Here is a 144,179-nt window from a genome sequence, read left to right as displayed (position 1 = left end):
AGGTAATTCTAAGAAAAAAATGTTTTTTACATTTTCTTCGTAAAACTAATATTTTTCGAGTTATTCGCGTTTGAAAGTAAGTTTTTCATCGAAAAAATCGACTTTTTTAGAAGGTTTTTTGAGAATACCTCAAAAAATATGCATTTAATCAAAAAAACTGCAGATAACAAAATTGTATCTTTTAGTAACACAAACTGAATTCTTTTTCTATAATATCTTTATACGGCATGTTAAAGGTTAGCTTTTCTCGTCAAATGCATATTTGAAATATTCAAAGCCAAATAACGGGAAATCTTTGCATTTTTCGAGGAAAACTTAAATTATCCTTTTTTAAGTATGTAATTAAACCTTTCAAATAATAATAATAAAAAATTTCTAGAATGAAAATAGAGCGACTTATATCAAAAAAATCGGTACCTGCTTTTCTCTACGAAAAAATCAGTGAAAATAACCCTCTAACTACCCTTCTAATTAAAAATTGGTCTTCACCTTTTTGTAATTCCTTGTATGTTCGTATTGTCAATACACCCAAGAAGTTTGATCTATTTAAAAGGCCTAATTTTAAAAGAATTTGAGTTTAAAGAAAAATAGATTTTTTGCAAGTTCGTATTTTTCACCTTTTACTTCAAAATATCTTCGAAAATACTGGAGATACGAAAAAAATTATTAACTACTAAATTGTAGCTTTTTTAATAACTAAAATTATATTGTGCATAGATTTTCATTAGAGTGAACATTTAGCGAGATATAGCTGTTTATAACCTCCATTTACGAGCAAACAGCCCCATATTCGAGCTTTTTAAATCAAAACCAATTAAAAACTAAGGGATCTAACAGAATTTAATTTAAGTCTTATAGCTCTTCAAAAATTCTACAAAATCATTTTTGAAAAAACTTTTTATCGCCAAAAATGAAGAAGCTATGCTTATAAAACGAATTTTTTTTTTTTCGAAATATTCGAATAGTCCGCTTATGGAACATTTTCAATGCATGTATAATACCACAGAACTGGTTCGTATACTGGAAGATGACTTAAAAACCATTTGTATTTGTACTTCTACGTATTTGTAAATTCGTATTTTTGTGTAAATAAATGTTTTTGTAATTCTTTAATTCTACTTTATTTTCTGTATAGATCTATTAAATTATCTACTTATAAAAATTGTAATGTGCTTAAGGGTGGTTTTTAAGGGTTGAAATATTATGATATTATATCCTAAAGCATAAAACAATCATTATTTTTAGCCAATCAAAACCAAATTTTACCCATATTAAAGTTTACCATGTTTTTACATAATTTTTGACAATAAGGGGTAGTTTACACCCGTAAAAATAATCGACGCCCTTGAGCATGTTACAGAATATGAAGTACAGGGTGAGATGATCCTAATCCCAAATTTTTATGTAAATCGATGAAAGCCGAAATTATTCTTTTAGGATAAGTAATTTTTTATATATAACTCCAATAAGGGTGGTTTTAAGGGTTGAAATATTATGGTAGTAAATCTTAAAGCGTAAAACAATCATTATGTAACTAATAAGAACCAAATGTTGACAATATTAAAGTTTAAAATGTTATTTTATAATTTTTTACAAGTAGTCTTTTTAGGGGTAGTTTTCGCCCTTAAAAAAACAAAAGCGTACAACGGCTCAATATAGAAAATGAACTAGAGGGTGAAATGAGCCTAATCATAAATTTTTGTACAAATCGATGCTGGACGAAAAAATTGCGAGGTTTTGCCATTTTTTCTACTATCTGACCTTCCAGCTCCAATTTACATTTTAGTGTTATCATTCTCTTTGCCTTATCCCTATGCGGGGTCGGCTTCCCTAATTGCATTTCTCCACACAATTCTATCTTGGGTCATATCAATGTTAATCTCCTTTACCAACATGTCCTGCCTTATCGTCTCCCCCCAGGTCTTCTTTGGTCTTCCTTTCCTACTCCTTCCAGGAATCTGCACTTCAGCTATTCTTCGTATTGGGTAATTACCGTCTCGACGTTGAACATGACCACACCATCTTAACCTATGCTCTCTCATTTTGGCATCAATTGGTGCCACACCTAGACTTCCCCTAATATACTCATTTCTAATTTTATCCTTCTTTGTCACTCCACTCATCCATCTAAGCATTCTCATTTCCACCACATGCATTCGTTGTTCCTCTTTCTTTTTCACTGCCAACATTCAGTTCCGTACATCACAGCCGGTCTTATGGCTGTTTTATAGAATGTTCCCTTAAGCTTCATTGTAATTTTTCTGTCACACAACACACCACTCGCTTCTTTTCACTTCATCCATCCAGCCCTAATTCTACTGCATGCATATCCATCTATTTCTTCATTACTCTGTAATACCGATCCTAGGTACTTAAAACTATTGCTTGTCACAATCATTTCACCATCCAAAGATACCATTTTATTTGTAGTAACTCCACCTTTAAATGAACATTCCAAATACTCTGTTTTTGTCCTACTCTGTTTTAAACCTTTTTCCTCCAGAGCTTGTCTCCACTGTTCCAGTTTTTGTTCTAAGTCTCTTTCACTATTTCTATTAACACTACATCCTTAGCATATATTAGACACCGTGGAATGCTACTCTGTATTTTCGCTGTTATCTGGTCCAAAACTAATGAGAATAAATAAGGACTAAGCACCGAGCCTTGCTGCAGTCCTACTTTCACCTGAAATTTATCAGTCTCTCCCACACCTGTCCTAACACTAGTCATTACTCCCTCATACATATCTCTCACAATCTACATATTCGCCAGGGATTCCTTTCTTATTGAGTGCCCACCACAGAATCTCTCGAGGAACTCTATCATATGCTTTCTCAAGATCAATGAATACCATATGAGCGTTGGTTTCTTTATTCCTGTATTTTTCCATCAGTTGCCTTACAATGAAAATTGCATATGTTGTTGATCTGCCCTGCATAAAGCCAAATTGATTCTCGGATATTTCGGTTTCTTCACGTATCTGTCTATCAATTACTCTCTCCCATATTTTCATGGTGTGGCTAAGTAGTTTTATAGCCCTGTAGTTTGTACATTGTTGTATGTCTCCCATATTTTTGTAGACAGGTACTATACTGCTTTTACATTCGTCTGGCATTTGTCCAACTTCCATAATTCTATTAAATAGACCTGCTAGCCAACTTATTCCTGTTTCTCCCAATGCTCTCCATACTTCCCCAGGAATATCATCTGATCCGACTGCTTTTCCTTTCTTTATCTTTTGAAGCGCTTGACGCACTTCCTCGTTTGTTATTCTGGTAACCATTGCTGTTACTATCTCCGTTAACTCCACAAGCTGTCTGTCAAATCCTTCATTTAATAAACTGTCAAAATACTTTCTCCATCTCTTTTTGGCATCCTTTTCGTGAATTAGTATTTTAAAAAAACTTATACAGAAGTAAAAACTTCAAGTTGTATACTGGTATAAAATCGTTTATTAAAAACTTCATAAAATGTCGTGCAAAACGTTTTCGTTCTAATTCAGAACATCTTCAGTGCATTCTGCTAAGTAGTTGAAATTAGCACACTAATTAAAGTGGTAACATCATAATATATAGTTTACATGTTAGATTTAATAAAAATATGGTGAATACCAGTCGACGTTAAAAGATTAAAATCAGTACATGCTTAAAGGGCAACATGCTTCCCTGCTCGAAAAACTAGGTACTTGCCAGTTCAATGGGCACAGACCAACTGGAATTTTTCCATTGATTTTTTTTTAATTTAGTCGTTTATTATTTTCATCTCGAATACATCTAATCTGATTAAAATCTCTTGCTTTCTTTGCTCTCTGTTTGGCTATTTTATATACCTTTGCTTCGCCTTCCCTGGTATCAAGTTGATCGTATAGGTTTGAATACGCTTCTGCTTTAGCTTTTGCTACTGCTACTTTCGCTTTCTTTTTTGGCGACAATATTGTTTTGAATATATATTAGGCCTTGGGCCCGCATATACAATTATTATTTATGACCACACCGTTGAAACTTTTTGTACTTGTTATTTGGGAGGAGTCGGACAAATTTTGAGCTTGGCGCATTATGGTAGTGGGGCGTTTGTCTGTCAAGCGGTGACGAAGTTGTCAATTTTATGCAAGAAAAAAATTTATTACCACATTGGTCATTCTATTTTAATCAATGGATTTTATCATATAAACAACGAAAACAATTTTGTCGGACAAAAATATTGGGGCATATGACGCGTCGGACACGCTAAATATGTCAAATTTATGAAAATAATAAATTTATTACCACATCGGTAATTTTAACGGTATCTATCATAAAACCTTTTTACAATAATGTGGTAACCTTGTCGGACAATTTTCACGGGGCATATGCGCAGTCGGACGCGCCGAAGATGTCAATTTCCTGAAAATTTTTTATTTATTACCACAGATGTCATTTTTATTTTGTACTGTTCTTTTACATGTGTAATGCATATTGGATCACTTGTCGGACAAAAATAATGGGGCGTTTTGGTACAATTAAAAGAAGAAGTAATTTTTATGCATACAGGGTGTTTGGTAAAGAATGGGCCATAGCTTAACCTCAGGTTCCTGAGGTTAAAATAGGCCGATTTAAGCTAACTTACCTCAGTACAAAGTTTATAATAGCCGAGATACAGGGTGTCAAAGTTAAACTTTTTTTTTATTTATTATTTAATATTTCCTGATAGGTATGAGATAACAACATGAAATTTTATATTTGGGGGTTTCTTGGGTCGCGAAATCTAAATTCCTTACCAAAAATTATGCATTGCCCAGAGGGCGCCACATATGCCTTTCAGCACTCATTTATTACGTTCAATTTTTTTTATCCCTCACTCTGTATAATTTTGACATTAAAATTTTTATTTTCCTATTAGTTTTACTTAAAAAAGGTATACTTCTTTCATCTTCCTAAACTCAACCGTTTTCGAGATAAACGCATTTTAAATATGCGATACACCATCATTTTTAGCATAATATCATTAAAGTTACACCCGAAAAATAACTTAAAATTTATGAAAATAATAAATTTATTACCACATGGATAATTTTAACGGTATCTACCATAAAACCTTTTTACAATAATGTGGTAACCTTGTCGGAAAATTTTCACGGGGCATATGCGCAGTCGGACGCGCCGAAAATGTCAATTTCCTGAAATTTTTTTATTTATTACCACAGATGTTATTTTTATTTTGTACTGTTTTTTTACATGTGTAATGCATATTGGATCACTTGTCGGACAAAAATAATGGGGCGTTTTGGTACAATTTAAAAAAAATAATTTTTATACATTTTTGACTTCATATTAAATTACGTATTTTTCGGCTCATATTACCCGTATGCGCGCCAATGGTGAATATTAAATTCTTAACTGTAGTTAAAAAATGTGCAATAACTACCTCTTAAAACCCACCAAATTTCATTTGCATATCTCAACTGGTTTTAATGCAATAAATAAATCGTCAGTTTGTCAGAAAAACTTCAACACCCCCTATCTCGGAAACGATGCATTTGTGGACATACGTTTTTCTCGTAAAGCAAACTGACTTTATTTTGTCATGCACAATTACTCCTTAAAGTTTGCCATTTAAAAACACACTTTGTCTATGAAAAACATGGCTAGTTATTAAAGTCCTTAACTTTTTTATTATCCAACATAAACGAATGAATGAAAAAACTGAATGTTGAGAAGGAATGAGGCTATAGTTAGGTTTTAATTTTAGTATTTTATAGATGCTAGAATATTCCACGGGGTGATGCGAACTTTGAGAAAAAACATTTTTCCCTTTTTAAATAGAAATTGAATAAAATTTCTGAGATCGGTAACTTTTGAATGGTATATACAATTTTCAAAATTACAATGGGATAAAACAGGGAGATTCCCTGAGTCCTCTGTTGTTCAACCTGATCATGGACGAAATAATAAAAAAAGTAAGAACAAAAAAAGAATACCAAATGGGAGAAAAACCACTTAAAATAATCTGCTATGCAGACGACGCAATACTAATCTCTCAAAGTGAAGATGATTTACAACGTATGCTGCACGAATTTAATATAACCGCTAGAAAATTTAACATGTAAATTTCCCTAAAAAAGACTAAATGCATGGTTATAACAGCAGATCTAATAAGGTGTAAATTAGAGCTGGAGGGTCAAATAATAGAACAAGTCATGGAGTTTAAATATCTAGGCATCACACTATGCAGCTACGGAAAGCTCGAAACAAAAGTGGAAGATCAGGTGAATAAAGCAAACAGAGCCGCAGGTTGCCTGAATGAAACAATATAGAGAAATAAAAACATCAGAAAAGAAGTGAAAGGCAGAATTTACAAAAGAGTCATCAGACCAATAATGACATACGCGGCAGAAACACAACCTGATACAGAAAGGACAAAAAGAATGCTATAGAAACAGCAGAGATGAAAACATTGCGAAAAATCGATGGTAAGACGCTGTGGGATAGAGCTAGAAGTGCAGATATATGAAGGAGATGCAAGGTGGACAACATTAATAACTGGGTGAAACAGAGGTGTAACCAGGATGATCCTAAGGGGGAGTTACGTCTACTTGAAGGTCTCTGGGGGTATGGAATAATAATTGTGTTAAGCGTATAGAGCTCAAAGTACATCCAAAAGGGGGGTTATAACCCCCAAAACCACCCCCTGGTTACGCCTATGGGGTGAAAAGCAGAAGAGTAGAATGGAACGACCACATAAGCCGAATGACAACAAATAGAGTAGTAAGGACGGTCAGAGAAGGTTCCCCAATAGGAAGACGATCAGTGGGAAGACCACGAAAAAGGTGGAATGACAACTTACTGGAGGCACATTGAAAAACAGACAGAGTAATGTCTATATAAAAGTAAGAAGAAGAAGAAGAAGAAGAAGAAGAAGAAGAAGAAGAAGAAGAAGAAGAAGAAGAAGAAGAAGAAGAGAAGAATTTTCAAAATTAACCATGCTTTGGAAAGGTAATGTTCAGTAATATTTTTGGGGACGAGAACGAAAAACAGACACTAAATGGGACGTAAAATCCACACCCTTGGACCAAAATGGATGGTTGACATATATCTCTTTTCCTATATTTTAAGATTGGATTTGGCCCAATTTTTTCAATTCAGTCACATTTAGAAAATCGAAAATTTCTTGTATAATATAGTGTCGCATGTACGGGAACAGCCGTTCTCTGGGATATAAAAAAATAATAAGCATCAAGGAGACCAAAGCGAACTATAAACAATTTTTCTCGGTTAGATCTACATAGATCAAACTGAAAATTTGTAGAAATACACCTTATAATATTTATAAGGACGTAACGTAGAGAACATTCCTTCTTCTTCTTCTTTCTCATAATCCTTAGTGCCCTTCAGGGCGTCGGATGTCGGGTTCTGCCTTGTAGAGAACATTCTAAAATTTTAAAAAAAATTTCCGAAATTTTCCCTCTTGTCGGAAAATCTTTTTGGAAAATTTTGTGTACAATTCTTTGTCATGCCCTTTTAAGTGTAGTACTTAGCGTGTGTACCAATTTTTAGCTAAATCGATTCAAAAGTAACCGAGAAACACTGTTTTAAATTTTTTTTTTGATAATACCTCTTCGTCGATAGCCTAAAAGAATTAAGATTTCTGTTAGTTTGCCCCAACATTTTTGTCAGACAACTATATTTTTTGTTTAAGAATATAATTACTTGTAACCTACTACTTTTGTCGGAAAAATGGTTGTAAAGATAAGGGATGCACGAACCCAGCATAATTTGAAAGTATACTTTACTAATAAAAATAAATTTTTTGTCCGACTCTCGAGTTGCCCCAATATTTTTGTCCGACACTTTGATTTGTTGATTAAGAATATAATTACTTATAACCTACTAATGTTGTCGGAAAAGTGGTTTTAAAGGTAAGGGTTGCACGAACCCAGTAAGGTTTAAAAGACAGTTTATTAATAAAAATTAAATTTTTTGTCCGACTTTGGATTTGACCCAATATTTTTGTCGGACACTTAGATTTTTTGATTTGGAATATAACTACTTATAACTTGATACTTGTGTCGGAAATTTTTTTTATTTCGACAAAAAAAAACTACAGAACGATGTTTGTCGTTGTTCAAGGAGTATGTACACAAATTATCAGATCACAATTTTTCTAAAATTTTCCCTCTTGTCGGAAAATTTTTTAAGATAATTTTGGGTTCCGATCTACGTCATACCCTTTTAAATGCTTTACTTAGTGTGTGTACCAATTTTCAGCTAAATCGATTCAAAAGTAACCGAGAAACACTGTTTTAAATTTTTTTTTGATAATACCTCCTCGTCGATAGCCTAAAAGTATTAAGTTTTCTGTTCGTTTGCCCCAACATTTTTGTCAGACAATTATATTTTTTGTTTAAGAATATAATTACTTGTAACCTACTACTTTTGTCTGAAATATGGTTGTAAAGATAAGGGATGCACGAACCCAGCATAATTTGAAAGTATATTTTACTAATAAAAATAAATTTTTTGTCCGACTGTCGAGTTGCCCCAATATTTTTGTCCGACACTTCGATTTTTTGATTAAGAATATAATTACTTATAACCTACTAATGTTGTCGGAAAAATGGTTTTAAAGGTAAGGGTTGCACGAACCCAATAAGGTTTAAAAGACAGTTTATTAATAAAAATTAAATTTTTTGTCCGACTTTGGATTTGACCCAATATTTTTGTCGGACACTTAGATTTTTTGATTTGCAATATAACTACTTATAACCTGATACTTGTGTCGGAAATTTTTTTTTATTTCGAGAAAAAAAGCTACAGAACGATGTTTGTCGTTGTTCAAGGAGTATGTACACAAATTATCAGATCACAATTTTCCTAAAATTTTCCCTCTTGTCGGAAAATTTTTTAAGAAAATTTTGGGTTCCGATCTACGTCATACCCTTTTAAATGCTTTACTTAGTGTGTGTATAAATTTTCAGCTAAATCGATCAAAAGTAACCGAGAAACACTGTTTTAAATTTTTTTTTTTTTTGATAATACCTCCTCGTCGATAGCCTAAAAGAATTAAGTTTTCTGTTCGTTTGCCCCAACATTTTTGTCAGACAATTACATTTTTTGTTTAAGAATATAATTACTTGTAACCTACTACTTTTGTCGGAAAAATGATTGTAAAGATAAGGGATGCACGAACCCAGCATAATTTGAAAGCATACTTTACTAATAAAAATAAATTTTTTGTCCGACTGTCGAGTTGCCCCAATATTTTTGTCCGACACTTTGATTTTTTTATTAAGAATATAATTACTTATAACCTACTAATGTTGTCGGAAAAATGGTTTTAAAGGTAAGGGTTGCACGAGCCCAGTAAGGTTTAAAAGACAGTTTATTAATAAAAATTAAATTTTTTGTCCGACTTTGGATTTGACCCAATATTTTTGTCGGACACTTAGATCTTTTGATTTGGAATATAACTACTTATAACCTGATACTTGTGTCGGAATTTTTTTTTATTTCGAGAAAAAAAAACTACAGAACGATGTTTGTCGTTGTTCAAGGAGTATGTACACAAATTATCAGATCACAATTTTTCTAAAATTTTCCCTCTTGTCGGAAAATTTTTTAAGAAAATTTTGGGTTCCGATCGACGTCATACCCTTTTAAATGCTTTACTTAGTGTGTGTACCAATTTTCAGCTAAATCGATCAAAAGTAACCGAGAAACACTGTTTTAAAATTTTTTTTTGATAATACCTCCTCGTCGATAGCCTAAAAGAATTAAGTTTTCTGTTCGTTTGCCCCAACATTTTTGTCAGACAATTATATTTTTTGTTTAAGAATATAATTACTTGTAACCTACTACTTTTGTCGGAAAAATGGTTGTAAAAATAAGGGATGCACGAACCCAGCATAATTTGAAAATATACTTTACTAATAAAAATAAATTTTTTGTCCGACTGTCGAGTTGCCCCAATATTTTTGTCCGACACTTTGATTTTTTGATTAAGAATATAATTACTTATAACCTACTAATGTTGTCGGAAAAATGGTTTTAAAGGTAAGGGTTGCACGAGCCCAGTAAGGTTTAAAAGACAGTTTATTAATAAAAATTAAATTTTTTGTCCGACTTTGGATTTGACCCAATATTTTTGTCTGACACTTAGATTTTTTGATTTGGAATATAACTACTTATAACCTGATACTTGTGTCGGAATTTTTTTTTATTTCGAGAAAAAAAAACTACAGAACGATGTTTGTCGTTGTTCAAGGAGTATGTACACAAATTATCAGATCACAATTTTTCTAAAATTTTCCCTCTTGTCGGAAAATTTTTTAAGAAAATTTTGGGTTCCGATCTACGTCATACCCTTTTAAATGCTTTACTTAGTGTGTGTAATAATTTTCAGCTAAATCGATTCAAAAGTAACCGAGAAACACTGTTTTAAAATTTTTTTTTGATAATACCTCCTCGTCGATAGCCTAAAAGAATTAAGTTTTCTGTTCGTTTGCCCCAACATTTTTGTCAGACAATTATATTTTTTGTTTAAGAATATAATTACTTGTAACCTACTACTTTTGTCGGAAAAATGGTTGTAAAGATAAGGGATGCACGAACCCAGCATAATTTGAAAGTATACTTTACTAATAAAAATAAATTTTTTGTCCGACTGTCGAGTTGCCCCAATATTTTTGTCCGAAACTTTGATTTTTTGATTAAGAATATAATTACTTATAACCTACTAATGTTGTCGGAAAAATGGTTTTAAAGGTAAGGGTTGCACGAACCCAGTAAAGTTTAAAAGACAGTTTATTAATAAAAATTTAATTTTTTGTCCGACTTTGGATTTGACTTAATATTTTTGTCGGACACTTAGATTTTTTGATTTGAAATATAACTACTTATAACCTGATACTTGTGTCGGAAATTTTTTTTTATTTCGAGAAAAAAAACTACAGAACGATGTTTGTTGTTCAAGGAGTATGTACACAAATTATCAGATCACAATTTTTCTAAAATTTTCCCTCTTGTCGGAAAATTTTTTAAGAAAATTTTGGGTTCCGATCTACGTCATACCCTTTTAAATGCTTTACTTAGTGTGTGTACCAATTTTCAGCTAAATCGATTCAAAAGTAACCGAGAAACACTGTTTTAAAATTTTTTTTTGATAATACCTCCTCGTCGATAGCCTAAAAGAATTAAGTTTTCTGTTCGTTTGCCCCAACATTTTTGTCAGACAATTATATTTTTTGTTCAAGAATATAATTACTTGTAACCTACTACTTTTGTCGGAAAAATGGTTGTAAAGATAAGGGATGCACGAAGCCAGCATAATTTGAAAGTATACTTTACTAATAAAAATAAATTTTTTGTCCGACTGTCGAGTTGCCCCATTGTTTTTGTCCGACACTTTGATTTTTTGATTAAGAATATAATTACTTATATCCTACTAATGTTGTCGGAAAAATGGTTTTAAAGGTAAGGGTTGCACGAACCCAGTGGGGTTAAAAGACAGTTTATTAATAAAAATTAAATTTTTTGTCCGACTTTGGATTTGACCCAATATTTTTGTCGGACACTTAGATTTTTTGATTTGGAATATCACTACTTATAACCTGATACTTGTGTCGGAATTTTTTTTTTATTTCGAGAAAAAAAACTACAGAACGATATTTGTAGTTGTTCAAGGAGTATGTACACAAATTATCAGATCAAAATTTTTCTAAAATTTTCCCTCTTGTCGGAAAATTTTTTAAGAAAATTTTGGGTTCCGATCTACGTCATACCCTTTTAAATGCTTTACTTAGCGTGTGTACCAATTTTCAGCTAAATCGATTCAAAAGTAACCGAGAAACACTGTTTTAAAATTTTTTTTTGATAATACCTCCTCGTCGATAGCCTAAAAGAATTAAGTTTTGTGTTAGTTTGCCCCAACATTTTTGTCAGACAACTATATTTTTTGTTTAAGAATATAATTACTTGTAACCTACTACTTTTGTCGGAAAAATGGTTGTAAAGATAAGGGATGCACGAACCCAGCATAATTTGAAAGTATACTTTACTAATAAAAATACATTTTTTGTCCGACTGTCGAGTTGCCCCAATATTTTTGTCCGACACTTTGATTTTTTTCTTAAGAATATAATTACTTATAACCTACTAATGTTGTCGGAAAAATGGTTTTAAAGGTAAGGGTTGCACGAACCCAGTGGGGTTAAAAGACAGTTTAATAATAAAAATTAAATTTTTTGTCCGACTTTGGATTTGACCCAATATTTTTGTCGGGCACTTAGGTTTTTTAATTTGGAATATAACTACTTATAACCTGATACTTGTGTCGGAATTTTATTTTTATTTCGTGAAAAAAAACTACAGAACGATGTTTGTCGTTGTTCAAGGAGTATGTACGCAAATATCAGATCACAATTTTTCTAAAATTTTCCCTCTTGTCCGAAATCTTTTTGGGAAAATTTTGGGTACAGCTCTACGTCATGCCCTTTTAAATGTTTTACTTAGTGTGTGTACCAATTTTCAGCTAAATCGATTCAAAAATAACCGAAAAAATCTGTTTTAAAATATTTTTGGATAATACCTCCTCGTCCATAGCCTAAAAGAATTAAGTTTCCTGTTCGTTTGCCCCAAAATTTTTGTCAGACAATTACATTTTTTGTTTAAGAGTATAATTACTTGTATCCTACTACTTTTGTCGGAAAAATGGTTGTAAAGATAAGGGATGCACGAACCCAGAATAGTTTAAAAGTATAGTTTATTAATAAAAATTAAATTTTTTATCCGACTTTGGATGTGCCCCACTATTTATGTCGGGCACTTAGATTTTTTGATTTGAAATATAACTACTTATAACCTGATACATTATGTGCTGAAAATTTTTTTCAATTCGAGAAAAAAAATACAGAACGGTGTTTGTCGTTGTTCAAGGAGTGTGTACACAAATTATCAGATCACAATTTTTCTAAAATTTTCCCTCTTGTCGGAAAATTTTTTAAGAAAATTTTGGGTTCCGATCTGCGTCATACACTTTTAAATGCTTTACTTAGTGTGTGTACCAATTTTCAGCTAAATCGATTCAAAAGTAACCGAGAAACACTGTTTTAAATTTTTTTTTTGATAATACCTCCTCGTCGATAGCCTAAAAGAATTAAGTTTTCTGTTCGTTTGCCCCAACATTTTTGTCAGACAATTACATTTTTTGTTTAAGAATATAATTACTTGTAACCTACTACTTTTGTCGGAAAAATGGTTGTAAAGATAAGGGATGCACGAACCCAGCATAATTTGAAAGTATACTTTACTAATAAAAATTAAATTTTTTGTCCGACTGTCGAGTTGCCCCAATATTTTTGTCCGACGCTTTGATTTTTTGATTAGGAATATAATTACTTATAACCTACTAATGTTGTCGGAAAAATGGTTGTAAATAAAAAAATTTCAGGAAATTGACATCTTCGGCGCGTCCGACTGCGCATATGCCCCGTGAAAATTGTCCGACAAGGTTACCACATTATTGTAAAAAGGTTTTATGATAGATACCGTTAAAATTATCGATGTGGTAATAAATTTATTATTTTCATAAATTTGACATATTTAGCGTGTCCGACGCGTCATATGCCCCAATATTTTTGTCCGACAAAATTGTTTTCGTTGTTTATATGATAAAATCCATTGATTAAAATAGAATGACCAATGTGGTAATAAATTTTTTTCTTGCATAAAATTGACAACTTCGTCACCGCTTGACAGACAAACGCCCCACTACCATAATGCGCCAAGCTCAAAATTTGTCCGACTCCATCCAAATAACAAGTACAAAAAGTTTCAACGGTGTGGTCATAAATAATAATTGTATATGCGGGCCCAAGGCCTATATGTCCGATCTGGTTTCTTGCCACTTTTTATATAATTTTTTGCAATTTTATACAATTTACATCTTAGTATATTTACTGTTATAACATAGTAGAGGAATGCCCGATTAGATCCTATAACGGCAACCCTTCGGATTTCCTGGTTGCTACAAAAGAGTTAATCGAATATATTTATAATCTAGATGTTAGGGTAATCTAGATGTACCCTCGATGGATATTGATCTTGATAAAAATATGAGTACTTTGAAAAGATATAAATTATTAGATTGCATTGTTCAACATTATTGGAAAAGATGGCATTCAGAATATTTGTCTTCTATGCAGTCTCGTTTAAAATGGAACACTAACTCGAACCCTCCCAAAGAGGGAATGGTAGTTATAATAAAAAATGAAACTATCCCACCTTTACAGTGGCCTCTGGCAGTCATAGAGACTTTGTATCCTGGAAAAGATGGGATTGTTCGAATCGTAAAAGTGCGAACCAAGCACGGTAGTTACATGCGCCCAGTCGTTAAACTTAGTCCTGTCGCCAGGGGGGGTACAACGGCCTCGTTAATTCAGATGGACTTACCCAAGTTTTTTTTATGTATTTTGACCCGTAGAACACGAATTTTTTGGGTAACAGTTGATCCGGATGTCGATAAGATTGTTATAGACCAAGAACTTGAGGAATCAAATAACAGCGATTTTTGGCAAAACAAAACAATATTTTGTATTTTTTGGGTCATTTTAAGCAAAAAATATTTCTACAAGTTTTTTAGTAGGATGCACAGTTTTCGAGATAAACGCGGTTGAACTTTCAAAAAATCGAAAAACTGCAATTTTTAAACCCGAATAACTTTTGATTAAAAAGTAAAATAGCAATTCTGCTTAGCGCCTTTGAAAGTTCAAGTCAAATTATGTCGGTTTTGATTATTTGCAGTGCTAAAAATTTATTGTGTTATTGTTAAACAAAGCTACAAACAACTAGTGCGTGAGTGATGTTTCTATGATTTCTCATTTAAAATCGAACGAGTAGGTAGAATAGGTACTAGTGCAATCAAGACTATTTCTACGTTACATGCGTTAAAACGCATGTAAAAGCACGGGAAACCCTACGTATTTATAGCTTTGTTAAACAATAAAAAAATAAATTTTTACCAATGCAAATAATCAAAACCGATATAATTTGACTTAAACTTTCAAATGCGGTAAGCAGACTTGCTATTTTATTTTTTAATCAAAAGTTATTCGGGTTCAAAAATTGCAATTTTTCGATTTTTTGAAAGTTCAACCGCGTTTATCTCGAAAACTGTGCATCCTACGAAAAAACTTGTAGAAATATTTTTTACTTAAAATGGCCCAAAAAATACAAAATATTGTTTTGTTTTGCCAAAAATCGCTGTTTTTTGATTCTTCAAGTTCTTGGTCTATAACAATCTTATCGACATCCGGATCAACTGTTACCCAAAAAATTCGTGTTCTACGGGTCAAAATACATAAAAAAAACTTGAGTAAGTCCATCTGAATTAACGAGGCCGTTGTACCCCCCCTGGCGACAGGACTAACTGTGTCCTCTACCCAGTCAATAAACTGGAGAGGATTTTTTTATTTTATTTGATAGTTAAAATTTTAGTTTAGGGTGATGGGTTCATGTGCAGACTTAGCATATTAAAATTAAATTAGTTTTCGTTGATTTTTCGTTTATTTTAAAAATAAACTCGGGGGGGCAGGATGTTTTGGCCTCATTAAATTTATTTCATTCGAAGTACCTGGCCTATTTTCTTGCCCAGATATTGTACTAAATTTTTTGTTTTCTCTTTAATTACCTTTCGTTAGTACTAACTAGTCGTGGTTGTCAGTAAGTAAGAACAAATTGAATTGTTAAGTCGTTTCCTGTAGTTATCAAGTGTCGCCAAAAAACGCCGGTTTCAGTTATAGTAAAAAATAAATTAACCCTTTCTCCCTCCTTCCTTCACCTTACTAATAACTGAAGACTTCTCGACCTACCAGTTAAAATAAGGTAAGAATTTTTTTGTTATTATTTCCATACAGTCCGCTTTAAATTCGATTGCGTAATAGACCAGCATAGCCCAATCGCCACCCCATATATGTTATAGTCAAAGCCCGAACTTCAGGCACTCCTAGATTTGACTAGGCAATCCTCAGGTCTGACTGACGGTCTTAGTCAAAGCCCGAAATAAATTACAGTTTCGGCCTTTGACTAGTCAAACCTAGGAGAGACTATGTTGGTCAGGCAAAGGTCGAAATTTAATTTTATGAAATCGGGGTTTGACTAGTCAAACCCCGATTAGCTATTAAAATGTCGTAATTTGTTAGATTAGGTTTAATTTAACGTCATTTTTTAATTTTAGTGGTTATTATTTTGATATTGTTGTAATAAAAATTAAAAAATTAGTGTTTATTCTCACATGTTGATGCATTATGGCATTTAGAGTTGCTCAATACGTTAGACCTTTTACACTTACATAATTTTGAAGAGCATTTCTTATTGCAGTAGCGTTTTATAAAACCTTGACATCCAAATTTAGGATCTTTGGTACTAATTTCTCTTAGAGACAGCTTAACGTCTAGAACATCTTCGAAATTAAGAAAGCTCTCTTTGCATTCTCTTATTTGATTTCTTGAAAAAAGTTGTATGTATTGTTCCGTATTTCGTAACAACTCTAAATAAACCGTCAATTGTTTTATCTTGTACCCAAAATACCCAAAATATTTTGAGCATCTCCTTTGGTTCTATCTAAATAAATAAAGGAAAAGCGATTGAAGGTCTTCATCCCCAGGCTAATGCTATGAAACAATTAAGTGAAAAAAAATTTCCTCCAATTTCGATCGGAAATACTGTAACAATATGTACCTACTTATCCCCAGCTTTGATAGAGCCAAAATAGATGCTTGAAATATTTTGGGTATTATACATGATAAAATAATTATTGACGGTTTATATAGAGTTGATAAGAAATACGGAACAATAAACACACTTTTTTCAAGAAATCAAATAAGAGAATGCAAAGAGAATTTTCTTAATTTCGAAGATGCTACAGATGTTAAGCTGTCTCTAAGAGGAAAAGGCTTTATAAAATGCTACTGCAATAAAAAATGCTCTTCAAAATTATGTAAGTGTAGAAGGTCCAACGTATTGTGCAATTCTCTAAATGCCATAATGCCTCAACATTCAACATGTGAGAATAAACACTCATTTTTTTATTTTAATTACGACAATATAAAAATAATCAACATTAAAATTAAAAAATGACGTTTTATTAAACCTCATCTAACAAATTACGACATTTTAATAGCTGATCGGGGTTTGACTAGTCAAACCCCGATTTCATAAAATTAAATTTTGACCTTTGCCTGACCAACTTAGTCACTCCTAGGTTTGACTAGTCAATTGCCGAAACTGTAATTTTATTTCGGGCTTTGACTAAGACCGTCAGTCAGACCTGAGGATTGCCTAGTCAAACCTAGGAGTGCCTGAAATTCGGGCTTTGACTATAACATATATGTATATATATGAACCTGTGATGTAGCCATACGCTAAATAAAATAAATACTGTTATAAATGCATTTTGTCTTTTGTGGGGAAATTAAGTTGTTTAATGTTCTAAGGGTTATATTAAATTGGTGCAGCACACGTTGTAAATCATCTTCACTTTGAGAAATTAGTATTGCATCGTCCGCATAGCAGATTATTTTAAGTTGCTTTTCTCCTATTTAGTATCCTTTTTTAGTTCTTAAGGATATTTTTAAAGGGTTCTCTTAGAAGGCTTCTCTTAGAAGGCTTCTTTTAGAGGACTTGGGGAGTCCCTCCGTCTGATCCCAATGACTGCTTCAATTGGGTCAGTTAGTTCTTCTTCTACTTTTACTTTTATTCTGTTGTTCTGGTAGATATTTTTAATCGTTTTAAATATTCCTTGAGTTACCTCTCATTCTGTTTATCTTGAATGTTTATTACGAAATACAAACTGATCGGATGAAACAATTCATTTTTGATCAAGTATAGATTGTCATCTTATTAGCAGTATCTTCCCAAATTGTAATTAAATTTCAGGGGCCCTTTAGGAATTGATATTATTTTTGATTACTTAATTCTCTTGTGTTTTAAGATAATTCACAAAAATATTTCTCAAAGTACTTCCAGCAGCATTATAATTATTTGAGAAATAACTCTACTAAAGGCTTTCAGAGTTTGACAATGATAATTATTTCCATGCTCCAATTCCAAAAGCTCTTGTAGTCAATATTCAATTGCAAATGGAAATTACTGGTTACAGTTGAAAACAGACGATTCTAAAGCATAATTTGAAATCGCAAATACATCCTTTATCTATGCCTTAATACATCCTTTCTATATCAAAATTCTGCACTTTCATATTTTCTCTAAAATCTGAATTAAAATCAGAACAAAATATAGGAGGAAGAGCAAGTTGTAGTGCAGGTTCTATTTGCATGTAAAGTAAGCTATTGAGAAAATTAATCAAATTATATTCTACGAGAGGGTACGCGCTTTCTTGTTGGTGAAAATCTTCAAGACTGGGATTAGTGAAAATTTATCAAAGTGGAAAAGAGGAAGTTTTCGAGGGGAATTATGGCGGGTAATATACTGTGTATAGACTGCGGAAAGTTTTGCATAAGACTCAGAATCTCATTATGATGCACATATAGAATTTTCTGCCTTTAAACTTTACTTAACATAGTAAAATAATAATTATCGCTATATATAGAGCTGCGACACTAGTCCCCCTACCATACCTATACCACACTTAGTTTCATGTTCGTTTCTCGACGCAATGTGATAGAAAGAGATAGCATCAAACCAATACAAGAGATCTTGTCGTCATGAAGTCTATGTTAATATATAAATCTATAAAACAAGTTTCAACAATCTCAGACGCAATGAATGGCCAGACTTCACAAACTAACACAAAATAACACAAAATAACAGTAACAATTTGATACCCTTAGGGTAATAAAATCAACTTCAAACAATTTTTTCAACCACGCACTTGCTATGACCTATAAGATCTAGGCCAAATATGTCAAGTTTTGAGAAAAGACATATATCGAACCTAGGTTTATAATAAATCTAGGTAATAAAATCTTCCCAGAATTTTTTTAATACAATTTTTTGAGAACGATTTCTGGAGTGGAAATCAAAAAGTCAAATATTTATTTAATTAAAAACGGAATTTTCTGCAGACCAAAAATTGTAGCTCAATCACATACAGGGTGGGGCATTAGTGTGACAAAGTCCAATTACTCGTTTGTCGTAAGAGATACGAAAAAAAGTTATTTAGGTAAAATTAGGGGCACAGATAGGACCATACTTTAAAAATATTTTCAAATATACAGGGGCGTGCGTATTGACAGGGTGACACAAACTTTTTAAACAAACTTTTTAAATGGAACAACCAGTATATTTTTACATTTTTGGATTCTCCTCAATGTTTCCTTTCGTAAGATATTGGGATTTTTTTGTAATATTATGCGAGGTAGTTTAAAAGATAATTACGTTTTTTGTTAATTTCGTAGCAAAATTTACACCCTGTAGAATTGTTGTAGTGATTTGACATAAAATTTTTACTTTATGTTTAAACGATTTTTAATATAGTCTACTATTCTTAAACATTAACAGTATAGCCAAATATAATTTTAGTATACGGGGTTGGTCGAAACTCGGAATGAGTATTTTCTGAGTTTTTTAAAATGGATTAGTATTATAATAAAATGATATTTTATGACACGTTTTTATTTCTTAAGCATGCCTTATACCTAAGTGCTTTAATTTGTAAGTTATTCGTGATTCTTTAAGCCAAACATTAATTGCAACAAAAATTACGTGAAATTTTATTAGGTGGCCGTGAAAATATTCAATCAAAAATAATTTTTCGAAAAAAATAATCAGAATACTAGTCTGATCCTTAATTTATTAATATTGGATGAGATATCCAAATAAATTCGTAGTTAAGATTGTTGGTGCGCAAAACATTAATAAAAACATACAATATTCTACCTAGTCGGCTATGACACTAAATTTGCTTAAAAATTTGACATTACACTATTTTTATAAGTAGTTTCAGTTGCTTTGGTACCATTACTAATATGAATTTTTCTAATGAGGAACTGATTATTAAGATTTTTGTGCTAGTGGAGTATAACAAAAATGTGCTACTAGCAATAAGAATTTTTCATCAGAAATTCCCTAATAGACGACAACCAAGAAGAGAAACGTTTGAAAATATACTAGAACGGTTTCAACGAACTGGACACTTAGATTATGATAAATCTGATAAAACAAAAATTATTGTAAATGAAGAAAACAGGAATTAAATGTAATCCTTATTGTGATTGAGGATCTGCATATTAGTACAACCGTTCTTACAATCTAAGTATCTAGTCTGTTGAGGCCGTTTTAGTATACTTTCGAAGTTTCTCTTCTTGGTTGTCGTCTATCAGGGAATTACTGATGATAAATTTTTATTGCAAGTAGCTCATTTTTGTTATACTCTCCTAACACAAAGCCATTTTAATCAGTTCCTAATTAGAAAAATTAATATAAGTAATGGTAACAAAGCAACTGAAAATATATAAATAGTATAATGTCAAATGTTTAAGCAAATTTTGTGTCATAGCCAACTAGGGAGAATTTTGTATGTTTGATTAATATAGTAAGCACCAACAACTTTAACTATGAATGTATGGGCTATTCCACGAACATACGCCTGTCTTGGATTATCGCGACAACGAATATTTTAGTGTGCAACATAAGAAGTGCGAAAATAAATGGCTCTAATAATTGTTCCAATAAACAACAATGTATTTTGCAATTTACTTTCGTTCTTCATAATTTGCACAGTAAAATATTCGTTGTCGCGGTAATCCAAGACAGGCGTATGTTCGTGGAACAGGGTATAATTGGATATCTCATTAAATATTAATAAATTAACTATCAGGCTAGAATATTCTGTATTTTTTTTTCGAAAAATTATTTTTGATTGGATATTTTCACGGCCACCTAATAAAATTTCATAATATAATATAATATAATATAAAATAACATTTTTGTTGCGATTAATATTTGGCTTAAAGGATCACGAATAACTTACAAATTAAAGCACTTATGTATAGGAAATTCTTAAGAAATAAGAAAGTAACATAAAATATCATTTCATTACAATACTTAAATACAGGGTGTTCCATTTAAGAAAACTCAGAAAATACTCATTCCGAGTTTCGACCCATCCTGTATACTAAAATTAAACATTTCGCTATACTGTTAATGTTTAACAATAGTAGACTATATTAAAAATCGTTTGAACATAAAATAAAAATTTGATGTCGAATCACTACAATTCTACAGGGTGTAAATATTGCTACGAAATTAACAAAAAAAAACGTAATTATCTTTTAAACCACCTCGTATAATATTACAAAACCCTATATTTTAAGAAAGGAAACATTGAGGAGAATCCAAAAATTTTAAGATATACAGGGTCTCTTTAAAAAACATAAGTTTGTGTCACCCAGTCAATACGGACGCCCCTGTATATTTAAAATATTTTTAAATTATGGTACTATGTGTGCCCCAACTTTTACCTAAATAACTTTTTTTCGTATCTCTTACGACAAACGAGTACCTAATTGGACTTTGTCACACTAATGTCCCACCCTGTATAAACATAATATTGTAGAATGTGTATTTTCCTACAGTAAAACCACTATTATATAATATACAGTTTTTCTTTTTAATCATTTTATTCAATAAATATTGCTAGTTTATACTTCTATAAAATATATGAGTTAGATGAAATCGTTTTGATTTAAAACTAAAGCTTAGCTTTAAAACCAAATTGCTCTTCTGCTTAGTATCTACTCTTATGAATTTTTCATTTTGGCCGATAGGAATAAATTTGAATAACCTGGAACGGATTTATTGACCAAAGAGTTACCACAAAGAATGTTGTTTGAACAAAATTTTAGTTTATTAGTTAGAGTATCGAATGTCAGTTAATTTAGTGTATGTATTTGCATTTATAATTAATTGACTAATGGCTTGTTAAAAACGAATTAATAATGATACGAATTTTTAATTATGTAATATGTTACGTAACAAGTTCCGAAAGTCATATTTTACGGGACGAGTAGGAAGGATCCTGCAAATCCCGTAAAATCAGTTTTGGATCATGTTATGTACAATAGTCCTTCTACGGGCATTTATTATTTTAAAAAGAATCGAACAGATTTGTAGTATCAATAACATACATAAATTATTTTTTAAAATAACATATCTCTTCCTCTTCTTCTCATGCTTGTTGTAGATCTGTCGATCTGTTAATTCCGACGTTGTAGTATTTCTTAAGAGCTAACTTTCAGCTATCACTCCATCTTTTTGGTGGTCTGTCCGGTGGACGCTTGCCAGCGTGTAACTCTATCGTAATTCTTGGTAGTCTGTACTCCTCCATTCTTTTTACATGACTGAATCATTCTCTTCGTCTTTGCTACCCCATCTTGTTTCGTATTCTATCCCTTCTTGTCTTCCCTGCTATTCAGTGCCAGATTAACCAATAGGCAAAGTAGGCAGTTGCCTAGGGGCCTCGCAGGGACCAAAACGAAAAAATAATAATTAGAATTAAATAAAAACTATAAATCATATTATGTTGAAAAATTCAAATATCGCGCAATACCATAAAAGTGATGGTGAACGTGTAAAATTACATTAGAATCCATACTTTTGATCACATAGAAAGTCTATGTTGTGAGAAAAAATCGCTAACGAATGCGCTTTGCTAGAAGGAACATTACTAGATCGAAAAAAGAAAAAATATTCGAGAGTGGAGCCGAAAAACACAAGAAAAATCAGGAGAAAGAAAAGATCCTTAAACAAAATCTAAAAGAGAACCAAAACTTATTTAAACTCAGTTTCACACTGAAATCCATAGCTAGTGAAGCTGTAACAATGAAGATGTACGTGATGAAATAGAAATAACTGATATAACATAGCTTCCGTAACCGAAGAAAATGAAAAACATGTAAAGGCAGCTTTATTCCAGTTAAGTTAAAGAACCAGAAACCGAAACTAAGTTAGAAATTCAAGTTTAAGATAAATTGAATATATTTTTACGAGTTGGATTACGGAATACAATAACTGAAGAAGTACGAAAATTTTGAATTGGGAAAGGTTTTTAGAATGTAAAAACCTTGATGGAAGTTTTTCAGTATCAAAAGGAAATTTTGTAGGCATTACAAGATTTTTACACAATCTATGGTTTTTCGAAAACATATCAGTGGAACAAAAATTAAAAGAGATTGGTTAACGTATTCTCCCTCAAACGGAATATCGTATTTTGGGTTTATTCAGTCCGTGTACAACTTTTTTTCAGCCTCTACCCACAGTTGGAAAGTTATGATCAAATGCTTAAATGAAACTCGACTAAGCGATCTCATTCACCACTATCTAGACTCTAGACCTTAAAAGAATAAGCAGCACAAAATGGACTGCAAGGACACATGCAACAAGACCTTTGTCTAAAGGTTACAACGCTTTCAAATCTGCTCTTCATACTCTTGCAGAAGACTCTAATCAGAAAGCTGAAACCTTTCATGAAGCTAAGTGTTTGTTGAGAGAAATGTCAAAAAAAAGAAACTTTCATATTAATGAGTTTTGGGCAACAATTTTAGAATGTATCAACGCTGTCTGTAAATCATTACAGAGAGAAGATATTGAACCTAAAACTGAAGTTCAGCTTCTAAGGAGTTCTTAAAATTCCAAAGAGATCATTTTGCTTACTACGAGCGGAAGGTCTGCGATCTACAATACTCTGCCGACGAGAGCAAACAAACGCGAGCAAGAAAACTACATTTTGATGATGCTAATTCCAATGAAGTTTTTCTACAGGATGGAGAAAAGTTAGAGGTTGAAACGAATCTACCAATTTTGGATAAGCTAATTATTGAGCTGAGTCGTCAGTTGACAGCGTGTGAGTCAGTAACTCAGTATATGGTGTTTTGTGTGTTTTCCAAAACTGAGTGATACTCAAATAAAGAAATGTGCTTCAAAACTACATGAAAACTATACTGATTATATTGAACCTGAAATTTATGATGAACAATTGCAGTTCAAATATTTTATAGTCCATCTTTAGGACTGGTAGCGAAAACAATTTATTCATGCTTTATAGTCTTTTTGGGTTCAAATTGAAGTTTCGAAATTTGTTAGTAGCTTATAAGATTTATCCTCCACTAATGATTACAAATGCAACAGGCCAACGATCATTTTAAACAATGAAAATTGTTAAAAACTGTCACCGTTCGACAGTGGCACAAAATAAACTTAACGAAGGAATACCTCTCGGAGATGGAGGAGTTATCCGAGGTTTTGGAGGGAATAGAAAAAGTTTCTTACGGGCCTCCTAGCTTGGGTTGCCTAGGGGCCTGAAGATTCTTAATTCGGGACTGCTGCTATTGCTCTTAGTGTCTTAATTTCGGCTGTTCGTAGCATGCTTTTGGTTTTATTGGTGTCTTCTCTTGATTCAATAACATAGGTGTTAACAGGTCTGATGCAAGTTTTATAAATTTTAGCTTTGCTGTCCATTCTCATATATGGGTTCTTCCAGACCACATCTCTCAAACATCCGGACATGCCTTGTTTATCATTATAACTTGATAAATCTACACCTAGATATTGGACCTGGTTTAGCTGTTTTATGGGTTTCCCCTCTACCAAGAGCTTGCATGTAATTGGATCTTTCGCCATGGTAATTCATTTTGTTTTCTGCGTGGATATGTTCAGGTTGAGTCGTCGACATGCTTGGTAGAATCGATAAAATAACATATAACATGTAAAATCAGAGATTGATGTTAATATTTGGGAGTAAACTTAATATTAGGACAAACATGTCGGGATAGTGTCATGAGGTTTTTTCTTGGTTTTTTAGTCATGATTTACTACGGGATGGAGAATTTTACTATCATCATTGCATGCTATGATTTTTCTGAAGGGTGTAAGATACAGTTGATTTCGTCTAATCGAATGAGCTATAATATATTCCAATAAAGACAAGTCAAAATATTGACAATACCATTTTAAAGCCATCTACTTTTAGTCTGGGCTGATTATCGGAGAATAGGCCATTTTTGGGAAAAGTTATTTACCAGCAATTTTATTGCTGGAATCGAATCTTATGATTGTATATATTAATAATATAGATATGCAAAGTCCGCAGATAGTGTGCTACTTTTTTTATAAACAAAATGGCGCCCGAAAATCGTGTTTTTTTCAATTTTTGTTTTAAAATTTGCTCTAAATTTGCTCTAAAAACTTCAAAGATTTTAACTTTAGACCAAAAACACCCAAATAAAAATTCACCGCAATTAAATTCTGCATAGAGACGTGTTTTTTCCGATTTACTTCGATGAAAACTTTCTCCGGAAAAAGCGGGTTTTTCCAACAAAATCTTTAATTTTCAACTAAACTTTTAGATAAGTAGTTGTTAATCAATAATTAAATAACTTGGTAATATAAAAGCCCTTTCCCCATGTATTATAATTCCAGAAGTAGATGGAAATTGAATGAACATTTTAGCAACAATTAAAATGTTAATTAAAAATTTACGGTCGCTATAATAACGACAATAATTACTATGCATAAGAATAACTATGATTTTTTCATAAAAAGATACTATACCTATCTAATGTACTTTACAGAATTGAAATTGGACTATTTAAGCAGCCTCAGGAATATTTTAAAATTATAAACAATTTTTTGGCTTATAAACAAATAGAATATCTCGAGAAATGTTAAACTAACTTAAATCGTGAAAATGGTGTTCGAAAGATAGCGGCAGGACACTTCTTTTAAAAGAAAAAACCTTTAATTATGAAGAGTGGTTCCTGAGATACAACCGGTCAAAGTTGACCGAAATTTACGGCAAAGATATAAACAATAGGATCATAATTTTCAAACCATCACCTTTTTATTTTTGTCCTCTTTCTCCACACCAATTCTCATATCTTTAAAATCCTCATAACATATATTATTATAATAAAAACTATCGATAATACGTGTGAAAATTGCCAAAAATAGCAAAATGCCAATCAAAAATTAGGTTGGAGAAAATGTAACCCTCAAAGTTCAAAATCGGTATACGTTAAAAAAATGCATTTTCTCGGCTTCCCATGGAGCAATTTTCTTCATTCTTTTTTTGTATCCAAGTAACTCGAGTAGATCCATCGAACTAACGCATTATTAAATGTCAAACTTGCTTTTGTTTTGTTACAATAAATTAATTTATTTATTATAACACAATATTTTAATTTGTTTAAATAAAAATTGTTTAAATAATTATACAGCTTTCAAATGAGAATATTTATGTTTTTAACTTTAAAAGGTACACTTTTAGAAGTTTATCTAAAAAAAAGCCTACAACTGGAAAAAATATGTAATTTTCTGTTCTTAAAAATAAATTAATCTATTATAACAAAACAAAAGCAAGTTTGACATTTAATAATGCGTTAGTTCGATGGCTCTACTCGAGTTACTAGAGAACAAAAAAAGAATGAAGGAAATTGCTCCATGGGAAGCCGAGAAAATGCATTTTGTTAACGTATACCGATTTTGAACTTTGAGGGTTACATTTTCTCCAACCTAATTTTTGATTGGAATTTTGCTATTTTTGGCAATTTTCACACGTATTATCGATAGTTTTTGTTATAATAATATATGTTATGAGGCTCTTAAAGATATGAAAATTGGTGTAGAGAAAGAGGACAAAAATAAAAAGGTGATGGTTTGAACATTATGATCCTATTGTTTATATCTTGCCGTAAATTCCGGTCAACTTTGACAGGTCGTATCTCAGGAACCACTCATCATAATTAAACGTTTTTTTCTTTTAAAAGAAGCGTCCTGCCGCTGTCTTTCGAATACCGTTTTCACAATTTAATTTAGTTTAATATTTCCCGAGATATTCTATTTGTTTATAAACCAAAAAATTGTTTATAATTTTAAAATATTCCTGAGGCCGCTTAAATAGTCCAATTTCAATTCTGTAAAGTACATTAGATAGCTATAGTATTTTTTTATGAAAAAATCATAGTTATTCTTATGCATCATAATTTTTGTCGTTATTATAGCGACCGTAAATTTTTAATTAACATTTTAATTGTTGCTAAACTGTTCAGTCTATTTCCATAGACTTCTGGAATTATAATACTTACGGAAAGGGCTTTACGTTACCAAGTTATTTAATTATTGATTAACCACTACTTATCTAAAAGTTTAGTTGAAAATTAAAGATTTTGTTGGAAAAACCCGCTTTTTCCGGGGAAAGTTTTCGTCGAAGTAAATCGGAAAAAACACGTCTCTATGCAGAATTTAATTGGGGTGAATTTTTATTTGGGTGTTTTTGGTCTAAATTTAAAATCTTTGGAGTTAAAGAGCAAAAATTGAAAGAAACACGATTTTCGGGCGCCATTTTGTTTATAAAAAAAGTAGCACACTATCTACGGACTTTGCATATCTATATTATTAATACATACCATAATAAGAGTCGATTCCAGCAATAAAATTGCTGGTAAATAACTTTTCCTTGTATTTTGCTAACTAGCCCAGAGTATTTAAAATGTATCTATATACGCATGTATAGTATGTATAGATATGTCTGAATTGTCAATATTAATGATATAAAACAATAGTATATTGTACAAGAGAGAAAAAAGACCTATTTCTCACGAGCGCAGAAGTTTGTTGCGAGGGAGAAATATGTCATTTTCTCACGTGTTGTACACTGTATTTTTTCTATGTATGCGTTTTTGTCAAGAGTTCAATCTTCAAAATTAAATAATTTAGGTGCTATTATGTAGATTATATGCCAAAATTGAAGTAAAATAGGTACATGTACGTATTTAATATTCTTAATATTTATATATTTTTATTTATTTAAAATTATCGTTACCAGTTATATTTGAACAGTTTTGAAAGGTAATTCCTCGTAAGTTGTGATTTGACACATTTTATTTGACAAAAATATTTGTGTTTGTATTGTGCATATTACCATGGAATCCGCGAGAAAAAATATTTCTCACTGCAATGGCCGACTTTTCTCACACTCTGAGAAATTGTTCGTTTTGAATGTATGTAAGTAGTGAGAGAAGTTGCACATTGTATAGCATCCATAGAAAAATTATGAATAGGAGAATGTTTTTAAAAAGTAAGGAAAAGAAAAATTGTTTAATTTAGTAATGTTATTGTCTTATTTCAGGACTTTTAAGGGCCAATTTTTATAAGATAGATAAGAAACTTTTGAGACAAGTTTTGAAATTATCTCTCTATTTTTGTTTATTTTAATGCCAATTCTAATTTCAACGATTTTTTTTTTTTTCGTTTGTTGACTGATTGATTGTTGATTTGTTGATTGTTGTTGTTTGATTATGGAAAAAAACCTTATACGTGGACGACTTATTTGAGGGATATAAAAAACTCGTTTTGTGGTAATTTGTGACATTTTAGTCAATGTTTAAACAATGTTCCCGTAAAATTAAACCGATAATTTCATGAAAAAATCATTCCGATTCACCTAAACTTTGATTCGGAAAAGGTTCCAATTTAAAATCTAATACAAAATGATTTATATGTATTTAAAATTTATTTGACTGAACTATAGTGTAAAACATGGGACGAAGAGGAAAACACGATAGTGAATATATCTAGTTTTCAATTTTCAAGATAATTCTCGCTGACATATATTAATATATTAAACTAAATTGATCATCTTAGAACCATTACCCTCCATAATCTTTTAAATTGCACCTATAAAATATAAGACGTCTTAAGATATTCCTAAGACTTGCCATAAAACTTTTGAACGGTCAAATTTCCTTTTAGGGGCACTAAAATTAAAGGTAAAATTCTCGTAAAATTTATAGTGGATGGATGCTATTTTTAAGGTATAGGAATAGGAAAACATCGAGGGCATACGACTCTTCCCTAGATTAAAGATATGGTTGAATCTTGCTGTAACGAAGTTAGAGCATTTCTGTACGAACGCAAAAGTTTTATTATTGTACTCTAATTGAATTATTCAAAAAATAGCACCAGGTTTAAATGCAGACGGAGATTGATAAACTGATTGACCGAATCTAAACGAATCTAAGGGTATAAAGGTTTTATATCTGTCTTTTATTGCACCTTAAACAAATAGGTAAGTAGTGTTATTTCTTTTTTATAGTCATTCAAAAGATACGCCATACATAACATAAAAGAAGCTTAAATTAATTACAAATAAAATTTTAAAATGTCGGAAAATCTACGTGTTTATAGCGTATGTTTTATTGTATGTTTTGTAATGTATGTTTTATTTAGAACATGTGATAGATTTTAGACATAAATGGCTTTAAAAATCCAATCATATAAAATCCTAATTCAACAAGTCATGCAGGCTGTCCGGTACGGTTTCGATATATAAACATTGAATGACGTTTAATAAACGTCATTTTATTTTGTTATATATTTTTTATAACAGCTGCAGTATGACTGAATCGAATTAGCTAATCACCATTATAAAACATTTGTAGAAGTCCAAGAAAGATTTAAAATGTTAGAAAATGTGACGAAATCGTAAAGAAAATACTAAATACAACAATGTTATTGTCATATAGGTCATAGTTGTATGATGCTTCTTTAGATTTACGTAATTTTTTACGTTTCCCGTGAAATCCATGCTTTTAGCACGTTGTTTGATCTAAATATGGTATTTAGAATAATTGTTTCATTAAATTTATAATTACTAAAAGTAATGCATTAATGTACAAACTTGAATTTTCAATTTCGCAGAGAAAATGTTGAAAATTAGTTTTTAGTATATGTAGTAAGTAAACAATGTATTAAAATTATTTTTAAATACAAACATATTTTCTGTGTATTAATTTTCGATATTGTCAAAAATAGAAATATTTTTGAGCAAGGAGCACATTTTTAACACACTTCCTATACAACTAATAAAATTTGGTATCTGATGTGTTAAGGGCTCGTATGAATAAAAATGAGAATGTAGTTTTACTCCAAATGTCGGAGTATATACTCCATCTACTCTTATGTACTGTGAGTAGAAACTAATCACATCAAAATTTATATTTATGTGCAATAGAGTATAAACTTATACTTTATGCTCATAGATACTCATGAGAACATACTCGTGAGTTTATACTCCGTTTTGATTTATACCACTAATTGTAAAGATCTTCTTTCTTAGATGTTGTTCTGAAGCTATTTCCTTGTGGCATTTTTATAATCAATAAAAATTTTTTATAGTTTTATAATCATTGTTAATAAAATCATTTTTTTTGGTAAAATTGTGGCTAATTTCCCATTGAAAATAGTTGATTCTTCCTTAGATTTCTACAAATATTTCCAAATCAAAAGTAGCCAAATCAATCTAGTCCTTCTCGAGTTACGAAATAAAAGAGATATAAAAAAAATAATCAGTCAAAAATCAGTCAAAAAAAAATGCAGGGTATCAGATAAAATTTAAGGGTACTAGAAAAAATTAAAGGAATCAGAAAAAAATGGAGGGTGTCAGAAAAAATTGGAAGGAGATACGATTAAATATGAGGATGTCACAAAAAATTGATGCAGTGACTGTAGAAGGCAATTGATTTTATTCCCCGTCACATGGCGACGGGCAAAATACCTAGTTAATACTATAAAATTCATTTTCTGCAGCCGTCCCAAAAATTGAGCTTTCATTACGATTGATTTATGATATCAAAAGTTTCTCTTTACAGAAATCGTACAGAAAGCAACAGGTGTAGTAGTCTGTGAACTATGTTTATTTCTCATCTTAGTTACTGTCATATATGTCATGTTATTGTAATTTCATTAAGAGGAAACAGTAGCGATCAACAGGTAGCAAAAACGCGTTCCAAGATTGCGGCTGTAATTTTGAATATTTTTTCGAGATATTTGGCACACGTATTCGTAATGTAATAAAGAATGGCGGTACAGAGCCCAATTTGAAAAATATATTAATATGTGGAAATTACTCTGTAATTAAATACAATATTAAAAAAACGAGCCTGTACCGCCATTAAGAGAAAAAAAAATACACTTTCTTCAAATAAACTTTTTTATCCGATGCCTAGATTTTGTGTCATTTTGGAACTACTAATGAAATAAAAAAATGTAGTAGTTCCAAAATTAGACAAAGTCTAGGCATCGGATAAAAAAGTTTATTTGAAGAAAGTGTATTTTTTTGTTCTTCTTAATGGCGGTACAGGCTCGTTTTTTTAATATTGTATTTAATTACAGAGTAATTTCCACATATTAATGTATTTTTCAAATTGGGCTCTGTACCGCCATTCTTTATTATATTACGAATACGTGTGCAAAATATCTCGAAAAATATTCAAAATTACAGCCGCAATCTTGGAACGCGTTTAGGCTAAATACGCTACAATATTAAAAAAACGAGCCTGTACCGCCATTAAGAAGAACAAAAAAATACACTTTCTTCAAATAAACTTTTTTATCCGATGCCTAGATTTTGTGCCATTTTGTAACTACTAATTTTTTTTATTTCATTACTAGTTCCAAAATGACACAAAATCTAGGCATCGGATAAAAAAGTTTATTTGAAGAAAGTGTATTTTTTGTTCTTCTTAATGGCGGTACAGGCTCGTTTTTTTAATATTGTATTTAATTACAGAGTAATTTCCACATATTAATATATTTTTCAAATTGGGCTCTGTACCGCCATTCTTTATTATATTACGAATACGTGTGCAAAATATCTCGAAAAAATATTCAAAATTACAGCCGCAATCTTGGAACGCGTTTAGGCTAAATACGCTACAATATTAAAAAAAACGAGCCTGTACCGCCATTAAGAAGAACAAAAAAATACACTTTCTTCAAATAAACTTTTTTATCCGATGCCTAGATTTTGTGCCATTTTGGAACTACTAATTTTTTTTATTTCATTACTAGTTCCAAAATGACACAAAATCTAGGCATCGGATAAAAAAGTTTATTTGAAGAAAGTGTATTTTTTTGTTCTTCTTAATGGCGGTACAGGCTCGTTTTTTTAATATTGTATTTAATTACAGAGTAATTTCCACATATTAATATATTTTTCAAATTGGGCTCTGTACCGCCATTGTTTATTATATTACGAATACGTGTGCAAAATATCTCGAAAAAATATTCAAAATTACAGCCGCAATCTTGGAACGCGTTTAGGCTAAATACGCTACAATATTAAAAAAACGAGCCTGTACCGCCATTAAGAAGAACAAAAAAATACACTTTCTTCAAATAAACTTTTTTATCCGATGCCTAGATTTTGTGCCATTTTGGAACTACTAATTTTTTTTATTTCATTACTAGTTCCAAAATGACACAAAATCTAGGCATCGGATAAAAAAGTTTATTTGAAGAAAGTGTATTTTTTGTTCTTCTTAATGGCGGTACAGGCTCGTTTTTTTAATATTGTATTTAATTACAGAGTAATTTCCACATATTAATGTATTTTTCAAATTGGGCTCTGTAACGCCATTCTTTATTATATTACGAATACGTGTGCAAAATATCTCGAAAAAATATTCAAAATTACAGCCGCAATCTTGGAACGCGTTTAGGCTAAATACGCTACAATATTAAAAAAACGAGCCTGTACCGCCATTAAGAAGAACAAAAAAATACACTTTCTTCAAATAAACTTTTTTATCCGATGCCTAGATTTTGTGCCATTTTGGAACTACTAATTTTTTTTATTTCATTACTAGTTCCAAAATGACACAAAATCTAGGCATCGGATAAAAAAGTTTATTTGAAGAAAGTGTATTTTTTGTTCTTCTTAATGGCGGTACAGGCTCGTTTTTTTAATATTGTATTTAATTACAGAGTAATTTCCACATATTAATATATTTTTCAAATTGGGCTCTGTACCGCCATTCTTTATTATATTACGAATACGTGTGCAAAATATCTCGAAAAAATATTCAAAATTACAGCCGCAATCTTGGAACGCGTTTAGGCTAAATACGCTACAATATTAAAAAAACGAGCCTGTACCGCCATTAAGAAGAACAAAAAAATACACTTTCTTCAAATAAACTTTTTTATCCGATGCCTAGATTTTGTGCCATTTTGGAACTACTAATTTTTTTTATTTCATTACTAGTTCCAAAATGACACAAAATCTAGGCATCGGATAAAAAAGTTTATTTGAAGAAAGTGTATTTTTTGTTCTTCTTAATGGCGGTACAGGCTCGTTTTTTTAATATTGTATTTAATTACAGAGTAATTTCCACATATTAATGTATTTTTCAAATTGGGCTCTGTAACGCCATTCTTTATTATATTACGAATACGTGTGCAAAATATCTCGAAAAAATATTCAAAATTACAGCCGCAATCTTGGAACGCGTTTAGGCTAAATACGCTACAATATTAAAAAAACGAGCCTGTACCGCCATTAAGAAGAACAAAAAAATACACTTTCTTCAAATAAACTTTTTTATCCGATGCCTAGATTTTGTGCCATTTTGGAACTACTAATTTTTTTTATTTCATTACTAGTTCCAAAATGACACAAAATCTAGGCATCGGATAAAAAAGTTTATTTGAAGAAAGTGTATTTTTTTGTTCTTCTTAATGGCGGTACAGGCTCGTTTTTTTAATATTGTATTTAATTACAGAGTAATTTCCACATATTAATATATTTTTCAAATTGGGCTCTGTACCGCCATTGTTTATTATATTACGAATACGTGTGCAAAATATCTCGAAAAAATATTCAAAATTACAGCCGCAATCTTGGAACGCGTTTAGGCTAAATACGCTACAATATTAAAAAAACGAGCCTGTACCGCCATTAAGAAGAACAAAAAAATACACTTTCTTCAAATAAACTTTTTTATCCGATGCCTAGATTTTGTGTCATTTTGGAACTACTAATGAAATAAAAAAATGTAGTAGTTCCAAAATTAGACAAAGTCTAGGCATCGGATAAAAAAGTTTATTTGAAGAAAGTGTATTTTTTTGTTCTTCTTAATGGCGGTACAGGCTCGTTTTTTTAATATTGTATTTAATTACAGAGTAATTTCCACATATTAATATATTTTTCAAATTGGGCTCTGTACCGCCATTCTTTATTATATTACGAATACGTGTGCAAAATATCTCGAAAAAATATTCAAAATTACAGCCGCAATCTTGGAACGCGTTTAGGCTACCTGTTGATCGCTACTGTATCACCTTAATCACCTCATGTTGATTCCTTTGTATATGAAAACCTAGTTTATCAAGGTTTTGGTCATTACAATTTAATGTACAAAGAAATATCAAATATAGATAAGCTACTACGACCAGACAGATTCGATGCAGATTCAAACTCTTCTAGATCGTCTCAAGATACATTGGATACGTCTGGATACATTGGAAAGCTACTTTTGAAAACTTTATTTCCTCTGTAGTTGGTGTTTCAGAGGAGGATAAATTCAATCTACTAGTAAATTACGTGAGCAACAATATCTATGAACTTATCTCTGATTGTACCAAGTATTCTGAAGCCAAAAGTATTCTCGAACATGGGCGTCCACAGGGAGGGGCAGAGGGGGGCAGCTGCCCCCCCCCCTAGAGAGGACGAGGCGAGTGTAAAATTGGTGAATAAGCAATATAGAAAAATACAAAGGTGTAACTTAATCTTGATTTTCAATGCAACCACTCTGTATCTACATTCTAGCTGGGATGAAAAAACCACATAAACTTAACAAAACTTTAATGCAAATTTGAAATCTGCTATTATTTTATTTACCTAATATTTTTTAAATCTGCAAGCAACAGCAACCACCCCTGAATTCGTATTTTCTTTCTATTCGAATTTTTTTTTCCACTGTGCGTCACACAGATTAAATTTAGTATGAACGATTTGAATAGTTTAAATGAAGTGCGAAATACTATTGCAACTATTCAAAATACAACCAATTTCTTCCGTGAATCAGTATTAAGAAGGAATATGATAGCAAATATCCCTAGCCTCTGCGAAACACGGTGGTTCGAGAAATACAAAGTAATTAGGGTTTTTCGAAAAAAATTCATTGAAATTGTACAGGCCTTGCAAACCCTATCCGTTGAAGGAAATTTGGTCACTAGAAAAACATCTTATCAGTTGCATTATGTGACATGCAAGTCAGGATTTATCGTCGCTGTCATTGTGATTGCAAAATATTCCGAATACCTAGAGCCTATAGTCAACCGCGTACAATCTGCGCAAACTAATGTTTTAAAGGTAGCGGAACATATTCGTCAAATCATGGATATTTTAAAAACACAGACAGAATGCAGAGAATGTAACAAAAACTTTATTGAATGAAGCCAATAAGGTAGCCGAAGAATGCGGTTTTGAATTATCTACCCCTAGAACTGTAGACAAGCAACAGCATAGAAGCAATCATCCAGCTGATACGCCTAGTAAATACCGAAGGCGATCCATGATTCTTTCGTATTGTCTCTAGAGACACGGTTTCCGAAGAAAATACGCCAGCCTTCGCTCTGAGTCTTCTGCATTCCAAGCATTTTTCAAAAATTGATTTAAATGGCCATAAATTAGAACAACTGGGACAATCCTTAAACCACTATGAAATAAATGGAATAGATGCAGAGCTAGAAGTATGGGTAGAACATTGGAATAAAAAACGCCTTAATAATGAGTTAGACATCTTCAACACCCTTGAAATTTTTGAACTGGTTCGAACGTCCACTACTTTTTATCCGTTAACAAAAAAATTGCTGGAAATTCTCGTAACATTGCCTTGCACTACGTGTACAGTTGAGAGGTCGTTCAGCAGTCTTCAAAGAATAAAAACATGGTTGCGGAGTACAATGGTCGAAGATCGCCTTAATGGGTTAGAAAACAAATATTACCAAAAAAGAAAGAGTTTGTAGAGAAAGTTTTACAAGAATTTACAATTGATCCGCGTAATTTGTTGTTTAAATAATAGTGTTTAGGAACAGACAATTTATCTTGCTTCACACATCGAAGGCTTATCCAGGAGGAAATAAACTTGTTAAATTTGCATCACGTTTTTGTAAAAATCATTAAATTTTTTTTAAATATTTAATATAAGTATATTTAGTTTGCTTCATTTTTGTATGAAATCATTGAGTTATAATTTTGGCTCCAAAAACGTTATTTTCAAAACTTTTCGTAGGAAACCCCTTCACCCTCACCCTCTCTGAAGACTCTCAATTTACGTCTATATTTATTATTGCTTATCTAACCAATTTTTTTATTTCTCAAATCTGCCCTCCCCTAGTTTTGATCCTGCGGACGCCCATGTTCTCGAAGCAGTTTTTGTTAAACCAAAAAATGAAATCATTGTCCGACATATCCTAATGATTAAAAGACAACAAACTGGTGACAATATAGATCAATACGTTCAACATCTTGAGGTGCTTTCCAAAGACTGTAATTTTCTAGCGGTTTCTGCAGACCAAAATATAGAAGATTATATAAGAGACTCTTTTATTAGTGGGATTCTTTCTAATGACATAAGACAACGTTTACTAGAAAACCACAGTACAATTCTGCAAGATGCCATACTGAAAGCCCAATCTCTGGAGTCAGCTTCAAAACACTCTGAGGCTTATATAACTCCTGTACAAATTATTATACTCCTATATATATAACTCCTGTACAAAGAGCCAACTAATTATACTTCTGCCTCTGTGAAAAGTTGAAAATGTTACTTTTGTGGATCAACTGAAAGACATCCTCGTAGCCTATGCCCTGCTAACGACAAAGTTTGCAAGAAATGCTTGAAAGTTGGACATTTTTACAAGGTATGTAGGCTTCAGATGTCCAATTCAGCGTCAGTGAACAGTGGGAAGAAGTAGTTGAGATAGCTCTTCATTCAATTCGTTCTCTTTTGTGTACAGCTACAAACAATACCCCTCATGAGCGAATGTTTCATCATTCTAGAAAAGCTTTAAATGGAACTGCACTTCCTTCATGGTTGATAATCCACGGAAAAGTGTTTATGAAAAAGAATGTGAGGCACTCCAAATATGACCCCCTTGTTGAAGAAGTGAAACTGATTGAAGCAAATCCGAACTATGTTGTTGTTAGACGTGAAGATGGCAAAGACACAACAGTAGCTTTAAGACAACTTGCACCACGAGGAGATGTATCTCTACTTGACTGTGACAATGTTACTGGATCAGAGTCTGAGCTTTGTAATGAACAGTTCAAGGATCCACCAAGCCCTAGATTGAGTGATACATGTGAGGAAAGTACAAATGTTTTCCTCACATGTATCACTCAATCTAGGGCAATCTAAGAAAATAAAGACATTTTTATTAGAAGAGCTACAAGGGAAAGAAACGCTCCTGCTTACCTTGAAGACTTTGTTGAAAAATAAAGCTGGGGTGAATGTAGTAGTCTGTGAACTATGTTTATTTCTCATCTTAGTTACTGTCATATATGTCATGTTATTGTAAATTGTAATTTCATTAATCACCTCATGCTGATTTCTTTGTATATTAAAGCCTAGTTTATAAAGGTTTTGCAGTTTCATTACAACAGGACAACTGCCAACCTTTTAGCAGGTGAAGGTAAACCAAGAAGTACATGTGACTATGTAACTTCCTACTCGAGTAGGGACTATTATGTTCCCGGATAGTTATCCAATATTGGCTATTAGTCATTTTATTTTTACAATTTTATAATGTAACTTTTAAATTAAATTCAACCACTGTTTGGTTCTGGGGCTATTTATAAAGTACAAAGTTTCCTGAAGGTGAACTGGTAAGTCTAAAAACGTTTGTCTTGAACGCTTCTGTAATCTCTTTTAAGTTTATATTTTAAATCCTAATTGAAATTGTATCAATTACAACAGGAGTTTTTTCTTCGAAGTTAAAATTATACAATTTTTTGTATTCTAACACTACTATAGCGGCCCTTACACGATCAGTATTATTGACAGATAGAATTTGCAAGTAGCGACAGTATTATTGACCGTGTAATGAAATAGTAAAAAATACTGACGCGACACTGACGAAATATCTAGATATTCTGATATCCTCCATCAGTATTTTAAGAGTGAAAGGGATACTAACAGTATTACTGACCGTCAGTAATATTGATCGTGGGCATATGAAACCAAAAAATCGCAATAATCCCAATGAAATAATTCCAAACGAAAAAACCAGCGAAAACGCGAAACAAAGCATTAGAGACTGTTATTGACTCATTCTTGATTAAAACAGAAAAACGAGAAAAAGTATTTTCACCGGTCGAAACTATTATGACCAACTTTTAGTTTGCGGTAGAATTATGGTTTTAATTTAATCATGAAAATTGTTTTTGTAACAAACGTGAATTTTTCAACCTAAATGTGCAAAAGCAATTAAAACAGTGTTGGATATGTTGTTAAATTATACAGAAGTTTTGAAAAAGAGATTATTAAAATTTATAAAATATCTGTGCAAAAATCCATACACTACTGTTTTAAAATTCAGCAGCATTAGGGAAACAAACCCTTAAATTAATTGATAATTTAAAACATAGTTAAAATTTTGATATTTACTTTCAGTTCGAATTGAAAGTACTTAGGTCAAAGAAGCGTGTTATAATTTTCTATTTTCAAAAAAATAACTAGTTTGGGAATAGTGTTGTTAGATAAACTGACCATGTTAACTAAGAAAAAAACATACTATGATTCAATCTAAGAAATATAATTCAAAACAAAACTACTGACAAGTCGGAATGCTACTCCGCGCCTTGCGTAGGTACTATAGTGGAACATCGATAACTCTGATTAATCGGGACCGCGGCCGATCCGGGTTAGCCGGGGAGCATGGTAAAAATTAATAAAATACGGTATACTTATAGATAAAGTCCGTTATAATTGAAATAACATGAAATATAAATATGCACAGTACACATCTAACTTACCTCCTCCTATATAGAATATAGTATAGACAGTATAGACTAGTATAGAGTATTGTTAATTTCTAGGTAAAAAAACTCAATCAGTTTCGGTTGTGTCAATTTCGTCTGCCATCGGATCGATGTTATGTTATTTAAGAACAGTGGCTCTTTCATTGTTTAAAAGACCATTGTAAAAAAAAAATTAAATAGTCTTTTTTCAAACAATGCTAAGACAGTTGGAAATAAATAAAGAATAACAGGTGTCTGTTGTTTCGGATAGCCCGAGATAATGAGCGTCGCTCTGCCGCCGCCGTGTGCCATGAGACATTTTTACTATCGTATAGTTCAAATTACACAAATACCCATTATCTCTCAAATATTATATTATGGTCGAAGCAAAGATTGGTGGGATATGCGCATTTTATCAATGAAATTCGATATTTTTAAGACATTCCAGTAGCGGCTACAGATAACATGTTATAATATACAGGGTGTCCCGAAAAGATTGGTCATAAATTATACCGCACATTTTGGGGTCAAAAATAGTTCGATTGCACCTAATTTACCTTAGTACAAATGTGCTCATAAAAAAAGTTACAGCCATTTGAATTTGCAAAATGAAAATCGATTTTTTTCAATATATCGAAAACTATTAGAGATTTTTTATTGAAAACGGACATGTATGATTCTTATGTCAGGAACATCTTAAAACAAAATTATAGTGAAATTTGTCCACCCCATAAAAATTTTATGGGGGTTTTGTTCCCTTAAACCCCCCCAAACTTTTGTTTACGTCCCAATTAATTCATTATTGTAGTACCATTAGTTAAACACAACGTTTTTAAAACTTTTTTGTCTCTTAGTATTTTTTCAATAAGCCAGTTTTTATCGAGATGCGGCTTCTTTTTTAATATAATTACATAAAAATTTTATGTGGGTTTTGCTCCTTTAAACCCCCCAAATGTTTGTGTACATTCCAATTAAACTATTATTGTGGTACCATTAGTTAAACACGGTGTTTTTAAAACTTTTTTGTCTCTTAGTCTTTTTTTGATAAGTAACCTTTTATCGAGATGTGGCTTCTTTTTCAAAATATACATAAAAATGTAAATTATAAATAAATTTTCAGATTATTAACAGGTCTCTGTAATCGTACTTAACCATATACAAATATGTGGTGGATTCGACAAATATTCAAAATATCTCGATAAACACTAGCTTATCGAAAAAGTACTAAGAGGCAAAAAAGTTTTAAAAACATTGTTTTTAACTAATGGTAATACAATATTAATTTAATTCGAACGTACACAGAAGTTTGGGCGGGTTTAAGGGAACAAAACCCCCATAAAATTTTTATGGGGTGCACAAATTTTACTTTAATTTTTTTTTTAAGATGATGCTGCCATAAAAATGCCACATGTCCATTTTCAAAAAAAAATCTTTAAGAGTTTTCGATATATGAAAAAAAATCGATTTTCATTTTGTAACTTCAAAGGGCTGTAACTTTTTTTGTGCACTATTGTATATAGGTAAGTGAGGTCCAATCAACCTATTTTTGAGCCCAAAATCTGTGGTATAATTTATGACCAATCTTTTCGGGACACCCTGTATATTACATACATTTTTATTGTTGAAATGTTTGTCTAATGAAAATCGGTCCGGGTTAGTTCCGGGTTATCGGGGGCCGACTTATCGGGGTTCCACTGTACTTCAATTGTAACCATATTATACACTCCTCCAAGAAATTAACCCACTACCTTGAAAATTGGTTATTTTTAATGTCTCGAATTTCTTAAACCTGTTGTTCGATTTAAGTGATTTTTTTAACATGTTATAGCCTCATTCTTTAACAATATCTCTATAATAATATTGTTACTAAGCAGGTAAATTGTCATTGTACCAATGTACCAGGTGTACCAATCAAACTGTGACTTTTTATCAAAGTTCGCGTGACCCTGTGGAATATTTTAGCATTTATAAAATACTGAAATTAAAACCCAACTATAGCCTCAGATTTTCTTAACATTGTGTTTTTAATTATTAATTTGCTTAAGTTGGATAATAAAAAAGTTATGATACAGTGGAACCACGATAAGTCGAATTAATCGGGACCGCAGCCGATCCGGGTTATCGAAAATCCGAGTTAGCCGGAGAATATGGTAAAAATTAGTAAAATACACATAAATAATAGACAAATACACATTATAATTGCAAAAACATGAAATACATGTGCACAGTACATATAAATTACATACAGTTGTATACAGTATTGTTTATTTCTTGGTAAAAAACTCAGTCAAAATGAAAAAATGTTTGTTTTGGCTGATGAAAATCGGTCCGGGTTAGCCGGACTTTCGGGTTATCGGGTCCGACTTATCGGGGTTCCACTGTACTTTTACTTGCTTTTTAGGGTGTTTTAGTCCAAGAGCTAGAGCCGAAAAATCATCGTCATAAGTAATACGGAGTTTGGCATATGAAATGTGTCTATTTTATATTGATAATTATGACCCCTTTCAGGCTGACACCTCAGTGCATACAGGAAGTAGCAATAAGGGATGAAAGGGAAAAGTTAGTGTAGTCTTTAAAGGTTTTCACCTCCTATCTATTTTGTTAAACCTCTATCGATTTGCATGAAAATTGGTGACTAGTTAGAGCATACCCCAAGAAAAATAATGATTTGGTGCCAACTTGCACTTTTACCCTGGGGGTGGATACCACCCCTTCTTGGTGGTAAAAACTATTTTATTAAAAATAACCCCACAAATCGATAGAGGGAAAAATTATACATAAAATTTTTTATATCATGTTATTGAAATAAATCAATACTTTTTGAGTTATTAAAGATCAAAGATTTGTCTGTTTAAGAGCATATGCGTGAAGTTACGGATGATAAAAAGAACATATTATTAATTAATTGTATGTTACTAAAATATTATTTTTATACTATTTCGATATTATAAATTTAGCAAAAGTGTATTCGAATATGTCAAATGTACCCATTATTGGACACCCCCAGTTTCTGGACATATTCAGTTTACATTGATAGAAAAAATTCAATTAAATATCGAAATAATATAAAAATAATATTTTACTAACATACAATTAATTATTATGGTGTATTCCACGAATATACGTCTGTTTTGGATTATCGCGACAACGAATATTTTAGTGTGCAACATGAGAAGTATGAGAGTATTTTGCTCTAATAATTACTCCAATAAACAACAATATAATTTGCAATTTACTTTCGTTCTTCATATTTTGCACAGTAAAATATTCGTTGTCGCGATAATCCAAAACAGACGTATATTCGTGGAATGGGGTATATGTTCTTTTTATCATTCTTAACTTCACGCATATGCTCTTAAATAGACAAATCTTTGATCTTTAATAACTCAAAAAGTATTGATTTATTTTAATAACATGATATAACAAATTTTACTTAAAATTTGTCCCTCTATCGATTTGTGGGGTTATTTTTAATAAAATTGTTTTCACCCGCAGGAAGGGGTGGTATTCACCACCAGGGTAAAAATGCAAGTTGGCACCAAATCAGTTTTATTTCTTGAGGTATGCTCTGACTAGTCACCAATTTTCATGCAAATCGATGGAGGTTTAAAAAATAGGAGGTGAAAACCTTTAATGACTGCACTAACTTTTCCCTTTCATCCCTTATTGCTACTTCCTGTATCCACTGAGGTGTCAGCCTGAAAGGGGTCATAATTGTCAATATACAATGGACACATTTCACAGGAAAAACTCCATATTACTTATGACGATGATTTTTCGGCTCTAGCTCTCCATCTATTTTTAAATAAGTATGACAAACTTTAATTTAAGGGGTAATTCTGCATGAAAAAAATAATGACAGTTTGCTTTATAAACGTAGGTCCGCAAATGCTTCGTTTCCGAGATAGGGGGTATTGAAATTTATCTTATAAACTGACGATTTATTCATTGCTATTGATCTTCCACTTCTGATTCGAGTCTTCCATAGCTAGATAGTGTAACGCCTACATATTTAAACTTCACTTGTTTTATTATCTGACCCTCTAGCTCCAATTTACATTTTATTGGATTTGCTGTTATAGTCATGCATTTTGTCTTTTTTGGGGAAATTAACATGTTAAATTTTCTGGCGGTTATGTTAAATTGGTGCAGCATGTGTTGTAGATCATCTTCACTTTTAGAGATTAGGATTTCATCGTCTGCATAGCAGATTATTTTAAGTTGTTGTTCTCCCATTTGGTATCCTTTGTTAGTTCTGGTGGTTGTGTTGTTATTAAATATCAAAGGTGGAGTTATTAAAACTGATCGCAAACCAGTTTTTATCGGCATTTTCGGTACAACATACTACAGTAAAACCTCGATATAACGGATTAATTGGGGGGACAGGATGTCCGTTAAAGCCGAAAGTCCGTTGTATAAAAATAGGTTTAAAATCAATCAATTTTTTTTAAAATCAATCAAATCTGTAAGTTAAAAAAGGAATAAAGTTTTGTTCGCTACTTTTTTACTTTTCTACTTCATCTAAAAACTTTCTGCAATATACTCATTTGGTTGACAAAATTATTCACTGATTCATGGGTTGAATAAGCGATGTATTTTTTGGCAAAACATACAATTAAAGTTGCCATTTTCTGAATTTAGAATACTTTCAGTGGTGTTCTGAAGCTATTTCCTTGTGGCATTTTTATAATTAACTATTTAGATGGGAAATAAGCCACAATTAAATTCAAAAAATAATTTTATTAACATTTCGACGCCCAAATCGAGTGTCATTGTCAAAATACAAAATACTTTCAGTGGGATTAGCAGGAGCTTTGTCTAAAATCAATAAACATTTCACCTCTTTAGGCGGTATTACCAGTTTCTTCTCTTGAAGTTTTCTCACTGCAGGTACAAATCCTTTAAAAACCAATTTTTGAAAATATCTTTGTTGAACCATGCCCTATTAGAGCTATAATATGAAACGGGCAGATGATGCCTTTTGATGATTATATCATTGACAACACTAGATTTACCAACAATTATAGTAGTCAATCCATGCGATCCATCGGCGTTAGCACAAAGAAGTGCCGAGATCCTGCCCTTGTTGTTTTTCCCTCTAGAATTCGATTTTCATATTTTTTTGCATTCTAATTTTTTTTTTACATTTGATCTGATTTTTTGTCCGTTATATCCGAGGTTTTACTGTACTACTTTTTAAAATTCCGTTAAGATTTCTGATTTTTATTAGGTGTAACATTTTGAATTTCATGCAACCATTGTTTAACTACACATTGTCTAGTTATACAATGATGTGTATAAATGAGACAACCTGTATCTAACGTAAGCAGATAAAACAAATGTCTAATCCAACACTTCATAATGAAGCTTTCTTAGAAAAACTAAAACCAAATATTTATTTATATCTACAATCTAACAAAGAATAATAGTTACCAGATTTGGTATGTTGTGGAATTTGGTTATAAAAATACTTGCGTCAAATAATTAATTGGGTATACCCATAATTACTATCGAGATGAACAAGTTTCCTGTATGGTAAATATCTTTATTTCTCGTTTAACATCTGATGTGACATTCCTACATAAGGTAACGTTCTTATATTTTTCATACGTGAGGTGATGTAAGTTTGGCCATTAAACATTTAGTGGAGTCAATGGAGTTTTTACTTACGGAAAAAATCAAACAAGATAGAACTTTTTGTAATTTCACTAAGAAATGTATAATAAACAACATATCAAAAAGTTCTACTCCAAAAGGGGGTGCTTAATTTTTTTATTAAACAAATAAACTGTGAAATTAGTTATTTCTTTAATACCTACAAAAATATAAATTTTAGAAAAGACTGACTTGAGACATCGTTATTCGGCATTTCGGCATTAATGATGGCATCGTTTGGCGGAGCGCGCGATTTAGTTAAATTAATATAACTTTTTAAATACCTAATTGATCAAATTAAACAGGGGCAAGTAAATAGGTCTGACACAGCCCTTCAAACCTGTAACGTCTTCAAAAAGTAAACGAAAGTAGCAGAAGCAAAAGCTAAAGCAGAAAAGTATAAAAATCTATACGATCAAATTGATGCCGGGGAAGGAGAAGTATAATGGTATATAAAATAGCTAAACATAGAGCAAAGAAAACAACAGATTTTAATTACATTAGATGTATCCCAGAAAATGATAATGAAATATTAGCTAACGAAATGGATACAAATGATGGCTTGTTAACTGCAAATTGCAATCCTTGTTTATAATTATCTCCAATAACAAAATTACAGACATTTTATGATAAAAACTAAAAACCCGCTTGTTAAAATAATCAATTTCAACATTATCTAGAACTACAAGTATTTAAACGACCCTAATGGGTTTAAACAATGTAATTGAAATAGTACACGTAAAAACAATGTAACGTAATAATCATCGTTCCCATAACAATTAGTGAGCTTTCTGCTGGACGCTTCGTCAGCATTGACAAAATAATTGGTAATTTTTAATCGTTTCATTTAATTAAAGCAGGCAGACATGAAAAAACGGAAGTGGACGAAATGCTTCCTTCCTCTCTACACAACATTTGATTTCCCGTCCCTTCGACAACATGATAAGTGTAAATGGTCCCATATGTGTTACGCTCTTAAAAAGGTAAAATTAAGTCATAAACTATCAAAATAGTCATTCTACAACTCAACAAAATGAAAAAAAAATATGAAATGGATTGTATAATTATTTTAATACAAGATAAGAATAAGAAAATATTTTTAAAGGTCGAAACAAAAATTTACTTACATTTACAAAAATGAAGAGGCTTATCTGCTGTGGAGATTTAAACCTTGAGTTAAAGATAAGACTGCTGAGGTGCTATGTGCTATCCGTATTATACTACGGGATGGAAGCGTGGACACTGAAGGAAATTTACATTCACAAAAGAATCCAGTTTAAAAAAAAACTATAATGATTTAAAAAACACGCTTCATTTGTTTATTTAAACACAACGTGAATTTTTTGCTACAGGTAGAATGAAACGGATTTCGCAGGACGAGAGTATAAAATCCGTAATACACAGCGATACTGAGGGGAAGTAACATATTACAAAAGAGCAAACAAGTTTTTTGACTAGCGTCAGTTTGAATTAATATCTCATGACTTTCTTGTTTAAAAACTCAACTCTTTCTTCACTTATTAAATTTAAAACGATATGCCTACCTACTTTTCATTTTGTCTGCCTTTGTTGATATAAACCATTTTGTCTGCCTTTGTGTACTTTTCAAAAGCAACCAAGTAAAATTCCAACTTAACTTAAATTTTCTAAAATGTTCGGCTGTATTGCCTTCAAACGTGTTCCCGTGCTTTTTAGATTACGAAAAAGCGGTTGATCGTGTCCAACATCACAAGTTAATGCAGATCCTCAAGAAACTTGATATCGACCATAAGACATAAGATGCATTGAAAACTTGTACTGGCATCAAACAGCACAATTAAAAATAGATGATTCTATATCCAAACCCATACATATAAGAAGGGGTGTTCGACAGGAATGTGTGCTTCACCTCTTTTATTTAACATTTATTCGGAAGCCAATTTCAAGAGTCTTTGGAAGATGCAGAGATGGGAATCAAAGGGAATGGAGTATTGATCAACAACATACGATATGCTGATGACGCTGTCTTAATTTGTGACAATATAGCCGATCTTCAACAACTTGTCACTATAGTCGGAGAATACAGTAAGCGAATGGGATTACTAGAGATTAATACCAAGAAGAACAAATTCATGATCATCTCCAGAAACTTGGATGCACTTGAAAACTCCACCATAACATTGAATACCAAGTCCATTGAAAGAGTGAGCAAATTTAAATTCCTGGGAATGTGGCTGTTTGAAGACTGGGCATCGAACAGGGAAGTAAAATGTCGCATTGAGCAAGCTCGACAAGCTTTCGTAAAACTCGGGAAAGTACTGACCTGTTCAGAGTTCGATCTTACACTGAGACTAAGGTTTACTAAATGCTACGTGTGGTCGGTACTGCTGTATGGCATAGAAGTCAGGGGCGTAGCTACCGCCGTATCAATTATACGGGGCCCCCGACATTCATGAGCCCCAGCGCAGCATGTCGAAGCAAAATTCCATTTAAAAAATTTAAACAAAGTATTCGAAAATTATTTCTTTATTAAAACGCTTTGAAACAGTGTATATTATTTGGATATCGACATTCTCGTGTAATGGAATAATGTATTTTATCTTAGTTATATTTATGTACAGGTATCTATTTTCTGCCGGTCGCCTTTATTCCATAACAACAGAGCTTTTTTGTTTTCATACTACTTTTCATTGTCCATTTACCGTTGTCTGTGTGTGAGATGTTGTATAATGTATAATCCCAAATTGCAATTTTTATAATCGCTTTACCTTTGAATGTTTGAAACAGTGTGTATTGTTTGGGTATATTTTCGTGTAATTGTTCTTTATCTACAAATTTTAATTATGCATATTTATTCGCCGGCCGCTCGCCGTCATACCATAAGAACAGAGCTTCTTTGTTTAAGCTCATTTTCAATGTCCATTGACTCTTGGCTTGAAAAAACTGAATCTGAGTTCAAAAAATGAGTCTCAACAATTCAAATCTATTTTTCTACTTTGGTTTTTTAGATTTTATTCTTTTAGTTTGTAATAATACTGATGATTTATGTAATTTCAGTAAACTGTATTTGTTATTGTTTTTTTTTTCGACTCTTTGTAAGCTTTGTCCATAAAATTGTAAAATTTTCAGTGACAATAAAGCATATTTCGATTCTATTCTATACAAGTGTTTTTGCTTCTTTTGTTGAACATTTTTTTAGCACTACCCCATATCAGTTGTGAAAAAGGGCCCCGCGACAAACTTTGATATGGGGCCCTGTGGGGCTAGCTACGGCACTGAGGGCTGGACACTCAAAACGAGGGATATAAATAGATTAGAAGCCTTAAAAATGTGACTTTATCGCCGTATCCTAAAGATACCATGGACGGCGAAAGTCACAAATGTAGATGTCCTTAAAAGAATCAACCAAGAACTCCAACTTTTCGAAAACATCAAGAAAAGGAAAACGGCGTATCTGGGTCATATCATGCGAAACGAAAAATACCAGTTCCTTCTACTTATTATCGAGGGTAAAATTAAAGGCAAGAGAGGAATAGGACGCAAGAGAATGTCCTGGCTCCGAAACATAAGGCAATGGACAGGGATTAACGACATATAGTATCTGATACACATTTGCAAGAAATAGAGAGTTAATGGAAAATGTGATCGCTAACATCCATTAGTGGATTTGCATCTGAAGAAGAAGATTGCCTTCAAATTTCATAGGATTGGATAGTCCCACCTCTATCTTGTAATTTTAATTTTCATAGGTCCCACCTAATTTATTTAACTTCAAACAATAGAGATACTTTGTAGCACAACAAATGTGATTTCATTTTCTGTCTGACTGCGCCATGTTATGTTATTAATACTCGCCGGTTTTGTATTGTTAATTATATCTTTTATTTTTTTTTAATAGAATGATAATACTTAGAGCTAAATACATGAATATGTTAAAAACTTAGAGAGTTATCTTACTGTTAAGTAAATACACATAGTAAATTTCACCTATTCATCCCGTCCTGAGATATAGTGAAAGTAATAAAACCAAAATCATTATTTCCCATAACACTGCAGGCGAATTCATTCCAGAGCATGTTCCTGTAAGTGAATAACACTGTTCGAAAATTTGATCCAATTTTTTAATAGATTACGTGGGCTACCAATGGCGTATCGTATTTAATATACCGCATAAATGGGAAAATAACATTTTAATTGACAAGTCCAATATTAAATCGAAAATCGTTATCCACCGCCATTAGTGACAATTATTTGTATTGTAGTCTAGTTTACTTGGTCATTACTCGTTTGCTATAGTTTTTTAATGTCCCGTTAACATGTGAAAAAATATTATATTTTTTTATTTACACAAATATAGCTGTATCAACCACTAGTAAGGGTTATTAGCGGGGAGACATGCACAGAGAGTAAAATACATATTATTACATAAAAATACTTTACAATTTAGTATATAAATTAGTTATTTTAAGATATTTTAATAAAGGTGTTAAATTTGAAGTCAGCACATTTTTTAAATTTGCTTTTTTGCAAATTAATTTAATATTAACTAATATTTAATATTTGTTTCACTCCCATTGTGGCTCAGTGCCTACCAGGGTCGGATTTAAGGGGTGGCAGGCTGGGCAGCTGCCCGGCGCCCCCACATTCCGGGGGCCCCCATAAAGCTTCAAACGTAAAAAAATCAGCACATTATTCACACAGAATAATTTTTGTTAATCCATTAACTGTGGTATTTGTAACATGGAAGGTTGCACTCCTGCTGAAAGGTTTCTCATATTTTTGTCAAATCACGGTCATAAAGTAGAAGATATATTTAATTATCTAATGACATTCTTGCAAAAACGATATGGATTTGAAAAACTGCACGAGAGAGTCCTACGACAACTCGTCAGTTATGAGTGAAGAAATACAATGGTGTTTAAGCTAAAATTAGAGAACATAATAAGGCGTTGTGGATTCCGTGCGCCGCCCATTCTCTAAATTTAGTTGCAAAAGCTGCATAGCATTACTTGACTGCTTAGAAAAACTATATGAACTGTATGTATTTTTCACTTCCTCTACATATAGATACAACTTGTTACTCGAATTTAAAAGCTGCGTCTTTAAGCAAGAGCAACGTCGATCGTGGCAGAAATAGTATTGTTTCTAAAAGTAAATACTACTAGAAGTGATACTGATCATCTAGAACAGCAAAAGCACTAGTTAAAGGTTATAATCAGATTAAGGGAGCATTAACCAAAATTTCAGAAGACTATGAGCAACAACTTAAATCTCGTAGCAATGCAAATAGTTTGTATAATCGAACGTGTTTACTGAAAACAGGAACATTTGCAATATTTTAAAATCTCCGAGAGGACAAACAACACAAGGCGTATTCTCTAAGATCCAAATATTAACCTTAATTCAGTAGTGGCGGTGCTTAGATCACTTCATCAATTTATATTCTTTTAAGGAATATTCGACTGACTCCACTGACTTACAAACCTAAAATGTTACTATTATAGATCAGTTGAGTTCCTCTTTTAGTCACAGGTTTTCTGCATATGAATTCATTCATTCCAATTTGGAGTTTTTATATCATTTGGAAAATTTAACTCGCAATGAAGTTGAAACTCACTCACTGGAGTTTACCGTCATTTATAGCAATGATTTAGATGAAAACCTAGGTGTCGAACTGGTACAACTTGTAGATTTTTGCAATTCATTTAAAGAGGAAATCGGCTCATCAAAGTAAAAAACTTCAAATGCACAGACTGCCAATAGAAAAAAATGTGAAAGATGCGTTTCCAAACGTTGAGGTGACACTTCATTTATATGTATTTAGTTTTGATGCTAACTAATGGCATTGGAGAGAGATTATTGTCAAATCTTAAGTTAATTAAAAATCGACTTCGGTCTATGTTGGGCCAGGAGCGTTTGAATCATATCATCTCTCTATATTGAGCATTGAACACAATGTTTTAAAGTAACTAGACATGCCCGACATAATGAAGGAATTTTCAATTAAAAAATCTCGAAAAGTACCCGAACTTAAACCATATAATGTTACTATGTTTATTTTTAATATTTTACTGTCACAAGATACAGTTCTTGTATTTTTTATTATTTAAAAATATATTAATAAAAGTAGATTAACATTTTTTAATTTCTAAAAGGGAATAACAATGGTAGGAGGTAGGGCCCTACATCAATAATTCTGCCCAGGGGCCACCACTGCCTTAAATCCGGCTCTGGTGCCTACCTTTAACTTTACCGGTAGAAGAGCCTACATTTGGAGCTAAGGGTTGAGAGTTCGAATCCCAGCTGGGTAAGAAATGTTTCCTTATTAAAAATTAATAAATAAAAATAATTTCTATCCTGGTGGGATTAGTCTCTTACTAATAGGATAAGGATAGCGTCCCTTACTAATATAACTCTTAAGTAACTGTAACTTATACATCTCTACTAAGTAACAAGATACTCATTCAACACATACAATACGCATTACACTATAATCTGATTGCGAAATCAACTATACCATACCAATGGCCTTAGTTGTCAAGGCATTTGAGCTAAATAAAAAAATATCGTTGTTTTACAAAAAATAAGATCTGATTTAGCATAATGTCTATAATTTAACTAATTATAAACCTAATGTGGCACCAAAAAAAGCTGCTTGTGTGATAGTTAATTTATTATCTCATAAATCTTCGTAAACTAGCTACATAGAACTTCCACGTATAATGTCTTTTTAATTTCTACCGTCTTCTAACGACCACAAATACAGTCTCACCAAAGTAGCTACCAGAGTTCAACCTAAACACGAAATTAGGAACATGAAGTTCCATTTTAAAAATATTTCTACGAATTCCTTGCACAGAAAAAATAGTTGCGTGCACCGTGTTTGATAAATATCGAGGTTTGTAATGCGGCTAGAAATTACGTGACACATAAGTGCTTTTAAAGAGGCATGACATTTAGACCCTCGAGTATTTCGAAAGGTAGTTAAAATACTTATTGCAATAATTAGCATGGACGAGTATATTCGGACTACAAAGAACTTATTCAAATTGTGTTTTATAGTCGAAAATCGTAAGAAAAACTAGGGCGACTTTATCAGCAACTGGAAAAGACAAAAAGGTGACTAAAAATCGTAAGATGAATTTAACATCGTAATAAGAGATTTTGACTCTAAAGTTGAAGAAGGAGCTGTAGAGCACGTACTCAACAATAATGCCTTGGCCACAGGAACGGCAGAAGGGAGAAATGATACAGTACTACCTAGATAAAGATCTATTCAAAACAAATACTAGATATAAATTGTCATTCAGGAAACTTTCAATATGGGACTCGTCTTTAAACAGGTACTAACTTCGAAGATCGATGTACCAAAGCAGTATATGGCCTCATACTAAAAACTCAGCACATATACCATTTGGTATAAAGATCTTACCAAGCTATTCCGTTCGCAAAGGGATTTAATTTCAAAACGGCAAACTGGGAAAAGTATACAGTATCCTAGAGTTTGAGCTGCTACGTCTGAACCAAAATCAGAAAACTACGAAAAATTTGTAGAAATAATAAAAAATGTGACTAGAAAAGTTATCCCCAGGGGATGTAGACAACAATATGTTCCGGGGATGTCCAGCAAGTCCAACGTATTAATGAGAACATACGAAACACTATGCATCTGACCCTTTTAGCCAAGAAACTGTTGACTGCGAAGCAGCGCTACTCCCACAGCTGAGTCAAACCAGAAAGGAAAAGTGGACTGAAATTCTGGAAAATATGGGCATGACAATAGTAGTATAATCGCATGGAACCTTATTAAAAGCCTTAGCGGCGATCCTAAGGAACATAAACCACCTTGCTAGGTTGCAGCAAACCAAGTCGCTATTTAGTATCTAGTGTCGCTATTTAGCTTATCGTAGTGCCATTTAGTACTATTGGTGTTTTATTTATTTTTTGTTAGTGAAATCTACAATATATGTAGATTTAGTGGGATACACGTCTCATTTAGTCTCATTTAGTTTGATACGCCATTTCTTGGTCCATGCATTAACCTCATTGAGTGTCTCTTGCAATTTTACTTCTGCTTCAATTTCATCATCATCAACTGCTAGATAATATTAGTGTAATACTTTAACCCATCAAGGACGGAGTTTTAAATTTTTTTTAAATTAGAATAATTTTAAAGAAATTATTAAGTAAATTATTAGTAATGCTTAAAACAACAAGAAATAATTATGTTTGTTATCTATTTTTCTCAAAATAGTATGTTGCCATATGGCAACGCTAGTCTCCTGTAGCATCAAAAAATAAGCACATGCTAGAAAACATGAATTGTTTTTAATTAGTTACAAAAGTGAATATTAAATTAAAATCGTGTGTGAAAATTAACGTTGCTACTTATACATACTCCAACTTTTCATTTAGTACACATTGTGCACATGATGGATTTGCAGTTTTCAGCTGCACATCTCTTCTTTTTTCTATCAGAGGTGTTTGTTAAGAAATGTCCTATATTGTCAAAATGCACGTCACCGGAAACTCTGCTAAAGGATCTACTGGAAATACTTAAACTTTGACGACCCCCCTTGGTTTGCCGGTTTCTGTACCCTTGACAAATGTTTTCATAATATCTCGCTTGAACTGAAGCTGCGTCATAGTACCCCTTTTTTTCTTTTTAAATTCCAACTGTTTTGCGCTGAACAGTCAATTAGCCAAGTAAAAAAGCACCACCACCGTTTTTTCACGGATTCCTATACGATATCTGGATGTTTTGGTTTATAAGATCAGTACCTCCCATTGCAGAATTATATTTCGCAATAACTTGAGGTCTGCCTATGTATACGTTCTTTTTATCGACCTGGGAATAGCGTTTTACTTCATTTACAGGTGAAACCCCATATGAGGTTGATGCGACGATCACTATGCTGTTATCTGCCCACCTTTGGGTTACACCTTCCACAACCCAAGTAGGTAGTGGAAAAGGTTTGCTTGTTGCTTCAATATCGCCACGAACTCAAATGACTTTTGTCAAATCAACTTTTAAATATTCTTCATCCCCAACACTTTCATAATCTATCTTCTCAAATGGACCATTTTTGCTCCCCAGTCGCTCTTCTTCTGTGGTATTCTTATTAGAAAGAACAGCCTCGGCCTGTGAGCGAAGTTGATCTTTTGACAAATTATCGACCACCGTCCACCACCATCTTCCTCGCCTAAGTCTTCAGCTGTCAGCTCACCCTCTGGAGGCTCAATGTAGATTTCGACCACTTCTATGTCATCATCGTACGTAATTTGTAATGCCTCTTCAAGTGTTGAGCCTTTTTTAAAAAAAAAAACAGTATATTATAAAAGTCGGTAATAGCGCGTCCTAGCGTTGCCGTATGGCAACACTCATATTTGGGATATAATATGACAAATAAAAACTAAAAGAATTGGTCTCACAATATTGAGTATTTTAAACACGTTATTTTGACTTAATATTTTCTTAATATCCAACACGTATACGAATTTTTAGTATTATTATTTTACTTACGCAAATCTGACGCCCATCTTGAAGTAACAATTTCACAAATGCTCTCACAAACAACTGATTTGACAAATTAATTTTCGTTTTAGTGACACCCTAAATTAGACAAACAGTCTAACAACGTTAAAATAATAACTAGTAGCACCATCTCTGTTTTTCGGTCTCAACTTTTCATGTAAGAATTACTACTAAAAACAGTGTTTTGCGTTGCCATATGGCAACGCCAGTCTTTGATGGGTTAAAGTATATAATATGCTACGATCACAGAATATATCGTGGGCATACTGCAAAAACTGACCAAGTCAAATATCGTGCTTTCGAGATAATTGATGTTGAATATTCTGTAATTTTATTTGAATTTTTTTTTTAAATCATTTTAAAACGATATGTATTTTTTCTTTCCAGGTATTAAATGGCTGAAGTTAGTGATTCTAAGTAGCTCTAAAAATCGCATTAACCTTTTTGTTTTTCGAAAAAAAAAAACTGACTTGGTCACTTTTTGATGTAGAAATTTGCTCAAATTTAAATCATGGTCACAAAAAGATAATTATTTATCAATAATAAATCACAAAGAAAATACTTCTAATTTTATTTATTTACAGTGTAAGGCTGAAGTTTCAAACAAAAATATTTACTTTATTTTTTAAATTGGAAAATGATAACAAAAATGTAAATGTTTCTCTACTAGAATTAATCTGAATCCGAATAGGAGAAGTAGAGCTAATCTGAATCTGAATCGGACAATACTGATGGCTCTGGAGCAACATCGTCCCACTCTGATGGTATTGACTGATACCCAAGCATGGAATTCAGAGCGAGTTGTTCCTCTCTACACAATTTTAGAAGATCCTGCTTTTTAAGTTTAGAAATAGGAATTTCTTTGGAGTAAAATAGTAGTTGAATTTCTTTTATAAAATTTATAACTCCTTTAGTACGCCCAATTACATTGAACATAAGAAAGTCTAGATCACTATAGTTGTACTTAAAAAATATATTGCGGTTTGTCTTCTTCATATCACACACATATAATTTTTAGCTAATTAACACGATTTCAGTTTTCGTCAATGGTTCTATTTTTAATAGTACACCTACATTAGCAGCTAGAGTATTTATATCAAGAAAAGCGTTGTACCTTAATTCCTGTACGTTAGGTATATGCATCACTTTTATTGTTTCGGCCAGTCTAAAAATGTGTAGCTAATCATGCATAGTGTACCTATACTGGAACATTATTTTTAGCATTTTTTATGGCACTGTGCATGTAATCTACTTCCATGTAAGAATGCCCAGATTCTAAAAAATTATGCTGCACAATATTTAAATTGCTGTTTTATACGATAAAATGAAAGATAAACTTAATATCTATTTTTCCAACACGTGATCGTTCAACAAATAAACATACAACGTATACATAAAACTAAAACATACCAAAGTGACCAAGTCATAATATCCAATTGTCGCAGTTCAATGTTGACATGAATAAAATATGAATCATATTTCATGCAAAAGTGACCAAGTCAACATGTTCATTTCTTCCAGTCTGTTGATACGCATACCCAGACATTTGTATGTTATGTGTGTTGCGGCATCAAACCTTATACAGTACAACCTGCCAAATCCGGACCTGTCATATCCGGACCTCCCCATATCCGGACGGTCCTGCCGTCCGAATCTACCGAAATCTACCGAGGAAATCAGTCCTGCTGTTGGACAACTCACCCTCTCATCCCGACCCAAAAGAACTAAAAGATGGCGAAATAAAGTGTGTTTTTTGTCCCCAAATGTGACATCCCTCTGTTAGCCTATGGATCAAGGTAAAAAGAAGTGGTCTTGATATCCGGATTTTTTCATATCCGGATCGGTCTGTCGCCACATTGATCCGGATATGGCAGGTTTTACTGTATATAATTTTGCCTTGGGAATTTTTTCAGGTATTGAGTTAGTTCTTTGGAGTGACTTAACTTAAACTGGGTCACATAAACTAAAAATCGATAAAAATTGACTTGGTCAGTTTTTGCAGTATACCCACGATACATACTCTGTTGTACTTTAGGCAAAATTTTGTTGTCTTATCCCTGTACTATAAGAGCATCTTCTTCTGTCAAAGAAAAATGAACCCTAATTTAATATAAACGATTTTCCCAATGCAAGCTTGTCCGCAAAATCAATGTCATTAATCAGGCCACTTAAATTTTATATTTATGTGTACTCCGATATCACGGACGAACAAAAAGTTGTTTTGGTTGAGTTCATTTTGAAGAATAAGATTGATGCGGATACGGAAAAAAATTAGAGTAGCAGAAGTGAAACAGTTTTTTATGCACTTATCAAAATTTAACTTAATAAAATGTGTATTTATCTACTCTATCTCATATTATGTATAAGTTTTTAGTTTGTGAAAAATGTCATTATAGATAGCAGTGCGTGTAGTAACAATGTATTTTAAATGGGATTTAATTACTTTTTCGCACTGTTTTGTGGCACACTTTCATATAATCAAATATCCTTAACTTTCGCGTTGTCATGGTGATGACATGTGAGCAATAAATTACAACAAAAGTTTTGACAGTTTTGTGGCTTGAAAGAGGTTAGAATTTTTAAATGTCAAGGTTCTAAAAATTGTAGAATAGAAATGAATTCCAGTGACGAAGAGTTACAGTTTTTTTTATTTGTTTATATTAGTTAAAATATTGTATAAAACTGTGCGTGAAGTACTTTTTGCGAACTTACGCGATGTATAGCACTCGCTCCGCTGTCGCTCGTGCTCTAAACATCGCGTCCGTTCGCAAAAAGCATACTTCACGAACTGTTTCATAAATAACTATTATGAGAATGGACTGGGATAGTTGCTGTATAAAAATATTTCTTATTGTTTACCTTAAACATGAATTTTAAATAGAAATTAAAGATTGAATATTAAACAAGCTGAAAATGCGAGAATTATCATAACGAAAACTTTGTATATACGTATTTAAATTCATAATATGGAAAATTGCTATTACGAAAAGTTGTTTAGAATTAAAAATTATGTTTTAATGTGCAAATATACCATTCTAATTTAAATGTTGTGAACTACACTGCGCGTCATAGAAAACGGGCACCCCAAAAAATGGGTCATTTTTCATGTCTCGTATCTCGTAAACCTGTGGTCCGCTTTAAGAAATTTTTTCAATATCTTATGGCTTTATTCTTTAACAATATCGCTGTATATAGTAATAATGTTGTTGCTAAACAGGTAAATTTTCATTGTATACCTACCGGGTGTACCAATCAAACTGTGTTTTTTCCTTAAAGTTTGCAACACCCTGTGAAATATTCTAGTATTTATAAAACACTGAAATTAAAGCCCTACAATAGCCTCAGGTTTTCTTAATATTCTGTTACATGATTCTATCGCTTCTGTTGGATAGTACAAAAGTTATTAGGTACTTTAATAATTAGGCATGGTCTTTATCAGTACAGGGTGTTTCTAAATGCGAGAACCAGTGCGACAAACTTTAAGGGGTAATCCTGCATTAAAAAATAATGACAGTTTGCTCCACAATCGTATGCCCGCAAATGCTTCGTTGCCGAGATACGGGATGTTGAATTTTTTCTTACAAATTGACGATATATTTATTGCTTAAAAATTGGTTGATATATGCAAATAAAATTTGGTGGGTTTCATGACGTAGTTATTGCACATTTTTTGACATACAATTAAAAATTTTATATTCACCATTGGCGTGCATACGTGAATATAAAAATCTTAATTGCATGTCAAAAAATGCGCAATAACTATTTCTTAAAATCCACCAAATTTCATTTGCATATCTCTACCGGTTTTAATGCAATAAATAAATAGTCGGTTTGTAAGGAAAAATTCAACATCCTGTATCTCAGAGGTGAAGCACTTGCGGACATATGTTTATAAAGCAAATGGTCATTATTTTTTCATGCAGAATTACCCCATACAGTTTGTCGTACTTATTTAGAAACACCCTGTACTGATGAAGAACATGGCTTGTTGTTAAAGTACCTAACTGTTGTATTATCCAATATAAGCGAATGTATCAATAAACAGAATGTTAAGAGAACCTGAGGCTTGTTGTATTTTAATTTCAGTATTTTATAAATGCTAGAATATGCCACAGGGTGTTGCAAACTTTGAGGAAAAAACACAGGTTGATTCGTACACCCGGTATACAATCAAAATTTACGTGTTTAGGAACAATATTATTACAGCGAAATTGCTAAAGAATAAAGCTATAAGATATTGAAAAAATTACTTAAATCGGACGACAGGTTTAGGAGACACTTGACATCAAACATGACCCATTTTTTGGGTTGCCCGTTTTCTATGACGCGCAGTGTATAAAGATACTTTACTCGAAATTCATATTTTTTATATACCTCGTATAAAATTAATAAAATTTGATCTTGCATAGTTTTGATTGCATAGTTGCATCATAAATCTTAGACCAGGAAGAGCTTTTTATGAAGAATAACATTTCTTCGTTAAATTAAAAATACAAGATTTATAAATGAAAATGATGTTGGTATCCATAATTTGAGAAAATTCGTCAAATATTATAATTTTTTATTCCAAATAACATTTTAAGAACAATTTTCAAATATTGTGAAATACATAATACATAAAGATACTTTTTACTGATGAACTGTAGTAGTACTTATGGAACAGTCTATTTATCATTAAAGGGGAGGCCGTGTACTTACTCGTACAAAACTTTTGAAAGTTATTAATACATTATTGCTTTCAAAATATACTCAAATTGTATTTTTATACATTTATTACACATATTATTTTATATAATAATTAAATTCACTATAAAATGTCATTTATATTTTATTAATAGCTAAATAATTTAAAATTTAGTTTGACATTCACGAAGTGTCAAACTCAAATGTAAATAATAACATTTGCTTTGCTTAACAAATTCAGATTAAAAAAAAGTAGCCTACTTCCTAATCAAAGATTTCAGCTGACGTTTCGTGCGTGGTATTAAATAACCGGATTGTGACGTCACATTTTAGATTTTGAGGTCGATTATCTCGAAGACGGTTAGAGATATCGAAATGCCGTTTTCAGATTTGGATTCAGAAGACAAAACTACATAAGAATCCATCGATACATCTGCTCTAAGTATTGCAGGAGCGGCAACGCAATAACACACAGACTTTTGCAAATTTATAAACGAAAAGTTTTCGTTGAAAACAGCTTATATGTTTCATTTCGGTTCATAGGTGATCCACCATCCCCATACGTACGTTTCTGTCTCTCCAAGAGAGAGAGACTGTCTTTATTCGTCGTCTCCTTGTAAAACATTTATTAATGTATTTATATTTTGTATATACATATTTATATTTTGTTTTTCGTTTTATTATTTTCATTTTGAGCCTAATTTTGGGCACTACTGGGTTATGATCTGTAGTGAGAGCACGCCAAATAGAATTCTATTTTGCTGACGTCATAAAATCGAATTTCTGAATTCAAGAATCGACGGCTGCTAGGCAACGTGACGTCACTAAAATATAATTCTATTTGGCGTGCTCCTGCACCTGATCCTATAGTCACGGTAAAAAAAACTTTACTATCTTTCTTGTAACCTTTTACTTTATCTTTACCTAACTCCTTTTTAAATGTAATGAGTAATGACAAATCAAGCATGTTATATTAATTTTAACTCTATGTCAGCACTCGAATATGTCAATATCAAAGCTATGAAAACAAGCTCAAAATCGGTGAAGAACAGGTCAAGGGGTCTAATATAAGGAGAAGAAGAAAAGACATTAATTCATCAACAGTAATGATGTTACTTAAACACATTGTTTAATTATTTCAAAATTAATCAAAAAAATATTGATGTGTGTGGTTTTCCAATATAACTTTATTTCTGTATATCTTCACATCGTTTTTATATCACTAAAAGATATTAAGGACTACGTTCGATGTACAATTCAATTATCTGAGAAGATAAATTTTATAGCTGTTCCTACCTTCCCATTTTCTAATGTCCAAATTACAATCTGTAGATGACGGCTCTGTTAAGTTCTCATGATAGTCAAGCTCAGAAATATTCTACGACGACTTCAGATGTGTGCTGCCGAGGAAAAGGAAATAGAAAATCTCCGTGGAGAACTATGACTTTTTTCTATAGTGGTATTATCAACTAAGGGGAGTTTAATAATAGGCCTCTTCATCGATTAGATACGTGGGTGGGATTACTTTTTAATAATAGTAATACTGAGTGAATCCAAGGTATATACCTGCATTTTTTTCTAATACCTTTCATGTCGAGTAAACACTCAGACAATCGAAGCAATAAAATGTATATGTGTTTATTATACCCAACTGACAATATATGCAGTAAAGTTAGTATCTTTATATAGTGATGTAGATTTCATGTTTCATACTTTAGAATAATAATACATAAAAAGAATGTATGTTTTACCAACAATTTCAGAAGTCTTTAATATTTTAATATATTATGTAATAATAATATTTGAGAGTAATAATATTACCTTTTGCTTGTAATATACACTTTTTGTCTAAAATCGTTTTCAAAATTTTGAAACTGTTTTCTGAAACGTACCCCTCAGACCAATTTGCAGCATCATGGGTTCTCCTTGCAGCAAACTGTTTAAGTTCCTTCTAGATAATAACTATTTGTACATAATACAAACACTTTTATACAAACACAACGTTTTCTGCAAAAACTAGCAGGAATAGAATTCAGATTCTGAAGACAGTTCCAAACAAACTTGAATTCAATCTGATTCGTTATCAGTGCCTTGAGTAAGCTATAGAGATGTGCCTGCAGGTATATCTCTATAGCATAAATTTCCGCTCAGATAATAGAGTAATTACATAGGCATTGACTAAGACTTAGCCTTGGTTTTCCTCCATAAACCCCAGCTTCAACTCTTTCGTCGGTTTTAGAGACGTCTGTATACCAGAATTGGCCTGCTATTGACCTATCAAATTCGTCCCTGCCTGAAAAGAGGACGGTAAATGGTTTTTCTAAATTATAATGAGGTTGCATTTCATCTGGTACCATTTCCAACTCTGGGTGATTTTTAATTGTCTCTCCAGAATTGATCCCGGTGTCCTTTTGCCCTACTTCCTGGCGTCCTATCCGCCTTCTCTATGCTGTTACCTTCGCATCATTCTCTCTATCCATATATATATAATCGAGGGACGTCAAACATGACCTCCATAAAGGCAATTGGTGTAATAGACATCGCTACTGGTATGATTAAGCATGCTTTTCGTTGAAGTTTATTCAGCTTCTCTTTTAGACGACAACATTGGTGCGCCATACGTAATCATATATACAGTCAAATATAGCAAGTACATATGTTTGGGATTTAAACATGTGTTTCCATATATCCTTCGTGTCCAAAGGGAAAGCTTTGATTTGTTGGTTATTCGTACCGAATGGGCGTTTCATGTAAGCCGCTGATCTAGAATTGGCCAAGCTGGTCTTTTTGAGATTTGCTCAATAAACAGCGATTGTCTTCAGAAAGGTGAGAAATATAGGACAATAAAAATTTCAGAAAAAACTATTAAAATGGACAGGGCCGTGCGGTGTTATGATGCGGTGAGGCAGCCGCATCAGGCGGCATCACAAGAGGGGCGGCATAATAATCAGTAAAATCAAAATACAAATAACTAAGCAATTCAATAATTAAAAATATATATAGGACCAAGTGTCAGCCGAAAATATTTAACCGGTGAAGGTACAGAACTTATTTTGACAAATTTTGAAAAATTAGTTCTTGATTTAAAACGTCTCAGAGGACAAGGCTATGATAACGGGATTAATATGAAAGGAATAAGAAAGGGTGTGCAAAACAGAATATTTGAAAAATATCCGAGGGCGTTTTACGTGCCCTTTGCATCACACCTTATTCATAAATGACGCAGCGTCTTCTTCTACAGAAACAACAACCTTTTTTTGTATTATACAAGAACTGTACACTTTTTTTCTGGTTTTACAAAGCGTTGGGAAGTTCTGAAAAAAACATGTTGCACAACTAGCACTAAAACCGTTGAGTACTACTAGATGGTTAAGTCGAATAGATGCATTGAAACCTCTAAGATTTCAATTTTGTGAAATATATAATGCCTTATTCGAAATAGTAGAAGACGTCAACAATGATTCAGAAACTAAAGTCAAAGCACGAGGATTAGTAAAAAATATTAAAAATTATAAATTTATATGCCGTGCAGTTCTTTGGCATGATATTTTATTTCATATAAATTCAGTCTCGAAGACGTTGCAACATGTAACTATAAATTTGCCAGATTGTGTAAAAATGTCGTCAGAAACTATGGAAAAAATGAAAATTTACTGACAATTTGGGTATGATCAAATGAAAATTACTGATAATGAAATTGCAGAAAATCTTGTAAATAAGTAGGGATGGCGGTTTTTGACAAAAAACCGGTTTTCGGTTATACCGGTTTTTTTTTCTTACGGTTTAACCTGGCGGTTATAACCGGCCAAAAAAAACCGGTTTTTGGAAAAACCGGTTTTCGGTTTTTTTAATCCAATAGGTTACAAAGTTACATTTACAATTACAATTTTCCTCTCCTCCCAAAATCAAAAAATTCCCGAACCATTTCAACTTATAAAAAATTTCCCAGACTCTTTGAAATGGGATTTAAAAAAATAATAGCAACATAAATATTTTACTTAAAAATAAATTGGATAATGCAATATATCTTTTATTTTTACTACCATCAAAAAAAAATGTATCATGTATTACATACTTTTAACACGTTTGTATATATATTTCTAGAATAGGTACATTTTAACTCATTTAATACTTCCTGTAGGGTGTATCGTTTTGAAAACGTAGGGAAATTCTTGGAGGTTCGTATTCGTAATCAGTAATACGATATGCACAGGCAGAGCATTATTTCTGGTAATCAGATAAAATCATTCACCGACTTTCAATGTCAAGAGTTAAGAGTTTAGTGTGAAAAATAGATGATGTTTGGCTTGCGTCTAATTCAAACAGACACTTCTTATGTAAATATTATGATTACAAAAACCTTTTCAAGGAAATATTAAATAAAACTTAATAACTGATTCTGCTGGCTGATGTGAGATTGCACTTTCAGTTTGCTTTTGTATCTATAAAATAAAATAAAATTTGAATTATGGTTTTGTTTGGAATAGTTACTTGATAATAATAATTATGATTGGGATCCCAAATAATACCTAACCTAATCCTAATCACCGTAAAAACCTGATAACCGGTTTTTACTTTAAAAAGAAAAAACCGGTTATAACCGGGACAAAAAAATAACCGGTAAAACCGGTTATTGCGAAGTAAAAAAACCGGTTTTAGGTTTAAACCGGTAGGTTTTTCCCATCCCTATAAATAAGTTCCGAATTTCCTGCTGAAAATGAATATTGAGGCAAGAGAAAAATGCGTCAATTTGATCTGTGGAACAGCTCTCAACAGAGGAAGAGCAATTATTTAAAGTAAATTTTTTCATCTATATTTTAGACATTGCCTTTAATTCTTTGATTGATCGATTTTCGCTTTTAGAAACTCATAATAAAAATTTTAAATTTTTATATGATATTTTTAAATTGAGGGAAATATAAGAAAAGGGAAAAGGGAAAGATGATAAAATACTAGAAAATCTTCATTCAATACTTTTCATAGAAAAAGAATCGGATATAGAGGCAAATGATTTTCTAGAAGAATTATTGCATGCTTTATCCCAAACTACTCCATGAAACCTTTAGAGGTTTTGAACTATTTGTGCCAAAATAGCCTAATAATTTCTTTATGCCCAAATATAGTTGTATCACTAAGGACCGGTATTATCTGTTCTAATTAAACCCCGGTTAGAGGAATTTTGTCATGCGAGGTGCAGAAAATACTGGCCCAAAGAATTTTATTAACACTCTCTGTCTCGGTAGCTTGGGGAAATTAGCACTTATTTCAATAGAGTCCTCACTAGCTGCTACTTTAGACTACACCAATCTGATTGACGAGTTTGCCAGAATTAAAATCAAAAGGATAAAATTGTATTTTTCATAAATGTTATTTAATGTTAATACATATTTCATTTAATTTTAAGTATGTCTTCTTTTTAAAATAAAACTTTTCATTCATTTTGTGTATTTTCATTTAATAAAAATAAATACTAGTATTAAGTTTCAATAATATTTAGGGGGCGGCATTTCGAAGACTTGCATCATATTGAAAATATGTACCGCACGGCTCTGAAAATGGAACAGAAATAAATGCAAAAAACGTGATTGCATCTTTTTATTTTTACGGTAAAATTGCGATTTTGACAATGTTCCCCGCATAAATTTCAAAATCTTATTTCGTTCTAGATTTTCAGCCTGACTCTGCTCATCAATAGTTGTTAAACCTGGGAAGTGCTTTTGTAGTCATAGCTCAAGCGTTTCCTGTTAGATTCCGCAAGGCTACCATTAGGTCTTGAAGTAGGCTTGGTCATTGTGCCGGATCCTGGGAAAGAATATTGTGGATTCTAGTAGTGGCAGGTATAATATCTAAAATGCTCTGGCAGAACCTCTTCCAAGATTCGCTTTTCATTCTTCTTATCTCTTTAATGAGTATTATCAGTAGAGTAGTGTTAATAATAATAATTCAGTAAGAGTTTTCCTACAGATTTCCTAATTTACCAATTCTCTTGGTTTATCCGATAGCCTCATTAGCCTCCTTCTTGCCGGATAATTTTCTTCTACTATGATACTAGTTTTTCTTTGTGTGTTTTATGGAGACCTGATGTTTCACTGGCATATAAAAGTTTTTAAACCAAGACGCCCAAGAAACTTTTAAAACATAAAAGAAAAACGATAAATGAGTGCTTAAATCACTTTTCTTCTCAACAATGATTGTTGATTTCTTTTTAATAATACTATTAACCTTCAGATGACCAAGGGGGTAAATTGGGACCCCAGCGTATGTTTTTCTTTAATAAATTCAAAAATATTTTCAATTTTAAACTCATTATTTTTTTATTTGACTTTAAGATAATCCACATATTTTGAAATAAAAAAAATTTCCTATATTTTACGAATAAAAAATATATTCTGAAGTTGATGTTTAGTAAAATACCGTCTATTATGTGGAATTCCAAGTAGTTTTACACTGCGCGTTATCAAAATCTATTTTTAGACTGTGGTGACTGTTATGTACGAATCATGACATTTCTGTCTGCTACAGTTAGTCATTATTATTATTTCGTGGTGTATATTATTATAGTTTCTTAGTATTTTGTGTATCTACATATGATAAGATATGGCCCCCAAATATCTTACTGAGGCTGAGTTACAGGAATTTGTTACTGCTAGCGATTTTTATGATGATATAGAAGATGAAATAGTATCAGAAAACGAGGATGTATTAGATGAAGATTTAAATGCTGAAAACATTCATTCCAGGTCATTTTTGACCTGGGGTCATTTTTTACCCCCGTTGGTCATCCGTGTAACAAAAAAAAGTTGGTCATCAGTAGGTTAAAAAAAGAATGTGTGTGTGTACTTTGTACGCACGTAAAAAGTTATACTTCTATTATATGATTTAAACGAAATTAATATACTTTTTATTTATATTTTGTTTAAATATTAAACTAATTTATACTTACTACTTCTCAAACATTTTTATTAGAACAGTGCCAAAAATTAAAATAATAAAAGAATAAAACACACACAAACACATTAAACAAGCCACAAATGATGTCTGAACATTAATTGTCGAATTTTTTTTTAACTAAATACGTATTTTCTGAAAATACAATTATATAAGAAATATACTTACAATCATAAAATGTATTAAAAAAAAACAAAAAAGAAAGTTTCTATTGTGACTCGAACCAGCGCTGATAAGCGCGGTTGGTATTGGAATTCATTCGCCTTCAACGCTTAGCCACGGACACTATGTGTCATTATTTACGAAGATCGACTTACTAAACGGATTAAACTTGTGATATTTTGATATTTTGATCAAATTATTTTAATTTTGAATTGAAATGATTTAGAATTGAAAAAATACAACAAAACATAGAGTAAGAAAACAATATATTAGGTGAATATTGATAGAAATTTTGATGGTAATAAAATTATATAAATAAAAGTATTACATACTATGTATTTTGGCAGATCAAATAGGTAGGTTAATTTATACCCTTGATACATTAACAATTATTACGTACCTGTTGCTTTTAAAAACTATTTAAAAGTCACTACAATATTATAAACTTTTTTGTTTCTGTGCTCACAACAATAAAACTAATATATTATACATTTGTTTACCTTTACCTTTACCTCCAAACCACAGCTGCCATATCGGATAATTTTTGACATGTCATTTGAACATCCAATCAGAACAAAGTTATAATGCGCATGCGCCGGGCTGATAGGTTTTAACGTATAAAAATTCACCCTCTATCGCCGGTAAAGAAGTATAACTTCAAAAACTCATTTAAATTAGTAACAAATGACTTAAAATGAATACTATACTTCGACATTCAATGATTTTTTTAAGCGTAAGATCTTTTACATCTATTAAAAATATCGTAACGATTAATTGCTCCATATCTCCCTATCTAAATGAATCTAAAAGAAGTACGATATTAACCTAGTTAAATTTAAACGAATTTCTTTTATCATCGAACCATCACTGAAACCCAGAAGACACACATTGTATCTGTAATGATGCTGTCTTCAGAGTAACAAATGTCTCGAAAATGTACGTTGTCCGAAATAGGTAGTAGAATTTGTATCTCGCTTGTATCGCTGATCTCTTTACAAGATATACTGTCTCGTGGGCCATTGTGATTTACGGAGGTACAGGGATCATCCAACTCCAGTGAGGAGATATGTTTTGTAAAGCGGCTAGTTTAGTCAAATTTAAATGTTTTATCTCTAGGGATTTTAAAATGGAATATTTAAATGTTTTACTTACGTATCTTATCTCTAGGATTGGATGCTACATACTGAAAATTTATGAAGTGTCTTCTTGATGATATCGTTTATTTTTCTATTCTTTAGTCTTTTTGTAGTTACTTTTAGATTTGTATAGTATTCGTATTATAGTTGTAGAATGTAGCACATGTAAAAAGTTATAAGAAACTTAAATGGTCTTCAAATTAACTGCATACACCCAATCGGAAGGACAGGATAAAGGAGGACAGTGGAAAGAGGATACGTGAGAGGAAAATTTTTGTAATTTTTTCCGTAATTTTTCCGAATCTTTTCGAAATGTTATTATTTTTCTATGGCAATACGTTTATTTGACCATGGTAGAGGTTTCCTGCTGGCCTGATATTGTGTTGTGAATCCGACATCTCAGGTAGGTACTCCATGCAGGACAGATTGGTTGAGAATTATTTAATCCCAATATAATGGCTCCCAACAATGGTAACAGATGACGGCATCTCCAAAAATATAGAAATAGCAACTGGAGTACGACAGGGCAACCTTCTATCAACGTTACTATTTAATGTCGCCATAGAAGGAACTAAGAGCTAAGAATAACGTTGGCTAGGTGCTACGTTTTCTCGACTCTATTTTACGGAATGGAAGCTCGGACCTTGAATGCGGCATCAATGAAAAAACTGAAATCATCCGAGTTGTGCGTATATAGAAGAATTCTGAAAATATCATGGACAGAACACGTCACAAACAAAGAGGTTCTGAGAAAGATGGATAAAGAAATGGAAGTCTTAAATACAATCAAAACCAGAAAATTGGAATATCTTGGACATATTACACGTGGAGAGAGATACAACTTGCTCCAACTGATTACGCAGGGAAAGATTCAAGGAAAAAGGAGCATGTGGAGATACAGAATATCGTCGCTGCGCAACCTGAGAGAATGGTACGGATGTACATCAAATGAACTTTTCAGAGCACTCGTCTCTAAAGTCCGAATACCTATGATGATTGCCGACCTCCGTCGCGGAGATGGCACTTAAAGAAGAAGATAGAAGAAACAATAAGAGTTACCGAAATAAAAGGTATAATTATATAACATCGACGTCGCAACTTCTGGCGCACGCTGATGACCTAGCATTGATTAGCAGAAACATACACAGTTTAAAAGATGAATTTGCGAAGTTGTTCAAAGAAGCATCCAAGATGGGTTTGGCAATAAACAAAATAAAGCAAAGTAGGTACCTAATATGCTTAAGAAAAAATTCAGTTAGTGTGACAAGGTTAAATATTGGGGTATATGAGTTTGAAAATGTAGAACACTGTAAATATTTTGAAGTCTCAGTTAACGAAACTAACGGTAGAAGCATAGTAATGAATGAAAGAATCCTGACAGGAAACGGAACCTACTGGAAATACTCAGTTTACTCAGAATACTAAAATGAAAATTTACAGAGCAACAAGTAGACCAATAATCACATATGGTGCTGAAGTAATGTGTCTGACACAGAAAGATAAAGAAAGATTGAGGATCCTGGAGAGAAAAATAGTTCGGATGATAGCAGGCCCCCTAAACTTAGGTAATAATGAATTTAGAAAACTGATGAACAACGAAGTAAGAGGACTTTTGAAAGGAGAAAATATCGTCAGATTTATCAAGGCGTCTGTGCCTCAGACGGATAGGATATATTATAGAAGCGAGAAATCCAGAAGCCGTTATCAAGAAAACTACCCAATGGAGACCTGTATCAGGCAGACCACGAGAAAGACCCAAAACCAGATGGGAGAATTAGATAGTGGAGGACCTTAAGAAGATGGGAGTTAAAGAATGGGTAACCATAAGCTAAAACAGGAACGAATGGAGAGAAATTGTCGAAGATGCCAAGTCACAGAACCAATTGTAAAACCAAAATGTTAATGGTTCCTCGCGACAAATCAATCGAAAGTGCCCAAAGACAGCGGCAATCACTCCGCTAGGAGTGTAGATGCCATGATAATAATGTTACCTCACAACAGCTAGAAATATTCTATGGATATATTTATCAAACATTAAAACAGGTGCGAATGAGGCCTAAACAAACAAATACCCACGATTTAACTCAGAACATGACTTTCGAAGTGGAGTTGGGCCATTAACAGTAAATTTTTACCATTAACAGTATGTCTTAGGATTGCCGGGATTGACTACGCGTTGAAAATATTTGGTTTTTGGAAATATTTTGACGTTTCGACAAGGTCACACTTGCCATTATCAAGTCAGATTATTTCTGCTTCCTCTTAATGTTCGAGGAGAATAGTTCTCCTCGATGTATGTATGATTTACTTTATAAATATGCCGGTGGTGTGTGTTGACGGAATTAATTAAAAATAAGTGTAACAACGAACAGTAATATATTTATTTATTTTGGGTTAACAAGCGTGGTGTTTTGCTTATATCTCGAAAGGGTATTGTTATTGTTAGCGAGAGCGAGGGTGTGTCTGAATCGTTCGCATGCTGTGTAGAGACTGACTTGCCGGACCACCAACTATTATGTCAACTGGTTTGCGGTTTTGAGATAATGGCCAGAAGGGCCATAAATTACTGCATCTGCCTTTTAAAAAATGAGAACCTTTTTGTATTTTAAGAAGTTGACATGAAGAATGTGGCAATCTGGCATCGTAATCAATTAGTGTTTCCTTGAAAAAAACATTAATTTTATACAATCTGTTTAGGGATACATTTTCGTTTCTCGAAATCAACGGCCCTTGTTGGCATAAGGTTTGTGTATTACATGTGAATTTTAAATGACTAAGAACGTTGTTTCGTTTTGGGAAAAGTTATTAAAAATTCAGAAAATAAAGATAAATGCAGATTTTTGTTTAGTTTATATTCGGTTCAGATTTGGACCACCATCTCCATATAGCCATTTCAGCATCCTCATGCCTCATCAGTGAAGCTATGCAGTCACAAATCTGAAGGAATATAAACAATCTGACTTATTTAAGGGAAACCATCGCGAAATCCATCACGCGAACCATCGATGCAGCCAGAAAGCAGTTTATTAACGAAAAGTCTTGGATTTAAAATATTGTTTACTGTATTTTATTTCAATTATTCTAATTGTTCAAAAGGTAGTAAACTTTGTATCTAGGGCTTTTCGTTTTCCTCTTAATCAGAAAATAAAATTTGCAAAAATAGTAATTAAAGCGTATCGCTATATAAATATCTGCATAAAAAGAAATCAGCAAGTTTAATCTGATAAACTGTCAGGTTATTAATTCGATTGATCGTCCAAGCATCTGAAAAACGTGGTCCAAATAGTTTCCCTCCAAGAGTGCATGATTGCGTACTATATAGCTACAGGAACAAATCATTTCTGTTTGTAAAAAATTATTTGACTTTATAAGTAAGCAGAGATTTTACAATGATTTTAATGTCAAAGTCTGTAAAGGGAATTTCTAAAAAATATTGTGGTACTTTGCAGACGCACTGTTATAGACAGTAAGCTATAACTTGTTGTTTCTGGCTCTCTCTAAAATTGCACCACTAATTAACGACAAAATACTTTATAGGCACATAAACACAACCAATAATAATGACAAATTTGTGAGGCACAAAATATCCCTTGCAGCCAACTGAGTCAACGCCAAACTGTAATTATTAAGAACGTTATTAATACTCATATAATGGTAGCTAGAGTCAATTACATTAATTAGAAGTAACAAGCCGAAGGAATAATGCTGGTAGTACAAGACTGGTATATTATTACAATGTGATAACGAAGTCATAAAATCAGCTAGTGAACAAGATGAACAAGAATACGTGTCATAATATATTAGTTAAAATTTAATATCTTTTGACAGAAAGAGATATTTAACTTTATGGGTATATTTTTCACGAGAGCAATTTAGTATCAATAGACCAGGAAGGATCCGTTTTTAGGTGGATGTGAGAGGTGGCATTCTGATGGCAAAACAAGCCTGTAATTATTCAATGTTTTTCCATCACTTAGGTTACACTTGGAACGTTCCTAATTCGCTTAGAAAATTTTTGTAATGTGCCAAAACCGTTCACCAAATTTCATTAAAATTGACTTACTAGATTTTTCATAATAATTTTGCAATCTAAACTTTTTTTAAAAAAAATTAAAATTTTTTAAAATCTTGCACAACAAAAACTAGAACATACAAAGATTTGTCAATTTTTTACATATAAAGAAGCACTCCACCTATCTAATGCACTTTACAGAATTGAAATCGGATTATTTAAGCAGCCTCAGCAATGTTTTAAAGTTATAAACAATTTTTTGGCTTACAAACAAATAAGTGCTGTGTGTCCAGGATGGACTACGGGCTCCTTTATTTAGATGGACTTACCCAAGTTTTTTATGTATTTTGACCCGTAGAACACGAATTTTTTGGGTAACAGTTGATCCGGATGTCGATAAGATTGTTATAAACAAAGAACTTGAGGAATTACATAACATCGATTTTTCGCAAAATAAAACATTTTTTTGTATTTCTTGGGTAATTCTAAGCAAAAAATGTTGTTACAAGTTTTTTCGTAGGATGCATAGTTTTCGATATAAACGCGGGGGAACATTCAAAAAATCGAAAAATTGCAATTTTTGAACGCGAATAACTTTTGATTAAAAAATAAAATAGCAATTCTGCTGACAGTATTTGAAAGTTTAAGTCAAATTATACCGATTTTAATTATTTGCATTGCTAAAAATTAATTTTTTTATTATTAAACAAAGCTATTTGTTTATAAGCCAAAAAATTGTTTATAATTTTAAAACATTGCTGAGGCTCTTTAAGTAATCCGATTTTAATTCTGTAAAGTGTATTAGATAGGTAGACCACCTCTTTATGTATAAAAAAATTAGCCAACTTCTAAATGGTCTACTTTTTGTTCGGAAAGATTTTAAAAAATTTGAACTTTTTTAAAAACATTTACATTGCAAATTTATTATGCAAAATCTATAAGGTCGATTTTAATGAAATTTGGTAGACCATTTAAGTAAGTTATAAGAATTTTCTGAGCGAATTACTAAGGTTCTAAGTGCCACCAAAGTGGTTAAGAAACATTGAATAACTGCAGGCGTATTTTCCCCCCTTATTTTGTATTTATTACTATATTGCAGAAAAGGTAATACCTTAAGACATTTTTGACCAGTCGTATATCATACAAAATTCAATTATATTTATTTTATTTCTCTAGGACTTTATTCCAAAACGAACCGTTTTAAAGTTATAAGCAAAGAAAGCAGAAAAAAATCGATGTTTTTCGAAATTTTTAAATATTTTAATTTTTTTATTAATGTTCCGGGCATATTTGAGAAGGAGCATAAGTCAATTATTATTACTGAAGGTGTCACCTAACTTTATCTGCAAAAATCCGAATGCCACCTCTCACATCCAAAAATACACGTTTTTTTACAGATTAGTTCTGGTCTACCTGAGGAACACATCTGGACACATCTGAGGAAATAAAAAGGCGAATAATAATTGCAAACAGGTGTTATCATGGTCTATCAAAGTACTTATCTAACAAACGTCTGTCTCAAAAAACTCGTATAAGGCTGTATGGAACATTGATAGTCCCCGTTCTCACATATGGTTCAGAGGCATGGACGCTAACTAAAACAGATGAATCCGCTCTATCAATTTTTGAAAGAAAGGTACTACGCAAGATATTCGGAGCGGTTTCTGAGAACGGAATATGGAGGCGTAGATATAACTTTGAACTGCAGAATATCTACAAGCAAACGTTTGGTGGAAAAGATATTATCACTATAATTAATCGAAATCGCCTGCAGTGGGCAGGACATGTAGCCCGAGCCCCTGAATCGAACATGATAAAAAGGATTCTAACAGCTCAACCCGTGGGAATGAGAAGACGGGGTAGACCAAAGTTGAGGTGGATGGACGGGGTAACACAAGATGCCGAGAAGATCGGAGTCGGCAACTGGAAAGTGCAGGCAAGGGACAGAACAGTATGGCGTAGAACGCTTGAGAAGGTCGAGGCCCTCTAAGGGCTATAGCACCATGATGATGATGATGAAGTTCTGGTCTACCACGAGTAGGTATAATATTATAAATGCTATATTTTTAGGACTTCATAATAGATTTTGCAAAATAGCGCCTAGACAATTAATTAATTTTTAATGATTCAATTAAATAATTAAGTATTCCTTTAAAAATACCAGAGGACAAAGATCTATAATCGCCTATATTTTCTTAAATAGAGTGCTAATCATTTTCCAATTATATAGGGTGCTTCATTAATAATTGGAAATATTTTAACTGTAGATTCCTTTTCCTTTTCTAGAAAAATCAATTTGAGAATTTTTCGTTTTTTAAATTTGAACAAAATTTGAATTTTTTTTTAAACTATGTATTTGACCGACTTAAAGCAATAGTAACTTTTATTACTAGAATACCTCATTTAATGATGTGTCAAAAATGCTTAAAAATTAAAGATAAAAAATAATGCAATAAAATAAAACACGGACGCATATGACCGGTTCTAGAAACTCACAATTATTGATAAAATCGGTTCACATCTGGAAAATAAATAAACGTATCAGTTTTCGTGTTTCTAAACATTTTTTTTTTTTTTTAATTGAAAAAACGACAAATTAAAATCAATTTTTCTAGAAAACGGTGTATTTTACCGACTTAAAGCAGGAGCACCTTTTAGTATTAGAATATCTCACAAATTCAAAATTACCTAGTGTCAAAAATGCTTAAAAGTTATGCAATAAAATAAGCGTTGTCCTACCCAAAACGGAAGCCTATGACCGGTACTAGAAATTCGCAATTTATGGAATCGATTTATCCTTGGAAGATAAATAGACTTACTAGTTTTTCTAAATGGCAGTGTTCTGGAGGTATTTAAAAAAAAACTAATTACAAGACGCCATTTTCAAAAAGCTCTAGCTCCCTTAGGAAGCATTTTCGAACTAGGTGATTTGGGTTAAACCTCAATATTTTGAGCACAGGAATCTACAGTTAAAATATTTCCAATTATTAATATGAAACATGACTTTTTCATTTATTTGAAAATATACGATCTCTTTGTTTTTTAATGGTCCTACCCATTGCATATTTATTCATCCAATTTATAAATTAAAGCATATAATCGCAGATCAGCGTAATCAGGTAAAATTGTTTAATTAATAGTCCTAAATTACAAACGGTTTCATTCCACGAAGGGTCCAAATTGAATAATTTGATGTGTTGCATCTAAAAGATATGAGCGAGCAAAAATAAACTTCTTCCCACTCGGAACACCTCAAAATTTTTTGACGGATGACAAACTTCAGTACATTAACGTTATAACCAAAAATTGGAACAATTAACGGATTAATCACAACTATTAGTTTATATTAATAATATAGATTTCAAATAAACAATGCTAAACATGAATATCAGAATTTGGCTGATGATCACGATAACATGAATACGAAGATCTTTGTGAAATGGTTGAAAGAAAAACTGGTTCCAAATTTACATGAACCATCTGTTATAGTTTTGAATAATGCCTCAGGCCATTCGGAAATTTTAAATAAGCAACCAAAAAATTCCTGGACAGTACATAAAATAAAAGATATTGCTTTCCATCAGGATTCTTTTAAGCAGGAAATGTTCTTAATATATTTATAGTAGACGAAATCATATTTTTGGCCATTGTCCCTTTACTATTCAATCCCATTGGGATTGGAACATATCTGGGGAATATGCAAAACTTGCTAGGATTGCTAATTCGGACGTAACGGTTACAATGACGCAGCAAAGAAGAATTTGGGAAACCTAGCAAGAAGCAGTATTAACCTTTAACTACCCGCGCATCAAGTTATAACATAACTACACGCGTGGCGTACTTTGTACGCCACAAGAAAATACACTTAAAAACAGCGGATTTGTTTAATTTTTTTTGAAAAAATACACTTAGTTGTTTGTTATAAACCTTATTCGGCATCAGTGAATACTTGGAGTTCCTTTTCAGTAAGCCAATTGGGATTTATAACTGGAACCATGGAATAACTGGATTCCATGATAAATAAAATTACTAATAAAAAATTTTTTTAAATGTAATTTTTTACAGGAGAATAAGTATTGTTTACAAAGAAAAATATATTTTTTGCCATAATGACTAAAAAACAATTAAAATATGTACTTATATTACGACTTATAGTAATATAATCCTCGGGTATATTGTCCACCACCGGAAACAACAAATAATAAAATGTAAATTACGATCTTTCCAGAACGCCGATTATAACGAAACTAAAACCAAATTGTAAAGCACATTCCAGTGATAGGTTAGAAAAATAAGCAAGGTCAAAAATTAAATTTTTAAATATATTTCCAGTAGAATTCTTATATCTGGCGTACAAAGTACGCCAGCGCGTGTAGTTAAAGGTTAAGTTAATAGAAGCATGTGGGATGCGTGAAAATCGCAACTCAGCAATTAACCCAGTGATCATTTACAATCCAAATACCGAAGACAGTGATGTTAGTACATATCGATATAATTCTTGATTAGACTCGTAAGTTAATATTTACTCATTTTCTCATTAAAAACTTTGAGCGTCATAATTTATTATTTATTCAGTAAATACTTACCTCTTCAATTTAGAAACAATAGAATTTGTAATTTTTTCTAATTTTGCACCAATAATTGTATATTTCTCTTAATGAATGTAAAATAAATTATCAGTTAAACAGTATTTTTGCTTGTCGTCGTCAGTACTTTCAATATTAGGTAAATTTGCTATTAACTTTATCACACTGTTTAAGTCAAAGCTTTCATCCCTAATCGAAAATAGTTGCAAATTCGTGAAATGGAAATGTACTTTATGTTCCATTTATGACTCAGGGTGGTCTAATTGATTAGTAGCTTGGACACCCTCTAGTTCCTGATAATAATCTAAGGAGGGTTTTAGAGTGACGTTTTAATTTAGTTAGAGCTCCCTATAAGTTCCATTTGCATGAGTCAGTGATAAGTAATATTATGTACCTACTTGTGTCTCTTGTTAACCCTTCAATAAATTCTTATCATTACTAGGTGTCCTGAAAAGTAACCTTCTTTGAAGTGAAAAACATGTTTGACCAGAAAATTATTTCATTTTATTCGATATAGTCTTTTCTAAGCCCAATACAACAATTCCAGCGATTTGCCAACTTCTTTATGCCTCCGAATAATACGATATTAAAAGATCTTCAAAATACGCGTTTGCTTCAATTATTTCCTCAATAGAGCAGAATTTTTATTTACGAGCCATAATTTGAGATTTGGGAACACATAATAATCTGAGGGAACCAAATCAGGAAAATAAGCTGGATGAGAAAGCAATTCGAAGTCTAACTCATTAATTTTGGCCACTGCCATAAAGCTTTTGTGAGCCGATGCATTGTTTTGGAGAAACACCACTTTTTTCTTCTGCATATGGAGCTATTTCTCACTGAATTCCTGCTTAAATTTTCCAAGAATGCACAATAATATTAGCTATTGACATTTTTACCTTTTTCAAGATAGTCAATTAAAATTTAAAATTATGCCTTTGAGATCCCAGAATACAGAGGCTGTAACGTTTCCGACTCAGTGAGACACTATTGGCCACTTCGGAGCAATTTTCTGCTTTACCTTTACCAATTCGACTGCTGTGCATTCATTCTGTTGGCTGATATGTACCTAGTAATGGATCCAGATATTTTCATGAACCAATCGACGACAAAAGTCCGACGGATTGCGCTTAATAAGGTCCACAACACTGTTGAGAAATGGTCACACGATCATGTTTTTGATCAATAGTCATGTTTTTGATCAATGAGTGATAGCTAAGAACGTATTAACTTCGAATTCCTTATGGAATAATAAGAATTAGTATTCTTCTGATAGTCGATTTTCAACCTGAAGTGGCCCCCCATTCCTTAACTTCTCTTGAAACAAGAACGAACCATGAACCAACAAACAAAGCAGTCCCAATATCTCGAAAGGTATAGAACTATATCCTATTACATACCATCAAATTGAATATAAACTAAAAACTAGTCATCAAAACACCGCGATGACGTAATGGAAACGATTCAACTAGTAAGAAAAAGTGGATCAATGAGGAAAAGGTTAAGTACCTCTTGAAGGATAGCCTCAATCTAAAAGAAGCTCGAAACAACAGGTTCAAACTTAAATCTTAAAGCCTTTGGTCACAAACAGATCTAACGTATGCACAAAGATTTCAGTTCAGCATATTTTTTCTACTATTTTTGCAATTGATATACCTTCTTTTTCATCTTTTAACATCCATCACTTGATTTTCTCTGGATCTCCCCGATATTTCGGTTTACTTCAACTTTTTACTTCGATTTAGATTTCGAAAATTCAGAATCATGTTTTGGAAATGTAATATTACACCAGGGCGCATCTGTAAAAATATTAGTACATTTGGACGTTGAGAGGTGACTCAAATTTTTTTGCAGAAATTGCTTGAAATTAACTCAAATAATAATATTTGAGTTATCCACCCTCTCAAAAAGGTCCGGAACATTGTTTAAATAATCAAAATGTCAAAAAATGAAGGAAAAATTCGATTTTTTTCTTCGTTTTTTATTATAACTTTAAAAGTATTCATTTCCGAGAAAAGTTGTAATAACATAAAAGTTGCATAATTAAATTTCCTACAATATAGAATTGGTTAAAAATTTAAAAAATAGTCACACTAGTTGCAAAATAGTAATAATTGCGAAAAAAACATACAAAAACAAGTATTCGCATTTTACGTTTTTCAACCATTTATGCTACACTTAGAACCTTCATATTTCACCCAGAAAAACTTTATAATACAGTAAAATAATACTGTTAATTTCATTAAGATCGGTTCAAAAGATTTTGCAAAATAAATTTTGCAATCCAGCTTTCGAAAAAAAAATCATTTTTTCAAAATGTTACAGGACTGAAAATAAAGCGCAGATAGCAAGTTGAAATTTTTTTGCGTATAGAAGTGTACTGTACCTTTAATTTGCAATTTGCAAAATTAAAATCGATTAACTACCACGGCGTCAGGAATGTTTTTAAATAAACAATAATTATTGGTGCTACGCGCAGGACAGCGGATAGTTTGCTCTGATTGGGCATTCCAATGACCTTTGATAATGATGGATAAATTTTAATTTTTATTACATTTCGATATAAATAAATAAATTTGTTTATTGCAAAATAAAAACACATACTCTATCCTTTGAAATACCACTTTTTTTAGCAAAAACTTTCTTTGTTCATATATTTTAACTTAGAGAATAAAAGTTTATTATTTTTAAACATATGCAATTGTTTAAACAATATTTCACAAACAATAATAAAATTAGTTTGATTTTTGTGGAATTCAAATATTAAAATACAACAAAATATAGAGTAAGAAAATAATATATTAGATAAAGATTGGAAGAAATTTTGGTGGAAATCACTTGTGTGAATCGAACACGCTGTCCTGCGCGTAGCACCAAAAATTAATGTTTATTTAAAAAATTTCCTGACGCCGCCGTGGTAATTAATCGATTTTAATTTTGCAAATTGCAAATGAAAGGTACACACCTCTATAAGCAAAAAAAAGTCAACTTGCTATCTGCTTTATTTTCAGTCCTGCAACATTTAAAAAAAAATGAATTTTTTTGCGAAAGCTGGATTGCAAAATTTATTTTGCAAAATCTATTAAACCGATCTTAATGAAATTTACAGTGTTGTTTTATTATACCATAAAGTTTTTCTGGGTAAAATATGAAGGTCCTGTAGCATAAATGTTTGAAAAACGTAAAATGCGAATACTTGTTTTTGTATGGATTTTTTCGCAATTATTGCTATTTTGCAACAAGGGTGACTATTTTTTAGATTCTTAATCAATTCTATATTGTAGGAAATTTAATTACGCAACTTTTATGTCAGTACAACTTTTCTCAGAAATGAATAGTTTTAAAGTTATAATCAAAAAACCAATAAAAAAATCGAATTTTTCCTTCATATTTTGACATTTGGATTATTTAAACAATGTTCCGGACCATTTTGAGTTGGAGGATAAGTCAAATATTATTATTTGAGTTATTTTCAAGCAATTTCTGCAAAAAAACTTGAGTCACCTCTCAACGTCCATCTCAAAACAGATGCGGCCTGGACTATATACAAAAACGTAAAAATATATCTAATTATGAAATTAATGTATTTAAAAGAAAATCTTAAAAATCTTACCTCCTTTTTCAGCATTGGTGATGGTAACCCAAAAATCGATGGTCTTTTCTGGCCCAAGCTCTTCATAGTCCCACTTCTTTTTCACACGAACTGATCCGTTGGGATCGACCGTCACCCAAGGATTTTCGTCCCTTATTTTAAACGTTTCGCGATCAGTTTCCTTTTCCAACTGAAAAACCACCCGACCGTCAGTCTCACCATCAGTTTCGGTAAATTCGATCCTCTTTGTCGGTCTCACAGCGCGAGTGACACGTCTTTTACTGCGATGCAACTCAACTTCTTCTAGATGTTGAAAATCTAAATCGATATCAACCTTTGAAGATTCTGCGGGCTTGAAATGGAAAATGACCTGCGCTGGTCTTGGAGATGTTCTGCTAGGAGTGCGTAAGTCGTGTGCTTCAACAACGAGCTCCAATTCGACTTCCTCAATGGGTTCTTGCGTGAGGAGCAAGTCTCCAGTTTGAGGAACTATGACCAAGAAGTTTGTAGGTGTTGCGAGTCTATACGCGACCTTGTCCCCGTCCGCGTCCGTAGCTTCTACTCTACCGACCGAAGAGAAGCGTTTCCACGTCATCGTTACGTTATCTCCGTCCATCGTATCGTCACCTACAACGAATCTGTACACTTTCTGGGTAAAAACAGGGCTGTTATCATTCTCGTCCTCGATATCTATCACGACATTAGTCACTGCCTTGTTTATTCCAGTAGGATCAACTGCTTGAATGGTCAGAACATATTTGCTGGTTTCTTCTCGGTCCAAAATCTGCGAAGACACTATATTAACACCTCCCAAATCTTTGCTTATCGTTACATTTGGAAGAACGTCACCAGTCGTGCTGTCTTGCAGTTCAAAAGATTGGCCGATGTTTCCTGCGATAATAGTATAAGTAATTGGTACTCTCAAGTCACTCGTAGCTTGTAGTAACGGCAAATCACTAACAGCTGTACCAGCAGGAGAATTTTCGGCAATATGACCAGATACATCTTCGTCAAAATTAAAACTGAGCATGTTTCTTCTGTCGAGGACGAACAGCTCAAGTTTATGTTTGGTGCTAATGTTTCCTTTATCTTCCATTACCACTAAATCTATAGGGTGATTGACTAGGGAACTTACATCGGATGTAGTCATTATTGAACCGTCTTGTAACATAGTAAAAAACTGCGAAAAGTCCGAATCCAATAATTTTAAATTTTCGGAATTATTAAACTTTTTAACACTGTAACCAGGATGAGCATCGTGGGGAATAACCGACACCGTTTTTGATGCACAGAGCCAAATTAATGACGAAAGAATCGCCAACGAAAGCATATTGGTCTTCATTTTGAACGATGTTGATGGTCTTTCACGTCATTGGAGCTCCAGAATCTGAAAAAGAATAAGTATAGGTATAGTTAAAAAAGTTGAAATTTTAAGTTTATTTACATTTATTATTTCAGAAATAGCAGATCAGCAAATAAAATTGTTATTAATACCTATATTTAGCTGGTTATCAACATGTCCTGGGCAGAATGCTTGATAGTCTAAGAGCTAGTGAACCCTCCGACTAACGGTCGTCCTGTGAGGCTAGAAATTTTTCTAGTGATAATTCATAGCACACCAAGGCTAAAAACCATGACCTGGTAGGCATCAGCGGTGCACGTGTATCTACCAGGTGAATCGAAAAGTGCAAATTTAGGGGGTAAAATAAACTTTCTCCTGTAAGGTTTAAATTTAAGTATATGTTTGAGTAAGTCATTTAGAAGAAATGTGTACAATGACAGGCGATTCTGAAGAGCATAAGACCTTGCCAGGCGAGGGGAAAATTAGGAGTTGTTCCTAAAATTATTCTTTTTGCATCGAACAATTTTTTTTTTTAGGTTTTTTGAATCATTTCAAACAGAAAAGGTCTTTAGTGATTTTTCTCTTAAGTTAATAGTTCTTGTTATATAAGCGATTGAAAATTTTGAAAATTGCGAAATCGGCCATTTTTAACCCTAAATCGGACATTTATCTAAAAATTTCAATGTTGCCAAGGTACGTAGGTATTCTTTAAACATTGATTGATGAAATCTCGAAGAGGTTTTTGCAATAAAATATCGAAAGCCCCTTTGTTTTTTTAATTGCTAATCAAGCGGGCGGGACACTGTAGTATAAGTGAAGACGTTTGAGTTTGCATAAATTCATTATCTCGAGAATGGGCAAATTTCAAGAGAAATCCTCAGACAGGTCGATTTTATTTTTGAATTAGGACTTTTGGCATATATATAATACTAGTGACGTCATCCATCTGGGCGTGATGACGTAATCGATGATTTTTTTAAATAAGAGTAGTGGTTGTGTGATAGCTCATTTGAAAGGTTATTTAATTATCTAATCAGTAATATAAACATTAACATAATTATTTATACAGGGTGTACAAAGAAACTTTTTCTCTATTTGTCAAATTTGATCAAAGTTAATTTAATAAAAAAAATTTTTTTGTACACCCTGTATAAATAATTATGTTAATGTTTATATTAGTGAATAGAGAATTAAATAACCTTTCAAATGAGCTATCACACAACCCCTACTTTCATTTAAAAAAATCATCGATTACGTAATCACGCTCAGACGAATGACGTCACTAGTATTATATATATGCCAAAAAGTCCTAATTTAAAAATAAAAATCGACCTGTCTGAGGATTTCTCTTGAAATTTGCCCATTCTCGAGATAATGAATTTATGCCAACTCAAACGTCCTCACTTATACTACAGCAGCGGTGCTCAAAGAGTCGATCGCGATCGACCGGTCGATCGCCAAAGTTTTTGAAGTCGATCGCGATTCACGGAAAAAATACAAATTGAAAGGACGGGGATTGCGCTGACTCACGGCATGAGCAACTTTACAACTTTTTATCAAATAGAAAAGCGCAATCAAGTTTTTTATTTTCTAAATTGCTTTTTTTACTAGCAGTCGATCGCTGGACGCTTGCAGTTTATGTGGTAGATCCCACGCAGTTTAAGTCTGAGCACCACTGTACTACAGTGTCGCGCTCGCTTGATTAGCAATTAAAAAACAAAGGCGTTTCCAATATTATATTGCAAAAAACTCTTTGGGATTTCATCAATCAATGTTTAAAGAATATCTACCTACCTTGGCAATTTTGAAATTTTTAGATAAATGTCCGATTTAGGGTTAAAAATGGCCGATTTCGCAATTTTCAAAATTTTCAATCGCTTATATAACAAAAACTATTAACTTAAGAGAAAAATCACTAAAGACCTTTTCTGTTTGGAATGATTCAAAAAACCTAAAAAAAATTGTTCGATGCAAAAAGAATAATTTTAGGAAAAACCCCTAATCTTTCCCCTCTCCTGGCAAGGTCTTATGCTCTTCAGAATCGCCTGTCATTGTACACATTTCTTCTAAATGACTTACTCAAACACATACTTAAATTTAAACCTTACAGGAGAAAGTTTATTTTACCCCCTAAATTTGCACTTTTCGATTCACCTGGTAGATACACGTGCACCGATGATGCCTGCCAGGTTATGGTTTTTAGCCTTGGTGTGCTATGAATTATCACTAGAAAAATTTCTAGCCTTACAGGACGACCGTTAGTCGGAGGGTTCACTAGCTCTTAGACTATGAGATCTGTTGTAATTTTTCTCTACAGTTGATCGTTTTCTAGTTATAAACAATTTCAATCTGAAAAAAGAACGAAAAATGACGATTTTTAAGGCTCAAAAACATAAGTATAAAATATCATTTTTGAAATTACGAAGTTACCTAAATTCAAGTTGAAACCTTATTCTATCAGTTCTTGATAAGTCTTATTGGACTTATTTAATTCTGAAACATTGTTTTTTAGTTGTTAATGCCCGTCTCCTCATAAGAAACGTTTCTCATTAACAATTAAAAAAATATGTTTTAGAATAAAACATGGCTAACACTCTTATCGAGACCTGATAGAAAAAGGTTTGAACTTGAATGTATGCGCTTGATGATTACAAAAATGATATTTTTTACTTGTGTTTTTGAGCCTTGAAAATTGTCATCTTTCGTTCTTTTTTCAGTTTTAAATTGTTTATCAACTTTATAGAAACATTACAAAAGACCTTTTTGAAGTTATACTTCTTTAGGCGCGATTGAGATTGAGGGTGAATTTATTGTTGATCCGCGCGCATGCGCACACCGACAGTATGGTATTGTATTAGTCGTTATACGGGCTCTGATTGGATGTTGAAATGATCTGTCAATAATAAATAATTGTTGAATATGGAGGTAAACAAATGTTGTATAATATATTAGTTTTATTGTTGTGAGGACAGAAACAAAAAAGTTTTATAACTGTAGTGACTTTTAAATAGTTTTTAAAAGCAACAGGTACGTAATAATAATTGTTAAATGTATCAGTATCCTAATAAAAAATTCCATAGGTAGGTACCTATACCTATTTGAACCTACCAAAATACATAGTATCTATGATTAGTATGTAATACTTTTATTTACATAATTTGATTTGATTACCATCAAAAATTCTATCAATATTCACCTAATATATGGTTTTTCTACGAGCGTGCAAAAATGTCTACTTTCGCGCACGCATTTTAGTTTAGAAAGTTTCACTTTTCCGCACGCGTGTTACTTTTCCGCACGCGTGTTACTTTTCCGCACGCGGTTTTAATAGTTAGATATTATTTACTAATTTATTTCAAATATATTTTATTGTGTTCCTGTTTTAATGAAATTAACGCGACAATTCGATGAAATAAAATTATTTTGACATAATATTCGAAAGTCAAATCGGTAGACAATAACAGTCGTTTTGAATCATCGTCATGGAAACCAAGATCGTCGTCATGCTAACTAATTATATTGAAAGTTTGGTTTTGACAACCTTGTCAAAGAATTAATTTGTGTATGTATTTTCATATTAATTAAATTAATTTATTAAGATTACGTAATTTTTTTAAAGACTCTTAGAAAAAATATTGTTCCTAACTCTTGCAGAAAGTCTCTTTTCCGCACTCGACTGCTTGCCGAACTCCCGCTTCGCGTCGTTCGGCAAACTGCAGTCGCGTGCGGAAAAGAATGACTTTCTGCACTTGTTAGGAAAATAACTATTTCTTACTCTATGTTTTGTTGTATTTTTTCAATTCTAAATCATTTCAATTCAATATCAAAATAATTTGATTTACCTAATTCAAAATGTCAAAAGTTTAATCCGTTTAGTTAGTCGATCTTCGCAAATAATGACGCATTGCCTCCGTGGCGAAGCGTTCAAGGCGAATGAACCCCAATACCAACCGCACTGATAAAAGCTGGTTCGAATCCCAATGGAAACTTTTATTTTTTTTATACAATTTATGATTGTAAGTATATTTATTACATAATTTTATTTTCAAAAATACATATTTAGTTAAAAACATTTCCGACAATTAATGTTCAGAAATCATTTGTGGCATTTTTAATGTGTTTCTGTGTGTTTTATTCTTGTATTATTTTAATTTTTGGCACTGTTTTAATAAAAATGTTTGAGAAGTAGTAAGTATAAATTAGTTTAATATTTAAATAAAATACAAATAAAAAGTATATTAATTTCATTTAAATCATATAATAGAAGTATAACTTCTTACATGCGTACAAAGTACACACACATTCTTTTTTTTTTTAAAAAAAGACTAAGTTTTCACTCTAATGGCATATAACATATCCCACCAGAATGAAAACAATGGGAACCTTCTCTGGTTACACCTCCGAGGCTTCTACAATTTGCAAGCCATACGGATGCTGAGACTAAGGAAGATGAGGGAATTCTACAATTTACAATTCACGTCACATCTGCTCAGCGCGGTAAAGTTCCAACGAGACTGGTTCCCTTCATACTCCACACAGAGTAAATGTAAATCAAAAATGAATAACCATTCTCAATTTCGTTGCAAAACGAAAATACAGCCGAACCATATTCCAGTCCAATCAGAGAGTGCTGCAAGCACCTCTACCGGTTTCGAAACTTATTAGTCTCTCATCAGGAGGCACATATGCTGCTCTCCCTGATCCAACCAAAACAAACCCCAGCGTGCAGTCCCGAATCGCAACGAACGAAATGGCATAGATGCCCTAGCGGCAACTGCTAGCAAAAGACTAAGTTTTCACTCTAATGGCATATAACATATCCCACCAGAATGAAAACAATGGGAACCTTCTCTGGTTACACCTCCGAGGCTTCTACAATTTGCAAGCCATACGGATGCTGAGACTAAGGAAGATGAGGGAATTCTACAATTTACAATTCACGTCACATCTGCTCAGCGCGGTAAAGTTCCAACGAGACTGGTTCCCTTCATACTCCACACAGAGTAAATGTAAATCAAAAATGAATAACCATTCTCAATTTCGTTGCAAAACGAAAATACAGCCGAACCATATTCCAGTCCAATCAGAGAGTGCTGCAAGCACCTCTACCGGTTTCGAAACTTATTAGTCTCTCATCAGGAGGCACATATGCTGCTCTCCCTGATCCAACCAAAACAAACCCCAGCGTGCAGTCCCGAATCGCAACGAACGAAATGGCATAGATGCCCTAGCGGCAACTGCTAGCAAAAGACTAAGTTTTCACTCTAATGGCATATAACATATCCCACCAGAATGATAACAATGGGAACCTTCTCTGGTTACACCTCCGAGGCTTCTACAATTTGCAAGCCATACGGATGCTGAGACTAAGGAAGATGAGGGAATTCTACAATTTACAATTCACGTCACATCTGCTCAGCGCGGTCTCGTTGGAACTTTACCGCGCTGAGCAGATGTGACGTGAATTGTAAATTGTAGAATTCCCTCATCTTCCTTAGTCTCAGCATCCGTATGGCTTGCAAATTGTAGAAGCCTCGGAGGTGTAACCAGAGAAGGTTCCCATTGTTTTCATTCTGGTGGGATATGTTATATGCCATTAGAGTGAAAACTTAGTCTTTTGCTAGCAGTTGCCGCTAGGGCATCTATGCCATTTCGTTCGTTGCGATTCGGGACTGCACGCTGGGGTTTGTTTTGGTTGGATCAGGGAGAGCAGCATATGTGCCTCCTGATGAGAGACTAATAAGTTTCGAAACCGGTAGAGGTGCTTGCAGCACTCTCTGATTGGACTGGAATATGGTTCGGCTGTATTTTCGTTTTGCAACGAAATTGAGAATGGTTATTCATTTTTGATTTACATTTACTCTGTGTGGAGTATGAAGGGAACCAGTCTCGTTGGAACTTTACCGCGCTGAGCAGATGTGACGTGAATTGTAAATTGTAGAATTCCCTCATCTTCCTTAGTCTCAGCATCCGTATGGCTTGCAAATTGTAGAAGCCTCGGAGGTGTAACCAGAGAAGGTTCCCATTGTTTTCATTCTGGTGGGATATGTTATATGCCATTAGAGTGAAAACTTAGTCTTTTGCTAGCAGTTGCCGCTAGGACATCTATGCCATTTCGTTCGTTGCGATTCGGGACTGCACGCTGGGGTTTGTTTTGGTTGGATCAGGGAGAGCAGCATATGTGCCTCCTGATGAGAGACTAATAAGTTTCGAAACCGGTAGAGGTGCTTGCAGCACTCTCTGATTGGACTGGAATATGGTTCGGCTGTATTTTCGTTTTGCAACGAAATTGAGAATGGTTATTCATTTTTGATTCTTTTTTTTGTTTATTAGAATGATCCAAAAAATTTGAAAGAATATCTGCCCGGGTGGAAATTTTTTTTTAATTCATAAAAAAATGTCATTTTTTAATTATTAATTAATTATAGTTAGAACCAGATTAGATCGGGCAACCCTTGTTTTTTGTAATTGTTAACATGCTAAATTACATATCCAATAATTTATTCTTATCCATTAAATAGATCGGCGCAAATCCACCTTATATCGGATCCTCTACTATACATATAGCCGTGTTTATCTAATTCCAGTTATTTATTGCCAGTTATTTGTTTAATTGCATTTAATACAGTTATTTTTTGAAATAAGTATTTAAATTAATTTATACATGGGTATTGCATTGTGATAGTTTATTATGTATCAGGTGTACTAATGCATTATGTGCGCACATATGAGTTGTTTAAACATAAATACAAAATTCACGTCTGTGGTTTGTTTTGTTAATTTCTAAATAGAGAAAATTTACTATTTACGACTGTTAATTGTATGTATGCAGTTGCATATAGAGATCATATATTTTATAAATTGTCGATTTGTTTCTATAGAATAAACCAAAGTTGTCAACAGAAGATTTATGCGACAGTGCTGGTAAAACCGATTAATTTATGTAAACTGAATATAACAATTTGATACATCTTCTGTTTTATTATTTCGAAATTTTTTTTGTTAATTATAGGTAGTTCTTAATCCTATATCTTGTTTTCACATCGTTGGACTAAAATCAGCATTTAAAACAAATTTTAGTCCTTTAGGTCTACTGGTTCCATATTAGTGATGTTGATTATAGTTACTTTCGAGTATTCGTTACAAATCGTTACTTTTATATAAAGTAATCATTTACAGTTACAGTAAATTCGTTACTGTGATTACTACGATTACATTTTTATTTGAGTACCGGTAATCATATCGAGAATCGTATTTCTCAGTAGGTAGGTTTGTATAGATATTCCGATATAACAACGACCTTCACCAATCTGTTTAAGGGATAAAAATGATTTGATTACTATGATTACTTTTGTTACTTTTGTATTTAAGTACCGGTAATCACATCGAGAATCGTATTTCTCAGTAGGTATTAGGTATTTTGTATAATAGGTATTCCGATATAACGACCTTCACGAAGTACGAAGTAATCAGAGTAATCAAAGTCGATACAGTAGTCGTTACTTGCTCTGATACGATTGGTACGAAGTAATCAGAGTAATCAAAATAATCAAAGACAATAGTCGTTACTCGCTCTGGCTCTAATACGATTGGTATGAAGTAACGAAGTAATCAGAGTAATCAAAGTAATCAAAGTAGATACACTAGTCGTTACTAGCTCTGGTATGATTGGTACGAAGTAACGAAGTAATCAGAGTCAAGTCAAGTCATTTATTCATGTTAATATACATGAGTAATCAAAGTAACGATTTGCCTCTCTGTATAGTAATCGTTACTTTCGGTATTCGTAAATAACGAGTACTTTGTAACGAATAGTTACTTTTTCAACATCACTATTCCATATGTATGGTAGTACTGCACGTGGTAGGAGGTGAGTAAAATATATTTTGATGGCTGACGGAAATGGCACAGAATGATTACCGGTATATCAAGTGGCAAGTACTTCGGCTTATTGTGCTAGGTAAACTTGACAATATAATGAGTTGAGATTATCGCAAAGATTATTGGTTGAAGAGCTTAAGACAATGATATAGAATGAACATAGCGTTTCAGGAAGGCGAGAATGTCCAAATATCATGATGATTACCCACGCTAGGAAGAAGAAGAAGAAGAAGAAGAAGAAGAAGAAAAAGAAGAAGAAGAAGAAGAAGAAGAAGAAGAAAAAGAAGAAGAAGAAAAAGAAGAAGAAGAAGAAGAAGAAGAAGAAGAAGAAGAAGAAGAAGAAGAAACTGTTTATGTGGTAAACGTGACAGTTATATTATTCAAAATAAAAGAGGTTTATGAGAGGTATACATCATCGACAAAATTTATATTTACAAAATTTACATTTTTTCCAAATTCTAAAACGAAATTCTTGTTAATTAGCAGAGCTAAATAACTCAACAAGAAATTACACATATCTAATGCATATTTAGAAATTCCTTACAGAACTAAGCGTATAATAAATAACAATGATATTCGTCTTTCTTAAAAGTGCCTCTTTCTTCTTAAAATGAGTCTGTATAATTTAAAGAAAAAGCTGCACAGTTGGAAACCTTTTACTCTCCAATTTATGTCTTTTAAGTGCATATTAGAGTCAATTTTAATATTAACCCATTATTATAATGTATTCAATTGTATTTCGTATGTATAAAATATTTCGTGATGATTTACAATCTATAAGTTGGTACACTGTTAAACTTGTCTAATGGAAGAGTTGTATAAATAATGAAACCAATAAATAAAAATCAAAAACGAGCTTATCTTTAGAACTTACGAAACGCAACACAAACATATTGAAGACCAACTTGTTCGTGATCATTTTGTATGCGTGAAAAATCTGATACAGTAGCAAAATATTTTATTTATAAAGATGAAAGTAATAATTACATCATCATTCTCTTTACCTTATCCATATGCCGGGCCGGCTTCCCTAATTGCATTTTTCCAAACAATTCTATCTTGGGTCATATAAATGTTAATCCCCTTTACCAACATGCCCTGCCTTATCGTCTCCCCAGGTCTTCTTTCTTTTGTCTTCCTCTCCTATTCCTTCCAGAAATCTGCACTTCAGATATTCTTCGTATTGGGTGATTAACGTCTCGACGTTGAACATGACCCAATCATCTTAACCTATGCTCTCTCATTTTGGCATCAATTGGTGCAACACCTAGACTTCCCCTAATATACTTATTTCTAATTGTATCCTTCTTTGTCACTCCACTCATCCATCTAAGCATTCTGATTTCCGCCACATGCATTCGTTGTTCCTCTTTCATTTTCACTGCCCAACATTCAGTTCCGTACATCATAGCCGGTCTTGGCTGTTTTATAGAATTTTCCATTCAGCTTCATTGGAATTTTTCTGTCACACAACACACCACTCGCTTCTTTCTACTTCGTCCATTCAGCCCTAATTCTACTGCATGCATCTTCATCTATTTCTCCATTACTCTGTAATACCGATCCTAGGTACTTAAAACGATTGCTTTTCACAATCATTTCACCATCCAAAGATACCATTTTATTTGTAGTAACTCCATCCTTAAATGAACATTCCAAATACTCTGTTTTTGTCCTACTAAGTTTTAAACCTTTTTCCTTCAGAGCTGGTCTCCACTGTTCCAGTTTTGTTCTAAGTTCTAAGCACCATGGAATGCTACCCTGTAGTTTCGCTGTTATCTGGTCCAAAACTAATGAAATAAATAAGGCCTAAGCACCGAGCCTTGGTGCAATCCTACTTTCACTCGAAATTTATCAGTCTCTCCCACACCTGTCCTAACACTAGTCGTTACTCCCTCATACATATCTCTCACAATCTTTACATATTCGCCAGGGACTCCTTTCTTATTGAGTCCCCACCACAGAATCTCTCGAGGAACTCTATCTATCTCTATTTATGTAACTAATAATAACGTGTAATACCAATTGCGTAAGTTAATATATTGCATTAGTTTAATTACTAATACGTGATAAACCAGTTAATGGTTATTAGTCCTATTCAAACCAATTCCTGTAAGGACCCATCTTATACTCAAATTTAGTATCTACTCTAATTACTGGTCAGATCCGTACTTGTATTTCAACCACATGTCTTGAACAAAAATGTTACAGATGAAACATAATATTAGCAACACCTCAAACACACCACCTAGGTATATCTCATGTACAAACTAATGTTAGTAAAACCTATTCAGCTACAGTCTTCGTTGTTTTAGAAAACACTCATTTGCATGGGTGTAGTTTAATTCTCAAAGGAGTTAAAACGTTTTTTTAAGCGTAATTTTAAAGCTAACTCTTCATCAGTTAACGCACATTACTTAAATTTTTATCCTATTGTAGAATCTGAGATAATTTCTGCTAGAAAGAAATTGAAAGACAAAATGACGTGTGGACCTGACAATATACCATCTTTTCTGGTTAAGGATTGCATAGATGCCTTAACTGTGCCACTATTAAAAATTTTTAATTTATGTCTTCTGAATAAAGAATATCCAAGTCTCTGGAAGGAGTCAATAGTGTGCCCAGTATTCAAAACTGTTGAAAGGGATCAGGTAGAAAACTATAGATTTCCAGAATTTGCAATCTGTCGAAGGTTTCTGAAATAATTTTGTATAATCGTATTTATTCAGGAACCCGTAATCAGCTGTCTCAATACCAACATGGTTTTGTCTCCAATCGGTCCACTGTGACAAACTTATTAGTGGTCACACAATATATTTCAGAGGCCCTAGATAATAGAAGTCAAGTTGACGTCGTCTATAGATACTGACTTTTCGAAGGCGTTCGATAGAATTCACCACGGAGTATTGCTTTCTAAATTACGTCACTTTGGTCTTTCTGGGGATGCAGTTACTTTTATGAGGTCTTACTTGTCAAATAGAACACAGTTTGTTTCTTACAATGGTTACAAATCGGCAAAGTACCTAGCTTCTTCAGGGGTTCCACAAGGTTCTAATCTAGGTCCATTATTGTTCTTATTTATTAACGATCTGTGTGAATCTATTTCTGCACCATGTTTATGTTATGCCGATGATTTGAAGATTTATTCATTGATAATGATAAGCGACCATAACGATTGTCATTTTCTGCAGAGTGAACTGAACCGCGTACATGAATGGTGTAAGGAAAATCAACTGAATCTTAATGCCAATAAGTGCAAAGTAGTTAGTTATTCCAGGAAACAGTCTACTATATACCATCTTTATATTATTGATGACAATGAACTGGAACGTTTGAATAAAATTAAAGACCTTGGAGTTATATTTGATCACAAACTCACTTCTGTTGTACATGTTAATATAAAGGTTAGAGAAGCACTTAAATCTTATGGATTTATAATATTAGAAATAGTCGAAAACTCACTAATACTAAGGACATTAAAATTATTGTTTTACTCTTTTGTACGCTGTAAACTGGAATATGCCTATATCATTTGGTCACCATTGTATGATGTACATATCCAAATTATAGAACGGGTACAGCGTAAATTTTTAAAATTTTGTCTTATAAAATTAATGGTATATATCCTAGGAGGTGTATCAGCAATAAATGAGTGTAGCGGTTTGGACGTAGTATCATTATCATTAGAATCTAAACGAATTAATGCCTCCCTGGTATTCCTGTACAAGCTACTACATAATCTTATTGACAGCCCTGATATCCTTCGACAAATAAATTTTAACGTTCCGTCTTATCCAGTAAGAAATTCGATTACGTTTAGAAATACACAAACTAGAACTAACCTTATGTTGAATTCTCCTCTATTCGTCATGTGCAGCTATTATAATGCCTTAAGTATTTACTGCGATATAAATATTTAACTGCAGTTTCAAGCAACTTATTTCTACGGCCAAGATCTACCTATGCCTAGGTAATTTATTTCTTTACGTTCAAATTTAGTTTTGTAAAATTTTTGATGTGTTATCGGTATCTATGAACTGCTAATATTTTATATAATTCTTTTTTGTGTAATATTTTGTCCTGTAAATGGATTCTGTTCTGTTGGACAATCAACGCTATTATTATTATTATTATTATAACTTGGGCGGCTTCTTCTGGTGTAGTATCCATTAAACTTACACACATTTGAACACTAATTAATTATGAAAACGAACAATATGCAATTTTTAGTTGCAAAGGCAATAATAACAAATTTTGTCAAAGGACATCGCACACATCTTATGGAAAATATAATGTCACTCAAATTCAATAAAATTTATACCAATAGATTCGTTTTAAATTAATGATCAAATCTTATCATTGCGCCAACTCTCTATTTTCAAAAATAAGTGCAGAAATTGATATAAATAAATCTGAAATCAAGTGGTTAGGTACATAAGTTAGAGAGAGAGAAAAAATATTTTAAAATACCCAGATTTTCGGTACTCCATAAATCAGCGGATTAGTTTCACTAATCCGCTTAGGCCCAGCGGGATTTAAGCTGTTATGAATAGCACTCAGAGCAATAATGATTGTAAACTAACATTTTATGGACTCCAAAAATGTGGTTTCGATAAACTTTAATTGCCATTTGCGCCGTATCTAATTAATCATAATTCAGGGTTGGCGCACTGATAAGAATTGATCGTTATATTAAAACGAATCTAATCGTATAAATTTTATTGAATTTGAGTGACATTATATTTTCCATAAGATGTGTGCGATGTCCTTTCTTATTATCGCTAAAAACATCAAATAAACACTTTTCTACGTTAACAACCTAATACCAAATGGCTTGAGGTTACGGCCAGCATACTCAAGCAAAAAACTTTTCTATGTTTATCGGTTACTACGCTTATAAATGATAAGCAATCCATGACAAATTTGTGCTCATTTTAAAGCGTATTAAATTATCTTTAAAACAGTATATCCCTTTTTTTGATCCGAGTTAATGGCTTCTCAAAAAAATCTTATTTAAGTCAAAAGGTAGAAGTGGGCAGATTTCTACGCATTAAAGTATTTATATTTTTACAGTGTAGTAAGTAAGAGTGTTAGCGGCAGGTAGTCAGTCAGTCAACGGGAAATTATGTAAATTGCTATTGGCGGACTGCTTATTGATGATAAACTGGTGTTTATTTGTATTCAAACAATTCCCACCAATCATTTTACCACTTCTTATCTTTCTTGAACAACGTTTTATTGGCCGGAATGTCTTTGACAATTCACACCCATTATATGCCTGTCCTGCATATTTGTCACACATTTACAAGTGAATTCACAGGTAGGAGTAAGTGTAATGTAAATAGATAATTTACGGTAATGTTAGCTAAGTGAACGCAAAGTGTTTATTGGTGGAAAGACTTAACCTATCACTTGCGTTGCAACTCAATAATTCTAAGGATTATAAAGAAAATAAATAAATAAAAAAATATTCTTTTTAAATATAATTAATGTAAAAATATTTTAATTTTGTAAAGTGTCAAGGATTTAGGAAGGGCTTGGATACGAGGGAAGCCTTGTTCAGCATTGAAGTACTAATACAGTTAATTCAAATGTGTAGGTAGATCTGCGCAAATGATTTTTAAAAGGCTTTTGACAACGTCAAAATGTTTTGTCAGATGATACTGATTTACGAATAATGACAAATCTATACTGGCATCAAGTGACGAGAATAAAAGTTAAACAATAACTGTTGGATGATTATACAAAGTTATATTAATCGGTCTGATAGCCAAGCACACAAGGTTTCACTCTATTCTCTTGGACCTAGTGGATTGATGGTTCAAACCATGGCCAAAAAACAAAAAGTTTAACGTAATAAATTAATATCTAAATGAATCTGCTATTTAGGACTTGCTTCACACAAAATTATTTAAGAAATATGAAGAGGACAGTGGAGGTGACAGTTTGGTTTCAAAAATAGAATTGGCACGTGAGAGGTGATCTTTAGTTAATAAAGAATTGTTTAGACCAAAGAAAGGATGTTTTTCTCTTTTTCATCGATTATACGAAATATAGTCAAACAAATCACATGACGCCACTATGTCCTTACGAAGAACAAAGTAGTTATAGAGGAGGAGGATTAAGGAGAACAATTTAAGTTTTAAATGTATCACTATGTATACTGTTATGATCTGCTTTTTATTACTTTCATATCAATTAGTCTTTATTTGATTACTCCAATTAATTATTCAATTAATTATCCAATTGTTGCAAATCATTCAAAAAAAAATTAAGAAAAAATCTCAGGGTGCCTTTTTTATAATACAAAAAAATATCTAAATTATCTTATGTTATACTTATCTTCTCTCGTGGTTTCAGTATCTCTTAGTTGATTCTTATCGGGAGAAAAATAGGAAAGGGAAATAAATAGAAATACATAAATAAACATACAGAAATATATTTTATTATCAAATTCAATACTCTAAAAATCGATCAATTAAAACCTGTGGACATAGCTGTCCGAATGAAATTTTTACCACTTAAATTTATTCTAGTTCAAATAAAAATGTATCGGTTTGTTCCCGATGACGTTGATATAACAAGCTAAAACAAACAAATTTAGGTATTCGCAAAAATTACTTATACTTCCTATTTAATTTTTGAAATATTGGAATCTTAATTCAAATGCTTTTGCTCAAAATTTTAGTTTCCGAACATAACAAAATCTTTCACATAAATTGGCTGACCTTTTGCTTCACTCACAATGATGTCTCCTCTTGACCCAAACAGCTCTCCCTTGTTGACTATGTTAGGCTACCCATCAAAGCCCTCTCCGTTCTCAAGCTTCAATCCAGCAGCATACCAGCACTAATTCTCCAAAGAAACAACGAGCCAGGCCTCTTTTAACCAGTACTCGATTCAATCATCTCCAAAATTCTCTTCTCTCCTTCTCGCAATAATACAGAATCAAAGAGGTATTTCTTCTCCATTTGATCTGTCTCTCGTTCCACTTTTCAGCTCCACTCTCCACTATCAAACAACCACTGGCACTTGCTTTTTAGCTATCCACGAAAACGTTGACTCCTCTTCAGCGATGCCGATCACATAATAATTCCTCTTTCCAAAACTATCTGAAAATTCAACCTTCTCTCCTTCCCATTCCAAATTGCCAAACCAATCAGAGACATTTCTTCTTCCCCACTCTTTTTTTTATTCGAAACAACCCACGCATTCTTTCAAAAATATTCCTACCATCATAATAATTACTTTCGGGAAATTTTACAAAATTTACTCGGGGTTAAACAAAAAGAGATTAAAATTCCAAACTTTCTTTTACATTATTTTCTAAAGATATCATTACCTGTGGCTTTTGGCCTCGTGCATAACAAAGCACCGTTATAATCTCCAAATACCCTGAACAATTATTGTCTATTCATATCACTTTCAGGGAAAAAAACTCATTAACGATAACCCACTTCTTAAAAACTACTTATAATAAATAGTTACAAATCAATATACAGGGTGTATCAAATTTATGTGCCCGCGTTCTATTAAAATTAGTACGTATCTATTAACTATCTATTATCTATCTAGTATCTATTAAAAATAGTTAAATTTTTTTATTCTATCTTTGATTGATAAATTGATACACAATAATACTACATCTACAGTCTAAAGCGCGTGATACACACGCAAACTTTAAGTACGCGGCTTTAAAGATCGCGGTCGCCGTCGCGCGTCGGTGGTTTGTGCTATTTAGGAATTTTATCGTATTATATGTATACTTCGTATCGTATCTTATCGTGTTATATATTTTTAATACTAATAAAAAAAGATGAAATATTTTCATCAGCAGGATAAAACAGCCTATAAGTAATTAGGTTTACTCAAAAACAAATAATCAAAAATAATTTAGTATAGCTTAAAATAGTGTTTTACAGTTTTCTCAAAACTTATAAAATGTAACTTGTCTCCTTTCAACAATAAACGATTGAATTATTTCTAGGCAATTTGCTTAATTAGTGAAAATATAAGTGCAACTTTAAACGCAATAACATGATGGCTGGAGGCTCGCGGCTCGTGATACACGTACGGGTTACGAGTAAGGTTTCAAACTTGTTGGATCGAGGGCGTACTTACTCGGCGGACTTAAAGTACGCGTGCTTGCTGTGATACACGCGCGAAAAAGGTCGTCGAGCCATAAGTTCGCGTACTTACTCGCGTGTGTATCACCCCTTTAACAGATTAAACTGAAACCCTCAAGGTCACTTGCACCGCATCAACGAACGTCTGTCGTGTCTTCTCTTCGCGGTTGCAAATAAATGGGTTTGACTGTACTATAATATTTCCCATATCGGGTATAGACTAAGCAAGGAATATTGCTAACAAACCCACGCTTTGAAGTTTATAACAAGCTCATATATAAAATAAATTAGAATACAAAAAGACTTTATACGGCAAAACATGATTTGTCAATATTCCGATAAATAACTACACCCTATAAATTCCTACGCGTACCCCAAACGGCTGTATCCGCCAGCGCAAAAATCAATAGAGTTTTCCCTACGGCAAGAGAAAGATGAGGGCATCATTTTACTGATAGAATGGGGGAATTCTTAAGGGAAAGAAAACACTATAGTCCAACGAACTTTTTAATCTATCTCACTTGACAGTAGCCACAAGATTATTTTTAATTGAAACGGCTCGGCTGTCTCATGTGAATTTTTCTATACTAAAACAATATCAACTGTAATGCAGTTTTTATGTGAAGATATTATTTGTTCTCCGCGTTGGTGTCAATTCTATTAACCATTTTTTTAGACCAGTATCAGATATCTAAAAGACTCAATAATATTCAGCCCAGCGGGGTGCTATTATTGGAGGTGCGGAATTCCATAAACAAGAGACTTACCTATTTAACCCTCGTAAGGCGGTGCGGGGTGCAGGTGCACCCCAGACATCGTTTTTCTCATCTATCTTTATTAATAATTTTTTTTGATTTTTGTCCATTTTTTGTTCGCATTAAATTCAATTCTAAACGCATTCCACCCATTACGGCATTTAAAACTCTTTGCGTTTACGTCTTTTTTTTTTGAAAAATGACTGTAACGTGCAAAGATCGGACATAGATCTTCAAAACTATATGGTCGCCAAAAAGGAAGCGAAAGTAGCAGTAGCAAAAGCTAAAGCAGAAGCGTATTCAAACCTATACGATCAACTTAATACCAGGGAAGGCGAAGCAAAGATATTATAAAATAGCCAAACAGAGAGCAAAGAAAGCAAGAGATTTTAATCAGATTAGACGTATCCGAGATGAAAATAACAAAATACTAATTCACGAAAAGGAGGTCAAAAAGGGATGGAGAAAGTATTTTGACAGTTTATTAAATGAAGAATTTGACAGACAGCCTGTGGAGTTAACGGAGACAGTAACAGCAATGGCACAGTATATAGAGGTTCCACAGTAAAATCACTCTTCTGTCGGCCCTTTGATCTCAGGAAGTAATACCGGCAGTACGCAATTGGAAATTTACCAGTGGTGGATGCGGGTTTTCCCTGTTAAAAGCCGTACGTTTCTATGCGAATAGCAATGCGAGAGTGGGGCAAAAGCGACTGCCAACATTGCGCGGTCGCCATGCGCGACTACAGATTTTACTTCCAATTTTTCGGAGAGTGGTTCTACTGTCCCTCTTTATACTGTGGCAATGGTTACCAGAATAACAAACGAGGAAGTGACTCAAGCGCTTCAAAAAATAAAGAAAGGAAAAGCAGTCGGACCAGATGATATTCCTGGGGAAGTATGGAGAGCATTGGGAGAGACAGGAATAAGTTGGCTAGTAGGTCTATTTAATAGAATTATGGAAGTTGGACAAATGCCAGACGAATGGAAAAGCAGTATATGTCTGTCTACAAACCTGTCTACAAAAACAAGAGAGACATACAACAATGTACAAACTACAGGGCTATAAAACTACTTAGCCACACCATAATAATAATAATATCGTATGGCATTTTTGCCGGGGAGATCCTTTCGGATAGTTCCAGCGCCAATTACATCTTTAACCCTGTTTCAAGTAACTAGTGTCGATGTACACTAGCCCAGGGGGACCGACGGCTTTACGTACTCTCCGAGGCACGGTGAGACGGCTCGTGTCATTATTGGAAATGAAAATGGTTTGTCTTTGGCAGGGATCGAACCCACGTCTGCTGGCGTATGAGGCCAGCGTTTATGCCGTTACCCACGGCCGCTCCAGCCACACCATGAAAATATGGGAGAGAGTAATAATTGATAGACGGATACGCGAAGGAACCGAAATATCCGATAATCAATTTGGCTTTATGCAGGGCAGATCAACAACAGATGCAATTTTCATTTTCAAGGCAACTGATGGAAAAATACAGGAATAAAGAGACCAACGCTCATATGGTATTCATTGATCTTGTTAGTATATCTAGGTGGTACGCAGTTGCTAAAATGTTGGGAACCCCTGCTGTATACTACATACTACACACATCGGCGTACGTTTCACTTTATGTTTTGACTTAATTTGTTTGAAAATGAATCGTGACGCATGGGAAAAGTTATAGCGGACGAACAATACAATATATTCCATAAATATAATTACCACCTTATACAGATAATAATATTTTAAGTACTTAGCTGACTCATCCAATTTTAAAACCCATTCCAAAATTTAAACCATTTCCACATTTACACATTATGAAATACTGTTGAAGCATTAAGCATTCGCCAGAGCCGTGTAATTTGAACTCAAAATTATTAACAACATAATATGACACTCAGTAAATGGTCTGTAATAATGCTCCCATTAATTAGTACGAATTAACTGTCTCTTTCCTAAAGGAATATCAGTTAATTTGATACACACTGCTAAAGGGTGGCAATTAACCTACCGCTTATACCTGAATATATTTATAATACGCGTAGGTACATTATTCCAGAATTAAATTGAAAATAATGCGATGACGAATCTGGTTTTGATTTCAACACGGCATACTTCTGATGCTTAATAAGGGTTCAAAAGGAAATAATGAAAATCTATCTACGGGAGATATTATTTTCATCCGTTTTGGGTTACATTGAAATTTAATATGTTCAATTTCTGTTTTTATCCCTGATACTTATTCGCAATAAACTACCGTATATATTTTTCGTCTTGTTATGTTAACGGTGGGTGGTTATTATAAAGGCAGAAACATATTTGTCTGACCCGATGCAACGCGACGCAATGCATGAATGCAGCCCGATGCGACGGATATCTGGCATACAGTTTTACATATAAGTGATTATGTTTAGATCAGATAGAAAAGGCTAGAGCAAATTTTAACAAAATGAGAAAAGTGCTCTGCACAAGAGATTTGAAGTTGGAGCTTAGAGTTAGGTTGGCTATAGGTGCTACGTTTTCTCGACTTCGTTTTACGGAATGGAAGCTTGGACCTTGAATGCTGCATCAACGAAAAACCTAGAATCATGCGAGCTGTGGGTGAACAGAAGAATTCTAAAAATATCGTGGACAGAACACGTCACAAACAAAGAGGTTCTAAGAAAGATGAATAAAGGAATGGAAATCTTAAATACCATCAAAACAAGAAAATTGGAACATCTCGGACATATTACACGTGGAGAGAGATACAACTTGCTCCAATTGATTATGCAGGGAAAGATTCAAGGAAAAAGGAGCATACGGAGACGCAAAATATCGCGGCTGCGCAACCTGAGAGAATGGTACGGATGTACATCAAATGAACTTTTTAGAGCAGCCGGCTCTAAAATCCGAATAGCTATGATGATTGCCGACCTCTGATGGCACTTAGAGAAGAATATTTTACCGCACGCAGTGCTATGCCATCCTACCCGATGCAGCTCGACGTAAATATAAACACTTACATGTAAAACTGTATGCCAGACATCCGTCGCATCGGGCTGCATCTCTTGTTTTTGTAGACAGGTACTAATATACTGCTTCTCCATTCGTCTGGCATTTGTCCAACTTCCATAATTCTATTAAATAGACCTACTAGCCAACTTATTCCTGTCTCTCCCAATGCTCTCCATACTTCCCCAGGAATATCATCTGGTCAGACTGATTTTCCTTTCTTTATTTTTTGAAGCGCTTGAGCCACTTCCTCGTTTGTTATTCTGGTAAGACTCATAAAGACCCCATCTGGTAAGACTCATTATCCCCATAAAGACCACTTTTATGACGATTAAATATTGCGGAACTTTCGGAAAATGACATTAAATTAAAAATAAAAGGTATTCGAACAAGATATAATAAAGTAGAACTACTAACAACAATGTAATTGAATCATCCACATTGTCCAACCGAATTGAATGGAGTATTGCCGCCTTAAAGCTAACACACTAGACGTAAAAAACATTAAAAAATCTTGAAATCGGAACCGATCGAGAACAAACATTCTCGGGCTTTCACAAGTGAAGAAGTAGAAAGTGCCCTTGCTTAAGGGCATATCTTTATAGGGCATTATTTTTATTAACAAATTTACCATCATTAGTCTCTATCATTAGTTATTACAAACTTAAAACTACAGAAATTACGACTTAGACCACACAAAGATAAAGATATAAATCATTCCCTGTCAAATTAAAAAAAGTTTACATGTGATCAATATACCACAACGGCGTTAAGTCAATTCGTTGATCATTAATGTAGTTATAAAATAAATGATTTATATTCAGGTGTTAATTTATAGACCAGTAAAATGTAGAATTATTAAAGAAGGTTTATTAAAAATGTAAATCCCCTTGGTCAAATAACACGGAAGAAAGTCTGCTCTCATTGTATTTTGTATAATGAGTGATGAGTGGATGACGTGCATCTTTCTTTCAAACTGTTTCTGTCTTGGAAGCGTTCTTAAAGCCGTTTCACACCAACAGAAAATTCACTACGAATTTTCATCTATTTCGGTGTCAATAAATTCGTAAACTCGTATTCGTGTGAAAGTAAAAGTATATTAAAATTTGACTGAACAATTCCCAACCTAATGTTTGTGCTAAAGCATTTTATGCATTGTCACCAAATACTATGGACAGTCCATAGTATTTGTTGTCACTAAACAAACAAACAGTTGATTTTAAACGATTCGTTAAGGGAAACATAGTGTATCCAATCTATTCCTTACAAGTAAATTACGAACATAATTCTGTTGGACTATTACAAAACTGGCGGCTGTCAAGTGTTGATTAAGCGTGTTTACGGCAATCACTAAGAATAATGACATTAAACGAAGATCATACCTTTTTATTACTCCATTAAGGCAAGATGAACATATCATTTTAAGCTTTAGGTAGGTGTAAGTAATATTTAACGGTGACAACTGCTATAAAGACTCTGCTTAAGAACTTTATATTTATTTCAAATGTAGCAATAGTAGAAAGATATATCTTTGTATTGTCTTTAAGGATATAATATAAATTAACGAATACATTTTGTCGGTTTGAATAGTTTGTTAGAAAATATATACAGGATGCGGCAATAATACGAGGAAGTCCAATATCTCCCGACCTCATTAAGGCACTTACGGGTGAATCTTGCGGTATGGCAACACTCCAAAAAATTTAGTTCGTAATATTGATTAACAGTGATTATTATTGAATAGTATTTCGTTGTAACAACAATTTAATTTTTTGTTTCAACGAACTTTTAGACGTTGATGAATGTATTTGGTTATTGTCACAAGGATTGAATAATAATTGTGAAAATAACTAGAGTACATTAATCAATAACACTCAATTTATTCAGCCAATAAGTTAGTTTCGTATATTTAATAAGTAATGGTAATTCTGGCAGCAAACTACTTTCTTGATTTCGTAGATGATAAGCAATTATCTTGGTTTATCGTGACAACGTACAGATTTCATTAAAACAATGTACAAATGTTGTTAATATAGAGCAATATTTGATTACTCCATAGATGTAAACTGATTGTTGTGACAACGAATGCATTAATCAATCTACTACTGCGTTTAATAACCACAATCAATGCGTGCATGGTAACAATAAACGCAGTTGTTGAAACAATAAATGTTTTGCTTGACCATTTGAAATGTAACGGTTTTTCCTTATCGTAATACCCTGAGCTTCTCTGTGTTACCATTGTTTGAAAAAGAATTCTTTGCCGAAGGGCCGAATAATTTCATTTCGTTTCCAAGTGTAGTCCCTACTGGAAGGAAGTTTTCGTATGTCTATTATCGTATTAATTTCTTTCGAATCCTGAGAAAACTAATTAGTATTTTTTTAAAATTTAAACGCAGAATAAGATATTAAAGTATTATCAAGGGTTGGAAGTCCCTGAGAACTTCTATAATGATTATTTTAATAAGTCACAGGGGTGAAAAAGAGAAAAATTAGTATGATTTTTAATTTCAAATATACCATTCAAAAGAAACTTTTTGTTTATTCTAAGGGACCTTCAGCCCTTGGTAATAATATAATATTTTATTCTGCGTTTAAATTTTTCAAAAATACTTTATTAGTTTTCTCAGGATTCCAAAAAAAATGAAAAAGAATTTGATCAAAACTTTGCACCTGCGCTTTCAAAGAGGATTAAAGTGTTATACATTTTTGGAATCACTATTTCAAACGCTTTTAAATGAGCTGTCACATGATGTACTTTCTTATTTAAAAAAATCAAAGTTGAGCCTGTCACCTGAAGAGGGATCGCGTAAAGTTCGAAACATTGATGTTATAATATACTTTGATTATTTTAAAAATTGACCTGTCCGAGCGTTTTGCTATGTGCTAAAAATAAATAAGTTAATAAGGGGGGAGGGGGTAACACTTATTCCAGCGCACTGTATAAGTGCAATCATATATGAGAAATCACACAGTGTAACAAATTAGGTTTAGGACAAAAAAGGGGGATTTGCAAAATTATTATTAATCAATAATTAATATCATATATTGAGGGCCGGTTGTTCGAACGCTAATCAAAAATGATCATTATCAAATATTTAATTACTGTCACAACTGTCAATGTCAACTTTGATTGGGTTGCTGAAAACATAATTATTGATTAGGTACAATTATGAAATTAGTTAATCAATTATGTTAATAATTGTTATGTTAATTATTGATTAACTAATCTCATAATTATAATCAATTATGTTTTCAGCAACCCAACCAAAGTTGACATTGACAGTTGGTGGCAGTAATTAAATATTTGATAGTGATCATTGTTGATTAGCATTCGAACAACCGGTCCTTAGCTAATGCATTCAGTAATTATTAATATAAAATACGTTCATTCATAGTAGGAATGAACGAAACTGATTGTAGGAATGAACAGAATTGCTTGTAAGAATAACCGTATTTATTGTGGGAATGAACGGAACTAATTGTAAGAATAAACAGAAATAATTGTAGAAATAAACGAAATTGATTGGATGCATGAAGCAGTATACGTTAGGAGAAATAACACTGTCCGTTGTTGACACAACGAATAGTCTTCGTCGGTCAATTAAGGTGATACAGTAACGATCAACAGGTGGCAACAAACGCGGTCCAATATTGCGAAAGTTCTGCGAACTTTCAAAAGTGAGGCAACAGTGCGTCGGTAATTCGCCACACTGACAGTGACGTTTATATTATCAAAAACAATAATTTTTATACACATAGGCGCGAAATGTTGCCAAGTCAGTGACGTTCGATTTCTTGTTATAAAAAAAATCGATTTTTAGTAGTTCCAAGATTACACAAAATCTACGCATGGGATAAAAAAGTTTATTTGAAGAAAGTGTATTTTTTTGTCTTTCTTAATGGCGGTACAGGCTTCTTTTTTCAATATTTTATTTAGTTGTAGAGTAATTTCCACATACCAACATATTTCTGAAATTGGGCTCTGTACCGCCATTCTTTATTATATTACGAATATGTGTGCCAAATATCTCGACAAAATATTCAAAATTAGAGCCGCAATCTTGGAACGCGTTTGTTGCTACCTGTTGATCGCTACTGTTTCCTCTTAACGACGTTGTTGTTTTAATGAATAGTTATCGTTGGTTCAGTGAACAGTGTTCGTAATATCAATAAATTAATATTATGGTATACATAATGAAAGTATTATATATTAATAAATGGATGTTCATCCATTCAATAAACGTAATACATTGGATCAACTAACGAAAATAATGAATTGATGAACATCGCTTTGTTGTTCCAATAAAACCAAGAATTGGACAAATTTTAAGTATTGCTTTTGTTGTCTGAATTAACATTTTTATTAATATTACGTACCTTTTTCGTTGAGTGAACGTGCATTATCATGCATTAATCTTAAGTTTACACAAATGAACGGTGCGAAAGGCATGACATGGTTTTGGAGAACGTCTTCCGCGTATCTTTAAGCGTTCTCACTGCCTCTATCGAATACCTGTATCTACAGCGTGTCTGTAGACACGCTGGCGTCCATCTGGACCTCTTAGGGTTATTCAGCTCTCATATGAGAAAACTATGTTCTTCCATTCCGCCACAGTCTAGTTTGCATAGCTCTACGGTGTTATGGGAGCAGTTGTGGTGCCTCAGATTTCTTTCTGCCAGTCTTCTTCTAATGGTACGTTCACTCAAACTATCATTTCTCACCTCAAAAAGACGTTTATGAGCTTCAAGAGCGTTGCAAAAGTGATTTCTCAACACGTTGCTGGCAATGAAGCGGACATCTCGAGTTGTAGTCTATCCATGTCGGCCTTGATCTGGCCTGCGGATGTATGAACCTGTCTCCCGAAATCGTCTGATAGCATGACGTACCGTAGTTCAACTCCTACATCCTTCGGAGAGCTCAAGACAACTGCGGTAGAAGTTGAGGAGTGGCACAATATTCCCCAAACGGATATTTAGGATATAAAAATCCACAAGGAAAATAAAATTCCTGTAGCTGGCTGTATACCATAAATCACAAAAATACAAGATCATTTGTAAAAGGTATATTTAAAATTTAGGATATCATGAATGGATTGCCGAACCGGTCCCAAGAAGTCCTAAGGACCAGAGGCGGCAACACCCATCATTAATACTCATAATGTTTGTAATTAGACTATGATTTTCAAAATTATGTTTGTTTAAATTTTCTTCGAAGTTTTTTAACTTGCTAAGATTATTATTAAGGGTTTTTGCTAAGCATCCCTTGATAAGCGAGTTTTTTTTTTCAATAATTTGATTGCTTTCCCTTCCTCCACGATAGTTTTCAACATATTATCTTTCATAAAATGTGATCTAAGATTGAAAATTTCTGCAAATTAAAGAAATACAAGGTGCGGGTGGTTAATTTTGCTGGTGAGTGTATTATGAGAATTTAAAAATATATCTGAAAATATAGAGAAATCCTGTCTTAACGAAAATAAAGAATAAGCATTAAGGATTTCCAATACGTCTACAGTTTTACAAAAAAAAAAGAATGTGTGTGTACTTTGTACTCACGTAAGAAGTTATACTTCTATTACATGATTATATGACTATAAACGAAATTAATATACTTTTTATTATACTTTTAAAATAAAATTATATAATAAATATACTTACAATCATAAAATGTATAAAAAAAAATTAAAAAATAAAAGTTTCTATTGGGATTCGAACCAACTTATCAGAGCGGTTGGTATTGGCGTTGTATTGGGGTTCATTCGCATTAAACGCTTCGCCACGGAGACAATGTGTCATTATGTGCGAAGATCGACTAACTAAACGGATTAAACTTTTGACATTTTTGAATTAGGTAAATCAAATTATTTTGATTTTGAATTGAAATGAAGAAGAAGAATTTATTCAAATTAGGTAACCCTAATATACAGTTACAATTGAGATATTTTATATGTATATACAATTTAAATTATTTGGCAATAGAAAAGTGTTATTAAGATACAATATCCAAGTCATAATAATAAAAATAAAACAAAAAACAAAAAACACTTAAAATATTCCATTACAATACAAGCATTAAAAATACTACATTACTCAAAATATTACATTAAACTACACGCAGTTAAAAACACATTTAGAAGCCACATGAGACATTAACTACGATTTGCAACATAATTCTTTAAATTTTTCCTATACATGTTAATTGAGGTCTTCAAACTTGAGTTCCGTTGGCAACTTATTGAAATCATCAAAACCTTTATAGAGAAGTGAGTTCATAGCACCTGTAGTATTGGTTCTGCCGATGTAAATATTATTAGAATTTCTCGTAAAATAAGGGTGAATATCTGAATTGTAACTAACAAGATCGAGAAAATATTTAGGTGCCAATCCATGTACAATTCTAAAAATCAATATCATGGTCAAATAAAAAAGACGTTGCGATACAGAAATGATTTAGATACATGAAATGATTTAGAATTGAAAAATTACAGGAAAACATAGAGTAAGGTGAATATTGAGATATATTAGATTATATTATATATATTATATTGAGATATATTAGGTGAATATTGATAGAAATTTTGATGGTAATCAAATTATGTAAATAAAAGTATTACATACTATGTATTTTGGTAGGTTCAAATAGGTAGGTACCTATGATACATTTACAATTATTACATACCTGTTGCTTTAAAAACTATTTAAAAGTCACTACAATTATAAACTTTTTTGTTTCTGTCCTCACAACAATAAAACTAATATATTATACATTTGTTTACCTTCATATTGAACAATTATTTATTATTGACAGATCATTTCAACACCCAATCAGAGCCCGTATAACGACTAATACCATACTGTCGATGTGCGCATGCGCGCAGATTAATATAAATTTACCCTCAATCTAAATCGCGCCTAAAGAAGTATAACTTCAAAAAACAGATTTTATCACTATTTCTGAACTAAATTGTTTTTATTATGTACAGTTTAGTAACTTCTGGCGATAAGGTATTTTATAGGGTAAAAAGGCAATATCTTCGTCTGTTCCCGTGTTTCATAAATATTTTTATACTTTATTACCTCGTTGAATGGTTAAGAGAAAAATTACAGTCCCCGAATGGGCTATAAAATATGTCAACCGTCCAAATGAGCCCAAAGAACCAGATTCGATACCTTGGAGTCCACCGAATATGAAACACGAGCTAATAATTATAATTTTTTATATTATACAAACAAGTTGCGTGATACACGGTAGCGTACGATTAAAACCGAATTAGTCCAGGAGCCAGCTAGACCACCGTGGATTTTTCAATTCTGATTCAATTTTTCACATGTAAAAAATAATGTTATGTGTTGCATGTGTGAGTCCATACTATTGTAATAAAGAAAAGAGAGACGTTCTCACAAACAATTTATTTTACAACTGACCACCGGTTTCGCTGTCTACAATATTCACAGCATCTTCAGGTCCCGGTTAAAGTAAAATTAAATACTACAAACAACAAAAAACCAGAGTTAGTTAAGCGGTCTGGTTTAAATCAAAAGTTAATGATCAAGCCAATATCAAAGTACATATATTTATGCATGCACATAAATACCCACATGTACGTACGCATGGTGTACAATCCTCATACTCACATACATGCACGCATTCATATGCAGTGGCAACCAAAAGTATGTCAAGTATAAGATATATACTTACTTTCCGGTATAAGGGAAGAATATAGTAGTATTCAATATCATACTTTTTCTCTGCACTTTGCTAAAGGGATGGTTGGTAAAGGGATAGATTTGAATGTAATATATTAACAAAACATTGGCAGGATAGTAGGATAGTAGTTTGAGGGCCTTAGTAGGATAAACGACATTAAACCGAGGAACTAAAAATTGTTAGTTATATATAAAGTGATGTTATTTTTAATTAATAGTGTAGATTTTATTTTATTTATTTCATTTATTTTTTCTACAACCGTGTTAAAAATGCAATTTTTAGCACTCCTTACGAGCGTTAAACATGCTACTTTAAGGCCCTAGTGCTTTAAAATATTTTTAAGGCACTGCAGTTCGTATTGACCGTATAGGCAATTTTGATGTAATGTCAAAAAAATATAAAAATGGAATGTCAGTCAAGTTCAAGTAAAAGTTTTTGTAGATATTGTCCTGTAATTACGTTTGTAGAAAAAAATTGTATGATATGCGTGTTAAAAAGTACATTTTTAAGGCACTCATGTGAATTGCAGAACTCGCTATCGCTCATTCTGCAAACTTTCACATGCGTGCCTTAAACGTGTACTTTTAACACTTATATCATAAATAACTATTATTTTATTTTATTATTTTATTTTATTAAATAAAATCTACACTATTAATTAAAAATAACATCACTTTATATTATATAACTAACAATTTTTAGTTCCTCGGTTTAATGTCGTGTATCTTACTAATGCCCTTAAGATCCTGCCAATGTTTTGTTAATATATTACATTCAAATCTATCCCTTTACCAACCATCCCTTTAGCAAAGTGCAGAGAAAAAGTATGATATTGAATACCTACTACTATATTCTTCCATTATACCGGAAAGTAAGTATATATCTTATACTTGACATACTTTTGGTTGCCACTGCATATGAATGCGTGCATGTATGTGAGTATGAGGATTGTACACCATGTGTACGTACATGTGGGTATTTATGTGCATGCATAAATAATATATTATGTACTTTGATATTTGCTTGATCAATAACTTTTGATTTAAACCAGACCACTTAACTAACTCTGGTTTTTTTGTTGTTTGTAGCATTTAATTTTACTTTAACCGGGACCTGAAAATGCTGTGAATATTGTAGACAGCGAAACCGGTCGTCAGTTGTAAAATAAATTGTTTGTGAGAACGTCTTTCTTTTCTTTACTACTATAATGTTATATTTTTTACTGTATTTAATCCATAATAATTAAAAAGCCAACCCTGACCAGTAGTATCAGTTCATGTCTCCTACTTCTCACTCTCACCCCTACCAAAACAGCAATTTTAGTTTACATTTTGGGAACAAAAAATATATTCGCTCTCTTGGATCGGTTGTGTTTGTTACCCCCGTGCGTAACCAACCAATATATCGTTTTGGACCTTTGTATCTGGGTTCCACTTACGCGAAACGAACGCTCTTCTGTGCTATAATTTAAGAATTACTTCGACAAAAAGTACTCGTGAATCCGCTAATAAGGTTTAATCGTGGACGAATCCGTGAGTGAACTGATATACGTGTTTAACCAAAACGCGAGCAGTGGAAAGTTAAACAAGTCTTGGTAAGAGTTTTATAAACTTTTTTATAATATTATCTGTTGATCATTAAATTCTCATTTGAACCCCTTTAAAATCCCATTTGAACTAGCAAACCTCACCTAAAACATGCAGTCCGCGAAACTCTGAAATAAATAATAATTTCACATATTATGTACTTCGTACAGGGTCCACCCAAGTTTTTTAATGCATTTTTGCCTTCTTCTTTCTTCTTTAGCCCATTTCTATCCAACTTTGGACATAGGCCTTCCCCAAATCTTTCCATTTCCGTCTGTCCTTGGCTGCGTTTTTCCAGTTAGTTCCTGCAGATTTACAATATCGTCCTTCCATCGCATCTGACGTCTTCCTCTTCCTCTTCTTCCTGTCCACGGTCTCCAGTTTTGAATTTCAGCATTCCATCTTTTTTCTTCCTATCTCGCATTGTGGCCCGCAAATCTCCATTTTAACCCTGTTATACAGGGTGTAACAAAAATACAGGTCATAAATTTAATCACATATTCTGGGACCAAAAATAGTTCGATTGAACCTAACTTACCTCATTACAAATGTGCACATAAAAAAAGTTACAGCCCTTTTAAGTTACAAAATGAAAATCGACTTTTTCCAATATATCGAAAACTATTAAATATCTTTTATTGAAAATAGACATGTGGCATTCTTATGGTAGTAGTATCTTAAGAAAAAATTATAGTGAAATTTGGACACCTTATAAAAATTTTATGGGGGTTTTGTTCCTTTAAACCCCCCCAAACTTTTGTGTACGTTCCAATTTAATTATTATTTTAGTACTATTAGTTAAACACAATATTTTAAAAACTTTTTTGCCTCTTAGTACTTTTTCGAAAAGTCAGTTTTTATCGAGAGATTTCGAATATTTGTCAAATCCACCACATATTTGTATATGGCTAAGTACGATTATGGAGACTTGGTAATAATATGAAAATTTATTTATGATTTACATTTTTAGGTATATTTTGAACCATATTAAAAAAGAAGTAATATCTCGATAAAAAGTGCCTTCTCGAAAAAATACAAAGAGGCAAAAAAGTTTTAAAACACTGTGTTTAACTAATGGTACCACAGTAAAAGTTTAATTGGAACATACACAAACATTTGAGGGGTTTAAAGGAACAAAACCCCCATAAAATTTTTATGTAAACATATTAAAAAAGAAGCCGCAACTCGATAAAAACTGCTTTATCGAAAAAATACTAAGAGGCAAAAAAGTTTTAGAAATATTGAATTTAACTAATGGTACCACAATAATAATTCCATTGGAACGTACACAAAAGTTTGGGGGGTTTAAGGGAACAAAACCCCCATAAAATTTTTATGGGGTGCACAAATTTCACTATAATTATTTTTTAAGATGTTCCTGCCATAATAATGCCACATGTCTATTTTCAATAAAAAATCTCTAATAGTTTTCGATATATTCGAAAAAATCGATTTTTATTTTGTAACTTCAAAGGGCTATAACTCTTTTTGTGTGCATATTTGTATTAAGGTAAATTAGGTTCATTCGAACTATTTTTGGTCTTAGAATATGTGATTTAATTTATGACCTGTATTTTTGTTACACCCTGTAGGTATATGTTCAGTTAAATTTTTTACTTTTGTTTTCTCTCTTATCCATTTGTTTGATTTTCTGTCTTGTAGTTTTTCCAACATGGATCTTTCCATTTTTCTCTGAGTTATTTCTATTTTGTTTATGTTGGCCTTTGTTAATGCCCATGTTTCTGACTGAGCCATACACCAGAACAAGAAGAATGCACTGGTCAAATACACGGGTTTTTAGGTATGATGATACTGTTGTATCTTTGTGCTTTTTAGTATCCATCTTAGCTTTCCAAACGCTGCCCATGCCAATCGGATTCTTCTCTGTACTTCAATTGTTTGCTTCTCTTTATTAGTTTTATTTGAGCCAGGTATAGGTATATATTCGTCAACAACCTCAATATTGACATTATTTATATTTATATTTATTCTGTCATTTGTATTTGTCATGATTTATTTGTTTTACTCATGTTCATTTTTAATCCTATCTTCTCTGATGCTTGTGCTAGTTGAGTCAGCATTGTGGCTAGTTCTTCTTGTTTGGTTGTAATAAGGACACCATCATCGCAATATCTGTGGTGATTGAGATTCTTCCCGTTTATGTTGATACCCATGTCTTCCCATTCCAGTTCTTTAAAGTCGTCTTCCAGAGCTAAGGTGAAGAGTTTTGGGGATATTACATCTCCTTGTCTTACGCCTCTACGTATTTCTATGGGATTAGTTTTGTTTGTTTTATTTTCCCATTCGACTGTCATAGTTGCTGTTTTATAGATATTATGTAAGAGTTGCCTGTACCTGGAGTCTATTCTGCTGTTATTTAGAGCTTTTTCTATCGCCCATATCTCGACACTGTCGAACGCTTTTTCATAGTCTACAAAGGCTAATTTTTGCCTGCTGATTACGAATTTCGAGGGTGGATTTCGATCCGACTGGTCAAACCATTGTTATCAACAATTTAATTGTTTATATGACTCTAGCTCGTAAACTAAAAGAGATAAAACATTTTTAAATAGAATTTGTTCCTTAAAACACCAAAGAAAATAACGTTTACTAAACTTTAATCCAATAATAATTAGAACTCGAAATATTATAAAAATTAGGGCAAAATGGTTTCAAAATAAATCTCGGCTTTTTACATTTTTACATAAGTATTTAAAGCACTCTTAACATATTTATACTTATACTTGGACTGGTGGTATTAAGTCAGTGCTTGAAGGCATTAAAATTAAAATTTTTTGGGGCTTCAGAGGCTATGTGATAATGATGTAAAAGTGAATCAAGTTTTTTTGCAGCATCATCAAAGCAGTTACATGGTAGGGGAGCCCAAGGGGGGATTTTTGCAGTTACTCGAGCGCGTCAGATTATCACATGGAGAGAAACCTTGTACCCTGTAAATGCACCTCTACCATTTATTGGCTCTTAATACAGGGGAGTTCGTTAAGAGGGGTCCTAAAAAAAATCTATCCTTAGAAAAACTCGAAATCGTCAGTTTAAGATAAGTTAAGTACATGCAAAACAGTGTATACTTAAAAAATCTGACGATTTAAGAGGGGCGTAAGGAAATGGGTGAGTCACAAAATTTCACAAAAAAAACGAATATTTCGCGAAAGGAACGTCAGATCAAAAAACTAAAAAATGCGTGTTTAATATTTTTCAAAAATCTATCGAATGATACCAAACACGACCCCCAAGGAGAGGGGTGGGGGGTAAATATTAAATTTTAAATACGAACCCCGCGATATTTCGCGAAATAAACATCAGATCGAAAAACTGAAAAATACTGGTATTTAATATTTTGGAAAAATCTATCGAATGACACCAAACATTTTTTTTATTGCTTTTAGTTTACGTGCTATTAAAACTTTATAATCAATTCGCCAGTGACAAGCAAAACTGCTGATAAATATTAGAAATATAAGATAATAAAAGGTACAAATAAAAGATAAAAACTATTTTTATTTTAAGCGAACCGAATTATTACAATATAAAACAAAGAAATTAAGAGAGGTGTTTCCTCTACCAAATATTCTTACAGACTGAATATCAAACACAGAACTAACACAGTTCTCACATCCATATGTAACATGACACTTTTATGCAATTTTAGGTAAGAATGTATCGACCTAATGGTTCGGTGAAGTGGCCCGCCCCTTGAAGACTGATGTGTTTATTCCAACGCTAACAAAAATAATAATTTATAATTGAATATTAAATTCCAACAATAAAGAGGCAGAATAAGAAGAAGATTTATAAAAAATGAATTGTTTATAAAGGTTGTTTGACCACTCAGATCCAAATGCACCCTCAACATTCGTAATCAACAGCCAAAAATATATTGAAAAACTTAAAAAATAGAAAAGGTAACGGTGACCCAGCTGACTCCTGGACTAAACAGAAGGTACTTAAAAAACCGTGGAAGCGGTAATTATTCCATCTTTAAACTGAAGTGGGTGTATAAATGTGAGTAAAAAGCAAATAATATATGGTAATTCGATTTTGATTTACCAAAATTGGGAATCAAATTGGGATGGGAGATTAACTAATTACTGATGAAAGAATTGTTATTAAAACGTATCGATAAAATTTTATTTGCATTTGTATGTGTATAATTTTATTATTATTACCAAAATTGGATAAAAATCATTTTTGTATCATTATTATGTATTTCGTAAAGTTTGAATAAATATCAAAATCGGTAAGTTTATTGAGCATAAAATTTAAATAGACCAACCAATAGCAAACATATTCATCAACGTATATTCCTGATAAGTCGATACACTGGTTTCAACATTTTATTTAATAATTTGATGCTTTTTTTATAAGGAGTTTTCTTTGGGTTGAAAATATGCATCAGTTTCCGCGAAAAAACTACGTTTCAACTATTTATAGGTTTCTGCATTTTTTAAGTTCTGCAAAGAGCTAGTACGTTCTGGGAAAGTAGAAGAAACACTGTTGGTGCTGAATCACTTGAAGTGCAATTAGGTGTATATGGTAAGTATGATTAATTGGAAATTATTAATAATTACCGGTTACTATTAATACAAACCGAATAGCTAGGTAAAAGTAATAAATATGCCAGAATTAATCACATCGACCGGTAATTATTAATAAATCCCGGATTAGAACGGTAAATGTGATAAATTTCAATAGGTTTAAGTGCGTAGAAGCTTGCGGAGTGTAGGGAGGTTTATTAGTCACTGCGACATCTCTCTCTCTCTCTCTCGTCGTTTCCCCATTACTGAGGATCGTGATTTCTTCCCATATTCCTAACAATGTTTCTCCATTGGTCTCTATCTTCAGCTGCTCTAAGAGCTTCGCAGAATGATTTTCCAGCTGAATGCTTTATTTGGTCAGAGTATCTAGTTGGTGATCGTCCTCTTGATCTTCTCCCCGGAACGTTTCCAGAAACAATTAATCTCTCCAAACTGTCGTCACCTCTGCGAACCACGTGACCAAAGAATTGCAGAATTCGTTGCAGACATATTGTGGACAGCCTTTTTTTAATATTGAGTTGGTTTAGAATGGAAACGTTTGTCCTATGAGCTGTCCAAGGTATGCGCAGCATTCTTCTCCAGCACCACATCTCAAAGGCATCAATTTTTTGGCGCTCGCATGCGCGAAGAGTCCAAGTCTCTGCTCCGTATAGAAATATTGAGAGTACAAGGGCATTCACCAGTCTCATTTTGATATTTTGAGAGATAGATCTGTCTTTCCAAATTTTAGTTAGGCGACTCATCGCATTTTTTGCCATACCAATACGTCTCCGAACTTCTGCTTCACAGGTACCATCGTTAGTTATACTAGATCCGAGATAGATAAAGGTGTTTACTATCTGGTATTCCTGTAACATGTTAGTCAGTTGAATAGTGTCGAATCTGTCGACCACCATTATTTTTGTCTTAGCTTTATTGATTTTCAGAGCAACTTTATTGCTTTCGTACTCAACTCTTCGCAGATCAAACTTCGTAGTGTCATCAGCAAATCTTAAATTGGAGATTTTCCTACCAGCTACTGTTACTCCACCGGCCCATCCTTCTAAAACCATCCTCATGACATGTTCACCATAAATGTTAAATAAGTCAGGTGACAACACGTATCCTTGTCTAACACCTCTCTCGGTCTTGAATTGGTTTGAGAACTTCTGATCTAGTCGTACTGTCGCTATATTAGACTGGTACAGCTTTTTAATAAGTGTCACCAGGTGCATTGGTGCGCCCATTTCTATTAAAATTGACCACAGATTTATCCAGCTTACACAATCAAATGCCTTTTGGTAGTCAACGAAGCATATAATCATAGGTACTTGAAATTCTCTAGACTTTTCGATGAGTTGTCTCAGGTTCAGGATTTGTTCCCTTGTATGTTTACCCTTTACAAACCCCGCTTGTCCCTGAGGTATTTGGTAATGTAGATAGGTTTTTAATCTGTTTTTGATGATATGCAACAAGATTTTACTAGCATGTGTTATCAGTGACAGTGTGCGGTAGAGACCTCAGCCTAAATCTTAGAAAGCGAGTACTAAAATGTTATATATTTTCTGTTCTTTTATATGGCGTGGAGACATGGACTCTTGACTCTTAATAAAAAATGCCTCAATAGAATGGAAGCATTTGAGATGTGGACGTATCGAAGAATGCTGAGAATCTCCTGGACAGACAGAATAACCAATGAGGAAGTATTAAGGAGAATACAGAACAGCAGGGAGATATTGGATTCCATCAAAATAAGAAAACTTCAATACTTGGGTCATATAACACGTGGTGGCAGATATGAACTCCTAAAATTAATTATGCAGGGAAAGATTCAAGGAAGGCGCAGCATAGGTAGGAGAAAAATGTTCTGGCTGAGAAATCTCAGAGAATGGTTTGGATGCAGCTCAACTGAACTCTTTCAGGATGTAGTGTCAAACGTGAGAATAGCAATGATGATTGCCAACCTTCGTCGCGGAGATGGCACGTAAAGAAAAAGAAGATTTGTAGACAGCCATAAAAATTAGGTTACTGTGATATTATATCTTTCCGATACTGTTGTACGGAGTTGAGTAGTGGACTCTCACAGAGGCCGCCCGCAAGAAAACTGAAGCTTTTGAAATGTGGCTTTATCGTCGAATCCTGAAGATATCTTATACCGACCACATTACTAATCAGGGTGTTTTGCTGATAATGCAAAAAGAAAAAGGGATGTTAATCACAATAAAAGCAGCCAAAATTGAATTCCTCGGTCACATCATGACATCTTTCGGAACAGCGAAAGATATCTTGCAAGAAAAAGTGGAAGGAAACGAGGACCAGGAAGGCGAAGGATTTCCTGGTTGAAGAATCTACGTACGTGGTTCAACACAACGACCACAAATATTTTTAGAGCAGCAGTGTGCAAAGTACATATTGCCATGATGGTCGCCAACTACCGAAACGGATAGGCACTACAAGAAGAAGAAGATGCATTTTTCATACTAGGTCGACGTTATGTATTTTAAAATAAGAAAGACAAAACATGCAAAACATAAAAGCTCAACGTTGTATGTCACAATCTTTTCAAATTGTTACTAAACTGCCAGAATACAATAAATAAAGTGATTTTAATTTTGCTCTCAAAGCATGGGTAATTACTAAAACTTTCGTAAAAACGTAAAAACTACATTGTTTGTTATCAATTAAAAGCACACTCAAAGTTAATAGGCCTGGATCCCGCGTACCAAAAAAAAGTTGATTAATAGCAAGCTGCAGGGAACATAGGCGCATCTTACGTATATTCTGGGTTGACCGAATTACTAATGTGGAAGCCCTGCGTAGAATGGGTAAAGAGTGTGAAATTCTCATAACCATCAAAACAAGAAAATTAGAATATCTAGGACATGTAATGAGAAATCAAGAACGTTACGGCCTTCCCCAACTGATTCTCCAAGGGAAGGTAAATGGTAAAAGGGGACCGGGAAGAAGACGCATTTCCTGGCTTCAAAATTTACGAAAGTGGTATAACACCACTACCACTGAACTGTTCCGCGCTGCGGTAAACAACGTCAAGATAGCCATGATCATCGCCAACATCCGGAACGGATAGGCACTTTAAGAAGAAGATAGCAAGCTGAAAATGTGTTAATAGCTTAACGGTGTATAGTCGGACAAACTTTGATATATGGGAACACTGGAACAGGAGAAGTTTAAATTGTGGAACGTGATTTTAATTGTGAAACGTGTCATCCTGACAAGTTTATGATTGTGAAAATCAGCAGGTTGTTTTTAAGTTTATTCACTAGCAAACTTTATATAATGTATGAAAAAATTTTTGTCCGACAAATATATTGGGCGTTTTAATGGGTCCGTAGAACATTTCAAATGACAGGAATTATATTGGTGATGAATAGCAGTCTGATTTTTGTGTGAGAGTTTAATGAAAGGCTAATGAGGGTTTAACAAATCAATTGGAAGTTCTGTCCGACAACATACATGTTCAAAACCTTCAACATGTTCCACAATTAAAACTTCTCCTGTTCCAGTGTTCCCCTCCATCAAAGTTTGTCCGACTATACACCGTTAAGCTATTAACAAATTTTCAGCTTGCTATTAATCAACTTTTTTTGGTATGCGGGATCCAGGTCTATTATCAATTAAAAGCAGACTCAAACTTAACTAGCAGCGAAAGATTCGTAAAGTTCTGCGATAACTATAATTGCCTTTGTTATTGGTTAATTGTCTATTACTTTATCCCAAATCGAAAGTTATTAAAAGCCAAGTTTTATTGTTTTTCCTAGTTTTATCTGAAAAAGATTCTTTTACAACTTTTTTATATCTGTTTACATAAGGTTCTTTATCTAACGTGATGATAGATAAAAGTAATTGGTATAAACAGTGATTTTACTGGAAACATTTGGTTATATCAATTAAAATAAATATATTCTTAGCGTCTTAGCTTAATGGTAAAGTATATTCTTCTTCTTTTCCTTTAAGGATATTGAAAATCACCACAGCTAATTTCATTTTTGAGACTGTAGCTTTGAACTTGTCTACGGAACTACATTTATATCAATTTCTCAGAATATTCAACCAGTATTACAATTTGTGCTCTTTGATTCCAGGAAAGGTTTGTTATTATTCGTAAGTCCCTTTTTCTACGTTTTTGACTTTAGAACTTGGACTCATTTTCCATGACTTAGTTTGTCAAATGCTTTCTCAAAATCAACGTAACAAACATGCACATCCAGATTCCTATCCATGCATCTTTGAGCTAACACATTAACAGAAAATAACTTCTTTCTGGTTCTTAGTCCGTTTCTGAACCCAAACTGACTGTAATCTATTCCTTCTTCCAGATTTTTATTTATACGACCATGTAGTGTTTTCAAGAATAATTTGAGAATCTGACTTATTAATGATATTGTCCTGTATTCACTGCAATCTTTAGCGGTTGTATTTTTAAGAATAGCACAAAAGGTGGAGAGTTACCATTTTGGCATTTTTACCTTAATTCTAAACAAATGCCTGCATATTTAATTTCTTACACTTTACTGAAAGTGAAAATCGAGAATCATAACAATATAATATATTACCATAGGCTAAAATTGAGTCTTCTTATTTAGTTATTTATCAAGACGTACGATGGTGTCGAATTTCAAATAGAATGGAGCAAAGGCTCGAAGCTTAAGGATTTTAGACAGCAGCTCGATGGCTGATCCGGAAAATCCATTTTAAAAAGTTATTGAAGGAGTAAACAGAAAACTAATTAAAAGTTGTAACTAGCATGAGGTACACAGTATAAAATTACTCGACAAGAAATCTTCGAGCAAACTCTAATTGGATTTCGATTTCAAACAAAATTCTAAATGCGAAAAGAAAATCTAGTTTCGTTTAGTACAAGGAGAGTATTGAAATTTGCAGATAAGAAGCTTAAAATGTTCGGTTGGATTCTATAAGGTAAACTAGGTATTTCTCGTTTTGTTCATCAATTTGAACCATATTTCATAAGAAGTCATTTCTTTACGTATGTTTTCTATTTATAGTTGTAACGATACTATACTTTTTTCGTCTAGATTACGCCTATGTATTACAGAAAACGTGTTCTTATAACATCTGTGACAGTATAAAACACCGAACAGAAATCCATTAGAACATTCTCTGTGTGCTGAGCGGAGAAAAACTAACCAGGAATAGGTGTGCTGAACGTGTTCCGAATCCTTTCCGAACCCCGTCGATTTGACGAATTGAGCGAAATTGACGAATCCCTGGCATGTCCCAACGGCGATGTGCGTTGTAACTAGCATGAGATACACAGTATAAAATTACTCGACAAGAAATCTTCGAGCAAACTCTAATTGGATTTCGATATCAAACAAAATTCTAAATGCGAAAAATAAAATCTAGTTTCGTTTAGTAAAGGGAGAGTTTTGAAATTTGCAGATAAGAGGCTTAGAATATGTTCGGTTCGATTCAATAAGGTAAACTAGGTGTTTCTCGTTTTGTTCATCAATTTAAAACATATTTCATAAGAAGTCATTTCTTTACGTATGTTTTCTATTTAAAGTTGTGACGATAATATACTTTTTTCGTCTAGATTACGCCTATGTATTTTAGAAAACGTGTTCTTATATCATCTGTGACAGTATAAAACACCGAACAGAAATCCATTAGAACGTTCTCTGTGTGCTGAGCGGAGAAAAACTAACCAGCAATAGGTGTGCTGAACGTGTTCCGAATCCTTTCCGAACCCCGTCGATTTGACGAGTTGAGCGAAATTAGTGTGCAGTGCAGTAGAAAATATATGTAATAGAAAAAGATAAAAACTAAAGACGGGAATCAACGCTACGCGATATAGCGTTATTTCTCCCATAATTTATTATTTACGATCCTTGGACAAAGAGAAAACCCCCTATTATTGCCATTTATGGCGAGTGCGAAGTGGCGTGGACTGTCCGGTTGTTTGTGGGTAAATGATCACAGTTCAAAGAAAATCAGAAGCTTAAAATAGACCCTTCCAACTCGGCAACGGCTGGTAGGCTCAGTGCCGTGGTAATTTTGTGGTCTAACAACGTTGTGTTGAAATTTTTATCATTGTGTGAATCATTCATCTACTTAGACTACTTAATACTAAAATTTATATCGCCAATACTGGTGGTGTATCTTGATACTCTTGGGGACATGATGGTCCGATCGATTTTATCACAAAATAAAATATTTATTAATTTCACAGTAACGTGGGGTGCCACCTATGCTCTCTTTTCTTTTCACTATTATACATAAGTTTGCTATATCTCTTTGCCGACGTTTAAATTGGTCAAATAGTGAAAGGTGCCACGTCACACTCTATTGGATCCAGACTTAACACACAGGTGTAACTGTTCAATACCAAAAAAGTAACACCCCTTAAGCTGGCATCAAACAGAACGTGTAATAAATTCGAGTTCAAACAAAATTCGAAATGCGAAAAAGAAAATCTAGTTTCGTTCAGTAAAAGGAGAGTTTTGAAATTTGCAGATAAGAGGTAACAGATAGGTGTGAAGTAAACAATTTGCCGTGAACTTAGGTTTATTTCAGGCTTTCCGTAATCTAACACAGCTGATTGGTGTAATTATTAAACACCACCTTATAGTTAAAAACAAAATATCGAATCACCTTGCTTGTACTTCCTCTCTATCTAGAAATATGTTTGAGCAATTCCATTTTTTTGCTCCCGCTAGTTTGTAACGGGAGTAGAAAATGTAGAATAACGATAAAAATTCCAACACAACGTCGTGAGACCACTCCATAGTAAAATTACCACGGCACTTACAGTACCAGTCCCTAGCCCAGTAATAAGGGTTGGAGGGGTACGCACCTAGGCTGTATCAGCTTCTGACTTCCTTTGAACCGTGTTCATTTACCGACAAACGATAGATGACTTCGCGCTTATCCACGCCGGCCACAAATAGAGCGTTCGGTCCTAGTCTAAGTATGATAAATCATAAACAAGGAAAATGGGGTTATTTCACGTTGCGTTGATTCTCGTCTTTATACAGGGTGTCTGCGTAACTTGGAACCATATGGGAAACTTTTTTAATATTAATTTTACGAAAAAAAGTTATTCTTTATAAAGTGCTCTGATTAGTCTAAAACCTAAGATGCAAACCTTCAGATATCAAATTTTGTCAACAGTATACCTTTATATTTTTCTAAATTCTTTCTAAATTCATATTATTTGACACACCTCGTATAAAATTAACAAACTTGGATAACTGATGGTTGCATCTTAAGGTTTAGACCGTGCACAGATTTTTATGAAGAATAACTTTTTTTCCTAAAATTATTAATAAAAGAGTTATTACATGTCTAATAAATAAAAATGATGTTCGGAATCGGTAATTTAGGAAAATTTCAGAAATTTTTTTTCAAGTAGAAGGCTGCTATTGCATATTTGAATATGGTTTTTAATTACAAATAACTTTTCATAATAAAATTTTTGGATATTTTGAAATATAAAGGTAGTTTGCTCTTGAGCGAAATTCATATTTTTTGACATACCTCGTATACTGTTGACAAAATTTGATATCTGATGATTGCATCTTAGGTTTTAGACTATGCAGAGCACTTTATAAAGAATGACTTTTTTTCGTAAAATTAATATTAAAAAAAAGTTTCTCATATGGTTCCAAGTTACGCAGACACCCTGATTTTCTATTTCGCTTAGCGCGCCACGCCATATTCCATGGAATCCCAGCTTTACATTTTTCTGAATTTGACGCTTCTTTGTCTTATTCAAAGTATAATAAAAATAAAAATTTCTATTATTATTATTCTTCGTAACTGGTGTTGTCAGATTATGTTAATGTTCTTGAATTATCTTAAGTCAGATAGAGAACCATGATTAGTTCCTTTCTAGTCATTTCCTCACGAAATCCTCAAACGACTGCCGTTATCATACTAGTAAGCATCTCTTTCCATTAGCTTTTTTTTGGGGCTGCTCTCATGGATTCGGAGGATGTCTTGCCACTTGATCTTGATCTGTTCATCGAATGGGTGAGCGACCTTGTTAACGTTTACTAAAATTAGGGGTCTCTCAAGAGTACATACAAGAGTACGTACAATATGTCTGTCCAGAGGCTATAGTCTGAATGTTTAGCTCTTGGCAGTTTGAATGATTTATTCTGTGATCTGATCCATGAGATTCTAAGCATTCACGTCAAGCACCATATTATTATCTGAAAGCGTTAATTATTTTCCTATCATCCGATTTCCTTGTCCATGTTTCGGAGCCGTGAGCGAATATACGAAAAATTAAGGCACATACCAATTTCATTTTGGTGTTCTTCGATAAAAGTATTTATTCCATAGTTTTTATAACCGACTCATAGCATCCTTGGCCATTCCTATTCTCGTGCGTATTTCGGCTTCACAAGAACCTGCATTCTTAATGTAAGATCCTAGATAACTGAACTCGTTCACCATTTTAAACTGGTCCAAGGCTACGATTTTTAACAGAAAGTTTGAACAACCATAATCTAATGTTGTTTTATTTACTCTTGAGATCACATCTACGGCTTTCGGTTTCCACTATCTGTAGCAAGCTTGACATTTTTTGTTTGGATGCAGTTCTTAGAGTCAGATCTTCTTCATATCTAAGGTTTAAAATATCTTTGCCTGCGATAAAGATACCGCCATCTTATTTGTCGGATGCTTTTCTCATTATATATTTCCCTCGGAATTTGAAAAGACTTGGACATAGAATACATCATTAAAAACATCAGGATTTCCTGTTCTGACTTCGTAGGTGTTGGACTTACGGTTTTCAAGGCTTATTCTGGTTTCATTATTCTCGTATATGCTGTTCACCAGAGCTGACAAATGATCAGGAACTCACATCTCGTGTAGAAATCTCCAAAAAACTTTCCAGATTACATTGTAAATTCCTGGTAATCCAGAAAGCAGATAATCATAATAATTTTGCGTTCTCGAGCTTTTTCAATTAGCTGTTCCATATTGAGGACTTGCTCTCTTGTGCTTTTACGCTTAACGAATCCTTGTTCTTGTGGTTTTTGTCTTTACAGATATGTTTGGATGCAATATTTGATGACTCTCAATAGATTCTTAATGATTAGTAAGTGGCTGTTAATCACTGTCTTTAACTGCGACTATTACAAAGATAATATTTATACTGAGGTTATCGCTGTACAGATATCTTTTTGTGGAGGCTGTTAAATCAACTTCAGGAAAAAATTATGAAAAGCACGTCCTCAATTTAAAACTCAATACATATCTCTTCTATGTATATCATAGATATAACGTACTCATGCGATATGTGCAACGTTAGTATGAATTTTTCCAATAACATACCAAAAACAGACCACCCGTTAAATCTCATTATATTCCGAACTTCAAAGGGATCGATAACTTTATTGTAATTATAACTACTCCATCGTAAACATGAATATGCCCACTGATACGTTATTTACAGTTCAGCGTATTTCAATTACATTAAAAAATGTCAACTATGGGAATAATTCTCTTTTGTCACCCTCACCCGCCTGCCTCTTTTTTATGGAAAGCCGGAAGCGATGTTTGCGACCAGGTCGAATAATAAAATCTTGTAGCTGTCATATAAATTCGACAGTGAAAAATCCGAAACGGACAAAATAGGACTGCGCCTATAAATCGATAGGTAGATATCCGGGCTGTGTGGTCGCAATAATGACCAAATTGTAACGTATTTCAAGAGAAGAATTAGTTAACTCGTGTTTAGTATTAGCATGTAGAGCAGATAGATAATATCATAGGCGTACCAGGGTAGGGGGTTAGGGGTTATAGCCCCCCCCCCATTGGGATCTACTTTGAGCTCCACACGCTTAACAACATTATGTGTTGTTGACAAATCAAGCCATATTGAAGTTGTAACCCCCCCCCTTACGATCATCCTGGTTACGCCATTGGATAATATCTATTAGATTCCATTTATTTTATCAGATAAGTAGAATAATTATACTCGATTGTAAATACAGGGCAACCAGTCCCGGATTAAGAATCTTGAGGCCCCTAGGTAACCCAAACTAGGAGACCCCTTAAGGTACTTTTGTCTTTTTCCTCCAAAACCTCGGATAACCCCTCCATCTCCGAGAGGTATTCCTTTGATATACCTATTAGTGGACATTTTGTCGATTTAAACTTAAATTTCTGTTTGTATCCCGAATAAAGTACGTGCCTCCTAGTGGCGGGATACGGGCAACAATACATTGGCTTATAGGGCAGTCCTTACAGTAGGGATCCTGGCCTATACAGAAAAATGCAGGCGGGTGTGGGGTAATACTGCACTTTGGTTGCATTGGTGGTGTATTGGCGAAAAGTGCAGGGCAGGGTATGGTGCTGATAGAAAAGGCATTCAGGCATCAAATATCCAAAAATCTTTTCAGGCCATAATAATGAAAAGACCTTCTCCAAACGCAATAAAAACTTATACTGAAATGATGGCATCTCCTGAGGTAAAATGTTCCGGAAGTAAAATGAGCCTCCGTTCGGATCTCCGGGTGAGGACTATCTCAGGGGGAACACCATTACAGGTTAGAAAAACCAGGATAGGGTCTTGGAATCTTGGTAGTCTTACAGGTAAGAGTCTGGAGTTAGTGGATGCCCTCAAACGAAGAAGAGTTCAAATTGATTGTATTCAAGAAACTAGGTGGAAAGGACAAAGGGCGAAAGAACTAGGTGATGGATATAAATTGTGGTATGTAGGGGGTAGTAACACTAGAAATGGAGTTGGTATAATTGCTGATAGTGAAATGAAAGATAACGTAGTAGAAGTTGTAAGAACGAGTGATAGAATGATGTCAGTGAAATTTGTAATTGATAAAGAGGTATTGAATGTTGTGTGTGTATGCTCCTCAAACAGGTCTGGGTGAGAATGAAAGAAGAGCTTTCTATGGCCAATTAGGAGACGTACTGAGTGATATTCCAGTAGAGGAGAAAGTTATAATAGGAGGTGATTTCAATGCACATGTGGGCCAAGCCAAGACAGGATATGAAACAATACATGGGGATTAGGCTTTGGAACTAGAAATGAAGCTGGAGATGACATGCTAGAATTAGCAACAGCATTGGATATGGCGATTGTTAACACATTCTTTAAAAAGAGAGAAACCCAACTTATTACCTACAAAAGTGGACAACATCAATCCCAAATAGATTACTTCATGATAAGGAAAGAAGATATACGTGAATGCAAGGACTGCAAAGTAATAAATAGTGAGACAGTAAGCCAACAACATAAGTTGCTGATTCTGGACATCGAAGTAAAAAGCGAAACTAAACAAAAATATCGGAGAGGACCACAAAAAATCAAGTGGTGGATGCTAAAAAGTAAGAAGGAAGGTCTATTCAGGGAAAGAATAGTAGAAAAAATATGTTGGAACATGAAAGGAAGCCCTAACACAATTTGGAGAAAAATGGCCAATATTATTAGAGAGACGGCTATTGAAATACTTGGAAAAACGTCAGGAAAGAAGTTTGACGATAAAGAGACTTGGTAGTGGTCAAATGAAGTACAAGGAAAAATAAAAGAGAAGGGAAAATTATATAAAAAGTGGCAAGAAACCAGATCGGACATAGATCTTCAAAACTATATGGTTGCCAAAAAGGAAGCGAAAGTAGCAGTAGCAAAAGCTAAAGCAGAATCACCAAATGGGCGTTTTAATGAGTGGAACATGTAGAATATGTCAAATGACAGGAATTATGACAGGTGATAAATAGAGTTTAATCTCTGTTCGGAGAGTTTAAGTCTGTTCTGTCGGACAAAATAAATGTGCCGTTTTCGTGGTCTGACCGTTCCAAATTTTTAACCTGTTCCACAATTAAAACTGCCCCGGTTCCAGTGTTCCCATATATCAAAGTTTATCCGACTAGACACCCTTAAGCTATTAACAAATTTTCAGCTTGCTATTAATCAACTTTTTTTTCATACGCGGGATCCAGACCTAGTATAGGTAATAGAAAAATTTCAATAAATATTTTTTGTGACTTTAGCATAAACTAAAAAATATTTTTTTATTTTTAGCTTAACCTTCCGATGACCAATCTTTTTTTGTTACACGGATGACCAAGGGGGGGGGGAAAAACGACCCCAGGTCAAAAATGTCAAAAATGACAATTAACAAAAAAATGAAGTTTTTTTTTATTTTTTTTTTTCATTTTTTTTTATTTTTTTTATGGCATGGAATTTATGTCATTCAGCTAGTCACAACATGAGTATTAGTGTCATGTGTAGTGTGTATGTTGAGTAAGTGTCTTGTTACTTTGCAAAGTCAACCTCATTAGCGTAAAACTACTTGGAATTACACATAATAGACGCTATTTTACTTAACATCAACTTCAGAATATATTTTTTATTCCTAAAATATAGGGAATTTTTTTTATTTCAAAATATGAGGATATCTAGAATGATATGAAAGTCAAATAAAAAAATAATGAGTTAAAAATTGAAAATACTTTTGAATTTATTAAAGAAAAACATACGCTGGGGTCACTTTTCCCCCGCTTGGTCATCCGAAGGTTAAATGCCTCGACAGCTAAGGCCATTGGCATAAAATAAATAATTAAATACCTTCAAAACAAGGATTATTGCGTTTTTTATTTATATGCAATAAATGCATAAAATCATATTTTAGTGCATATTTTAACTGTTTTTTGTGCATATTTGCAGGCATATTTTAGGGTTTTTTAAGTGCATATTTCCCGAGCTCTATTTATTAGACTTTGTCGAGTTAAAGTAAATATGACAGTGTCATCGGCATTTTATCATTAAGGATTTCACCTACTTACTTCAGACTTCACCTAAGGACACTAAAGCAAGAAACAAAAAATAATAATAACATATAAATAAGCTATAGTCATTTAAAATGTGGTATTACAGAAGGACGCTTAGAATAACATAGACATAGAAGAAAACGAACACGGAAGTATTGTGACAAATGGGCAAAGAATACAAAATAATAAACATAATAAAAATAAAAAAATTTACAATATCTGGGACACGTAATGAGGGGATAGTGACATGAAATATCAAGATTGATAATACAGGGAAAGATCAGAAGAGAAAGGAGTATAGGAAGAAGTTATTGATAGAGGTAAAGTCATATCTACAGAAAAAGAAGAAGAAGAATATACACAAATTAGAATATTTCATAAATTGTATTAAAGAAACTAACGTACCACGATAAACAGTTTTAAAAAACAATTCTTGTTCATTCTTCGGCTTAAATAAATTTCATTAAGTATCTTTATTAGGTGAAGCGTAAACATTTTATTGTCAGGTAGTATACCTTGCACTGTCAGCTGTCTAAATAATATCCTCTGAAGAAGAATCTCGCGATCACAATGTCATTTAATCCAATAATCCAACACGAAAGAAGACATTCATGCTCGTGTGGTTGTCATTCTTGATATTTCAATGGATGTACTTAAGAAACGGGAGATATGTACTTCATTCTTTTCGTATTTAGATCAGATTTTTTAAGGATTAGAGTACTTTTTGTGTCTTACATAGAGGAAAAATATTAAATAAAAATATACAGGGTTATCATAATTGAAAAAAACATGTTGAAAAAACATGTGTTGAAAAAAAAATATGAAAAATACGTAGGCACTTAAATACATTTTTTTATTCAACAATATTGTTGAGTTGAGGTTTGGATAAATTGAATACAATACGAGTTTTTCTAAAATCTACAGTAAGTAAAATTATTGATTACCTAAAACTAGCGAAATGCACATAATACAATGACAGGTAGACGATATGTGATATTCCTCTTCTTAGCCGAAAATATTGAGGATCTTCAGCTGGTGACCAGAATAGCCGAGTATTTTCAAGAATATAGTCTAAGAATGAAGGTCAAGAAGACAAAATTTATGAGAATATCGAACTTTATGAGAATATCGAAACAACGAGAATATTTTCATAAACGTAACGAATATCGAACGAGTAGATCAATATGCATATCTTGCGGAACAATCATCAACTCCACAAATGATTAGGTACTTACAGGAAATCAAAATCAAAGCTAGAGAAAATTTAAAAAAAAATGAAAAGAGTACTCTGCACAAGAGGTTTGAAGTTTTGGCTAGGTGCTACGTTTTCTCGACTTTGTTTTATGGAATGAAAACTTGGACCTTGAATGCGGGCATCAATGAAAAACTGCAAAAATTCGAGCTCCGGGTGTATAGAAGAATTCTGAAAATATCGTGGACAGAACACATCACAAACAAAGGCTGAGGAAGATGAATAAAGAAATGAAAATCCTAAGTGCAATAAAAACAAGAAAATTGGAATATCTCGGACATATTAGTCGTGGAGAGAGATTCATTTACTTCAATAGGTTATGCAGGAAAAGATTCAGGGAAAAAGAAGCATAGAAAGACGTAGAATATCGTATCTGCGCAACCTGAGAGAATGGTACACATGTACATCAAATGAACTTTTCAGAGCAACCGTCTCTAAAGTCTGAATAGCTATAATGATTACCGCCCTCCGTCGCGGAAATGGCACTTGAAGAAGATAATACGGTATGCGCCAAAACAAAGGACAAGGAAATCAGGAAGCCTGTGAAATATAATCGCGTCAAATGAAACAAGTGATAATAGTTATGGTATTTTTAAACATTGTTTATTCCGGAATGGGACGTTTCGATGCCGCCGGTTCATCGCCGGCCGTTTCGATGCCGCCGGTTCATCGCCAGTCCATTTCATCGCCGTCATATCTCGCATTTCCTAGAATTCCTAATTAATACTAAAAATAACTAATAATTGTAACTGTCGAAAATTCGGAAATATATCAGATAGCGATTAATTGACTGGCGATGAATCGGCCGGCATCATCATCGAACTGGCGGCATCGAAACCGCGGCGATGAAACGTCCTAGACCCGTTTATTCTAACAAACTGTAAAAAAGATTCGAAATGTGGCTTACAACGCAAGAAAAAATATTTATTATTGAGTATCTATTATTTCCGCTCATACGGGAATGTACAATTAAATGGACATAGTTTGTTAATAGTTGCCAATCAATTTCGGGAAGAGTTTCAGAAGCCTGCACCGACTAGTAAGGACTTGTTAAGAGTCGTTGCAAAATTTCGACGAACAGGAAGCGTTTCAACTCAACACAAAAGCTGTACTGGTCGTCCAGTTACCGTGACAACAAATGCGAATCAAGGAAGGCTATTTCAACAGGTGTTAGAGAATCACCAAAAAGAAGTCTCCGCAGAACATCTCTAAAAATGAATTTGAGTGAAACTTCTACCCGAAGACTGTTTAAGAAGATTGGTGGTTTTCCCTATAAAATACAGATTGGACAACACTTGACAAGACAAGACAAGAAATCAAGAGTTGTTTATTGTGCTTCAGTCTTGACAATGGTTTATGAACAACTCCTATTTTTTTTCTAATATGTGGTTTACAGACGAATGTCACATCCATCTGAATGGATTTATCAATCGACAGACACATCGTTTCCTTGGTTTTGAACGACCAGACATCATTGTAGAGAAACCTTTTCATAGTAACCGTGTAACGATTTGGTGCGCAGTGTCAGGTAATGGATTATTGGGCCCTTACTTCGTGGAAGACGAGCGTAGAAGACCCGTTACACTAAATCAAGTGCGATATAGAGAACAAATTTTGACACCATTTTTTATTGATCTCAGACAATTCTGTCGTGCCAGAAACATACAGTTGAATACCCAATGGTTCCAACCGAATGGGGCTACTTGTCATACCACGAGAGCATCCTTAGATCTGATTCAAGAAAATTTTGAAGGCCGCGTAATTTCCCGTAACACCAATTTTCCTTACCCTTCTCATTCACCTGATCTAACAATTCTTGATGCTTACGTATGGGGTATGCTGAAACAAGCCATTTTTATAGAAAACCCACTGGCAACTATTGATGAACTCCGTGAAAAAATTTTGACCTTTTTCAGAAGAATGCAGCAGCCTATTTTTAATAACATGCTAAGCAATCTTGTTAACCCGCCAGTGGTCGCTATATGAGATTTTCTCTCATGGTTTCAGAAAATTGCGCACAATTTTTTTTCTGGGAAATTATACGCGCTGTAGTTCCTTCTGGTCTCCTAACTATCCTCCCTCGACAATCTAATATACTCGTCCGCTCAGATAGTGACTTCGTTTACTTATGCTGGCCACTCACTTGAGGATATCGAAGAGGCCGGGTGACTGACAGGCGGTTAATTGAAGGCCAAAATCACCACATACACGCAGTTTTCGTAAGGCGTTGGCACGCTCGATCACAAAACTGCATGTGTGTGGCGTCTCAACTGCAGTTCATTAACTTAACTACTCAAATAACGGCCTTCAGTCCTGGCCTGCATGCCATGGCCTCTTCGATATCCGTAAGTGAGTGGCCAGCATTAGTATCACCATATTGTTGAGGCAGTGCGCTTCATATGAGAGATTCTCTCATCAAGCGACCACCGGCGTCACCAATTGTGTATAAAAATTAATTTTATTTTTCCCCTTAAAATCTAAAATACGATCCTTTTATGATGTAATAAAAGGCGCCGTGGATGTGGTCGATGATATGAAAATCCCATATTCATACCAGTATACTACAGTAGTCACTTACCATATATTTTTCAATGTTAAATATTGGCGGCATCAATAGTCACATTTTATATAAAGATAATAATCGTAAAACAGGAAAACGTCGTGTCTTTTTAAAGCAAATGGCTTTATCGTTGATGAAACCTCATCTTCTTTGTAAAATTTTGTAAAGAAAGGCAAAAGTTGGATATGTGAGAGAAAATCTCACGCGCTACTACTCGCGTAACAACCTACCTAGCGACCAATGCCGGGTTAAGCGTTATGAGTACTGCTTGGAACGCAATGGCGAGCACTTTGAACACATTTTGTATAGAAGCAAAACTTAAAATTCCCATTATTTGAAATGTTGTTATTTAATTTTTCATGTTTAATAAAGCTTTAGTTTTTCAGTGTCGTTTGTTTTGGCACATACTGTATTTGTACACTATTTTACACTTTGTTTAATGGATATCAGGCGCCATCTAGTACCTTTTACTAGGCACTTATTTGTACTGAAAAAGTACAAATCATGTTAACGTAGCAGGTTTATTTCTATACGCTGTGAGCTCGTACGTAGAGGGGATATTTACAAATTCGCGAACGCCAGTAGTGACAAGTTTGTAAACGTTTACTGGAAATTTGACATAAATGTCAAAGTGATTAATTTAAAATTAAAATTAAAAACATTAATTATAAACAATATTAGTTGGTCAAAGCTATGGTATATATTTTTACCTTAAATATACTTACGTTTTAAATACTGAATTTAAGTTTTTTTAATGTTCCGTAATATCTAATTATAAATAATCTATTATAATCTTAGCGCCATCTACACGATTATTGTCAAAGTATCCGAAGTAAGAAATTTATATTTTATCAATAGAACGTCAAAATGATTAGAAAAATCTTAAAAAAATCGATTACAATTTAATTACTTTTTTGCGTTGTAAATATTAAGCGATAACAATTAAATAATAAATTTAAAAATTACCGGTAAAAGTTGAATTAGTAACCGCTAGGAGCGACACCAGCGAAGCTCAGAGCGTATACGCTCTGAGCTTCGCTGGTGGCGCTCCTAGCGGATTACTAATTCAACTTTCACCGGTAATTTTTAAATTTATTATTTAATTGTTATCGCTTAATATTTACAACGCAAAAAAGTAATTAAATTGTAATCTATATTTTTAAGATTTTGCTAATCATTTTGACGTTCTATTGATAAAATATGAATTTCTTACTTCGGATACTTCCACAATTATCATGTAGATGGCGCTAAGATTATTAGAATAATTTATAATTACGTATTACGAAACAGTAAAAAAACTTAAATTCAGTATTTAAAACGTAAGTATATTTAAGGCAAAAATATATACCACAGCTTTGACCAACTAATATTTTTTATAATTAATGTTTTTAATTTTAGTTTTAAATTAATCACTTTGACATTTATGTCAAATTTCCGGTAAACGTTTACAGACTTGCCACTACTGGCTCTCGCGAAGTTGTAAATATCCCCTCTACGTACGAGCTCACAGCGTATAGGTACAATCCATAATATACAGTGATGAACGCGCTAATAATCGGTAAAATAACACAAAAGATGGACAACATAATGCGTTGTGAATTAAAAAAAGATGAAACTAGTAGAGGTGGGAAATTATCGGTATAAGCCTACAAAACATGACCACTTTACAATAGTTTTCCACCTTTAGACGTCAGCTTTTTTTTCGTTTCGATTGGCACAAATAAACGTCAAAATATGACAAGGTAGTATGAGGGAATGGAAAAACTGTGTGTGTGTGTTTAATTTTTATATTAGTTTTTAAATAAAAATATTTTAAAAATGAAAGTAAAATTATTAATTCATTAATCATAATCTTTGTTTTTGATTTATTTATGGACAAGCTTGCTTCCAAACTCACTCATTCTATTCGTTCTAACAGTTCTAAAATTATGTAAAATTAAAAAAAAATGTTAATGCCACCTTAACGTCATACGTATGACAAAAGTCAACTAGCTCTTAGCTAACGTCTAAAGTGGGAAACTATCGTAAGTGGTAATGTTTTATAGGTGAATACCGATAATTTCCCACCTCTCCTTTTTTGATCTGTTTTTATTTCACCACGCATTATGTTGTCCATCTTTTGCGTTATTTTGCCGGTTATTAGCGCGCTCATCACTGTATACATATATGTATAATTAAGAACACACATCACAAAGACACAAAAACACCATCCTCGAAGTGCAGTAGAAAGAACGACATTACCATCGAATTTAGGAGGAAGAGGACTTATAGATATAGGTGAGCAATTAGATAACCAAATTGCTAATTTAAGAACTTATTTTCAGATGCAGGCTGAGACATCTACTCTACATCGCGCTATCTGCGCAGTAGATGACATAACGCCGATCAAACTGAGGGAACCAGAAATGCGCATAAACCACCTCACTAAAGACGGAAAAATGCGCACCTGGATGGGTAAACCTCTGCGCGGGCGACATCGACATCCCAACGAGGTCAGCCAAGATTATGTCGACAATATAGCGTCGAACTACTGGTTGACATCAGGAAGGATGTTCCCCGAAACGGAAGGTTCATTACTGGCCATTCAGGATCAGGTTATACCAACCAAAAATTACCTGATATATATCGTCAAAGACCCTCAGGTCAAATACAGGGCCGCGCCGTCCATAAGGGCGGAGAGGGGGGTGCCCCCGGTGCCGGACCAAAAAGGCGCCGGTAGGAGCCGAAAAAAAAATTTGAAAATACCGAAATTACTAGAAATATTAATAATATTTTTTTATCTTGTAAAATTAAAAATTTACCAATCGTAGGTAGATATAAAAATAGCAGTTATTATTACTTTGATCCCCTAAGTGTACGAACCTCTGTTTCAGTACCTCTGTTTTTGTACCAAAATCTCTGAATTTTAAAGAACAGCTTGGATTAACATGAAATATGGCATACACATAGCCAACATGTCAAAGAAGAAAATGATTATTGTGTCCACGTGTGCTTTTGCCCTAGGGAGTACCACGTGCCCAAGTCAATATATACTTTTCGAGTTATGTGCGAGTGAATAATGTTTATTTTTCAACAAAAAAAACACGTTTTTAGACCGTTTTTGCAAATAACTCAAAAAGTGAGTATTTTATCGAAAATATATTCTTGGGAAAAATTTTGAAAAAAAGGCATTTCCTTCAAAATTTCAAGTTTTCTTTTTAAATTTAAAACCAATTTTTTTCAAAAACAAGCACTTTGAATTGGTGAAACTTCCAGATCATATAAATATACATAAGTGAAATAAATTTTAAAGCTGTAACGATTAATTTAAATAGGGATGCTAATTAAGCGGAGATTTTTACGATGTTTTTGACCAAAAAAAAAGGACCAACTTTATTTTCAGCGTTACTGGCTTACTTTTGCCGCTAGAAACTTTTTAAAAAACAAAAATAAAGCTTTTTCTAAAGACTGTAAAAAAATTATAACGAGTTTTGCCCGAAAAGTGTTTCATTTTTTAGTTATTTCACGTTGAAATGCTCGATTTGGAATTTGACGAGTAAGAATCCATTTTCTCGAGCTACAACTCTTCCTCTACTAGATCTACCGAGTTCATGCGTGCATGAAGTATGCCGAGTTCATGCGTGCAAGTTTTTTTTATTTTTTTATAACCTATATTTTGCGAAGAACATTTTTTCAATAAAATATACACTTTTTGTGTTACTTGCGAAAAACCGTCTAAAACCGTGGTTTTTATGTTGAAAAATGAATATATTCACTCGCAAATAACTCGAAAAATATTGACTTAGTGAAAAAACTGTATATGGAACAAAAGTTGCTTAGAATTGGTCAGTTTATCCACTTCCGGACTTAATTTTAACGTATATTTTTTCATCTCCGAATATCAATTGTTTTCAAGGAGACAGAATTCCAAAATATCAGGCAACGGACAAAAATCAAAGACATAGTAGAACATGTAGCAAAGAAGAAATGGAGATGTGCAGGTCATGTGGCAGGAACACCGAACAACAGCTAGGCTAGAAGATTATTGGAATAGCGACCGCCGGCGGACAATCGGATAAACGAAGCAGAGATCATCCATCAACGCGCTGGACTGACGATGTAAAGAGAACTGCCGGTCACTGGATAGCTGGTAGCTCAAGATTGGGAGACATGGAGAAACTTAGAGGAGGTCTATGTTCAGCAGTGGACGACAACGGTGAGATGATGATGATAATGATGATACTTTCCTAACACATAAAAAATAGTTTGTAGGTATACCGTATAACGATTCACTAAGCTGCAAAAAACTACTTACAAAGGAAGAAGGAAAGGGGCGCCTAAAATTACTTGCCCCAGGGCGCTTGAAAGCCTTGGCGCGGCCCTGGTCAAATATATAATTATATTATTATGATTATTATTTTATTATCACATTTATTTGTATTTCACAACATTATATTAAAAGCAGAAGAGAATCTAGTTTCAGCGAGTAATTTTAAATATTGCGACCGGTAGAAATATATTTCACTAATGGTACGTTTAATTACAATGTTAAATATATGTTAAAATTAGATATAACCTCAATTAACATAATTAATGTCACTGGGATATTTCACATAAACATGTGTGGACTCAAAAGCTGTTGAAAATGTTTTGTTGGTTGTGCCAGGTTACGCAATAACCGGAATAATAATGAACGTGTATCAACAAAAATATGTTTTTGGAGTATTTTTGAAAGTGAAAAGAAAAAAATGTTGTTGATAGGTACTAGTTAATGACAAAAAAAACTTTTGACAATGACATTGACGAAATGTTTGGCAGAAGAGCTAATGACCCACGGCGGAAGTTAAAAATTTAAAGAATCAAAATTTGGATGTTATCCTCCTTTCAGTCAACTCAAATCAAGTTTTATAATAATCCATCTGCCATCTACAGATCTACAGAGAGTATCTTCTTCTTTAGGTGCCATGTTGGTATTCAGGCGTTGCCCGTTATCCAGTTTACCATTTCCTGAAACCTCTCTTTATCAGCTGCTGCACGAAATAATGGTGGAACCACACCATTGTCTAATATTACGCAACCATGAAAGCTTCTTTCGACCAATCCATCTCTCTCCCTCCACCTTTCCTTGTATTATAAGGCGAAGTGGATGGTATTTAGATCCTCTAATTATATGGCCGAAGTACTCTGTTTTTCTCCTCTTTTCAATGTTTATGAGCAGACGTTCTGAATTAATCATTTGGAGAACATATTCATTGGAAGTGTGCGAAACCCTCGTTATCTTTAGGATTTGTCGATAGCACCACAATTCGAATGATTCTAATTTGTTAAGCATTACTACTACTAATACTATCGGTTTACACCATTCTCCGACGCGACGCCTTCCGACTCCTAACCGCCATTCTGTGTTTAGCCACATACTTGGAGGATTTCTCTTTCCTCTAGTTCTTTTTAATTCCCTCCATCTAGCTTCTTCTCAGCCTTCTTTTTTTCCTTCTCCCTTGTGGTGTCCACGCCAAAGTCTGTTTAGGGATCCTGTCATCTGGCATTCTCTGTACATGGCCGTACTATACATGTTTTGTTTTTATATCATCAATTATTGTATGTGTGACTTCCATCATTTCTCGTATAATCTCATTTGGTATCCGATCTCTTCTTGATTTGCCTGCTGCTCTTCTCCAGAAGTCCATTTCTGTTACTGGTAACATTTTCTCATATTACGTATTCCTTCGTATTTAGGCAGGGTTTATATATCCTTCCTTAAATAGGCAGGATTTTTGAAATTTGTTTCAGAGTTGTGACTGCATAGCTTCACTAAGGATGCATAGATGCTGAAATAGCTATATGGAGATGATGGTCCAACTCTGAATCAAATAAAAACAAAAACTGAATTTATCTTTTAAAATTTTCTCAGTTCTTTGTTTCAGTAGCCAAACTTCACTGCGATACGTGATTATACTTTTAAGTATGGTATTCATGCTGCATAGAATGCCTATGGTATTCTGCAAGCACAGAATGCCGTTCAAGGGTGAGCAAAATTAAGATGTAAAGGACAACTTCTGGAGGAAATATCAAAGTTGGAAATTGCAAACTGGAGAGGCACGATTCAGGACCAGAGAAAATGAAAAAAGATAGTAGACAAAGCAAAGAAAAAATATATGAGCACTAATCCACCGCGTTAAATGGATTAGAAGAGCTAAACTATTCCAAAATAGGATTTCTGGGATAAAAAAATTAATAATTTTAAAACTAATAATAATTATTGTTGAGGGGTTGCTAAACACCTCAAGAACCAAATTGGGAAACAATATCAAAGGTGTATCACAAGAATTATAAATAATTAACGATTTTCCCCTGTTTTGCGGTTTTCGGGGCAAAAGATTAATTTGACAACTTAAAAATATACTACGTTGAAGTTTTTTAACGTTTTCAAATTAAATTTTTCGGAATTTATTTTAAATACTTACTTACCTGTTTAGTAGTAAGTAAAAAAATCGAAAAAAATTCATTTTTCACAATTTATTGTTTCGTTCTACAGATATATTTTAACTAAACAAGTTACTAGATAAGTACCTTTGAATTATAATCTAGAATACAACACAACAATAATTTTCGAAAAATAATACAAATAAAAACCAAACATCCAGCGAATATTGAAAGAAATCATTTTCACACAGCATACAAGTCTGGAATGTTCCAGAAATAACAGACGTATTCGATTAGAAAAGGAGGGAGTGACTCAGCAAGAATTTATACGACCCTTAATTCAGAAACCAATACAAAACCGTAAATGCCTAAAACTGTTTTCACGATTTTCTCATTTTATTTTTTGTAGATACTACCTATGTATTTATAAAATTTACAGGTTAAGTTAAGATTAATTTAAGAGCGCATGCGCAAATTTTTTTTTTTCGAATGCTGAGTAAACTAATAGTATTTTTGAAAAATTTAAACGCAGAATGAAAGATTACATTATTACCGAGGGCCGAAAGTCCCTGGAAACTTCTATAATGTTTATTTTAATAAGTTACAGGAGTGAAAAAAAGATAAAATTTAGTGTGACTTTGATTTTAAATATTTCATTCAAAAGAAATATTTGTTTATTTTAAGAGACTTTCGACCCTCGGTAATAACGTAATCTTTCATTTTGCATTTAAATTTTTCAAAAATATAATTTATTAGTTTTCTCAGGATTCGTACAAAATGTCCGAAATGCCATTTAAAAAGCATTGCTCTGAAATGTAAGTATTATGTTTGGATATGGGTGGATAACTGGAGGACTGGAGGAGAACAGCCAGGGACAGAGATACTAGGAGGCGGATTCTGGAGAAGGCCAGAGCCCGACTTGGGCTGTAACGTTTAAGTATCCAGAACAACTTTTTTCTCTATAAGGAAATACTACGACCGGTCTGGATATACGGGAATCAAATCTGGGGAACTGTCAGTAATACAAATATGCAAAGACTACAAAAGATTCCAATTCAAAGTCCTTCGTGATATCTAAAGGTGCAGTATAGTTTATAGCTCATTACTTGACATCTGCCAAAAATTACTCCTTTTTGTAATGAGAAACTTGAAGCGAGTAAACGCAAATTCCAAATATTTAAGGGACAAATGATGAAAAATACAAGCAATTAATATAAGTACATATAAATGTGTTGTGGCAGGGGAGCCCAAGCGGGGATATTTGCAGTTACTCGAGCGCGTCAGATTATTACATGGAGAGAAACATTGTACCCTGAAAATGTACCTCTACCATATATTGGCTCTTAATGCAGAGGAGTTCGTTAAGGGGGGGCCGAAAAAAATCTATCCTTAGAAAAACTCGAAATCGTCAAATTAAGATAAGGTAAGTTAAGTACATGCAAAATAGTGTATATTTCAAAAATCTGACGATTTGAGCGGGACGTGAGTAAATGGGTGAGTCCCAAAGTTTCACAAGAAAAAAGAGAATATTTCGCGAAATAAATGACAGATCGGAAAACTAAAAAATACGTACTCAATATTTTTCAAAAATCTATCGGATGATACCAAACACGACTTCCCACGGAGAGAGATGGGGGGTAAATTTAATATTTTAAATACGAATCTCGCGATATTTCGCCAAATGAACATCAGATCGAAAAACTGAAAAATACACTTATTCAATATTTTTGAAAAATCTATGGAATGGCATCAAACACGACCCCCACGGAGGTGGGGTGGGGGGTTAATTTAAAATCTTAAATGGGAACCCCTATTTTTATTGAAGATTTGGATTCCTTACGTCAAAATAAGTAACGAGACATTTTTTGGAATTATGGATAGATGGCGCTATAATCTAAAAAAGAACGATTGTTGGAAATGAAAAATTAAATTAAAAATGGAAGTCCCCACTAAAATGTAACACTTTACTTGACTTTTTTAGGTTTTAGGACCTAATCTTCACAACAAAATAGGTCCCCAAAGCGATGGAGTGACTGCACATTTAGCACACTTGGCTCCCCTAACATTGTGTCTAATGTCACATGATTATTATGTCTGTATAGCATATTTAAAGGTATTTTTTGGTTTTTGATAGTATATGAGAGTTTTCCGAATGTCGCCCACCCCAGTCTTATTCTTCTGTTTATTTCTTTAGCCTGGTTACTTCTGTCTGCCATGATAGCTTGTACTAAGTAAATAATTATATTCTTGGAAGTGTTCTATGTTTGTCCGATCTATGTTAATTACTGATGTGTCTTCTGTATTAGTCATTATTGTAGTTTCCTTTAGATTTAATTTCAGTCCTTTTTCAAGAGATGTTTTTTCTAGGTCTGAAATCATTATTCGTAGTTGTTTCATAGTTGTTGCTCTCAGGAGTAGGTACATCATCGGCGAATCTTAGATGATTGAAATATTTCCCGTTAATACAGATCCCTTTATTGTCTCGGTATATAGATTAAAAAATGTCTTCCAACACCAGAGTAAATAGTTTGGGTGAGATTGTTTACCCTTGTCTGACACCTCTACAAATTCTAATTAATGGAGTTTGCAAATATCTGTCTAGCTCAGTCTAGCTGAAATCTCATAGTGGCGTTTTAATAAATATATTGTGGATTCATCGAAAGAATAGCCAGACTAAAATGGAGATGGCAGGCCTATGTTCAGCAGTGAACTTTGGAGGCTGGATGATGCTGATGATATGGATATTTGTATCATGTCAATATAAATAAGATGCAGTATTGTTCAGTACTTGACATGTGTCAAAAATTACTCCTACATTTTGTAGTGGAGTCCTTAGAGCAGTAGTTTTTTAAGCGAATAGAACCAAATTCCAAATATTTAAAGGACAAATAATGAAAAAGACAAGCAATGAGTAAATATATAAATGTACTGTGTCTAGTGGCAAATAATAATTATGTCTGTATAGCATATCAGTTTAGTTCTTTTTTTTAATATTTATCGGGTAAATTATGAATTAAACTTCATCCCAATTTGACTAAATTTTCATCCTCACTTAATGCTTTACACATTTTCATAGTGAAAATCCTCCAAAATCGATAAAATTCTCTTTGGCACCGCCGTACATTATGCGGTGCATCGCCCGTCTAAATTTAACCCCACTGTATACGAAACTATCGCATCCGTAGTGTAACTACCGCATATTTTCATCAGAATAGTTTGATTCCAGATTTTTTACCCTTGTGTTTGTGTATATCTGTGTGCAAGTCTAAGAGGGGAAGGGCCACGCATAATATGTATAAAATCAATATTACTCTACAGCGCTACCTTGGTACGAGCCCGCGATATTTGACATTTGACCACAACCATGGCATTCTAGAAAAACTACGGGCCTTTACCGACACTTTTTCATTCATGACTTTATAAAAAAACAGTCAATACTTACGAAAATCAGCGAAAGTGAGGACCGTAGGTTATTGCAGTTAAATCCGATTAGTAAAAATGTTTTGATAGTTCGCACTAAGGTGTATTCGGTATCATTTGTCATAAAACGAAAAATCACTCCGCAAATTCACTGTTTCAACCCAACAACACAAGTAAATCCAATGTTTTAGAACATCTTTCACTTAAAAACAAGCCCCGCAGTCTCACTGCATCGATACTACAGCCTGTCTCGCTGTCTGTAGATACGATTTGAGTGAGGAGCGCGCATATGGAGTTTTACGATAGACCACGGCGTACGATCGTTGACGTCTAGAGCCGAACGCCTCTAAAAATGGCCGATCTTCAATCCACCCTCACTTCGCTGTACTCTGCTATTACATAATTATTGCTTTGCTTTACCGAGAGGCGCTAGCGGTTAGTTGACAAAGATGTCGCATTACCTTACCTTCTTTTTCTTAGGACTTGTGATTAGCTCTGTACATATGCAAGGGAATGTGTAAAAAAGTAAGGGTTGGATGGGGGTTGCTTTGACTGGGGTCAATAACCGGATTTGAATTAGGAAGTCACGTTTGGGGTAATCATATTAGAACATTAATTTCTTCTGAAGTCTTCTTTAGTTTTTTTTTTCATATATCTGTGGAATACACATTATTGTTTTCATCCAATTTTGAAAAAATGTGAAAACTTTGAATTATCGACGTCCGTCTGTCCGTCTGTCTGTCTGTCTGTGATCACAACTCCTCCGTCAATATACCAGCCAGAATGACAAATGAGGTGTGAAATGAAAGCTTATAATCCAAGGATGGTACTAAAGGTGAGAAATTTTACTTAAGCTGTCTGTCCGTCGGTCTCTCCGACCGCGAATATAACTCCTCCGTCTTTATACAAGGTAGAATGACAAATGAGGTGTCAAATGAAAGCTTATAATCCAAGGATGGTACTAAAGGTGAGAAAATGATCTAGGCTCTCTGTCCGTCTGTCTGTCCGACCGCGAATATAACTCCTACGTCATTGTACCTGTACCAGGTTGAATGACAAATGAGGTGTCAAATGAAAGCTTATAATCCAAGTATAGTAATAAAGGTGAGAAATTTTAACTAGGCTGTCTGGCCGTCGGTCTGTCTGACCGCGAATATAACTCCTCCGTCCTTATACCAGGTATAATGACAAATGAGGTGTCAAATGAAAGCTTATAATCCAAGGATGCTATAGCCCGGTTACAGATAAATGAGACATTTAAAGAGATAGTGTACAAGTGGTAATACCACTTGTACACCAATTGGTCTATCTCTTTAAATTTCTCATTTATCTGTAACCGGGCAATACTATAGGTGAGAAATTTGATCTAGGCTGTCTGTCCGTATGTCTGTCTGTCCGAGCGCTAATATAACTCCTACGTCATTGTATCAGGTAGAATGACAAATGAGGTGTCAAATGAAAGCTTATAATCCAAGGTTGGTAATAAAGGTAAGAAATTTTACCTAGGCTGTCTGTCAGTATGTCCGTCCGACCGCGAATATAATTCCTTCGTCATTTTACCAGGTAGAATGACAAATGGTACTAAAGGTGAGAAATTTGACCTAGGATGTATGTCCGTCTGTCCGTCCGACTGCAAATTTAATTCCTCCGCTATAATAGGCAGAATGACAAGAAATTTGAGAAACTTGACATAGGACTTCCGGTTTTAGAAATGCGACCAGAAGTACTGTTTTAGAGTCACCGGAATAATACAAGTGATATATTATTCGACGCGACTTCGCAAGAAGAGAACAAATATATACTTCCGGTTTCATGACTGTCTGCCCGTATGTCTATCTCCTCCGTTATTAATACAGATATAATGACAGATGAGGTGTCGAATAAAAGCTTATAACCCAAGGATGGTATTAAAGATGAGAAATTTGACATCGGACTTCCGGTTTTAGAGTTGCAACCGTGTGAACTGTTTTAAAGTCACCGAAATAGTATAATCGATATATCATTCGACAAGCCTTAGCAAGATGAGAACAAAATGTAAAATTTTAGTTTTTATATCATTTCCGGTTAAAAAGGTCTAACCAGAAGTGCATAAATATTACATGTAGCACATCAATCGAAGCGTATTGAAAAGTTGAGTTTGAATCTTTAGTTTCGGTTTTGAATTCATTTCTGTTTAAACAATGATGACCCAAAGTTTAGTAAAAATTAGTAAAATCGTTTATCAATCGGCGCAAAGTTACACGAAGCGTTCAAATATCGACTTCCAGTTCTACTTTCGATTACTTTGGGTGAAAACCTAGGACTTACGAAGTCCAACTACTTGTTTAAATCAGCAATATAATCAAAACTAAATCACATTAAAAGTAACATAAAAAGTAGCATAATTGAAAAAAAAAAGGACACTTCTTCTTGTAATTCCTTGTCATATCGGAGGTTGGCAATCATCACAGCTATCCGTACCTTAGTGGCGGCAGCTCTGAAAAGATCTACTGAGATGAAACTATACCACTCAATTAAGTTTCTCAGCCAGGAAATTCTTCTACCTATGGATCTATTCCCCTTTTTACCCTGCTTAGGGGACACTTAGCCGATCTCAAAACCCCCATACTTAATGGGTCTTACTTCATCAATAAAAAAGATACTGGGTGTTTTATCCATTTTGCCAACTTATATTGTTCATAACTTTTTAACCACACTGTATCATTATCATCATGACATCTACACTTCTAGCGGAGTGATTGCCGCCCTCTTTGGGCTCTTATGGTTATCCATTATATAACTCCTACCTTCTTAAGTTCTGCAATTATCTGGTTCTTCCATCTCGTCTTCGGTCTTACTCGTGGTCTGACTCATACTGGTCTCCATGTGGTGATTTTCTTAATAACTGCTTCTGGCTTTCCTGTTTCTATAATATGTCCTATCCATCTGAGTCTATGTGCTTTGATAAATCTGAGAATGTCTTCTCCTTTCAAAAGTTCTCTTACTTCGTAGTTCTAAATTCATTATTTGCTTTAGATTTCTTATCACCTTAACCCCCCATATGACGGATGTTCTATTTCGTTTTTATCGTCAAGGTATGATTCTTCTGTGCATTCGTGAGGGCTTTCTCTAGCCTTAAATAACCCTTCGTAACGTTTCTTCCATATTTTGGCATCAATCTAGTTGTTTCTTGTTGTGTGATTTTCTATATTTATATAGCTGTATATTATTCTTGCTTTTTTACTTCCAACTCTTCTATAAGTTCATCAATCCATCTTTCTTCTCTACCTGTTTTCAGCTATTTCTTTCTTGATAGATTTTTTCCCTGAATGTTTTTTCGCAGTCTTCGTCGTACCATTCTTTTTTCCTTTTTTATTTATTTATATCCTATTATGTACTTTTTCTGCTGCTATCAAAATGTGACCCTTTTACTTCTTTCCACGTTTCTTTTATATTGTGAGGGTTTGAGACCTTTAAATTTGCTTTTAGTTTTCTACCATATATCATCTGATTATAGTTTTCTTATACTTATTAAAATTTTGAAATTTTATTTTAAATATTTATTCTTTTAATGGTAGTTAAAAAATTGAAAGAATTGCATTTTTCGCACTTAATTGTTTCTTTTTATAGATATATTTTAACTAAAAACTTACTTATTTTCCTTGAATTATAATCTGGAATGTAGTCCATTCTTTCACGGTTTTTGCTCTAAATTTTAAAGAACCACTTGGATTGACATAAAATTTGGTATACGTATAGCTTACATGTCAAAGA

The 144,179-nt window shown here is 33.2% G+C and overlaps 1 protein-coding gene across 1 annotated transcript; it reads right to left on the bottom strand.

The window, feature by feature from the left end:
- Nucleotides 1–53,487: 53,487 nt before the first annotated feature.
- LOC126886654 (neural-cadherin-like) lies at nucleotides 53,488–140,683 on the bottom strand. The gene is made up of 3 exons (XM_050653654.1): nucleotides 140,449–140,683; nucleotides 79,100–80,465; nucleotides 53,488–53,732 (listed from the first exon to the last, which is right to left on the bottom strand). Exons 2-3 carry the CDS (start codon nucleotides 80,418–80,420, stop codon nucleotides 53,488–53,490), a joined length of 1,566 nt encoding a protein of 521 aa, XP_050509611.1. The 5' UTR covers nucleotides 80,421–80,465; nucleotides 140,449–140,683.
- Between the last annotated feature and the right edge of the window lie 3,496 nt (nucleotides 140,684–144,179).

The sequence above is a fragment of the Diabrotica virgifera genome, chromosome 1 (genome assembly GCF_917563875.1).
Source record: "Diabrotica virgifera virgifera chromosome 1, PGI_DIABVI_V3a".
NCBI classification, from domain to species: Eukaryota; Metazoa; Arthropoda; class Insecta; order Coleoptera; family Chrysomelidae; genus Diabrotica; species Diabrotica virgifera.
This window is presented reverse-complemented; position numbering and strand designations above follow the sequence as displayed.

What these genes read in the sequence shown, in the direction of transcription:
- LOC126886654 (XM_050653654.1), bottom strand. Translation starts at nt 80,420, where the DNA reads ATGAAGACCAATATGCTTTCGTTGGCGATTCTTTCGTCATTAATTTGG. An exon ending in CACCAATGCTGAAAAAGGAG is followed by an intron (nt 53,733 to 79,099) that starts GTAAGATTTTTA and finishes TTTTTAAAAAAG; the next exon opens with GCTCAACACTTGAAGAGGCA.